The 137,825-nt window shown below is 33.2% G+C and overlaps 22 protein-coding genes, 1 long non-coding RNA gene and 1 other non-coding gene across 35 annotated transcripts in view; 10 read left to right on the top strand and 14 right to left on the bottom strand.

Moving 5' to 3' along the window:
• Positions 1–722, top strand: part of LOC101219704 (UDP-glycosyltransferase 74E2) — a 3,806-nt gene extending 3,084 nt beyond the window's left edge. Inside the window, exon 2 of the mRNA XM_004136988.3 lies at positions 1–722. This exon is cut by the window's left edge and continues 144 nt beyond it. Coding sequence (XP_004137036.1) covers positions 1–615 — 615 coding nt within the window. The 3' untranslated portion in view covers positions 616–722.
• A 1,896-nt stretch (positions 723–2,618) lies between these two features.
• On the top strand, positions 2,619–6,184 carry LOC101213336 (ketol-acid reductoisomerase, chloroplastic). Its single transcript, XM_004136802.3, has 10 exons — positions 2,619–2,953; positions 3,102–3,194; positions 3,690–3,755; positions 3,914–4,054; positions 4,248–4,475; positions 4,551–4,668; positions 4,752–4,891; positions 4,982–5,149; positions 5,261–5,416; positions 5,538–6,184. The coding sequence occupies exons 1-10, from the start codon at positions 2,663–2,665 to the stop codon at positions 5,901–5,903; spliced, it is 1,767 nt and encodes a 588-aa protein (XP_004136850.1). The 5' UTR covers positions 2,619–2,662; the 3' UTR covers positions 5,904–6,184.
• A 4,636-nt stretch (positions 6,185–10,820) lies between these two features.
• Positions 10,821–15,080, top strand: LOC101213091 (inactive TPR repeat-containing thioredoxin TTL3). The gene is made up of 7 exons (XM_004136801.3): positions 10,821–12,457; positions 12,947–13,139; positions 13,218–13,399; positions 13,495–13,828; positions 13,946–14,150; positions 14,305–14,408; positions 14,539–15,080. Exons 1-7 carry the CDS (start codon positions 11,457–11,459, stop codon positions 14,737–14,739), a joined length of 2,220 nt encoding a protein of 739 aa, XP_004136849.1. The 5' UTR covers positions 10,821–11,456; the 3' UTR covers positions 14,740–15,080.
• A 3,337-nt stretch (positions 15,081–18,417) lies between these two features.
• LOC101219464 lies at positions 18,418–20,534 on the bottom strand. The gene is made up of 4 exons (XM_004136987.2): positions 19,936–20,534; positions 19,164–19,508; positions 18,717–18,854; positions 18,418–18,578 (listed from the first exon to the last, which is right to left on the bottom strand). The coding sequence occupies exons 2-4, from the start codon at positions 19,302–19,304 to the stop codon at positions 18,426–18,428; spliced, it is 432 nt and encodes a 143-aa protein (XP_004137035.2). The 5' UTR covers positions 19,305–19,508; positions 19,936–20,534; the 3' UTR covers positions 18,418–18,425.
• Positions 20,535–26,962: 6,428 nt separating this feature from the next.
• Positions 26,963–30,622, top strand: LOC101219228 (O-acyltransferase WSD1). Its single transcript, XM_011661407.2, has 5 exons — positions 26,963–27,206; positions 28,043–28,627; positions 29,431–29,790; positions 29,873–30,010; positions 30,269–30,622. Exons 1-5 carry the CDS (start codon positions 27,021–27,023, stop codon positions 30,419–30,421), a joined length of 1,422 nt encoding a protein of 473 aa, XP_011659709.2. The 5' UTR covers positions 26,963–27,020; the 3' UTR covers positions 30,422–30,622.
• A 2,368-nt stretch (positions 30,623–32,990) lies between these two features.
• On the bottom strand, positions 32,991–36,895 carry LOC101212852. 5 transcript variants are annotated; one of them, XR_970001.2, is made up of 5 exons: positions 36,606–36,895; positions 35,257–35,835; positions 33,987–34,340; positions 33,670–33,807; positions 32,991–33,235 (listed from the first exon to the last, which is right to left on the bottom strand). XR_970001.2 is itself a non-coding variant. In XM_004136800.3 (4 exons), exons 1-4 carry the CDS (start codon positions 35,340–35,342, stop codon positions 33,083–33,085), a joined length of 615 nt encoding a protein of 204 aa, XP_004136848.2. In that variant the 5' UTR covers positions 35,343–35,491; the 3' UTR covers positions 32,991–33,082. The 5 variants fall into 5 exon arrangements, 1 of the variants encoding a protein (XP_004136848.2); XR_004218009.1 differs by having other exon boundaries at positions 33,983–34,224; XR_970000.2 differs by having other exon boundaries at positions 33,987–34,224.
• Positions 36,896–37,991: 1,096 nt separating this feature from the next.
• LOC101212370 (O-acyltransferase WSD1) lies at positions 37,992–41,681 on the bottom strand. Its single transcript, XM_004136798.3, has 5 exons — positions 41,446–41,681; positions 40,125–40,697; positions 39,256–39,609; positions 38,349–38,486; positions 37,992–38,208 (listed from the first exon to the last, which is right to left on the bottom strand). Exons 1-5 carry the CDS (start codon positions 41,623–41,625, stop codon positions 38,059–38,061), a joined length of 1,395 nt encoding a protein of 464 aa, XP_004136846.2. The 5' UTR covers positions 41,626–41,681; the 3' UTR covers positions 37,992–38,058.
• A 3,564-nt stretch (positions 41,682–45,245) lies between these two features.
• LOC101218757 (leucine-rich repeat extensin-like protein 4) lies at positions 45,246–46,716 on the bottom strand. Its single transcript, XM_004136985.3, has one exon. It carries the CDS (start codon positions 46,657–46,659, stop codon positions 45,454–45,456), a length of 1,206 nt encoding a protein of 401 aa, XP_004137033.1. The 5' UTR covers positions 46,660–46,716; the 3' UTR covers positions 45,246–45,453.
• Positions 46,717–47,468: 752 nt separating this feature from the next.
• On the bottom strand, positions 47,469–50,764 carry LOC101212128 (ADP,ATP carrier protein 1, mitochondrial). Its single transcript, XM_004136797.3, has 4 exons — positions 50,604–50,764; positions 48,771–49,256; positions 48,257–48,628; positions 47,469–48,068 (listed from the first exon to the last, which is right to left on the bottom strand). The coding sequence occupies exons 2-4, from the start codon at positions 49,233–49,235 to the stop codon at positions 47,769–47,771; spliced, it is 1,137 nt and encodes a 378-aa protein (XP_004136845.1). The 5' UTR covers positions 49,236–49,256; positions 50,604–50,764; the 3' UTR covers positions 47,469–47,768.
• Positions 50,765–51,872: 1,108 nt separating this feature from the next.
• LOC101211883 (mitotic checkpoint serine/threonine-protein kinase BUB1) lies at positions 51,873–55,945 on the bottom strand. Its single transcript, XM_004136796.3, has 14 exons — positions 55,769–55,945; positions 55,524–55,671; positions 55,047–55,204; positions 54,810–54,900; positions 54,606–54,716; positions 54,412–54,499; positions 54,131–54,234; positions 53,939–54,010; positions 53,748–53,837; positions 53,503–53,660; positions 53,208–53,262; positions 52,886–53,020; positions 52,661–52,782; positions 51,873–52,354 (listed from the first exon to the last, which is right to left on the bottom strand). Exons 1-14 carry the CDS (start codon positions 55,843–55,845, stop codon positions 52,165–52,167), a joined length of 1,599 nt encoding a protein of 532 aa, XP_004136844.1. The 5' UTR covers positions 55,846–55,945; the 3' UTR covers positions 51,873–52,164.
• A 936-nt stretch (positions 55,946–56,881) lies between these two features.
• On the bottom strand, positions 56,882–58,555 carry LOC116404977 (uncharacterized mitochondrial protein AtMg00810-like). The gene is made up of 2 exons (XM_031888453.1): positions 57,910–58,555; positions 56,882–57,805 (listed from the first exon to the last, which is right to left on the bottom strand). Exons 1-2 carry the CDS (start codon positions 58,370–58,372, stop codon positions 57,036–57,038), a joined length of 1,233 nt encoding a protein of 410 aa, XP_031744313.1. The 5' UTR covers positions 58,373–58,555; the 3' UTR covers positions 56,882–57,035.
• A 4,304-nt stretch (positions 58,556–62,859) lies between these two features.
• LOC101211649 (protein TPX2) lies at positions 62,860–67,822 on the bottom strand. Its single transcript, XM_011660453.2, has 19 exons — positions 67,516–67,822; positions 66,938–67,020; positions 66,736–66,855; positions 66,607–66,650; positions 66,262–66,525; positions 66,087–66,183; positions 65,797–65,988; positions 65,543–65,716; positions 65,380–65,442; positions 65,217–65,297; positions 64,974–65,129; positions 64,757–64,891; positions 64,584–64,664; positions 64,377–64,496; positions 64,005–64,171; positions 63,791–63,899; positions 63,614–63,673; positions 63,404–63,498; positions 62,860–63,308 (listed from the first exon to the last, which is right to left on the bottom strand). The coding sequence occupies exons 1-19, from the start codon at positions 67,679–67,681 to the stop codon at positions 63,191–63,193; spliced, it is 2,325 nt and encodes a 774-aa protein (XP_011658755.1). The 5' UTR covers positions 67,682–67,822; the 3' UTR covers positions 62,860–63,190.
• A 7,461-nt stretch (positions 67,823–75,283) lies between these two features.
• Positions 75,284–77,227, top strand: LOC101211399 (probable protein phosphatase 2C 58). The gene is made up of 5 exons (XM_004136794.3): positions 75,284–75,446; positions 75,634–75,903; positions 76,018–76,294; positions 76,389–76,543; positions 76,722–77,227. The coding sequence occupies exons 1-5, from the start codon at positions 75,411–75,413 to the stop codon at positions 76,857–76,859; spliced, it is 876 nt and encodes a 291-aa protein (XP_004136842.1). The 5' UTR covers positions 75,284–75,410; the 3' UTR covers positions 76,860–77,227.
• Positions 77,228–82,121: 4,894 nt separating this feature from the next.
• Positions 82,122–83,798, top strand: LOC101211149 (zinc finger CCCH domain-containing protein 2). The gene has a single exon (XM_004136793.3). The coding sequence runs from the start codon at positions 82,250–82,252 to the stop codon at positions 83,414–83,416; it is 1,167 nt and encodes a 388-aa protein (XP_004136841.1). The 5' UTR covers positions 82,122–82,249; the 3' UTR covers positions 83,417–83,798.
• A 3,650-nt stretch (positions 83,799–87,448) lies between these two features.
• LOC101210900 (phospholipid-transporting ATPase 2) lies at positions 87,449–98,114 on the bottom strand. 4 transcript variants are annotated; one of them, XM_031889016.1, is made up of 26 exons: positions 97,961–98,114; positions 97,794–97,862; positions 96,769–96,993; positions 96,057–96,270; positions 95,577–95,693; positions 95,281–95,373; positions 94,973–95,147; positions 94,377–94,543; positions 94,077–94,181; positions 93,626–93,723; positions 93,379–93,521; positions 92,913–93,009; positions 92,613–92,722; positions 92,367–92,531; positions 91,848–92,002; positions 91,678–91,758; positions 91,411–91,531; positions 91,126–91,232; positions 90,768–90,899; positions 90,526–90,679; positions 89,683–89,800; positions 89,413–89,586; positions 89,226–89,277; positions 88,701–88,828; positions 88,400–88,550; positions 87,449–87,988 (listed from the first exon to the last, which is right to left on the bottom strand). In XM_031889016.1, exons 3-26 carry the CDS (start codon positions 96,891–96,893, stop codon positions 87,659–87,661), a joined length of 3,312 nt encoding a protein of 1,103 aa, XP_031744876.1. In that variant the 5' UTR covers positions 96,894–96,993; positions 97,794–97,862; positions 97,961–98,114; the 3' UTR covers positions 87,449–87,658. The 4 variants fall into 4 exon arrangements, 3 of the variants coding, with proteins under 3 accessions (XP_031744876.1, XP_011658752.1, XP_011658754.1); XM_011660450.2 differs by lacking the exon at positions 97,961–98,114 and having other exon boundaries at positions 97,794–97,941; XM_011660452.2 differs by lacking the exon at positions 97,961–98,114 and having other exon boundaries at positions 96,057–96,227; positions 97,794–97,941.
• A 3,560-nt stretch (positions 98,115–101,674) lies between these two features.
• LOC101210659 (ethylene-responsive transcription factor 4) lies at positions 101,675–102,681 on the bottom strand. The gene has a single exon (XM_004136791.3). The coding sequence runs from the start codon at positions 102,592–102,594 to the stop codon at positions 101,965–101,967; it is 630 nt and encodes a 209-aa protein (XP_004136839.1). The 5' UTR covers positions 102,595–102,681; the 3' UTR covers positions 101,675–101,964.
• Positions 102,682–106,620: 3,939 nt separating this feature from the next.
• On the bottom strand, positions 106,621–108,980 carry LOC105436084. Of its 3 annotated transcripts, none has more exons than XR_004218335.1 (3): positions 108,345–108,980; positions 108,097–108,200; positions 106,621–106,882 (listed from the first exon to the last, which is right to left on the bottom strand). It is a non-coding gene; the product is annotated as an uncharacterized LOC105436084 (long non-coding RNA). The 3 variants fall into 3 exon arrangements; XR_004218334.1 differs by having other exon boundaries at positions 108,305–108,977; XR_969998.2 differs by having other exon boundaries at positions 108,656–108,958.
• A 2,285-nt stretch (positions 108,981–111,265) lies between these two features.
• LOC101210416 (E3 ubiquitin-protein ligase AIRP1) lies at positions 111,266–113,412 on the top strand. The gene is made up of 3 exons (XM_004136790.3): positions 111,266–111,501; positions 111,739–111,818; positions 112,476–113,412. The coding sequence occupies exons 1-3, from the start codon at positions 111,373–111,375 to the stop codon at positions 113,056–113,058; spliced, it is 792 nt and encodes a 263-aa protein (XP_004136838.1). The 5' UTR covers positions 111,266–111,372; the 3' UTR covers positions 113,059–113,412.
• A 775-nt stretch (positions 113,413–114,187) lies between these two features.
• LOC101210163 (ATP-dependent zinc metalloprotease FTSH 2, chloroplastic) lies at positions 114,188–118,417 on the top strand. Its single transcript, XM_004136789.3, has 5 exons — positions 114,188–114,463; positions 114,988–116,183; positions 116,294–116,607; positions 117,203–117,443; positions 117,858–118,417. The coding sequence occupies exons 2-5, from the start codon at positions 114,990–114,992 to the stop codon at positions 118,200–118,202; spliced, it is 2,094 nt and encodes a 697-aa protein (XP_004136837.1). The 5' UTR covers positions 114,188–114,463; positions 114,988–114,989; the 3' UTR covers positions 118,203–118,417.
• An 872-nt stretch (positions 118,418–119,289) lies between these two features.
• On the top strand, positions 119,290–121,640 carry LOC101218522 (pentatricopeptide repeat-containing protein At2g41080). Of its 2 annotated transcripts, XM_031888455.1 has the most exons (2): positions 119,290–119,681; positions 119,853–121,640. In XM_031888455.1, exons 1-2 carry the CDS (start codon positions 119,433–119,435, stop codon positions 121,434–121,436), a joined length of 1,833 nt encoding a protein of 610 aa, XP_031744315.1. In that variant the 5' UTR covers positions 119,290–119,432; the 3' UTR covers positions 121,437–121,640. The 2 variants fall into 2 exon arrangements, with proteins under 2 accessions (XP_031744315.1, XP_004137032.1); XM_004136984.3 differs by having other exon boundaries at positions 119,290–121,640.
• Positions 121,641–121,765: 125 nt separating this feature from the next.
• On the bottom strand, positions 121,766–126,869 carry LOC101209914 (probable alpha,alpha-trehalose-phosphate synthase [UDP-forming] 7). The gene is made up of 4 exons (XM_011660449.2): positions 126,101–126,869; positions 123,584–125,601; positions 122,924–123,197; positions 121,766–122,701 (listed from the first exon to the last, which is right to left on the bottom strand). The coding sequence occupies exons 2-4, from the start codon at positions 125,563–125,565 to the stop codon at positions 122,387–122,389; spliced, it is 2,571 nt and encodes an 856-aa protein (XP_011658751.1). The 5' UTR covers positions 125,566–125,601; positions 126,101–126,869; the 3' UTR covers positions 121,766–122,386.
• A 933-nt stretch (positions 126,870–127,802) lies between these two features.
• On the bottom strand, positions 127,803–127,954 carry LOC116405321. Its single transcript, XR_004218526.1, has one exon. It is a non-coding gene; the product is annotated as a U4 spliceosomal RNA (small nuclear RNA).
• Positions 127,955–129,121: 1,167 nt separating this feature from the next.
• On the top strand, positions 129,122–132,599 carry LOC101209668 (ras-related protein Rab11D). Its single transcript, XM_004136787.3, has 2 exons — positions 129,122–129,537; positions 131,872–132,599. The coding sequence occupies exons 1-2, from the start codon at positions 129,317–129,319 to the stop codon at positions 132,308–132,310; spliced, it is 660 nt and encodes a 219-aa protein (XP_004136835.1). The 5' UTR covers positions 129,122–129,316; the 3' UTR covers positions 132,311–132,599.
• A 988-nt stretch (positions 132,600–133,587) lies between these two features.
• On the bottom strand, positions 133,588–136,243 carry WRKY47 (probable WRKY transcription factor 69-like). 2 transcript variants are annotated; one of them, XM_011660233.2, is made up of 3 exons: positions 135,892–136,243; positions 135,601–135,744; positions 133,588–134,477 (listed from the first exon to the last, which is right to left on the bottom strand). In XM_011660233.2, the coding sequence occupies exons 1-3, from the start codon at positions 136,026–136,028 to the stop codon at positions 133,865–133,867; spliced, it is 894 nt and encodes a 297-aa protein (XP_011658535.1). In that variant the 5' UTR covers positions 136,029–136,243; the 3' UTR covers positions 133,588–133,864. The 2 variants fall into 2 exon arrangements, with proteins under 2 accessions (XP_011658535.1, NP_001267628.1); NM_001280699.1 differs by having other exon boundaries at positions 133,865–134,477; positions 135,601–135,747; positions 135,892–136,028.
• Between the last annotated feature and the right edge of the window lie 1,582 nt (positions 136,244–137,825).

Genomic DNA, 137,825 nt, shown 5'->3' with positions numbered 1-137,825 from the left:
ATCATGGGGTGGTTAAACTCTAAAGCTCGCAATTCAGTCATTTACGTGTCATTAGGAACCAGAATATCAAACCTTGGAGAGGAGCAAATGGAGGAGCTTGCATGGGGGCTCAAAGCAACCAACAAACCATTCCTTTGGGTCATTAAAGAACCTGAATTCCCAAATAGCTTTTTTGAAAAAGAGGTAAAAGAGATGCATGGAATGGTGGTGAAATGGTGCTGTCAAGTCCTAGTCTTGGGTCACGAATCAGTGGGGTGTTTTATGACTCATTGTGGTTGGAACTCAGTTTTAGAGGCTATTACTTGTGGGGTTCCAATGGTAGCGATGCCACAATGGGGAGAGCAAATGACTAATGCTAAGTTTGTGGAAGATGTGTGGAATGTTGGTGTGAGAGTTAGTACTTCAAAGGAAAATGGGATGATTATTGTTAGAAGAGAAGAAATAGAGTTGTGTGTTAGGAAAGTGATGGAGGGAGAGAAGAGTCATAAGTTGAGACAAAATGGAAGAAGGTGGATGAAGTTGGCAAAGGAAGCTGTGATGATCAATGAAAATGGAACATCTGATAAGAACATCCATGATTTTGTGACACAACTCACAAATCCTCAAGTATATTGATGATTTTTCCCATTTTATTTTCCAAACCCCATCGCTATAATTAGTGTCTATCAAATTTGAAACTTCTCTAATTTTGTAATTAATATATTACAACAACGTATTTTGTACTTGTATATAAGTATTAAATTGTAAAACAAAAAAAAAAATCTAACAAATCTCTAACATTTTAATTATTTTGTCTAATAAGTCAAACATGTCTAACAAATATACAAACATTCTATTTTTTTATACTATAGATGAATAATATTAATTTTGCACCGTTGAGTTGAATAAAAAAGCAAGATAAATTTTTTCTTTTTTTCTTTTTTTCTTTTTTTCTTTTTTAAAGTATTAATAAAAAAATATATAGATATTATAATTAGATGAAAATGATTATTTCCAAATTTCGAATACTAAATTTCACAAAATGTCAATTTCTAACTTTCTTTTTCTTTCTTTATGAATTGTGGAATAAGTAACTATTTTTCGTTGAGATTACAACATTTAAAAGTAGTCTATATATATTAATGAAACGTTTGATTAACATAGAATATTTGTGAAATTACTGACATGGAATTTAGGTCATTAACAATGGTCTAAGAAGTGAGGGGGTAAATTAGAGAATTGATCGAAAAAATAATAAAACAAAATAAAGATATCACTTGAAATCAAAAGGAATCCTTTTTTGTCATACGTTACAGGAAAAGACAAAAAACTCCACACATTTAAAACCCTTTTATCAACTCTCAATAAATAATAATTAACAATTAAATAATAGGTTAACACACACTTCCCTAAACCCTAAACTTTCCCAAACTTAAAAACAATTTTATTCCATGCCACAGTTTAGTTCTTATTTTGTAATCAACTCGAAAAAATTGTTGTTTTGTGAAAATTTTGGTGATAAATGTGATTTTGTAAACCTAAATAATATTTCTAAAGTTTTAATGTTGGGTTTAATATTTATTTTAATTTTTTTTATACCACTAGAATTGTATGTTGTGTTAATTATTGTTAAGCCTAACTCATTTTGGTCTTTAAATAACATTTGAATTTATTTGTTAAAAAATTTAATTTGATATGTTCCGACAAGAATGCGGGTTTTAAATTTAAATAATGTAAATTGAGTATACAAACTTGAGTTTGTAGACTAAAAATATTAGACTTAGTGCAAACAATATTTATATTTATTATGTATGTGAATTAGCCCTAAGTGAACACTCTCTCCTTCACATGGGTCGGAGCTTTGAAGAAAACACCCTTCTTTTTTTTATTTATTTGTTATATTAACTAAAAATGAACTAAAAGGCAATTGGAAATAAAAGTAACGATTTAAATATACATAATTTGGTAGATGAACTTTGATGTAAATAAAATTTTAAACCATATAAAATTTAATTCGTAACACTTAATCTACTAATGTTGGAATAGTATTAGGTTTGTGACTTTTTTATTTTTTTCATTAATGACAAATAGACTCAATGAGCTCAATAGATCAACCAACCAAGAATGTGTAGCTTTCAATAGTCAACAACAATACAACATGATCACTATTATTGGAATCACAAACACCAACTCCATTCCCCACACCATCATTCAAAACTAGATAAACAATGGTTGTGAGTTAGTTGTGAATGGGAGAAAAAAGCCTACCACACATTAGTGGAATAATTCATGATACAATAAAATCAATTAAATTTAGCACCATCGATCAAACCCTAAACCCTAAACCAGAAGTCACCAAATACATTTACTACTTCCCTAATAAAAAAAAGCATATTTATTTATTATTAAATTAGCTAAAAGAAGGTATTAATTAATTAATTAATTAATTAAAAAAAAGAAGAATGTAACGTATTATTATTACATTGAGAATTGTATGTATGAATGTATGTATGTATGTATGTATTATAGTTTGAAGACTTTACCATTTACAAACACAAAATATAAAATTACACGTGGTAGGTGGAAATCGAATCCTACTCACGGTTTAGAATGAAGCAACCCTATTAAAACCCTTCATTTCTCACCTTTCTCCTTCATCCCCCACTCCTTTGCTGACTCATCCATGGCCGCCGCCACCACCCATTTCGCTCCCTCTATCTCTGCCTCTTCAGCCAAAACCCTAAAGCATGCTGCTGCTCTGCACCCTCTAGCTCCTTCCTCCTTATCCTTTCTGTCTTCTTCTTCCTCTGGCCTCAACGCTCTCAAAGCTGTTGGTATTTCTGCTGCCAATGGCATCGGCTCTGCTCTTGGTGCTCGCATGGTCTCTGTTCCTGCCATCAAGCCCTTAATCTCCCTCGATTTTGATACGTCTGTTTTCAAGAAGGAGAAAGTTAACCTCGCTGGCCATGATGAGGTTTTTCTTCCCTTTTTCTTATATATATATATTGGGTTTGAGTGATTTGAGTTCAGAGAAATGGATTCTTATGCTTTTATTTACTGAGATCTGCTTGTTTTTTTCTTTACATTTTTTCTTGATTGTTTTCTTTGGTTTCGGATTGAAGTATATTGTCAGAGGAGGCAGAGATCTTTTTCCCTTGCTGCCGGAGGCCTTTAAGGGGATCAAGAAAATCGGTGTCATTGGCTGGGGTTCACAGGTGATGTTATCTTACACTCTGCTACCCCTCTTGTATTTCTTATGTTTTGCTGTCTCCATGATCTGATGGTTACGCATGTACTCAACTGCAGATGTTCACATATAAACTCTTATTTTTACTTTTGAGAATGTTTGTTTCACTTTCCAGTTGATTTTTGTGTTAATACTAATTGAGGAAAAAGATGTGACACTTTACTAAAGCGATGTCAAATTGGAGAATTTACATTTCAACTTTCAACCTACATGCAAAATTTTTGTTCTGTTTTTTCACTTGGGCATATGATTGGTATGAATGCAAGGAGTTGTGGAAACTAGAGCATGTTGGTTTTGAGAAACTGAGTTGATGTGTGCATCTGGATGTAGAATGTATGCATGCGTCTTGTTCACCAGAAGTTTTCATTCTCATTCAGAAAAGCGCTTTCTTAAAGCCCATAGACTCTTCCCTTTTCAGGAAGGATGAACTTTTTCTCTGACCCTTCTACTGGTTCTTTGTCAGGCTCCTGCACAAGCTCAGAATTTGAGGGACTCCCTTGCTGAAGCCAAGTCTGATATTGTGGTTAAGGTGATTTTATTTTATTGTACATTTCAATTTATTTAGTCTTTTGTACAACATTCTCTGGAGTGTTTATTCTCTATAGTATTGTAGGTTTTGATATTGTGTTTGTTGACTAATCATCTATATGAATGCTGATTTTTCCTTGTTGGTTTTTATTGATGCAGATTGGTCTGAGGAAGGGTTCCCGCTCTTTTGCAGAAGCTCGTGCAGTTGGATTTTCTGAAGAGAATGGAACTTTGGGTGATATATATGAAACTATATCCGAAAGTGATCTTGTCATGCTTCTGATTTCTGATTCTGCACAGGTCAGTTGGTGAAGTTATCTTAATTTTGTTGCTTCTAGTACTATTAAGCTAGAGTTAGGTGCTTTTGATGGCAGATATATTTATTTGTTTGATTTCCTGTATTCTTGGTATCCTTTCCTGTATGTTTGCCTACTTCCGTTTTTTACACATTTTTGTACAATTCTGAGTTTCTTAATATCGTCGAACTTTGCAGGCTGATAACTATGAGAAAATATTTTCTCACATGAAACCAAACAGCATTCTTGGTCTTTCCCATGGGTTTCTTCTTGGCCATTTGCAGTCATCGGGGCTTGATTTCCCTAAGAATATCAGCGTGATTGCTGTTTGTCCAAAGGGGATGGGTCCATCTGTGAGGAGACTTTATGTGCAAGGAAAAGAGGTCAATGGTGCGGGAATTAATTCTAGTTTTGCAGTTCACCAGGTAATATCGTTTTCTCCACTTTGAGAGGTGGATATTGATTGATGTACTTGGTTGCTAACTATGTACAGTTTACAGGATGTTGATGGCAGAGCCACAGATGTCGCATTGGGTTGGTCCATTGCACTTGGTTCTCCATTCACATTTGCTACAACACTAGAGCAAGAATACAGAAGTGACATCTTTGGCGAGCGAGGTAGACTTTCCATTCTACTTCTTGTGTAACTTTCAAATACACATGAACTGTGGTTACTAAACTCCTTCTGCTGTGGTTGATAGGTATTCTACTTGGTGCTGTTCATGGAATTGTGGAGTCCTTGTTCAGAAGGTACACTGAAAATGGAATGGCGGAAGAGCTGGCTTACAAGAACACCGTTGAAAGCATAACAGGAATTATATCAAGGACCATTTCCACCAAGGTCGTATCTGCTTACTAGATATAACTTTGTTATTTTCCATTCATTCGCTTGCTTTTGTGTTAATGGTTGTGACTTTTTCTTCCTATATAGGGAATGTTGGCAGTGTACAATTCCTTCTCTCCTGATGAGAAAAAGGAATTCGAGAGAGCATACAGTGCATCATACTACCCATGTATGGATATTCTCTATGAATGTTATGAAGATGTTGCCAGTGGAAGTGAGATCCGCAGTGTTGTGCTTGCTGGTCGACGATTTTATGTATGTTGGTTCCTTCTTTTTGCCTTAACAGCAATAATATTTAGTGAAAACAAATACTTTTACTGAAAATGAAATCTTTCTTTTAATATTGTTGTTACTCTCCTATTACAGGAAAAGGAGGGTCTCCCAGCTTTCCCAATGGGCAACATTGACCAGACCCGGATGTGGAAAGTTGGCGAGCGTGTCCGACAATCACGTCCTGCAGGTGACCTTGGTCCGCTGTATCCTTTCACTGCTGGTGTATATGTGGCATTGATGATGGCACAGGTATGAAATTTCTGTCCTAATAGCAATTTGCCAACTCTTAAACCTTGAATTTTACTGTATTCCGTTGGTTTTCAAACGAAGAGATGTCTGCCTGCTTCATAATAAAATTTTCTACTTTCAGATTGAGATTCTGAGGAAAAAGGGCCACTCTTACTCTGAGATCATCAACGAAAGTGTGATCGAATCAGTCGACTCTTTGAACCCGTTCATGCATGCTCGTGGTGTTTCTTTCATGGTTGACAATTGTTCCACAACTGCAAGATTGGGATCTCGAAAGTGGGCTCCTCGCTTTGACTACATTCTCACCCAACAAGCTCTGGTTGCCATTGACAACGGTTCAGCCGTTAACCAAGACCTTATCAGCAACTTCCTCTCTGACCCAGTTCACGGAGCAATTGAAGTTTGCGCCCAGTTGAGACCTACTGTTGACATTTCTGTTCCAGCTGATGCCGATTTTGTTCGCCCAGAACTACGTCAAAGCAACTAAAATGTGCCAACCGGAACTAACTAGCTTGATCATGCTGGATGGACTCCTGTATGTATCTACACAATATGTACTGTTATCCTGATCTTCTTCAAGATCTAGTTTTTTCAAGTTTATTATAAGAGTTAGTTGAGCGCGTGGTAGTAATAAATATAATGTTCCTGAGTTTTCGTGGTTGTTTTGCCCAAGTTGTTATGTAGACCTGTGAGGATTGTGCTAGAATTATCAACTACTTTCATGGCTTCTAATATTAGTTTCATCCTAAATTCCATTCTACTGTCAAACTCTCATGTCTTACCGATTCGTTTGATTTGGGTTTTGACCGAAGTAGCTGAGATTGATTAGTATTATCGTATGGTTTATTTACTCAATTTGTGATATTTCAATTACTTAAACGATAAGTTAGAAGCCAACCGGCTGGATTCGAGAAGCGCCAGACCTATCTAAGTACACATAGGAACAGGCGTTGCCCTCAAAACAAGATTACATGTCAGACATCAAACCAAACTAACCTCCAACGGCTAAAATGGCCCAAAACAATTCAGCAATTCCCAATAAGAAGGTCCTTTAGTTACTGAGCCCATGAACCCTTTTCTTTCTTCTCACATCGGGGGCCTAACACAATCTCTTAACTTCTTTCTTTGAATACGGTTTGTGTTTCTTCACTAGCTAACTAAAAGCTCAAAGATGAGAGGTGTCAATTTTGTACATCTAATCAGTATTTAAAATTGGTGCAATCCTCGTAATAGTAAACTCCACGGTTCATATGTTACGATTACATGTAGATGTAGTAGCGATAAACCAAAAACAAATGGAGATTCCTTTCTTCTTATGTTTTTGTTGAAATAATAAACAGTGAGCTAGGGTTGTTTCAACTTCTACAGTGAGACTAAAACCCTAGGTCGTGGTCAATTTCAGTTATATCACCATCAACCACAAACCAGCTCTTGTAAGTTTTAAGCTTGGAATGTCCTTTCATGGCTGCCACGTAAATGATGAATTAACATAACTTAATGCGGAACACATGGAAGTGACCCTTTACTTCAACTCCAAGCTCAAAAAAATCAAAATCCTAACAAGTTTCAACTTTTTTAATTAGTCTTCCTCTCTATAAATTTATAATTAACTTCAACAGCCTATTAATCTCTCTGAGTTCATAAATTTTTCTCTTGGATCAATACCCATTAATCCTAATACAAAAGGTAGTTACAAGTCGTACAATTTTCATAGCTAAGAGTTATTTTAAAAGAATCACAAATAAAACAAAATTTATCCACGACAATCCCCCATCTAAATTCGTTATATCAAATTGCCTTGAACTTGATTGCTAGATTTACAACTATCTCTAAAGAAAAATTAGCAATAAGCTAAGTAATTCATGTATTTCATAGAAATTTCATCTTTTCAAGATGAGGTTCTCGACAATTAAATGGAACGAATCGACTCTATCTTTAGGACAAACTACATTAGTTTGTTTGATTTTAAGAGAATAAAGTGGTTAGTCTTAGCGTGACATTGGAGCTCATTGATGGTAGATAAGAAGAAAGTAAGAGATATCGAAGGAGAATAATTCAATCTACGTGATTGGAGAGTATGAAAAAAATAGTAATTCATAGATACAGTTCAATCACACAAAGAAAAATTAGGTATTAAAAAAATATAGTATTTTTTTAAATTTGTCACGTGACAATTTGTGATTGAACACTTGAGTGAGCTGCACAAAGATAAGTGTAATTCATAATAAAATAATGTATGTTTCATCCAGAAATACACATTAAAAACTTGACCATAATTAAACAAAATATAAATGATGTCAATCATATTTTGTATTATTGAGATTAGCATTATTATGAACTATGTTAATTACAATTATTATTGTAGAAAAAAAAAAGAAAAAAAGAAAATCAGAGAGAATCAAATTAGAATCACATTCTGATGGTCTAAAGACAAAACCCATAATGTAATTATCCAAAATTGAAAAGAAAATGGTATCTTTTTGTTTCACTAAAAACATGAAAAGAAAATAATTATAAACTTATGAGACATTGGAAGAGAAATGAATCAATTATATGAAAGGAGTAAGTAAAGAAGAATAATTTAGTGGAATGAATAAAAAAGATGAACATAGAGCATTGGATCCCCTAATAACGTGACTAAACCCAATTATATAAAAACCATATAACAAGGTTAGACATATATAATCACATCATATAATTGTATAGATTAATTAAAAAATTACATTTATTTATATAATTATATGTTGACAAAGGCTCACGTTAGTGCTTAGCATTTAGCATAATGTTTCCATTTTTTGACATTTGAAAAATGTTAGAAAGCGTATTAATTAATTAAGATGTGATGTAGTGGAATGTGCTAGACCATACTACATTATATATACATAAATTTGAATTTTATGAAGGAAGAATGAATGATTTGCATCTATACAATTCTTAAATAAATGAGATAAAAATTTCATTGGCCCACACCTTTATTTATTTATTAAATTAAAAGATTACATAAGAAAGAAATTGAAAAGAAAAGAGAGATTAAATAAAGAGGTTGAGCAAACTGTCGTGATGAAAGAGCACAGCTTTTTGTTTGTTTGTTTTCATTTCTCTCTCTCTCTATTCCAAATTTGCCCTCTCTACCATTTTAGGAATTATTTAAATTTAAATTAAGAGAGTAAATTAATTAATTTGTATTAAGATTGGAATTGAGAGAGATTTAATAAGGAGAATGTTTTTTTTTTTTTTGGGGGGTGTAATTAAGAAGAGAATTGATGGGTTATGGTCTTTGGGAATGAATTAAGTAAATGAGAAGTGACAAAGAGAAAGAAAGGGAATGAGATTCCAAATTCTACCCTTACCTATTTTTGTGTTCCTAAAGAGAAACACATTATCATTATTTCGCAATAGAGAGAGAGAGAGAGAGACATTACACATAACCCATCACTTACCTTTGACCAATGGAATTCCCCTTTGAAATTCCTATCCTTCTCTTCTCTATCGCTAAACTTTTTTTTTATTATTAATAAAAGTTAGAATTATAATTTCCAATTTAGCAAATAATAAAAAGATAAAATTTATAAATTTAAAATTGGATGTAGGTTTCTATATTTTTTAAAGAGGGGTTTTGTTTGTGTTGGAGTGCAGTGGAGGAGTTGGGAAGAAGGAAGAAGGAAGGAGGAAGAAACGAGAATTATTAGGGATAAGAATAAAGTGAATAGGTGTAGCCAAACAGGATCATATCTTCCAAAGACAGAGCCTAACGGCGCAAAAAGGCATAAATGGTTTCGGCGCCTCACCCCTCACTCACTTTGCCTTAGCTGTAACCTCTTATTCACTCTTTTGCCCTTTCCCCCTTCCCTACTTCATAACTTCACATCTCCTTGGTTTAAAGATTTATTAGATACTTTTTAAACATTAAAAAATCTAAACTTTAGAAGCAAAACTTAATTAAACCAGATTCAACTTTATTATAAATGCTAATTACTATCTATTTCATTTAGTTGTATTTTTTTTTTCCTATAAAGAATGAAACCATTTGTTGACCTAATTTAACCCAAATGGCAACCAAAAGTACTTTTCTCTGACACTAACATTAGAATACATTAGAATGCTACTGTCTTAAAGTCTGTCCTCTCCTACCTTTTCTTTTTCCCAATATTTTATATTATAATTACACAAAACTATAACAAAAAAAAAAAAAAAGCTTTTTTTAATTTATAATCTTTACATCTAATTTATATTTGCTTCTTAACATTCATACCATTACATATTTAGTTCTTAACATTTCAATTTTATTTGAATTAGATATAAAAATATGAAGATTTGCATGATTTCTTTTACTAAATACTATTTTTTGAAAATCTCATCACTTGAGGTAAAATGTAATATAACAATTTGAAAGAAAAAAGAAAGATATTTTTCCTATAAATCTTTTTAATAAAAAAAAAAACTTGGAATATGAAAAGATATTGAATTTATATGGACATATTGATATTTGCATGTATATGGAAGGAGAAGGGTATTATGGTAATTGAGAAGGAGAGGAATGTAGGGTTGGAGGGGTTAAAATGAGTTTTGATTTGGGTAAATAGAAATACACGTAAGCATAATTTAAGAGCCTAATTGAGAAGGACAGGGTTGTGACGTCAGCACCTAGGACCATGCCAGCTCAATTCCATCAATCCTATACCTTCCCACTTTTTTCTTTTTTCTTTTAATTCTTTTTTTCAAATATTACATTTTTAATAAATAAAACTTCACAAAAAAAAAAAAAAAAAAGAAAGAAATATATTTATTACATATTCTAACAACTTATTACCAATTCCACCTATGCTAATGAGCTATGTCTTCAACACAAAAATAATATCGAAACTAATTAATTAAACCTCAATTCCAAATTTAGTCTAACTTTTTAGGTTTCATAGACAAAACTTCTAATTCAAAAAATCTATCTTTTTTTGTCCACTAACAACAACCTTAAAAATACATTTATTAATAAAATTCTTTTTTTTTTTTTTTTTTTTTTTTTTTTAAATTTAACTTGATTTTTGAAAAACATTAAAACAGGTTCAAGCATTATAAAATGTAAAGAAGGGTTGAATTTTTTTTATGATTTGAAATAAGATGATAAAAGAGAAGACATGATGAAATAGATTAGTGTGGTCAAATTGGGAAGTTAAGTTGAAGGTTAAAGAATGAAAGAAAAGAAAGAAAGAAAGAAAGAAAGAAGAACAAATAGGGTAACATTTATGAGTTTTTGGCAGTAACATAACGAAATATTAACGATTTCTTTTTTGGATAAGGATCGAAAACGAAGCCATAAACACACATTTTTGTTTTCTTCCCTTCCCTTATGGGCTCAATGTCGTCAATCTTTTTCTTGAAAAAGATTCATTTTTCTTTTTTCCCATTAAATTATTGGAATTTGATACAACCCATTTAACCAAGAATCCAAATTGGGTGAAAGAATGAACAATAATTCAAAATTATTCTCCAATAACAGCCTAAAATAAAAGAAGTAGAGTGAGAAAACAGAATGTAATCATCTGGAGGATAGAGAAAAATGATAAATTAAGAGAATGTAGGCGCATGTATATATATATATATATATAGTGATTGATATATAATGGTTGAAAAATGGTGATTTGTTAAGTAAACGGGTAGCCGTAGAGGCGAGGAGAGAAAGGGAAGAAAGCGGTGGCTCGTGAAGAAGGAAAGAAAAATTCGAAGAAGAAAAAGTATGGAAAATCTGAAAAAGAAATTGAAAAGAAAATTTAACAATATTAGTCCAATTTGTTTCTCTTTGTAGATTCATTCCTTGCTTCCTTCTTTAATTTCACGGGATCCCCATTTTCTTCTTCTTCTTCTTCTTCCATGTCTTTCTCAGACACCTTCTGTTCTTCTATTTCTCTGTTTTCTTTCTCTTTTTGTCCTCCTTTCTCTATACTGTTCTTCTTTCAATAACAACAAGGATAACCGAGAGAAAACAGTTTGTGTTTCTTTTTATGGTAATTGGGTTTTTGTTTTTTTGGAAGTAATTTGTGAAGCAATGTCTCACACTGTGAAATCGATTCAAGAAATGGGTTCTGATTCTTTAACTGGGCGATTTCGTGATGGGTTTAGTTTGGGAGATAATAAGCCCGATGTGAAAGATCACGATCTGAGTTCACCGGTTTCGCCATTGATGATGACTCGGAGCTCGGGTACTGGTGACAATGGCTATGGGATTGGTGGGCCTAACACTTCTAGTAGCAGTTCAAGCTCATCTGGTTCTGTTACGGGAAAAACTAATAATACCCAAATGGGTAAAAGATTTGAGGGCAAACCCAACAATCATTCAGGAGAGCTCTCAGTGTCCTCTGAGACGAGTCCGAGCGGCTCCGATGGTCACCGATCCGCCGCCGCATTGCGAAATTCGAGACCAGGTCACCGACGGTCGTTTTCGACCGGATCGCCACTAATCTATTCAGGTAAAACTCTTACAAGTACGAGCAATGGAGTTAATGGGAATGGAATCAACTCAGTCTCCTCGAACCCTAACAGCAATGTGTTTCCAAGCGGCAACATTTGCCCTTCCGGCAAGGTTTTGAAGGCCAACATTGCGCAAAGAACCTCTAATCGGACTGACACGTTGGGGTCCGGCACAGGGAATTACGGCCACGGCAGCATTATTCGTGGCGGTGGTAGCGGCGGCGGGGGAACCAAATTGGGTAGTCCAGGAAATCTTGCTGAAGGGAATTTTGGGTCTGGGAATTTACAATTTGGTAGTGAAACTTTGGTGGTTAAAAGGGCAATGGCGAGCTCCGATCCAGAGGAGGTCAAAAGGGCTGCGAATGAATTGTATAGAAGAGGGAGTTTTGTAGAAGCTTTGTCGTTGTATGATCGTGCAATTTCATTGTTCCCGGAAAATGCTGCTTATCGGAGCAATAGGGCGGCGGCGTTGACTGCACTTGGTCGGCTGGGCGAGGCAGTGAGAGAGTGTGAGGAAGCTGTGAGGCTCGATCTTGGCTATGGCAGGGCTCACCAGCGGCTTGCTGCTCTTTATCTTCGGTAAGTGTTTGAAATTTTTGTCAAACTGAAGCTGTTTATGATGCTTGGATATAGGGAATTCTAAGGAGATGAGATTTTCTTTTTTCTTGGAAGACGATTTGATGATTTGTCTATGTAGTTAAGATCTGCATGGTTTCTGTTATTGGTATCAGTGCTGATTGCTTCAATTTTTAGGAACATAGGTAGATTCATAGTTAATTTGTACTACTTTTTACATCATTTTTTTTACACTTGTTTTATTAACATCTTTCCTTAGATCAGTAAACGCCACTTGAATTCTAGTTCTAAATGTTGAGGCAGATATCTTTAATGGTGCTCCTCAATAATGTGATAGTTCCCCAGTTTGTCTTTTGTTTCATAAGCTATAGAAATGGTTTAATATTGGGATATTTTCATGCTTGAATTATATCTCCTTCGTTGCCGTGAGTCTTCTGAGATTTTTCAGCTAAATGCAGTTTCTGGTTTCGTTTGTCCAACATTATTTTTCAGCTTTGGGCAGGTAGAGAAAGCCCGGAGCCACCTTCTTTTCTCAGGGCAGCCAGATCAGTTTGAGTTGCAGAAGTTGAAGTTGCTCGAGAAGATATTGAATCAGTGTGCAGATGCTCGGAAAGCCGGTGACTGGAAGAGTGCTTTAAAGGAATCTGAAGCAGCAATGGCAGCTGGCGCAGATTTCTCTCCGCAGGTAGAACTCATAGATATGTTTGCTTATGTTTATTTGTATGTTCAGATTTACTGAAACTTATGTGAATGCAATGTAAAGCTTGTTGCATGTAAAGCCGAAGCCTTTTTGAAACTCCATCAGCTTGAGGATGCTGAATCCTGCCTATCTAACATTCCTAAGTTGGAAACTATGGCTTCATGCTCACAAACCAAGTTCTTTGGTATGCTTGCTGAAGCTTACGTGTTTTATGTTCGTGCCATGGTTGAGATGGCACTGGGAAGGTAATACATTTTTGAAAAATAAGTTTAGTTTATAGTTTAATGTTTAATGCTCACATTCTAGGGTTGAGTATAAGGGTTCGTTGGTCTTCTTGCAGGTTTGATAATGCAGTTCTGGCAGCTGAGAGAGCGGGCAAGATTGACTTTAATAATCTTGAAGTTGCAAACCTGTTGAGCACTGTGAAAATGGTGGCAAGAGCTCGTTCTCGAGGTTTTGATCTTTTTAGCTCTGGAAGATATACAGAAGCCTGCACAGCATATGGAGAGGGTCTCAAGTATGATAGTTCAAACCATGTTCTTTATTGCAATCGAGCGGTGTGTTGGGCGAAGATTGGACTTTGGGAACAATCTGTTCAGGACTGCAATCAAGCCCTCAATATTCAACCAAACTACACGAAGGCCCTTCTTCGCAGAGCCGCTTCAAATGCAAAGGTGAAAACTGCAAAGGATGCTAGGTGTCTATTCTTTCTTCTTTTTTATGGAAAATTATTTTATATGTTTTGACATGTGTTTTTGTATGTTTTCGTGCTCTCTTGTTGAACATTTTAGCTTGAAAGATGGGAAGAAGCTGTGAAAGATCTAGAGTTTTTAAGGAGAGAACTTCCTGGAGACCATGAGGTTGCTGAATCTCTGCATCAAGCACAGGTTGCATTGAAGAGATCTCGTGGAGAGGTAGTTGATCATAGAACCGTAAGTGGTGAAGTAGAGGAAGTTTCTACTCTTGATAAACTGAAGGCTGCAATTGCGTCAACCGGTTAGTTCATTTGGCAATTACTGTCTGAGAATCTTATACATATATCCGTCTTTAAACATCGTTTCTACTCTGTTTTTGCTGCCTTTAAAAGATGCATGTTTGGTCTCTACAATTATTCCCATCCTGTCTCTGAAGGAAAACTTGGATTTTTCAGGTGTTTCCGTGGTTCATTTCAAAGTTGCAAACAATATATGCGATGAAACATCTGCATTCGTGAATATGCTATGCATACGCTACCCTTCTGTTAAGTTTATAAAGGTATCTATTCATGTGATCATCTTGATCACAATGACATACCTCATCATAGTATAATGCATTGTCTTGCACGTACAATTACATTAGACCACTTAAAATCTCCACTAATCTGAATCTGATGTTTCAATGGAAGGTGGATGTGGAGGAGAGCATGACCTTAGCGAAGGCTGAAGGCATAAAAACCGTTCCAGCATTCAAAATTTACAAGAATGGAGAGAAGTTGATCGAAATGATCCGACCAAGCCACCATTTTTTGGAGGACTCCGTGAGAAGTTGTATTCTTCAACAGACACTGCCAGCATTGTCTCATGGTTCAAACCTCTACAACATTTGAATGGTAACTTTTATCATACAGAAAAAGCTAGTAATTTTACCTGTAACATAATCAACTACATAATTGTTTCCTAGAATTCTAGGCAGAGGAACCCTCAGAGACTAAAAGTTTCTTACTTCACATTTGCGGAAATTTATTTCTTTCATTTGTAATATTCAAGCATATTCTTCCTTATTTGAATCCCATTTATTTTTGGCCTGTATGCCTTTCTTTTTCCTTTTTCATGGTCTCATTTGTCAGTCTCAATTCAAAAATTTTGTCCAAATGAGTATTCTGTACAAATGTAATTATTTTGTCTCCCTGGCAGTAAATCATGGGCATGATTCTTTTTCCCTTTTTTATTTATTTTATTTTTAATGTGACTGGCTCAATAGTTTACAGTTTGGCATGTTTGGCATGAAATATTGGCTAAGTTTGAAGTCTGTTGTAGATCACTTCTTCTTGTCTGTTTCTATTTTTTTCATGTAAAACAAACAATGCTATGCTTTTTAGATATATCCGACTCCTAGAAAAGTTCCTGTAATTTCTGTCACTTTATGTTAATGTGACATGTTTTCGAATAATTTTAGCTCCATTGATGATATAATGTGGTGTAAGTAGTTGGATAGAGTATAAGGCTGTTTTTTTTTTTGAGTGATATTAAGGATCAGGACTGTAACCTTTGAAAGTTTTGAGATAGTATTCGAACTTTAGGGACCAGAAGAACCATTGAAAACCTGTGTCCAAACTTGTGAAATGGTCACAAAAACCACATCCAAACTTCAGAAAGGAAGGAAAATGGCAAGAAAAGCCAATATTTTTTCTTTTCTTTTTCTTTTTGTCTATCCTGCTGCGAAGTACTGCAGCTTTCTTTGGATTGGCACTACTGATTTTATTTATTTATTTTTCAACTTTCAAACTAAAACTGATGTTTGTGGTAGATCAGATGAGAACCGACATGGCAGAGAGCTTACACTTGCTTTTCATCTTCTTGGTTAGCCAACCTGTCTTCTGTCCACTAAAATCTCTCTGTACAACCATGCTCTACTGGTATTGTTATGGTACTATTGTGTACTTGTTGACCAATGACTGACCTTTTTCACCACATGCACTATTTTCTTTGAGAGAGATGACTGGAATAACTCGATCAACCTACACTCAACCTTGTATGGTTTGGGTTCGGTTGAGTTCAAAGCTTCCAATAAATAAAATTTTCATGAGTTTGGTTTGAGTTGTTTATCTTTTATTCAATATAAAAAGAATGAAATATTATTGGTTTACTTGTTTTCTTCGTAGAAAAAACAAGACTAGAGTAATCTAATATGTATATGTATATATGTATATATTATTATTTTGCAATTGTAATTGGAGGAATAGTTTGTATGATAGTGTGTGTGTGTGTGTGGGGACATGGAGAAATGGAATCAAGATTATGGGGCCCTAATGGGGTGAGTGATGGGCCTTTGTTTGTGCTTTGCTTTGTGCTTTGATTTGACAAGTAAAATTGAAAGGACTGAGTGAGTATGCCCCATTTGCCATTGCTAAATGTTAGAAAAGATTGGGATGCTATGGCCACTGCTTTTGTCCTCTACTGAATCTAAAAAGAAAAGGGGCAAATAAATATCATTCATTTCCAGAAACGGTGTCGTTTTCAATCTTCTCTGTTGGTGTTGGTTGTCACCTCACCGACTTTCATTAGCTTTACTGTTCATGTCTACCATTGTCTTTTACTACACCTTCCTTCATCAATGCTATAACCATAGCCACCACTGCCACCACTACCACCACCACCATGTTTCCTTAATTCTATTTTTCTTCTTCCCTACATTTTAATCTTTTTTTTCTTTTATTTTTAAATGCCTTTTTGGAGTTTTATCAACAATTTTCTTGTGTAGGTGGACATCCCATATTTTTTTCAATCCTTATGTACAATAAGGATATTGAATTAGGAAGGATTGGTTGACGAAATATGAACAACAGACTCTATTTTGATATACTTGAGAATAATACATTTTTGTTACAACGTGATAATATGTACATCGATATATAGACAACTGCAGATAATAATATGATTGGACTTAAATTTGGAACGAGTACACATGACGATATGAATCATTTGAAAAATAAACAAATTCTTTCTGTCGTGGTTCTCTTATAAGATTAAAATTATTATTATTATTTTCTAACAAACAGATTTGTTACGTCAACCTCATCACTATACCAAATTCGTTACAAGATTATAAATAAATGACTTTGTTCTTACGCGGATCTATTATTATTTTTCATTAATTTTAAAATAAATATAAGAAAAAAGTAGTAGAAGAAGAAAAATATGACCTTTTCTTCATCATAAATTACTTATTTTCCGTTCTCCGTTATTATTTTTCGCTACTTTTAAGATGAAAATTAAAAGTTTAAAGAAGAGATTAACTTAAATTGATTGATTCACTGACCATGGTCGGTTTGTACTTCTTATGGTCGGAGTCTATTTGAACCTTTAGGAATGATTGAAGTTGGATTTCTGGAGGGATTGGTTGAAGTTGCATCGAGATTCATTGAACTTGTCCCGAGATTTGAGTCACTGTTGAGTTTCAAATTGCTTTTAAAGTGTAAAATCTCGGGGGTACATGTGGCATGAGATTGCTCGAGACTTTATACAGATTTAAACTTAAAACCTTTATCTCGTGGCACACCGGGGTAAATGTCCCAAATTCTTCATGAGATCTCTACTGAGTTTTCCCGAGTTTGCCTTGAGATTTCATGCAATTTCCATAGAGATGCTTTCTGTCTTGTTGATATTTTTTATACTTCATTGTCCCATGATTGATTGTCCAACAAACTTGTTTTTTGTGATTTGTTCAGCAGATGACATTGGTAACTGTTTAGCGAAAACTTTCTTGAATATTAAAAAGTTAACACCTAAACAATTGTACATGTTTAGGCAATCCCTTTTTTTTTTAATCATTTTTGGACGTTAAGTTAGTTTTTAACATGCATCTATGCCATTTTATCGTGTAAATTAAAAAGGATACAAAAGATGTTGTTAGCTTTAACATATATTGGGCTGGAAGGTCTCCTTTGACGTGACGAGGTTGAGGTATAGGCTCAGAGGAGTAGTTAAGTTTGAATAAAGTATAGCTCTTAGGATTAGAGAATTATATTTTGGTGTTAGCTAGATAGGTCCAACATGTACGAAATTGAGTTGGACAGATTTTCTAGACCTTGAGTTTCAGAGCGGTGAGAATGGGGTGAAGATAATCACATGTATTCTATTTCATTGAGTTGGAAATGTTGGGAAGGGAAAAGCGAATACAAATGGACTGGACCAGTGTGGCTCATAGATGACTTGGAGGACTTTTGTAGCTACCACTAGAGGAACATGATTTTCAGTAAAACATTGATCGAGCAGCTTGAAGGGTGCACTTAATGGGAAAATGGAGGCATAATGAAGGATAAGTCATCCGAGTCATATAGCTTATATGGATTTTCGTTCGCTTTCCAGGTTCATTATTAATTTTATTTTATCATAATTGTTGTTGGTATTTTTCGACTCTAACCTCCATTGATGGTTGTTTTAGATGAGGCGTACGTAGTAAAAGTATTGGTGTATGAGCCAAGGGATCCATATTTTTCTGTAGTTTATTATTATCATTACATGACATAAAGAAACAGTTAACAAATTAAATTAGCATACACGAATATATAGTTTACGGTGAAGGAATATCATTTGCTGCTTCAAATATCTTCTTAAATGCATCTTCCATACAAGAATTTAACTCGTGGGCATCAATGAAATCCTTTTCTGTTCTGAATGCAACTCTCAGTTTCCCCATATAACTCAACATCGTTACCGTAACACTCTGCAAAAAATTAGAAAAATACACACACACACATATGAACTTTTTTTAATGATTTTTTGTTTCTCTCTCTCTCTCTTTCGTGAAAAAATTATTGAATTTAAAGCTATATTATATATAAATAAATAATGAAATAAAAACCTGAGGTGTGCCCACGATGGTGAAGTATAAGCCGCTGATGGGATGATTATCTAAAGCCATTTGCTGAAGTGGATCAATCACATTTGAGATTACTGTGGTTGTGTTCTTCAATAAATTGTGGAGGAATTTTGCTACTTCCTACCAAATTATATACACAAAGTGTGAAATATAGCAAAATTTGTTACGATTTTTAAAAATGTTATACATGAAGTCTTAATTATTGAAATTTACTTAGTTTCAAACTTGAATCTCTACGTACGTATACATTTTTTTAGCAGTTATATAATAGAACTAGAGGATGCACCCCAGTCTTTTTTTTTTTAAAACAATACTAATGATGAAGATCGAGCTTTTGAACCATAGTAAACCAAAACGTATGGGATTGGTCAAATCGAAAACAATAGTTAAACCTAAAATTTGAGTAATATTATATAGTAATAATTTTACCTGATGACCACGAAGTTTTCTCAAGAGATTCAAAAGATGAGCCACAACATGAATAGTGAAGGAGTTTCGTTTGTTGTTGATGGAGCGATGAGCAGCCACGACAAACTCAAGTGGGTTAGTGTTGGTCATTTTTGGGATCATAGTTTCCAAGTAAGATAATTGGTTTCACCATAGTCCTTTGCTCTCTGGTTTTGCCATCTCTGTCGCCGGCCGGTAGGTTCCAATCACTCTCGTGTTCACTATTGTCAATGCAGTCGCTGCGACTTCACCGGAATTTTTCTCCATTTCTTCCATGTACAACCTTAGTCCCATGAAGGTTATCCCTGTTATCACATCATTTACTGTCTGCATTTTTCAGTGAAAAAAAAAATAACACTCGTTAGTATAAAATAAATAACATATATGCATAGTCATGTACCTAATATGAATATGTATTCAAGCCATTGAGGCAAATTTGACGTGACAAGATCATATGGTAACGACCAAACAATGGTACTTTTTTTTTTCTTAAAAAGCTGAACTAATGGCTAAATTGGGCATTTCGAAAACTGAAAGACTAAAATAAATTGTTATAACTCTAGTGGTTAAAAGGGTTATGCGAGTTTAATACATAATTGAGAAGGATGAATTCAATTAATTCATGATGATATCGTTTTATAAATTTTCTTGACATTCAGTTGAGGTAGGTGTATGCAGGCATGGACACACAGATATGAATATTTTTTTTCGCAGCTTCAATATAGAGTTATGCGTTTTTCATTACAAAACTCACCACGTCGAGCTTCGTCTTGATTTTCTTTATGTAATTGAGCGAAAAGGACACCGTAAAAGTATTCATCGGCATGAATTGTAGCCCTTCACGTCCTGACCTTATAGAAGTTTTCTCATCTATTCCTTTCAAAACACTCTACCTCAAATTCGACGCCGTTCTACAAACAGCGGAAACAATTCCAGTCAAAGACTTCACAACACCGTCCTTGAATCGTCGTTGACGTCGGGAAGGAAAAGTGAGAGGAACGTTAGGTCTGAAGCTGTGTGAAGACAAGAAAGAACGACACCCATGAGAGAATAGCCATCGCCGAGGGAGTGGTGGACCTTTAGAACCATGGTTCCAGCGACGGTCGGGGATGTTGGATACTTGAACAAATGAGCTTCCCATAGCGGTTTGTCGGGTCGAAATTCTTCCATGGATATCTTCGTTAAGTACTCATCACAATAAGCTTTGTATGATTCTATATAGTTAAACCAGGTGGATAGATTGGATCTTTCACATGTTCTTCCACTTCTATGTTTACCTTTTCCACTTCTTCTCTCCTTTCTCATTTGTAACCTGTCATTCGATACAAGTTGAGAAGAGAAGATAAAGTTAAGCCGTCACTAAGATTCAACTTCAACTGAACATATATGTTTTCATCAACATAAGATTCAACAATAATCAGAAAAATATGTCATGAGTTTGAATACATGACATAGTGTTTCGACACAAATAAATTAAACTCACTACTCAACTCATGTCCATAGAGTCAAAACGAAAAATGATGTTCCAATGGTTTTGAATGCAAGTTAGGTCTCTTGACATGATACAATATGATATTAAACTATTGTATATGTAAACAAAACTTAAGAGTTTAAGTTGACAGGTACAATCTTTTCTTCATATTACCAATACGGAGGAAACCGAGGGTTGATGGGGAGGAAGAGGCTGCGGAGATTGAAAGTGAGATCCAAGGTGTGAATTGGGACTTGAAATTCCAAGATGGCTAGAATCGAAAGAGAGAGCATGGGGGAGCTTAAGTATTCAGCAATAGGACTTGGTGGTTGCTGTAAGAGAGAAGAATCCATGAGTTTGGACCAATTTCATTAAATACAAAAACAAGTCATTTGATTTTTCAAATTCATTCGCTCAAAATGCTGATATTCCTTTTAAAAAGTATATTAACCTTTAATTTAGAAACTAAGTTGTTTTTAAAAAAATTAATTTGAAAGCTACACAAAATAAAATTTTAATTGTATTTTACACAAATTTTAGGAAAAAGAATTAGACGAAAATGGATTTCTTCGATAACATTTTTTTTCTTAATTTAATCCAAACGATCCAAATGTAATTTTGATTTATTTACTATTTAGTCAATATATACTCATAATTAAGACAAATTTTATGGAAAAAAACTATTTATAAAATATATTAAAATAAATTTATAAATAGTTTCAATATTTTCCTATTTTTGAAATTGTGTGTCTCATTTTCTTATTTTAATTAGTCTCTATAATTTCAATAAATCTAAATTTTCATACATTTACAATGTATTTTTATACACTTAAATAAGACCCTTTCATTTAACTTAGCGAGGTGATTGAATTGGGGAATTAAAAGAATGAATAAACTGTTCACTAATGAAAGAAAAAGGTAGAAGCAGTAGCATTCTAGAGCAATTAATCCATGATTAATTAAGGACATCCTAACTTGGGAGAGACTATTAATGGTAGGGTTAGTAGATATAATTAGGGTTAGGAAATTAAACACAAAACACCAACTCAAAATCAACCCATTGATCAGAAGCCATATGTGCTGTTGATGAAAAATCTTTTCTTTAGAACTGTGTGCTGAGCCCAAACTTTATTTGAAGCCCAAATCTTTTCCTTCTCCATTGCATGTTTAATTCCAACTCTTCTCTCTCTCATCCACCATCGTCACACGCCACCACTGCCTCGTTCCCTCTCTATGCTTCTCGTCTTTCTTCTTACCCTTGCTTGAACCACTACCAAATCCTACCTCAACCAGATCTTCATTCTCAATTATGTTGCCTAAACGATTTTCATTTTCTAAGGTCACATTTTGAATCTCTTCTTCGTATACTTATCGTACATATTATTTGTTACATTGTGGTTTGACACTTTCTCAGTTAGATTCACTTGTGCCATTTTCCTCAATACTTTATCCCTTCTATAATGTGTTTTTGTTGCTATTTTATCTATCATGTTGATTAATAATTCTTAACTACAACAATGTGAAATGCAGTAGTTATTATATATATTTTCCATTTCATATCAATGAAAGGGAGGCACATGCACATAGTTTTCCCATTTTTCTGCCTTTCTTCTTGATTTTCTTTATTCGTATACACTCTCGTTATGGTTGTTGGTCTTCGTCTAAGAGAAAATACAGAGAAGAGAACATCGTCGTTGTTGAATACGAAATACGTGGAAGGAATCTTGAGGAACAAGAACTCAAAGAAAACAGAAGAGGGAGTTTTAAACAGGAAAAATATAATAGAGATTGAGTTAGAGGGAGAGAATAAAATATTAAAAAGATCTAATCCAATCTAGGCCAATATATCCAAGTACTCTACATATGTAAGTAAACTAAACAAAGTTTAAGTTTGAAACTAGTTTTTTATCATCCACTAGACCGATTGTAGTTTCTATAGTATGAACACACTTGGACTAGTGTTAAACTCATATACTTCCAATGGGTGGTAAAACATTTGTCACCTATCAAAACTTCATTTAATTTTCATACATTTACAATGATTGTATAATTATTTATAAGTATCAGCCCAAACAGAGTAGATCTAGCGTCATCCAAAATTAACGATTTACAAATATAACATGATCTAGAATCTATCGATAATAGACATATCGTTAAAATTAAAAGAGTCTATCAGTGTTAGAGTAGTATGCGTTATTGTTACTAGACTTCGGTATACTTACAACTTCTGACATGACTTCTTAAAATGATGCATCTTTTAGTCGATTCAATCATATCTATTAACTAGCTGAAAGTTAAATCCATTTAATTTATAATATCATTGAATGTGTAAGGGATCTATTGGATGGTATACAATTGATATTTTTAAAGTTTCACAACTATATATAAACACAAATCTAAAGATTAATAGATTAAAAACTTCTAGATATAGATAGATTATTATTGGTATGTGTTAGTAACATATATAAAAGTCTAGTCTGTTAATGTCTATCATTGATAAATTTTAAAATTTTGATACAATTATAAATATTTTGATTCATTCTGCTATATTTAAATTTAGGAACATGATGTTTATATAATTATCGTACACACTATGCAACGGTGTGACCGCCATCACATCATAATGAGTCTTGAGTTCTCCCGACCATGTTCATTTATATTATGAAGGTTACGTAGTTGAAAGTTCAATGGTGGACGAAAGCCACATATAATTTTGATGGTTTGAATACTTCGTTAACGAATTCCAAAGATATTGTTTTCCAATGAGAATCTTTTGAGCACCACACAAAATGAATGGCCACAAATTGGTAAAACCATTGACAATTTAATTCATGAACAATTAAATCAATAGCCATCGACGTGAAAACATTTGGTGATTTTAGTATTTAGTTGAATTTTCTTTTTCATGCTTTGAATAAGAACTATTTTTCAAGTGAGCTAAAATATTTATAAAATATCACAATCTATCAATGATGGATCGCGGTAGACCAATATAGACTACTATTTGTATTTACTATTGTTAAATAATGATTTGTGTTCATACCCAAGAAATGGATCCATCCTTAATTTGTACTTTAAGTAAAAATAGTTTAAGCATCTTGTAAGACAAAAGAAATGGAGCACTAGTGTGGTGTCAAGCCACACAAACTTTGACGCTCAAGTTAGTCTCAGATTTATGAGTAACTTGACAGTATAAAATAGTAGAGGATTTTAGGCATATTGTTGGGCAATGAATTTGACTGTATATATAACTGAGTAATGTGTAACTGATGCACAATCTCATATAACAGATCCTTTTAAATTTTTTGAATCGTTGAGTCATTACTCGTTGGCCAAATACAATACCAAATAATTAATTTGAGATTGTGGTTGATGCTTAAGTGTATCACTCACTCAATTCTTCAGTAATTTCTTAATGGATCTGAGCAGTTTCAAATTAACGATCAATCACTTTGAATCATTCCTTGGGTCTTGTAAAAGTCACACATAGGTCCTCTAAGATTTTCTAAGACCACTAAGTCCTCCATGGGGTTCTACTAGAGGGTCTTTCATGGTCCTCTAAGGTCTATCTCCATCAGACCTTGTAGAAGTCTTTCATGAATTCTCCAAGGTCGTACATGGGATTCCTGGAGAGTTCTTCCAATGACCATTTAAGCTCTTTCATGGGTCATATAGTGGTCTTTCATAAATTCTACAAGGTCCTTGCCATTGGCTTTGTAGAAGTTTTTCATAGATTCTATTAAAGTTTTTCACGCAGAGTCCGGTAGAACTCTTCCATGTAACAACTCCTAAGTCCTTCAATCAAAGTAAAATTGAACTACCTCTACACTGTCTAGTGTATTGCGTCCTATAAATTTGTTTTAAGCCGTCTCATAAGTTCTTTAACCCCAAGGCCCGCTCGTGGGTCTTTTGAGACTAAGCTCTTCTGATCACGCTAGACTCCTTTATTGGTCATCTAAGCTCCTTCTTAGACTTTTTCATGGGTTTTTCTAGGATACTCTAGACTCTTTTCATGAGTTATATGAGTTCTCTTTTGGCCTTTTTTGATCACGAGTTACGTTATTTGAGCTTTTTATGTCCATAAATTTTCTCTCTATAGACTTTTGGGTTTTGTTAATTCATTTTGGTATTTTCTTATTGTTCCTTAATTGTATATATGAGCTAGAGGGAAGACATTACGGACCTTATAGATTATAAGCTCTAATAATGATACAAAATCATGAGTTTGAACTCTTTAATAATCAATTCCTTTTATTCATTAACTATAACAGTCATTCCACTACTGACATAGAGTTGTACTTTTATGCATAGTAGTCTGTAGGGTCACATTCTGCAAATCGATTCTTTATGAGTTATTAATAATTATCATTGCATATATCAAATGTGTTTAATTTGTTTACTACATATTTCATCTTAATTATAAGCCCTAAGCCCTAAACCACTTTCCATCTTTGAATGAATGACTTTATGATCCAAAACAACTAAGGTAAGTAAGAATGTGGCTCCCCATTATTCAAGTCTTCAAACTAACACCCAATTATGTAACTGATTCATCTATTTATATCCTCCAGGAGATTCATGTGAGATTATAAGTTCAGTTCCCTATCTGGTCAAAGTCTTCAAAATCGTAGGGCTCAATGAATCGGCTACAATGACCACTTAGCTTTCATCAATACAAATAGGATGAGATCTTATAGATAGGAGATCAAAAGGCAATCCAGATTAAAATTGAGTCGCATATACATCATCTTGTTTAAATATTAATCTTCTCAATTATCAAATTTACAAAGTGAGAGAGTTGAATTATTTCAAGGTTGTTCAGATTTATACAAGCTATCTCATTATATATGATACTATTGCTCATATGGCCTCCACGTGAATAATGATTTGAATCAAATAATCATTTTTAATTAAACAATTACAAAGTGAGTTGTATATCTATAATATTACTCAGGAAAGTGTCTAGGTACCTTTAACCCTAGCTATTGATTATTATTTTCTAAATAAGTTTATCTTATATGTCTCCTCCTATTGTTAAAGATTACGTATACTAATAACTTTTGAGTTTTGAATAATATAATATAATATTATCTTGCAAACATAATATTAATGAATTGGGAGACTTTAAGGCACAAATCCAATGTATACAAGTTTTTCATACATAAATTTAACGTTGAAAGCCATCTAAAACTACTTTTGAGAAAAAATATCAGAATTTTCAACAGCTAAAATAACACCTTTTCAAAGTTGTAAAGATATATTTGAAATGGAATTTCTATAGCTGAAAAGTCTTATTATTATTAACACAAAACACTCTAAGCAACTCAGCATAGGGCTCGATCACAATATACATGTATTAAATAGTTAGTAAGAGAGACATGTTAAAAAGCAATAACTAAGTGCAATGTAAACTATATTCTATATCTAATCCCATGCTCTCTTTTTCTTTATAAACAAAGAAACAAAATCATTAGAAAAAGTGTTATATGACACATTTCTATATAATATTACCAATAGAGATGTACAAAAGAGATGGGTACAAACCCAACTGTAACCAACACTTGTAGGTATATATATAATTAAATTTGACACCACATAATGTAAAAATACAAATAATAACAAGGAAAGAGTGATAAGGGAAAAAACATATATTTGGAAAAAAGATGATGATTCAAATTGAAGAAAGAATCAAATGAATTTAAAATTAATAGTGTGTACGTCCATCTAATCTCCATGAAAAACATGTTGAACTTTGTCTCGAAGGTGACGACCCACGTACAACTACCAAGCTTAAATTAGATACATACATTTAATTTTTCCATCTACATTTTCAATCAACTTAATGTAGTACTCCTCTATAAATGTTTCAAAATCTTCCCTTTCTTATTCCAAAATCATCCAAGCTTATTGGGATCATATCGGTATATCACCTTCTTTCCTTCTTTAAGCAAAATACATACACATTTTAATTTTCTTTCTAATTTTGGAGTGGAAAACTAGCTTAAGTCGTTTGGTGATTTGATGCTTTAAAGAGTTATTTCATTTTTTTCTTATGTTTGATCTTTGAAATTCATGTTTGTTTATCCTTATAATCATTTAAAGCTTGATCACTATATTTTGGATGTGATTATATAAACGTTAATAATGTACTGAGTTTCTTTAAAATTCAACATTTAAATGGATCTTAGCGAGAATAGTAATAAATTGGATGAGCACTTCAAATTTTTCGTGTTTTATACTTTTAATAAATGGTTTTTTTTTTAAACACTTCTAAAAATAGGTAACTAACATAGCTTTTGAATATTTTTGTAGGCATTATTGAAAGAATATTATCGTACACACATTATTAATTTGTACTCATAATAATAATGGAGATTTATGAAGATTCAACAGCACCCATGAGCCCTTTGAGCCAATACTTCAACACTTGTGAAATGTGTGTTTCTGTTTTGGGTGTGATTGAGCTTGAAACTCCAATCTCTTCATGGGAAGACATATCCTCCATTGTCACTGATGTTCTCGTCCCTGCCAACCCACGTTTCACTTCAATCATGGTTCTCTCTTTCTTCAAATTTCTCTCTTTTGAGATAGAAATATATGTCTAAATCATATGTTACATTTAGTTTAACTCTTAACACATCTACCATATGGTTAAGTTTTTGAGTTGAATGGGAATTAATTATATAGTATATTATTAATGACAATAGATTGGTGATAGTTTGTTGAAACTAATTTAAATTGAAAAAAAAAAACAATAATGAAACCTAAATTTCTTTAAAATAATTTCTTTAAAATAATTTCTTAAAGGTAGGTGTTTGATAACTATGTTTTGTTTTCAATTATAAATCTTTTAAACCTGGGTTCTACTTTTGAATTTTCTAAAATTTTCTAGGTCAATTATTCTTCACTTAAGTGATGGTATGTGTTTTGAAAACTATGATCTTTTATTGCTTTTTGAAATTTGGCTAACTATGAGATTTTAAATATTTCTTTAGAAAAAAATATATAAAACAACAATATATAATATTTATGAGAACTAATACCACTCTAATTATTAAATAAGATTTAAAGGAGTTCTTTATTCGAAGTTCAATAGTTAAAGTAGATGGAGGCTCGGACCAAGATTTGGATGGGGCTCGAACACGTATGCACACCCACATAAACTAAACAGTAGATAGACAAGAGAATAATTATGTTGTGCTATTATATCTCATTTTTTGGGAACCCTTGGATGTTTAAATCCTTGTCTTACACATTATTTTGCACTAAACAGAAGTTTAAGAGGCATAGGGTTTCATAATATGAAAAAAAAAAAAAAGGATTCAATTTACTTATTACTATAACCTATCAACTTAAATTAGATGATGAGATTTTGGGAATTGGCATGCAGGTGAAAGAAAAGACTGAAGAGAGAAAATGGAAGACAACTAAGGTTAACCCAAAAGACCATATTTACATACCAAATTTCCCAATGGAACTCTCATCATATGAATATGATGCTTACTTTGATGAATATGCAACAAAAACAGCCACAAAACCATTTTCACAGGCCATTCCTTTGTGGGAAATTCATGTTTTCAATTACCCTACAACCCATGCAACATGTAGTATAATTTTCAAGGTTCATCACTCTATAGCCGATGGATTTTGTCTCATGAACACTCTTTTAAGTTGCCTTAAGAGGGCCGACGATCCTTCTCTTCCTCTCACTTTTCCGTCTAGACAACGATCAAAACAACCCGGAAACGAACCCAAATTTTTTCGTCTTAGCCATTTCCCAGCTCGCTTTTTCTCTTCCATTTCCAACTTCGTGTTGAACTTTGGATGGAGTATCATGAAGAACACTTTCGTTGAAGATGATCCAACGCCCATCAAACCACAAAAAGATTCCATGCAGCTTGTTAAGCCAATTGCCATATCAACCATGACCTTTTCTCTTGATCAAATCAAACAAATCAAGAATAAGCTTAATGCGGTATACTCCTTTTATCTTTTCTTTGTAAATTAATTCATCATATATATATCTTCTATTCTTTTACCAACCTAGCAAAATTTATAAAATTAAATATCTATCTATATGTCAATTGACACTTGACGATTCGAGGTGATCGATACATCGGGAAATTTAACGACATGTTATCATATAATTAAATATTATCTATACCTATAATATGGACAAAAGTGTGAAAGTTTTTTCTTTTAACGATATTAATTAACTTCATTTTCTTAACACGTAACATATACATAAGCTGCCCTTGATTTTTATTAAAGCATTATGTTAGCATGTATAACAGGTAATGAGTTATAACATATAGAAAAAATGAGTGATAACTCATAATCTTGATAAGATATATAAGTCAGTGTCATCTCACTAACAATTAATTTTAAAGATAAAACCATGTCAATCCAATTATGGACACACGTACAACTCAATTTAATCGGTTATTAAAGATTTGCATTTTTCTTCCCTTTCATCCATCTATTTCTAACTTTGCATCTCTTTTAATTTCCCCATCATATGTCCACACACATCTCTATCTTTCTCTCTCATTCTTCTCATCCATATATCCAAATTTCTCTATCTCATATTGAATTCATTTTCTCACCCCAGTTAAATTTTTCTTGCTTATACTATTGTCATTGAAATTAAAAGTTCCAAATCTTTTATTACATAAAAAGCTTTGTTTATACATTTTAAAATGAATACTATATTTCTGTTGACATTAATATTTTTAATAACTTTCTCTCGATGTGATTTTGAATTTGTTTATTAAACAGAGCGTTAATGATGTACTCACTGGAATCATATTCTTGGGAATTCGATTGTACATGCAAGAACATAACCCCGAATCAAGTGGAGCAAATTCAAGTGCATTGATTCTACTGAATACAAGAAAGGCCAAAGCTTATAAATCAGTTAAAGAAATGGTCAAGAAAGACAGTGATGCACCATGGGGAAATAAAATTGCTTTCTTGCCAATTCCAATACCAAAGCTAATTGATTCTCCTGTTGTTTCATCAACCCCTTTGGAATTTGTGGAGAAAGTCAAAGAAAAAATCATGTTGCAAAGAAGCCCTCTCTCTGTTTTTTTGGCTGCTAAAGTTTTTGAAATTCTGAAGAATGTCACTGGCCCTGAGGTGAGAACTACTTTGGCCCATTAATTATACCTTTTCTTATATCATGATCTCGTGTATGACTATGTATGTGTTTGTGAGTTAGATTGGAGCAAAGTTGTTCAAAAGGAAGCTAAAAAATTCAAGCATTATGATATCAAATATGATTGGACCTGTGGAGAAAATGGCTTTGGTCAATCTTCCAGTTAAAGGCTTATACTTTACGGTTCCTGGCATGCCTCAGGTATATGATCACAACTTAATTTTCTCTGGGGAAAAAAAATCCGTATGAAAAATGTTGAATCTTAAAGGGCACTATCTTGAACGACATCTCGAGGATTCAATATTTCCAAAACTTCACAACTTTACTCTTTATCCTAAACACATCCTAAAAGTTACATAGACAACTCAAATCTCAGACTTAAATTAAAAGACCAAAATATATAATTTATATATATAATTAGTATATATATTTAACATATCTTTTTGTCTTTGATTGTAGAGTCTAATGATAACAATTGTGAGTTACATGGGAGACCTGAGGATTGTATTTGGAGGTGAGAAGTGCTTCATAAATCAACAGAAATTGAAAGTATGCATTGAAGATGCTTTCCAAAGGATACTAGCAAAAGCAGTAATTAAACAAAAGCTTTAATTTCAAAAAGTGAAAAAAATAAAAATAAAAATATTTCATCTATGAAACCTAAAAGCTTCTTATAATGTCTTTTTCAAGACCACAAATAGAAAATTTTAGTTTCAATGCATTAGTAATTAATCCTTGAATGATCGTGCATTAAATCGATGTATAAGCTATCTCCAGGTTGACTATTAATATACTACTATTATTATTGAACAATGAAATAATTTTTTATATTAAAAAATAATCGAACAAAAATGAAGGTAGAGCTAGTTGAATTGTTGAACAAAGCCTTTAGGCTCAAAAGGTCTAATCAAATATACAACGAACTCTTCCTAAATAGACTCAACTAAACCTTACCAAAAGGAAGCTTATGGAAGAAGAGAGGTCTCTTTTTCTTAATAAAAACAAGGCTTTTCTCCTAAATTATTAAAAATGATAAAAGGGAGCAAAATATTTACGGTACCTTCTATATTTTTTATTAGTAAGGTCTTGGTATCATGAGATTTGATGTACACAATAATGTGGTATATTGAATTTGTTTAGTTTTTTTTAACATTTGAAAATTTCAATTAATTTGATTTTAACAAATAGGTAGAACCAACCCAAACTACTATGAAAATTACTTTAAGATCTATTGTTTGAATTCTAATTCTTAATAAATTATTTACCATGAAACCCAATTAAATTTTTTGACAGTCAGTGATTTAACAAAAGAAATATTAATTTCGTCAATATTTTCATCCACGTTGTTAAAGATTAAGATTTTGATATTTTTGTCAACATTGACATTTGGAACTTTGCAAATCGATTTCTAAGACATAACTATCAGGATGAGTTGAGTTTTAAAGTATACCTTTTCCTTTGGAATTGAATAATCAGTAAAACTACATGTCAAACATTTTTCAAATTAACTATGAGACTCAAACATGTCTTAATTCAAGTACATAATTGTTTCAAGAAATCATCCAATCCAAGACCAAAAGTGTATTAACAAGCAGTTACCAATTTAATTCAGTGAGTGACTTGAAGAATCCCAATTCTTCTGCAGTTTGCACAATTACTTAACATAAACTACTAAAATATTGGTGCAATCGAACAAAAGCACCAACCATAGTAAAAAAAACATATATTTACTGCAGTCTGCCACTAACAATTAAACCATCCAAACCTTTAATTAGTTTTCATCAGGTTAACAGCTCATAGAAAGCATTAAAATAATAGCATTGTCTTATTGACAACTAACTTACGAAAGTTTGAACAATGTTGAATTAGATACCATCAATTAACATAGCAATCAATAGGTAATCATATAACTTGGTTAGAAGACAAACTAGAGTAAATATTTGACAGCAAGCTAGATTTTTTGTTTTTGTCCCTCCTTTGGGGGCATCCCATAAAATTAGAACCATATAGAGAAGATTGCATGTTCCAACACACAGATCGATGACTTGCACATTTTCAGGATGTTTAATGCTCTACGAATTGATGTAAAGTTTAAACCAACAAAAGTAATTAGATCATGTTTCACACTACTCCCATCTAGAAAATAGCTCATCATAAGACCCATAAATCATGCTTGCAGTCATAGCTAAAACTAGAAAAGAATAGAACATAGCAAGATAAAAACTCACACGAGTATATTTTTAAATCTCAGTAATCTTAGCTATAGGAGCATATATATGCAAAATAATTATGATGCTAATTAACATCATAGAACAATTAGAACATAGTTAAACCAAATCTTTGTAAATTAATTAACATACTTCATAATATATTAGTAACAATAAACAACTATTATATATTCTTTAGTCTTTATATAGATCGTGTGTACCGAAATCTACTTCTTAAACATAAAATATATCCAACGCATTTTCGATATTGTCTAGATCTAACAGTACGCTGAAGAAAAAAGAACGAAATTTATTCAAAAGCATTTATATCAAGCATGCTTTCATTGGAAATTTGTTCTAAGAAGAGTTTTGAGAAATATTCTTGCTTCTGATCATACATAAAATTTAAGTATTGTAAGTGAATAATATGTACAAACATATTGAAAACTCAATTTGAGGTCAATACAATCCTTAAATAATTAAGGATATATTCTGTAACTTTCAAGTAGATGCTCTTGACATTTTGAAAACTATGATCATATCAAAATCTCCACTTTTCCAAATGCATTAAATAGATGAGGTTCAAGATCAATCAACAATATTCATCCCAAAGAACTAATTGAAACACCACACAAGGGTTCATCGTCCAAGATTATCAAAACAAACCACATATAATTTTTGGATTAAACATGCATGTCCAAGATTGTTGGAGGGATAGCCCCAAATTTTTTAAACCATAATCTCTAATTTTTTATTTTTTATTTTAAATGCTGCTCCTAAAAAGAAACAAAAAAATAGTGCTAATTGGAATGCAACTGATCTTCAAAACCAAAAATATTTTTTTAAAAAAAAGTTATCATTTTTCATTGTTGGTGTGGGGATATATGTTCAAATTTAATGTGGATAAACCCATCTTTTCATTACCAATGCAAATGTATCAATGAAAATGAAAATATTAGTATATTATATTGAAATATCCATCAAACCTTCTCTGATTTATTTAAGTTTATTTTTACTATATTTTGATCCATAACAATTCTCATAACTTTCAATTGATATACAATTTTTAAATGGAAACATCAACGGAAGCTGCCTTATACATATGCTCGAAAGCTGTTTTCATACAAGATGTGAGTTTCTCTTGATCTATAAATTCTTTCTCACTCCCAAAGGCAATCCTCAAATTTTCCATGTAGCTTACCATTGTTATTATCAAACTCTGCAAATATTAACAAACAACTAAATTATTATAATTCTCTCATGAACATGTAAGAATAGCACAATTAGCTAGTGAAGTATTGTATTATGAATTTAGAAGTCAGAAATTCAATTCTTCTCCAGTTTATATATTTGTAAAAAATCATTTAAAGTTCTTTTGCATCAATGTACTTAATTAAGAGTTGGAATGGTACCATATTTCTTCCATTTAAATAATAACAAATAATTAGGACGTGTTTGAATTAACTATTCACGAATTTATAATTTTTTTAAAAAAGTATTTTTGTTTAAATTCTTTTAATAAAACTATTATTTATTAATTATAACCTTAGCACGCGAGAGGATAATTGTTTTAAAATAACAAAACTAGTGAAAAGATTTTTAAATATAGCAAAATATTACCATTCATATCAACCCTGTTCATATCAACCCTACCTGAGGTATACCAAAAAGGATGAAGTAGACTCCTTTTGCCGGGTGGCCAAGCAGAGCCATTTTCTCCTTTGGTCCGATCATATTTGATATGCTTAAGCTTGAATTTCTAACCATCTTGTACATGTATTTGGCTGCTACCTATGTCAAAAAATTTAATACGTACATGCTAAAAGTTTTATAAACTAATTATACTTGACCACACCAAGCTTGAAGGGTTGCAGTACAATATTTAGTTAATATCTTTAGATTTCAAAATGTAACAAATGTGATCAAAAGTAGATATATTATGAGAATAGAAATTAGATTTACGTACATACCTCTGGGCCTTTAAGTTTATGCACCATCTCCATGAGCTTGTCAAGGAGGAAAGTAGCATAAGAATATCTCTTCCTCTTGATCAACTTTTGTGCGGCTTTGATGAATTGGATTGGGTTTGAAAGCTCATAATCAGTGAGTTTTGGAATGTCAATAAGCAGTAGGGCAAGGCGATTCCCCCATGGGGCATTTGAGTTGGGTTTTAGCATATCTTCTACAGACTTGTAATTTCCAAACATCCTTGTGTTGAGTAAAACAATTGTTGTTGAGTTAGATTGGATTGACTCGGGACAAGTCTCATGCATGTATAATCGAATTCCCAAAAATATTATTCATGTGATCACATCGTTGATTGTCTACAAACATGAATTCACATTTATAAGTTGCAGAGTGATTTGATCAATTCTGTATCAGCTATTCAATCCTTGAAGTTTTAAAATCGACATGTCTTTAATCTTGAAAAGTTTTTTTTTTTTGCAATCACTAAAGCCAAACATAGAGAACGCAAGAGCGTCACCATGCACATTGCTTCAGGGCCATGTATAGCAAGCACGGCGTAGTGTCAAACGGCGTTTGATGTTGCATTTAACTCCAAGACATTTCAACTTATTATGCCTTGAAGCAGCTTGGATTGAATTTGAAATTGACCAATTTCAAAACCACTTTTTAATTGGTTTCCATGTTGTGGAAAAGAAAAAAAATTCTAAACTCATCTCGAAAAAAACCAACAAATTAGGGTTTCAAGTTTTATTTAGTAATTGTTTGATTTTCTTATTTTTAACTATTGATAAAAAAATATTTGACATTGATTAGCTCAAGTATAGAGTGAGTAATTTTCCGGTTCAAGTGTTGCGACTCTTCAAATTTATTGAAAAACTTAGCTTGAAAGTTACTCGTTCTAGGTTTTAGCTATTCAATGTCAAATGTTTTTTTATCACAAATTCTCAAAACTAATAAAATCATTTCTCACAACTTAACTTTGTCCTTAGATTTCAACTAAACAATTGGAGTGTGCTCTAAAAATTCAAAAAAAAATAAAAAATTAGAACCCTATTATGCAAGGTAGGAAAATGCAAACATAAATATTTTATTTGCAATATATATATATATAAAAAAAAAACTACTAAAAACTAAATACCAAATGAAATTACCACATCATCATTTCGTTAGCCAAATCTACTCTATTCGAGTGTGTCCTACATTTGCTTAAATAAGTTTTTAAACAATAGTTAATTTTATATCCATAGATAAAAGGGAAAAATTAAATCATACCACTCTAAGTTTGGATTTGATTTGTTTGATTTGATGAAGAGAGAATGAGATTGTACATATTGCAACTGGCCTAAACTCCACACCATCACCACCAGATCTTATAGGTGTCAAATCATCTTCAAGAACACTGCTTTTGATAATGCTCCATCCAAAATCTAAAACACTATTCATAAATGAAGGCACATAATTTAAAACATGCCTTAAATTTTTATTATTGTGATCATCTGAATTAATTTTCCTTGAAGGAAAAGTTAAGGGAAGAGAAGGATTGTCTGCCCTTTTCATGCTTGAAATAAGAAGGCCCATCACAGAATAGCCATCTCCAAGTGAATGGTGAAACTTGAGAATTAAATTAGCAGCTGCGTTACTTGTTGGATACTTTATGATATGAATTTCCCACAAGGGTTTGTTTTTGGCTAACTCTTGGGCACCCAAATTTGTAATATATTTATTGAAATATGCATCATAATTGATGTCATCAACTACTGACAAATTTGAGGGGAATGTTGGCACTAAGATATGTTCTTCAAGATTCACTTCAACTTTCTTCCATTTTCTCTCTCCGTTTATATCATCCACCTGTTGGTAATCATTCTAACTGGATTAATGTTGACAACTGATACACTTGAAATATGCTATAATATATCGAACTATCTTCTTTCGATATAACCAAATATTAAATATATTAGATACTACGTATATTTGATGTTAGGTAATTGTTTCAAACGACAAAGTTGTTAAAAGTATTTATAAATATAACAAATTTTAATTATTGATTAGTGATAGATTACAATGATACGAATTGATAGATGTTTATGACAAATTCTTTTTATTATATTTATAAATAAGTTTTGAAAAGAACCCATCAACTAATACACATATGAAATTTACATCTTAGTTTAGATTTTTTCCGATATCAATTTTAGTTTGCATCACTGATATACCCAAAGAGTAAAATTAGAATACTAAACAAACATAATTATGTTTTAAAAAATATGCTATATTTGCAAATCTAGACAAGTTTTACTCTTATGTATTTTCTCTAATATCCATTTGCCATTTCTGTAAGAAAAAAAAGATTGAACATGAACAAAGTGATCTTTAGCTTTTTGAATATTATATTTCTGTATTTGAACACAACATATAATGAAAAATATGAGAGATTAAACTTATGATCTAATCGAATAATTAGAACTATTTAGTTGAGATAGTGAGAGACAGAGAAAAAACACACGATGAGTATGAAAAAAGAGAGTATAAGCAATTAAAAAGTGAAGTTGGAGAAATTACCATAATAGAAGTAAACAAGATAGAAGTAAGCAATTAAATGGTGAAGTTTGAGAAAGTACCATAATAGAACTAAACAAGGGGTTGAGAGGAATGAGATCCTTAGCATAACACATAATTTGAACTTCATCAATAGGAATTTCAAATTCCAAAACAGCAATAACAGAAATAGACAATGCAGATGAGTTGAAGCATTGAGCAGTAGGGCTCACTGGCTCTAACAACTCTTCTTCTTCTTCTTTCTTAAACTGATCCATATTATGCCAAAAGGACAGAAGAGATCTCTTACAAATTAACTCAAATCCTGATTTGACCTAATTTTGTAACTCCAACACAAATACACCTGTGTCATCTATATTTATAGCACTACAACAATAATTTGACAACATAATTAGGGTTGTTGGGAGATCAAGAGTACGTTCAACCACCACCAATTAACTTCCTTGAACTGTTAGTTTGACTAAATTACGAACCACTCCTATCTCGACATGCGACGCGTTCATCATATTCACCTTAAAGTGCTCAACCTATCGATAATGAGTGTGGGCCGCCTCGAAATTATACATATTTGACAAAAGAATTGTTCGTAAGAGGCATCGAAATATTCTATTACATCTTTTAAGTAATTGAATTCTTAATGGCATGTTTGGTAATACATTTGTTTTACGTATTTTGTTTTTTAAAATTCTTTTAAATAACAAATGAGTTTAGCGAGTAATTTACTTTTTTGTTTTTAAATAAGAAAATTGTTTTTAAAATTATGAAGAAAATTTGAAAATGAAAAAACCAAACTTTCAAATACATACATTTTATCTTTAAAGAACAAAAAAAATTGTTACCAAAACATAGTATTAAATTTCAATCATGTGTCGATATTTCCATCGATAATTCCACTTTTCCATGGATTAGATATCAAAAACGAGGTGAATCAAATCGATATTTTTAGTACATCGTAGAAAAATCCACGAAAAACAAAAAGAATAACTTGTCAATAATATAAATAATAGACATCATGTATTTATTTGAAAATTTTTAAAAATCATGTAATAATTTATATCTAGGGACATTTTTAAAAATAACAAAATAAATTAAAATATTTACAAGCTGTAGCAAAATTTTGGATTCTATCAATAATAGTCATTGATAGACTTCTATCACGGTATATCAATGTATACATCATTGTTATGATATTAGTTTACATCATTCTAGAAATTTAATCTATACATTTAATATTTCAAGAACATTCTAGTCAGTGTATAATAATATTTAATATTCAAGAACATTCTAGTAAGTTAGTGAAAATTGAATTTTTTTTTTCCCCTAAATTTGATCAAAACCTTTTTAATTTAGTATTATTTGAATTATATAACTTTCTATTAACTTATATTATATAATGTATATAATGTGTATGTTAGCTAAACTATATTCACTTAAGTTTTTATAGAAACTTTAGCGATCAATGTAAACAGTAATTGTATTATTTAAAATCATAATCAAAATAAGAAATAATAATGTCTAAATGGAAACATCTATGGAAGCCTTATGTATATGGTCAAAAGCCTTTTTCATACAAGATGTGAGCTTCTCTTGATCTATAAATTCTTTCTCACCACCAAAAGCAATCCTCAAATTTTCCATGTAGCTTATAACCGATATCTTCAAACTCTGCAAATCAAAATATGATTACTTTTACCTCTGGTTTTTTTCTCTAAATTAAACAATTAATAACAATTCTTGTTTCTATATATATAGATATAGATTATTATTAGTAGTAGCAGTACTGTAGTAGTAATGTGCATAGGTACCTGAGGTATACCCACGACGGTAAAGTACATTCCTTTTACCGGGTGACCAGTCAAAGTCATTTTCTCCTTTGGTCCGATCAAATTTGTTATGCTTAAGCTTGAGTTTTTTATCGTCTTGTACACATATTTGGAAGCTACCTATCAAAAAATTTCATACGTGTGCATGGTAAAAAGATTGTAATTAGTTGAAAGGTTATCATAAGTTTAATATTCTGTACGAGCTAATTTATTAGAAATTGGTTCTTGATGTTGATCAAAGAGAAAATAACCTTACAAGAGTTTAAACCTATATATATATATATATATATTACTTTTGATACTGTTTTAAACTACAGTCGAACCTAAAATATCTTAAGCTAGTTAATGATAGTGTATTTCTGGTGGTTTAGATATAAATGTAATAGGTTTCATCATGTCTATTTATTTGTTTTTCTTTCTTTCTGTGATGAGAGTGGAGAAAGCTAGTCAAAATGGTACGAAGGTCTTGTGTTTTTTGCACTAATGGAATTCAATCAATGGTCCCTTCAAATTTGGAGTTTTGTTTCAATTATTTTTGGTATCAGAGACAACGTAAATCTATTTTAAGACCAATAGACAATGAGGGAGTACCCCCACATGTAATTTATAAACATTATGAATTCTCTTGATTTTTTTAACATACTTCCTCAATAGTATCTCTTTTGGTTCATGGTTGTTAGATGTGATTTCTATTTTTATATATATTTAGACCGGTTTCTCTTAAAGCTTGAATATAGAGGTGTCCAATATAGTTGGAATGTCCCAATAGTCCACCTAGTGACCTCAAACACATGTATTCAATTAGATCCATATGTAAAAACAATTATATTTTTTTAAGAAGTTTTAATTTTTAGGACTAAAACTATATGTATATAATGTATGCATATACCTCTGAGCCCCTGAATTTGTGTATAATCTCCATTAGCTTGTCGACGAGGAAAACAGCAGAAGAATCTCTCTTCCTCTTGATCAATTTTTGTGCGGCTTGGACGAATTGGAGTGGATTTGAAAGATTAAAATCAGTGAGTTTGGGAATGTCAATATGCAAGAACCCAAACCGATTCCCCCATGGGGTATTTGAATTGGGATTCAACATATCTTCCATGCACTTGTAAGTTCCAAACATCCTCGTGTTGAGTAAAACCAATGCTGTTGAGTTGGATTTGGTCGAGTCAGGATGAGTCTCTTCCATGTATAATCGAATTCCTAAAAATAACATTCCTGCAACCACATCGTTGACTGTCTGCAAAAACATGAACTAAAACTTATCAGTCGTCATGTATGGGGAAAAGCTTCTCACTTATGCTACTATAATAATAATGATGATGAAAGTAAAGAAAGCGTAGAATATAAAGATCATCACAGAAATTTAGGCGATTCATTAACCGTTGTATTAGCTACATCTATAGCTAGAGAGCGAGAGATTCAATTTATTATATATTATACAGAAATATCATAGAATTGAAGATGCCCCAATAGAGTTAAGGGAGTTTAATATGTAGACTACAAAAGTTATTAGATAACAAATTCAATGTGTTCTAAAAAAAATGATAGAGAACTTAAAAGAAAACAGCAAAATATAAAAGTTAGTTTCTAATTGGTCTAAAAATACACATCAACACATTAAAGTTTCAATCTAGTAAACATAATAAGTCTAACTGTCACATCAGGTCAATTTATATCGAATGAAAAAGAGAATAATGTCATCTGTAAATAATAGTAAAGAAGATGTAAAGAATTAAATGAAAGAAATCATACCACTCTAAGTTTGGACTTGATTTGTTTGATCTGATGAAGAGAGAAAGTGATTGTCCATATTTCAGTTGGCTTAAACTCCACGCCATCACCACCTGATCTTATAGGTGTCAACTCATCTTCAAGAACACTGCTTTTAATTAAGCTCAATCCAAAATCCAACACACTATTTATAGATGACAACAAAAAATGAGAAACGCCACTTGAAATTTGACCTAATTTCTTTGAATTAATCATTTTCCCATTAAAAGGAAAAGTTAAAGGAAGAGAAGGATTATCTGCTCTTTTCATGGTGGAAAGAAGAAGACCCATCACAGAATACCCATCTCCAAGTGAATGATGAAACTTGAGAATTAAATTAGCAGCTGCAGTACTTGTTGGACAATTTAGTATATGAATTTCCCACAATGGTTTGTTTTGGTCCAACTCTTGTACACTCAATTTGGTTATATATTCATTGAAAAATGCATCGTTGAGCTCAATTGACAAATCTGAAGGTGGAGTAGCTACAACAATTTGCTCTTCAACTTTCACTTCAACTTTCTTCCATTTCCTCTCTCCATTTATATCATTTACCTGTGTATCAAAAAAAACTTATAAAAAGACAAAAAAGTTTGAACAGAAACTGACTTTTCTGATCAGGACACATAAGAGCAAATGAACGTATGAGAAGATGTTTTAAATTTGAAACAATCTTTATTTTAATAACAACTATATACCAAGGGTTACTTGAGAAACACCTCTAAGTAATTGGTGAGAAATCTTTTTTATTTTGGATTCTTGTGACACACATATGATTATAAAAAGGTTCAAATTATTATAAAATAAAAGAAATAAATCCCTATGAACATTATGGGTTGGTTTCAATTATTAACTTGAGCTTTAAAAGTTTTACTTTTAGCCCTTACAAAAATGGAGTTGTGTTAAAAAAACAACGTTAAAAGTTAGTAGCTACTTGTGTAAACAAATTATCTAAAGTACTCATAAATTTAAAAGAAGAAAAAGACACAGGGTGTATCTATAAACCATATATTTGTTGTCGATCGTCTTCTTTCTTTCATCTCACTCCATCCAATTTTCTCTCTTGTTTTGCTTATGATTTTTTTCGTTAAGTCTACCTCCTAAATTTACTACATTTATGTGTTTAGATTTTTTCACATAACCAACACATAAGCATATACAAAGTTTGCATAAATTTAACAGCAAAAACGTTCCAGCAACGTTTTGAACGGGAAAAAAGGGTCAATGTAGGAGCGTATAATTGAAACCAAACTTCGTGTATTTACCATAAAAGAAAAGTAAATAGTGGTGTTTGAGAGAGTACCGTAATAGAACTAAACAAGGAGTTAAGAGGAATAAAATCCTTAGCATAACATATAATTTTGGCTTCATCAATGGGAATTTCAAATTCCAAAACAGCAATAACAGAAATAGACAATGAAGATGTATTCAAGCATTGAGCAGTAGGGCTCATCGGCTCTAGAAACTCATCCTCTTCTTCCATTTGCCAAATCCCCCTTCTTCGATTATCAACCCTTAAGCCAACCACATAACTTTCAATAATATAAATAAGGTAATGTATATGTGTGTGTGTGTCAGATCATATATGTTCTAGCGGTACTACCTCTACCTAGCTAGCTCTTATTATTTATGACTACGATAAATTTTAACACAGGGTTAGTTGGCTCAATATTCAATTCTTACCCCTTCTCTTGTTACCACAGTGCAACCATCGCAGTTATTATCAAATGAGTCGATTTTTCTTGGATCTTTTGTTTTCTGTTGAAGAAATTTGACACAAAAGAAAGAGACACTCACTTAGGAATTAGGAGAGAGCACTATCTTTAAAAATTTAGAGACTTCCTAAGTATTTTTAAAGTTGAATAATTATATTAAAGATACAGAACTTTGTAATTATTTCAATTTTTTGAACTCATTTTAAAATTCTTGCGAAGTTTGAAACTATATTCCCAAACAAAAACACCAAATCTGCCGTTACATACACTCTTTTCTCTTCTCTTTTAAGTTTGCAATTCATAGATATATTAATAAATAGTGCACCTAATGTCATGAGCTACCTGTATCAGAAAGAGTGAAATACATTAATTTCCTCCTACCAAAATTTATAGCAAAGAACTCAACCTAAAATCACATGCATCATATTCTAAAGGTTTGTTTATGCATCATATTCTAAAGGTTTGTTTTTAAAAAAGGCATCTTTCAATTATTTTAGATTTGAAAATAGTGCACTTAAAATTAATTAGGGTTGTTTTCAAGTTCAACAAATATAAATATATATATATATATAGCAAACTGCCCTATATAGACATAAAAGTAATAACAATGGTATAATAAAAGAAAAAATATGCTTTTTTAATAAGATACTTTGGATCCGCAGACGCATCCAGACATCTCCATTAGGTGAACATCTTCATTAGGTAGACATCTTCTTAGCACTTTCACCACTTTGGCTTCAATAATAATCAAGAAACAACAAGGAATAAGTAAAACAGGCTAAGAGATAAATCTAAAACGATTCAAGAAATTAAACAAAAGCTCGAATGTTTAAAGCTATATAATTGAAAAAAGATTTAATTTGCTACTCGAACATCAGGTTATTTGGAAGAAAAAAAAAAGTGTTTTCAAAACTATTTAGGTAAAAGAGGTAAATTTTCCGTCATTTTGTGTGGTGGCTCAATTTCTATAAATTATTCATCTTAATTATTATTGTTGCTACTTACTATTACTATTGCTATTACTATTAATGATAATAATAATTATTATTATTATTTTTGAAAACAATAAATTAAATGTGATGGGCCACTCACCATTTCTTTTCCTTCTTTTACAAAAATTAAAAAGAGTAGAAATAATGTAAAATTTGTCGATTGAGAGACCCATTCTTATAAAACAAAAAAATCCACCACTTTCTTGGGGAATTGCCAAAAATTGGGTAGAAAAAGAGTTTTAGGATTGATTGTAAAAAAGTTGAGATTTATGACAAATTTGGGGTGAAATGACAAAAATACTCTTATTTAATTTTACTTCACAGTTTTACTCTGATGTCGTTTATCTCGCAAACATCTTGCAGACATCTCGCAAGTTCTTAAATTCAAATGTTTAAACTGAAATGAAATGAAATCCAAACGTTAAAAGTCACCCTAAATCAATTCATTTCAGATTAAATATTTGAATTTAAGAACATGCGAGATGTCTGCCAGATGTTTGCGATATAAAATAATAATAACAATAACTTGCTAACATCTTTTGAAACATCTCTAAGACAACCCTAAATCAACTTGAAACAATTAAAAATTATATTTGATTTATACATTTAAGATGCAAATATATATACATATAACACGATACGATTCAGATTAAAACAAACCACGGTGCGTGAGATATTCGTCGGAGTAGATGATGAACGACAACGAATTAAAGCGGAAAGTTGACAAACTTTTGAGAGAGGAGAAGAATATTCGTCGGGTTAGCGAACAGATATTTGAGTTCTCCTCTCTCCAAAGTTTGTCAACTTTCCGCTTTACTTCGGTGTCGTTCATCCTCTACTCCGGCGAACATTTCACGCACTGTGGTTTGTTTTATTTTTATTTTTAATCTGAATCGTGTTGTGTTATATGTATATATATTTGCATCTTAAATGTATAAATCAAATATAATTTTTAATTGTTTCAAGTTGATTTAGAGATGTTTCAAAGGATGTTAGCAAGTTATTATTATTATTATTTTATCTCGCACACATCTCGCAAAAATCTCGCATATTCTTAAATTCAAATGTTTAATCTGAAATGAATTGATTTAGGGTGACTTTTAACTATTGTTTTTTGTATATCGCAATATCATAAACATTTTGTAGCTGTCAAACTTTAAATGTCGAAGACTAAATTAGTCATATACTTATTCTTCTATGGGAATAAGTATATGGGCTTTGGAAACAAATACATTTCTAATGCTACCGTTGAATATTCATCCACTCCCTCTTACTCAGTTCAAAAAATAGGAGACTGAATTGGAAACAAGTAAAATTGTAACCATTGTACCGATCATAAAATGATCACAAAATTTCACCTAAGCTAATCCATCCTTACCTAGGTCTCTATTTAAAATTTCGGCAAAATCTTAAACATGTTTTTCTATCATGTACTAATTCACCGTGATCTCTGTGTGCCATCAACAAAGATTCGACTCAGTAAGCGGTCTTTTGATTCAACCCTAATTCACGTATTATAAAGGAAGAAAAACAGAAATAAACAAAGAATAGTTACCCACCAAATTGCTGAATATTTGAGTCGAAAATCAAAGGAAAGTTTGGAGGAAGAAGATTAGGGGGTTTAGTTTTTTCCTTAGAGAAGTAACAAGTGTAGCTTTGGCTCTTTGTTCAGATCTTTTAGTTCACACCGGAGGAGCGACGAACGACATCCGAGAAGCGATGATGTGCACCGAAGTAGAAGGAGAAGAAAGCGAATGTGTGTGTTTTTTTTTTTTTTTTTTTTTTTTTGCGTTTTGTTTCTGCGTTGAGGAGAAGGAATGGAAGGTAAAATGAATTAAGGGTAATTTAGACAATTCATACATAATTTGTCCTAGAAATCAACTTTTTAAAAATCAATCTCATTAATCTTTTATTCCTCCATTTTTGGCTTATTTTTTGTAATTTCCCCACTTTCTTATTCAAATACTTTTGAAAATACTCTTTTTTTATCATTTTTTTTTAAATACTCTTTTTTTAAAATCACCCTCCAAAATCCTACCGCATGTCTTTCCAAGTTTAGTCACTCCAAAATAGCTCTAAACTTTTAAACTCGTAATTTCTAAATAAAAAAATAGTCTTTAAAAAAAATGACTAATCGAAATACATTCAAATTTGATAGGAATGAATCCATGTTTTCTTTAAGAACAAGACTATTATAAATTGTAGCAATTAAAATCAAATTATTAGTATATGTAGCAACATCTTAAAAAATTATAAATATAAAGCCTTTTGGCCGTTATTTGATCGAATCTCCTAATACACATACTCGTATAATCCTAATATAATAATATTGTGACAAAAACAAAAACTTTTAATTATTTTGTAATCCTCCAAAGATTTCACCAAAAGAAATTGTGTGACTTTGAATGAATCTAATAGTTTCATAAATGGCCCAAGTGGATACATTGAAACAAATAAAACAAATGAAAAGATTAACCAATTCAAAAACTCACACAACAATGAACAAACTCTCACACCAAACCACTATTCACAAACCAAATCAAATGGACTTTTTATTACCCCTTTCAACACAAACTTCTCAAACCCATCTCTTACAACACCAAATCACAACTGCGAAGGGGCAACAACGGAATAAGGCGTCGGAGCCGGCCCCGGAACCGCCGCAATACTAGAACCATAACCTCCTCCGCCCCCTCCGCACGGATGCTCAAAACAATCCACAGGATGCTCAACCACCGCACTACATTCCTTTTTACTCCTCTGAAACGCCTTCTCCGGCAAACAATTCCGCCGATCATCAAAAGCAATCCCTTTCGCCGTCAAATTCCGGCAAATCCCTACTTCTTCACAGAAGTAATTGTAAGCAACTGTCACATTCTCCAAACTCGGAAGGCTACAGATCCCTTCGTATAAATTCCCACTAAACATATTATGGGCTAAATTCAATTGCTCTAATTGAGCTAACCCAGTTAAACTGTAGGGTAAAGGACCCATTAGTTTGTTGAAACTCACATCCAATACCTTCAATTTATACAAAAACCCAATTTCTTGTGGCAAACAGCCTGATAAACTAGTGTTGATCAACAAAAGCTCTTCTAAACTGTTTGCAAAACTTGCAATGGTTGGTGGAAGACAACCCTTTAAATTGTTGTTAGCAAAAACAATTACAGAAGCTGATTTTCCACCGATGTTTCGCGGGATAATGTTGGTGAAACGATTGCTGTTTATAAAAATGGCGTCAAGGGTTTTGTTGAAGAGTTCAGAGGGAATTGAACCTTCAAATTCGTTGAATCGAAGATCAAGATATTTTAATTTTGGAAGGTGAAGAACAACAGAAGGAAAAGGGCCAACGAATCTGTTGTTGCTTAAATCCAATTCAAAGAGAAGAGATAAATTGGCTAAAGATTGTGGCAAAATGCCACAGAATCTGTTACTATTGAGATGAAGCAGAGCAAGGTCTGCTAAAAGGCCCAATTCGTAGGGGAGGAATCCGGCGATGTCGCCGTGGTTTAAGTCAATTCCGGCGACGACTTGGATTTTTGGGTCATCAAGTGATGGAGCACAGTACACTCCAAAGTAATTGCAAACTGATGGCCCCACCCAATTGGTGGTGTGGTTTTTTGGGTCTGAGTAAATGACTCTTTTCCATGCTTGCAGAGCAAGGAATGCTTGATGAAGTCTTGGGTTCGAGTTTGGTGACCGGACACGGTGGTGGTGGTGGTCGTCGTGGTGTTTGGCGGTTAGACTTTTGAACAGAAAAGATGACTGAAGGAGTAATAAGAACAAGAATGAGAATGAAAATGGAGCCATTGTGCTTTGAGTGATTAATAGGATTATTGGTTTATATAAGCAACTACATTATGCAGCTAAATGTTCAAGTCTAATGCTTAATTATGGTTTTAAGTACAATAAGAAGCTTAATTTCTTCATGGGATGATAATGGAGGAAGAAAGTTTCTTTCTTTCTTTTTCTTCGCAATGGCATATGTTGTTACAACGATGGTTAACCGTTACGATTTGCTTGTAACTACATATTTTGAACAAGGGTGTTGAAATTTGAAAGCATAGAGGGAAGATTGGGTTTGATGAGGTGAAGTTTTCATTGAAGAGAATTACTTGAGCATGATAAAGACTTTGCTCCTCACAGTTGTTTTCGCAGTTTGTTTGAAGTGGAATTTGAGAGAGATGTCTTTATTCTTTAAATGAGGTTTCTTAAAACTTAAGGGATAATTATGTTCAAGGATTTCACTTGTTTGATCCAAATGAATATTTGGAATGAAATTGTTTGGTATTTACAAGTCTTTGCTATGTGTTAGTGCAAAACCAATTCATATCAGAAAGGAAAATATTAGTGTTTCTTAAGTATCAAGTTAGTTGACTAAATATGGTTTCTTCTAAACCAAATGAATTTAAAAGAAAAAAATTGATGTCCCACCTTGTGTGTCATAGTTGAGAGAATATACATTTTAAAATAAGAAATTCAAAAGGGAATCAGTAACCATAATCCTCATAGAATCATTATTAAAATGCATGAGAGAACCATATTCGTTATTAAGAATGGGGTTAACTGCAAAATGCTTCATTATTAAAAGTGAAGGTCTTCAATGGTTTGGTTTCAGGTTTGGCACCTCATTGAAAGCAAACTTGAATGATATTATAAAAGAAGTTACACAAAAAGCAGTATCCGAGACCTACATTCTGCTAAGAACAGAGTTGCCCGTGTGTCCTTACGATATGTACAGCAAAATACAAACATTTCTTCAAACGGCAGAAGTTAGCAAAAGGCAATCACTATGTTAAGAATTCTCTAATGACCAAGAATTACATCTTAAAGCTCAAGCACAAACAACAAACACTCAGAGATAACTTATGAGAAACTTCGCAATCTTCACTCATCCCTTGCACGTCTTAGAAGCTCTTTTAACCACCACCACCGGAACCATATTTCTTGCCAAGAACGAGGAGCTGAAGTTTGTCATACCCAGCCAACACACCAGCACCGGCAACAGCACGCAGAATGTTTGCCCCAGCACCCTTGAAGAGAGATTTGGTTCCCTCATTCTTAACGATCTGTTTGAATGCATCCAATGAGCTATTATATTTGACTGCTTCGCCTGAGGTCATCATCATTCTTCTGCGGACAGTATCGATTGGGTAAGAAGCCAAACCAGCTCCTATCGTGATACACCAACCAAGCAAGAAACTAGCAAGGAAACTATCCTGCCAATATAGAACAAAAACACTAGTTAATATGACTTCCCATCTTTTTGCCGCTCATCCAACCAGGTCTCTTGAGAATAAAAATTTGATCCATCTTTAAATCAGGCAGTATACAACTGTATTTTAAGTATGATTTATTTATCTAAAGATCGCGAAAGAAATTGTACCAAACAAATAAAACTACTGACCTGCAAATCGCCAACCAAAACCACGGGCTTCATTGAATCATACATTCCAAAGTAAAGACCACGGTACACAATAATTCCAACACAAGAGATGTTAAATCCACGATACAGCCCAGCAATGCCATCAGATTTAAGGGTTTTCTTGTAGACGTCAACAAGACCATTAAACTGCCTCTCACCACCCTTTTTTGCAGCCTTGGCATCATTGGCCAGACGAGTTCTAGCATAATCGAGGGAATAAACAAATAAAAGAGATGAAGCACCAGCAGCACCACCAGAGGCCAAATTCCCAGCAAACCATTTCCAGTAACCATCTCTGTCTTTCTTGAAGTTGAACAGCCTCTTGAAGTAATCCTTGAAGGCAAAATTCAAAGCCTAGTGCACCAGCAATTTTTATATATTTAACATCATTATTGTAATGGTAAATAACGGGAGCCAAAAAACAAGCAGATAACAAAGAATAGTGATAATTAATTATTTAGAAAAATTAAAATTTTCTTATCAAAAGAAAACAGACTTGTGTGGGGAAGTATCTGATAACATTTGCAGTGTTTCCCCTCCATAGAGCTATGACTCCTTCATCTTTAATTGTTCGGGCAAAGCAGTCGGTGATTCCTTTGTATGGCTCAGATAGCCTACCAGTTTTGAGCATCTCGTCCTGATTTTGGATCAGCAATTTGACACGCTCAATTGGAGCAGCAGCTGTTTTAGAAACAGCAGCAGATACTCCTCCCATAAGAAAATCCACAGCAAATCCAGCTGCACCTTTCTCAGAAGGAGCTTGTACAAGAAAAGGAGAAGTGGGTGAAACTCCAGCCAAGCCAGTCCCATGATAAGCTGTCTTCAAGGGATTCTCCAAAACCCCATTAGCAAATACACCGGTCAACCGTGTGGAGTGAAGGTTAGGGGAAAGTCTAGAAGTGAGGTAAGAATGGCCACATATCTTCTGAAACACCGATGATTGGTGTGAGGAATCTTCCATCGTAGAGACTCAGATGGGGACCTATACATAGGTGCAAGATAAACATGGCTAAGTTTTCTTTTTAATAAGAACAATTGCAAGATAAAACCAAGTTTTGAGCATAGAAAGCATAACTAAATAATTTTGCTGAGAATGTGGTATCCAAGTATAACAAGAGCTTGGCAAAAATAGGCATTAATTACATTCTTTATCAATATAGTATAAAGTAGGCTACTCTGGCATGGTCCTTTCAACTGAAATCATTGCTGTATGTGCAACTACCAAGAATTTTTTCCCTCATCTATAAACATCTCTTAAAAACAAGATTAGTTCGTTAAATCCTTAAATTCTACTCATACATCGTGCGCAAGGGACTTGAGTAGAAGCAGCCAAAATTTTATTTATAAATTACGGATTCTAAAGTAATTTGCTCCTTACAGTCAGAAAAAAAAACATAAATATGTACTGATCTCCTAAAGGAAACCAAATCATAGAAATTTTAAAATGTAAGGCTTCTCCAACCCATACCAGCATGTGGTGAGCCAATACCACGTATGATTTAAAATATGTCGAAATCCAAGGATAGAAACAGAACCTAACCATACTTATCACAGTTATAGCTTCCAAATTCTCCACCCTGAGACAAATAGTCTTTCTCCTCTAAAGAAAGAATTTAGTAAACATCCAAATATAACATTTGGCCCACCTACCATAGACAAAACCAAAATAAGAGCTCCGGATACTAGATGAAAAGGCAGCAGTAAATTAAGCGAACACCCAAATGATCACCGTTGTACCAGATAAAAGGAAAAGCCCCACTCTTCAGTATCTGTGGGTTCTTTCAGTATACCATTTTTTGGTACAAACTCGTGTTTGAGAATCTAAAAAAAATTTAGGATATCTTTCCCTTTATATTTAAAATAAGATAACTATAACCACACCATTAAGGTTTCGACCTTGAGATTCCCACTTTGCATTAACCATACCAATAGCACAGAATATTATTACAAGGAATATACAGCATATAATCGGCTGAGTGTAAAAGACACAACCTATTCTCAATCTCTCTACAAGACTAAGAAAATAAAGAAAAAAAGTTGACTTTTCAGAGATCTTCCTGAAGCTAGTAATAACAATGATCTCCAACAACAAACAAAATACCTTATACCTCTAACAAATTCTCCGTAGCTACAGAGCCAGAACATGATGAACACAATCATAATAGTAGAATTACACTATGATTTCCATTAAAAACAACGTAGATCGCCACATAATGAGGTAAGAAGCAAAAACGAACTAAAATTCTTTCCAACAAACTTGAATATTCTCAGTGAGTAGAGAAACAGAGTGGAAAAAATGCATGAAATCAAAGAAGAAAAAAAGTCCGACCTGTAAAGGCCGGTGAGTGTGAAAGAGACAGAAATGGTGAGATCACCAAGTGGGTGCCCCGCGAAATGCAATTTCATGCAGAAATGAAACTTCGGTATATAGTCAGAGTGAAAGAGCTCGCAAAGACTAGGGTTTGAACCACAGATGACAAATTCCCCCTTCCATGTACATATAAATGACAACTATGCCACTCTCTCTTTCAAACGATTAACGACTGTAACTGAATGACGCCGGTGCTGGAAGAGGCCGAGAGGCCACACCGTCGGTCAGATACTGGGCCTAAAGTCAAAGCCCAAATTTAATCCCGATTTTCATTGGGCTTCATTTGGCTAACTGGCCCACAACATGGACGCCCAAAAGCCCAAATTTTATCATGGAAGTATTCCTAAATGGTAATTATAATCTACGCAAATTTTAGAAATAATAACCATGCAAGAACATTTTTTAAAAATTACAAATATAATAAAATTCATCGATAATAGATCTGTATTTAAAACGTGGTCTATCAGTTATAGACTTTTATTATTGATAGATTTAGAATTTTGTTATATTTGTAAATTTTTTAAAATATTGTTATATATTTAATTATTATATTTGTAACTATCTTTAGACTAAAATGAACTAAAATATTTACAAGTGTATAGCAAAGATAGAAGTTTAGATTATAAAATTTTGTATGTTTGTTAATATTTTTAGTAGTTCTGTCATTTCTAACAATTTTCTAATTTATTAGGTAGTTTATTTATTTATGATATTTTCTTCTAGAGTTAATAGTCTATTTTCAATCAATTTTGAAAATTGGATCTAAATTTGTTATATTTGTATATTCTTTTACAATATGCTATATCTGGGGCTTAATTGTCCTATTTGCTATCCATTAATATATTTTTAATTAGTATTTGAAAGAAAATCACATATTTGAAATGATTTCTAAAATGCTTAAAAGTTTAAAATTAAGTAAATGTTTGATTTTATAGTATTAAACAAAATTGATGAAGCATTAAATAATTTTGAAAATGATGAGCAATTTTAATCATTAAAATCACTTCTAAATATCCCTTAAATCGTGCAATTCTTAGGCATTATTTTAAAATATAAGAATATCGTGGGGCTTAAGCAATCACAAAGTTTCACTCAGAAAAAGCAAATTTGAACTGTTAGTGAACAATTTAACCTATGTGAAACGATTCTCTATTTTTATAACTTCCAAGAGAATTCATATCTAAAAAAAAAAATTTAGGGAAAAGAAAGTGAAACAATATATATGTGTATATGTAATCTAAATGAGTATCTGCGACCTACTACATTACAGCTTACCTTAAGGATAAACAATGAACCCCACAAGATACTGTGTTTCAAAGAAACCACTTATATTACAACTATTCAAATTTTTTTGTTTTTAATAATACAGACAAGAAAAATGAATACAAACATTTCATCATCAGAGCAATGAACTGAACTAAGTTTGCTAGAGGCAGACACGAACCATGACGTACAAATGTTGACTTCTACCACCTACATTTTTTTGGGAATTTACATATATTCAAGAGGAGGTTCTAGATTAAGAAGTACACAAGGAAGCTCTTTGTTTTACAAGTAACTCCTTTAACTTCCTTATAAGTTGAGGATTGGAGCACATGTAATCCTGGAAAGATTTCCTTAAACTCTGCAACAACTCTTTGTTGTAATGACCTGGTGTGATATTAAGCAACTTCGTGAACAGATTCTTCCATAATTCAATGTTCCAATACCTATAGAGGAACAGAGAGAACAAGTCAGAGGGAGGAGGTGAAGAGGGCAGTTACCCTCTATAAAACACTTCTTCCATTTGTTTTCTACATTTTTTAGCCAATGTTTTCAAAACCATGACATAATTTGAAAACTAAAAGTAGTTCTTAAAATATTATTTTTATTTTTGGAATTTGACTAAAAATTAAACTCTGGTTTTAAAAAAAAATGTAAAGTATGGCAAGAAATTGTGAGAAAATACGCTTTACATTTTAAAAAACAAATGATTACTTGATGGAAGCTAAAAAGTAAAAAATCGTGACTAATACCGCTTAAAGGATGATTTGGGTAAATAAACAAAGTCACCATCAGATGATGCCTTTTTCTCAACTTCCATGTAAGAACCGTGAAGCATCGTGTGGACGACTACACATAAGCCATAGATGTCTACCTGTACAAACGACAAAATGCAATTGGTAGAGCTTCTGTTTTCTTCTTTATAGTGGGTTTCCTTTAGAGCTGTTATAAACAACCACAATGTAGAAGAAACTGACCTGATATTTCCAAGGTCTATTCTCTAGCATTTCTGGACAACGAAAGCCGGAAGTTCGGCAATCTCCTTTAAATTCTACATTTTCAGGAAAGAGTTGCAAATCTATACCTCTTCCCCAATCAACAAGGCAAAGCCCCTATAATATAAAAACTACAAATAATCTTGTTTGCTAACAGTTAATAGGGTCGGCTTGGAATGCCTTTAAAAGTGCTTAAAACGCAAAAAAAATTCATTCAGAAACACTTTTTTTTCAGCACTTAAAAGGCCATTCCAAGTAGACATGTAATGACTTGGGAACAAAAAAAGGGGATGATACTACATACCTGATCTTGCCAAGGACCATGACGTTCCTGAAAACCATCTTCTGTTACGCTTTCACTGCATAACGGATAAATAAAATAAATTGGTAAAGAACTATTAAATTGGAGTACATTCTCCGGCCGGGTGCTAATCATTGTTGGTAGGCTGAAGTTGTAATAAGAACTAGAGGTTTCATCTTTTCATTTATTACGGTTCTTTTTTTTTTTCACGAGTATTGTAATTGGGAACTATATAATGAAATCAACTTTCAGAAAGATGGATGTCATCAATAAATATCTAGAACCAAAATATATTTACCCCGCATAACGAATAAGCAGATTGTCCGGTTTAAAATCCCCATGGATAATGTCAATGCTGTGTAAAGTTTCTAACATGTAGAGCATCTCTATGGTGTAATAGATGCATAAAACTTCTTCCATTGTCTTTCCAAGGACTACATACGAATTTATGGCATCCTGCACGAGGTTTTAACAAGATAGTTACTTGCAATGAATATTTTAAAAGGCCATAAAGTATAGAAGGTTCAGAATCTGTATACTAACCTGCAATGTTCCATGAGCCAAGTAATCACATATAAGTATGCTGTAGTCAGAATAGAGATACATGGCATGAGCACAACCAAAACTTGACCTCTGACATTATGAGAGAGAGAGTAGGAGTATAAATCGAGTTGCTAACATTTAGAGGTAATAAATGCTTGATGAAAATAAGGGGCTAGTAGCCTAGTACATACTTCCTTAGCAGCGACACGTAGATCGAGTTGACGATACATGTAGAACTCCCAAGGAAAAGGAGGTGTTTGTATCTGGCAAGCATTCGAAGGGAATCATGATATCCAACTAGATCGCATTCAGGTATGACATACAAGGAATGCTAGAAAAAAAGGACATATGCATATTGCATATCAATCAATAGGAAATTTTACCTTCAGTGCTACTACATCATCTGGGTTGCTGTCAAGATATGATTTATATACTTGAGCAAAACCGCCGGTACCGGCACAGCCTTTAATCTCATACTTCTTTCCACCTGTTAATTTTGGTAAGGGTATCATTATAATAAAATATGAATCCATGCCATAAGAGAACTATTTCCTCCATTTCTCATACGATATTTCAAGAAAGCTCGTTCGTTTGAAGGATAAACTGAAGGTAGTTATATCCGTTTAGGTGACAAATCTAAATATAATGTGACATAAAAAATTACCAATCTCAATAGTCTTATTTCTTGATGAATTGCGCAATGACTTTAGATTCATCTTTTTAGAGTAGGCTTTGGTACTTGAATGGTAACCCTGAAACAAACATTAAATTCATATTAAATTTAGTTTGAGAGTAATATTTGAACAATATAACCAGCTTGTTTTCATCATTTGGCAGAAGAAAACTGCAATTTCTTACATCATACTTCATAATCTTTGGACTAATCTTGTTTAATAAATCGCTCATAATGGAGGAAGACCAAGGGTTGATGTAACTTTCTGCAAATTTGGTGGATTCACTGACATCATTCTACAGAAATGCAAACCAACAGTTTCAAATTTCTTAAATTATACAATTGAAGGAATGTGAACTTCAATGGTTTTATGCTTTAAGATCACGTACCACTTGCATTGAATGAGTATTGACCAACTCAGATATCCTATCAATAAACAATCTTTTTGCCTTTTTCAGCCACTCAAGGGGCTCGGCGTTCCTATTATCAGTTTATCACTTAAAAATATAAGGAACTAAACAACACAGAACACAACCAAATAAAAAAAATCCTAATCAACAAAAATTTTCTCAGGCGTAATCTACATGTATTTAACAGCAGTCAAGGAGAGAGAGAGATAGGAATACCTCATCAACCCAAGCTCATAAACTATGTTAGCGTCGTTCAACCTTCCCTTGGATTCGAGAAACGCCGCCAACCAAATATAAAGTAAAGAATTGCTAATGCATATCTCCTGCTCCAACAATTCCTTGAACCCAGTTTCAAAATCCTCCCTCATACCAATCTATTTGCACGAACAACATAATGTTAATTCATTATTCAAAATCAACAACCGGATTAACAATTGTCGGAAATGCCTAACTTTTCAAAGAGATCCAAGCATTTACACATAAAACAAAATTATACAAATCATCTAAAGTGAGCATGATTGGAAAAGGAAAGAGAAGGGTAGGGAAGTAGGTAGCATAAGCAAATTTCAAAAGATACTTCATCAAAAACATAGCACATGCTCACATACAAGTTATCAAATCAACCGCATGTATGAAACAAAGACGATAAGTTAAACCCACAAATATAACAGTTAGAGAAAGATAATTACGCACAGAGAGAAACCAAATCTTGAGAAATCGAACATCGTTTTTGTACTTGACATTGCCGCGGAAATTTCCAATGCAATCGGAAAGAAGCTTGGCGAGTTCTGACCCAGAAACATTGCCTGAAGTTGAATTTTCAAGAGCAGCCTTGATGGACCTACAAATGGAACCAAATAGCACGAACAATTTTCCTGAGACTGAATGTAAGAATGGCTGTAAATAAGCTCTATCACATAACAGAAATCAAGGAATACCAGAGCCAAGGCAACAAAGGGTCTTGAGGGGATGCTGTGGTGGTGGAGATTTGAGAATCGGCAAAGAAAATCGCCATTGGTGGTAGCTTTCTGCTCGTTTAAGGACGAAGAGAAATGGAAGATGTAAACTCACTGTACATTGGCTCCAAGGAGAGCGCCATTTTCCAATTCAAATTTATTACTTATTAATTAGGAATAGAGAAAGGAAAAAGAAAACAAAAGAAAAATTATTATTTAGAAATAGTTTCGAATATAACATATTTGTATTTTTTTTAAATGCACTTAATTATTATTTTTAAAATTCCTAACTATTATAATTATCCTATTATTTATATATTTACTCTTTATTCTATTAATTTAAAAAATATGTCCTTTTAAAATAGATTTGAGTGTTTTGGAAACACCTCACTATTTTAATTATTTTTTAAATTATTATTTAAATAGGTTTTATTGATCGTATTTAAATGGAAAAAAAGAATTCTATCTCATTTAAATTGATTTAAATTTATAAATAATTAACAATATTTTTTAAAAAAAAGTATAAATATAAGTCTATTAGTTAGTGTATAATAACATTCTAAGAAAATTGTTTAAGTTCAATCGATAAGTCCATGAAGTCATATATAAATATGATCTATTAATATACTTTTATCATTTAAGAAATTAATTGATTTTGCTATATTTATAAATATATATATATACATGTTCTTTTTACACTTCCATTTTTTTCTATTTATTAAAATATAAAAAGTTTTATTTTAATGACAAAAGGAAGAAAAGAGAAAACATAATATATATAAAAAGAAATAATCAATCATCCGTATAAGAAATGTCGGATTTTGAAGAGACGACCATTGTTAAATAAAGATACTGATTACACGATCCTGACGAGATATCAAAAATCACCATACCACTGCTTTAATCCTTCTCTCTCTTTTCCCTCTTTAAAACTCCTCCTTCCCCCCTTTTTTTCTTCAATAATTCTTTCACTTTCTCATAGCCCTTTCGGATGTTTTCTTCTCTAGCTCCATGTGGGTTCTTTTATTGATGTTGGTAAGATTGAAACTAACAGAGGAAGCAAGATTTGGGAGAAAACTTACTGACTGCAGTTAATTTCTTTATTTTCTGTATATGAAAAATATTTACATCAACCAAGCTTGGTATTTATAGATGCTTGGCAACAACTAATAACTGTCTAACAGATTAACTAATACAACTAATACAACAGAAAATAACAGTCTAACTACTTTTATTGTTAATACTCCCCTCAAGTTGGACGATGAATGTCTTTCATTCCCAACTTGGATATATATCTGTTTAAGGTAGATGAAGGTAGTGCTTTAGTGAACATATCAGCTAGTTGTAGGCTAGTGTTGATAGGTAAAACCTTTAGAAATCCTTCAACTATTTTGTCTCGAACAAAATGACAATCAATTTCTATGTGTTTTGTCCGTTCATGAAATGTCGGATTCGAATCAATAGCAATGGCTGCTTGATTATCACAGAAAACAGTGGTTGGCATCAAGGTCTTTACTTTAAAATCAGTAAGGAGTTGTGTGATCCATACTAGCTCACTGGTGACTGATGCTAAGGCTCTATATTCAGCTTCTGCAGAGGACCTTGAGACGGTTGGTTGTTTCTTAGATTTCCAGGAGATGATGGAATCCCCTAGGAAGATACAGAACCCTGTGACCGATCTTCTAGTGTCAAGGCACGATCCCCAATCAGCAACAACGAAGGCTTTTAAGTGAAACGAATCAATAGGTTTTATTAAAACACCTTGTCCTGAGGAACCTTTGAGGTACTTCAATAGGTGATGAGCAGCATCTAGGTGATGTTTAGTAGGTTTGTGCAGAAATTGGCTTAAGCGGTGAACAGAGAAGCAAATATCAGGTCTGGATATTTGTAAGTATATCAGTCTGCCAATTAATCTTCTATAGCAAGTGGCGTCTTCCTCAATTAGTTGTTCTCCTTCAGATTTACATAGCTTCAGATTAGGATCCATAGGTGCTACAACTGGTTTAGAATCAAGAAAACCAGTATCTTCTAGGATTTGAAGACAATATTTTCTTTGGGAGAGCATAAGTCCTCGTTCAGATTAGGATCCATAGGTGCTACAACTGGTTTAGAATCAAGAAAACCAGTATCTTCTAGGATTTGAAGACAATATTTTCTTTGGGAGAGCATAAGTCCTCGTTCAGATCTTGATAATTCTAGACCCAAGAAGTATCTTGCTTGTCCTAGGTCCTTTAATTTGAAGTGTGCCTTCAAAGAATCTTTGACTGAGTTGATATTCGAAGGAGATGGTCCTGTTAGTAATATGTCATCAACATATACTAATAATGCTACAAAGGTGCTTCCATTCCCCTTAGTAAATAAGGAGTAATCAGCCTTGGATTGGATGAAACCATGTGAGGATATTGCTGCTGCAAATTTTAGGAACCATTGCCTTGATGCTTGTTTAAGACCGTAAATGGACTTATTTAGTTTACAAGCCAATTTCTCTCCTTTGTCTGGTACTTGAGAGGTTTGATAACCCAATGGTAGGGTCATGTGCACTTCTTCAAATAAGTCTCCATTGAGGAAGGCATTATTTATGTCCATTTGGCTAATGGACCAATTATAGGATGTGGCAAGAGCTAAGAATATCTTCACAGTGCTTATTTTCGCCACTGGTGAAAAGGTATCCAAAAAATCAATTCCCTCTTGTTGGTTATAGCCCTTTGCTACAAGTCTTGCCTTGTATCTATCAATGGTACCATCCGATTTGCACTTTACTTTGTACACTCATTTGCTACCAACGGTGTGATGATCCTTTGGAAGGGATACAATTGTCCATGTATTGGTTCTTTCCATGGCTTCTATTTCCTCAGTCATAGCTTTTCTCCAAGTCTGATGTTTCACGGCTTGGTGATAATATGTGGGTTCATAGATGGAGGTAACATTGAACATATAGTTCTTATGGTGTTGGGAATAGGCATTATAGGAGAGGTATTGGTTAAGGGGAAAGGGAGTTGAATTTTGGGAGGTGAGGTTGCAATGGAAGTCTTTTAGGTAAGATGGTGGGTGGTGTGGTCGGGAGGATTTTCTGGTCATGATGGGAATTGGTTCTTGGTCAGTGTTACTGGTTTCTTCTGAGTTACTGACATGTGGATTTTGATCATCAACACCGTGGCTGTCTTCAGGGGTATCCTCTGTCGTAGGTCTTGCATCAATACTATCTTCCTTTTCTAGGCAATCAAATAGAGGGCATGGTATGACGAATTGCTCAAGGAAGTCATGGGAGATGGGAATGTCCTTTTCTTTGATAGAATGAAAGGGAAATAGTTCTTCAAAGAATAGGACATCCCTAGATATAAAGAACTTTCTCTTGGCTATGTCATATAATCTGTATCCTTTTATGCCTGGTGGGAACCCCATAAAAACACAAGGTTGTGCTTTAGGATCAAACTTAGATCTGTTTACTGAGGGGGTAGAGGCATAGGCAAGACACCTGAAGGTCTTAATGATGTTGTAATCTGCTTTCTTCTTGAATAGAGCAGCAAAGGGAGTGTTATTTGATAGTAATACCATAGGTGTTCTGTTGATCAAGTATGCAGCACTCAGAACACATTCTCCCCAAAAGATAAGAGGAACCTTTGATTGGAACATCAATGCTCTTGCTACGTTAAGAAGGTGTTGGTGTTTTCTTTCCACTACTGAATTTTGTTGAGGAGTGTAAGCACACGAGAATTGATGAGTTGTTCCAGTTTTGGCAAAAAGATCCCTGAAATTCAACTCAGGAGCATTGTCAGATCGAAAGACCTTGATGACTTTTGAAAATTGGGTTTCAATTAACTTGAAAAATCTAGGAATAACTTGTAGGATATCACTCTTATGTTTCAAAAGATATACCCAAGTGTATCTAGATTTATCATCTACAATGGTGGCAAAATATGAATGACCAGCATGTGTTGGGGTTTTGAAAGGACCCCATATGTCACAATGTATAAGATCAAATACATTTTCAGCAATATTATTCAATATAGGAAAAGAGAGACGTCTTTGTTTAGCTAAGGGACAAATATGGCAGACTTCTTTACAATTTGGAAAGTCAGAAATTTCTATCATCTTAGCTAACTCCTTTATTCTGCTGATAGAGGGATGTCCCATCCGTTTATGCCACATAGAGGCCGAGACTTTACACATTAGTGCAGTGTGCTGAATGCAATTAACTCTTTCATTTTTCATTCTGAGTAGGTAGAGCCCATTAGTTAATTCAGCCTTCCCAATCGTTTTCAAAAGCCACTTGTCCTGAATAAGACAATTAGAATCAGCAAATGATATGGCAAATTTGTCATCCTTGAGGAGAGTACTTACTGACAGCAGGTTATACTTGAAGTCAGGAATATAAAGTACATCTTTCAGGACTAGATCATTTGATATGAAAACATCTCCTATATGCTCAACCTTTAGACGAGTCTTAGTGGGCAAAATAACAAACATATTCTGGGCGCTATAGAGATTTGTAAACATAAACTTGTCATGGCAAATATGTGAGGAAGCACCAGAGTCAATGATCCATGTTAAGGGATCATTGAGTGAGTTAGAGAGGCAAGTACCTGCTATGTGTGTAGTCTCATTTTTGAAATTCTCACCATTTTGAGGTGTGTTGAGATGAGTTTGAAGCATGCCCAGAAGCTGTGTATATTGATCACTGTTGAGACTAGCAAAAAAGGCAGATTGATTCCTCTTAGAAACTTCTGTCACTTTGTCATTTCCATCTTGGATTGTGTTGTTCTGTCTTTGATGGACAGAATTATTGCTGTTGGCAAGTCTATGTCCGGGTGGGTAGCCATGTAACTTGTAGCATTTGTCAGCAGTGTGTCCTTTATAGCCACAGTTGGAGCATATAGGTCTTGTATCTTTCTTCTTGGATTTATCAGAAGAAAATCTTCTTTCAGAGTTAGCCATCAATGTGATGCTCTCAATGGAGGGTGAAGATCCAATGGATCTTTGTCTTTCTTCTTGGATGATTAGAGAAAAGACTCTATTTATGGGAGGTAAAGGATCAATCAACAAAATTTGAGCTCTAATTTTCGAATAGGATTCATTTAATCCCATGAGAAAGGTCATTACGAATTCTGCATTCAAGAAATCGATCATTTTCTTTGATCCTTCACAAGTGCATTCATCCATTGGACGATATTCCACAAGTTCCTGCCATATAGTGGTGATTTTTGCATAGTATATTTCAACTGATAAACTTCCTTGTGTAGTGGTTACTAGGTCCTTTCGTAACTGGTATATGTGAGGTCCATTGGACTGTTTATACCTTTCTTTCAATTCATCCCACATCTCCTTTACGTTTCCATTATAAACGAGGCTTGCTGCTATCTCTTTTGAAATAGAGTTGATAATCCAAGAAGCTATCACATCATTGTTGCATTTCCAAGCGGATAATAGATTACCTTCTGAAGGTTTCTTGATCAGGCCGGTGATGAACCCAACTTTGTTCTTTCCAGATAAGGCCAGCATCATTGCTCTACTCCATGATGAGTAGTTGTTCGATCCTGCCAATGGTGTAGAAACAAGGTTGGTGGTTGGAGTGATGGAATGATGAAGCATGAAGGGATTTAGTTGGGCGTCAAGATCAGAAGAGGTAATCGGAACTGAGTGGTTGGAGCTGTCGGACGTCGAACTCTCAGGTGTCGTCATTACTGTAGACTGCACGAGGGTAAAGGACGTTCGGGTTTTATTCTGCAACTCTTCTTTGCAGAAATAGCTCTGATACCATAACAGAGGAAGCAGAATTTGGGAGAAAACTTACTGACTGCAGTAAAATCCTTTATTTCTGTATATGAAAAATATTTACATCAACCAAGCTTGGTATTTATAGATGCTTGGCAGCAACTAATAACTGTCTAACAGATTAACTAATACAACTAATAACTGTCTAACAGATTAACTAATACAACTAATACAACAGAAAATAACAGTCTAACTACTTTTATTGTTAATAGAAACAATTCATCATCATCAAAAGCAGAGGGGGAGAGTGATGGAGAAGGTGAAGAAGGAGGGTGTGGTGGAAGGTGGAAAATATGATGAGTACAAGAAGAGGAAAGGAACAATAATTGGTGGTGGCAGTGGCTCCGGTTACAAAAGGGAGTGGAACACAGATGAAGGACAATGCCTGTACGCAGGTTGATGACAAGGGGAGAAGAATTCAAATGAACATTCAAGAAAATGCATCATGTCAACATTACTTTTTCCAGATCATATAAAGTTATGAACATCATTATCACTATCTGGCTCGTGTGCTCTCTCTCTTTTTTCTGTCAATGTCATAACCTTGACAGAAACTACAAAGTTAGACTGTTATTTTCTGTTGTATTAGTTTTTTCTGTCAAGGTTATGTATGTTGTATTAGTTTTTTCTGTCAAGGTTATGTAATGTGTTATTAATATCCAAATTAGAATCTGTGCAAGCTCAAGAAGAACAAACTACAACCCTGAGGTGTCCACGTAACTTTCTCTTCCGATTTCACACGAGGCTTTGCTATTGCTCGCTCCACTACGGATATTTTTCTCATCAACACAATAATTTTTATAATAAAATGAGAATTTCGAATATATGGGAAATTTTGTTCGGTTGGCAACACGGGGGACCGAGAACAGCCCGATTAAAAATATAATTAATTAATTATATATTTATTTATTATTTAATAATAGGTAACAAGATTATAAAAAACACCTATTTTGGTATTCTTTATTTCCTTCTTTTCTCGGTTCCATTTCTTTATTTTTTTTCCGAGTCCAATTTTTAGGTTGAGTATGTGATTTGTAAACTTTTCTTAAAAAATCATATCTTAAAATGTAATTGAAGCATGGATTGATCTTTCATTTTTTTTTTTTTTGTCTTAATTTTTTAATTCTATGGATGAATTTCTAAATATATATTTTTTAATAATTAAAATTTAATTTTTACCAACTGCTAGAATTAGATATTTTAATGGTTTTAGAGAAGAAAATAGATAATATTCTATAAAAAAAATAAAACAACATTAAAAATGTATATAGATTTATGTAAATGTGGATTGAAAAATGAGATTAAACTTAAAAAAAAAAAGGACAATATTTTTTTCGAAAACCGATCCTTGCATGATGCCTGGGGAACCTCGCCCACGAAAATTGGGGATGGAGACAGGGAGTGGTGGACGGTGGACATCTCTCCCAGTGGTTACTCGTTACAAGTTTTTGTCCAAAAAAAAAGAGGAATTTGAAATTATCTCTACACTCTAATTTCCCAAAGTTAATTATTTACATGCTGATATATTTGAATCGATATAAAACTGGTACACACATATGAGATAAACTGAATAATCTCTCTATCATGGAGGGTTCAAGAGTTCTTGAACAATATAACATACATTGGTCTGTTTCACCTCAACTGAGTTGCAGGGCTGGACATTGCAACTTTAATCAAATTTTCCCTCTCCTTTCTTCTTTGAAGGACACGTAAATTTGGCGACTTTGCCTTTGTAGTTTCCTTCACAGACCTATTTTAAAGGAAGAGATGATGATGAGATAATCAAATCAGTCAAAAGAAGACTTTGGTGCAAAATAATCACAAGATGTTTGAGTTTTAATTGACCTTTGGGGGTGAAATGGATGGTCGAATTTGGGGACCGGTCTAGCATGATGAACCAATGTTCTTCTCAGTTGTTTCAATGCTTTCTCTTCCTCCACCTGAAAATGAAAATATATATGGATACGTGTGTTTTAAGTATTTTTCTTGGGAACAGATTTGGCTTGTTATTGCAAGAAAATGAAATCTAAAAGATCTGAAGAGAATGGAACCAACCATTTTTGCTGCGTCACTCTCTTCTCTGTATCTTTTGTACATCATCTCTTTCTCCTTAATCTGTCAAAGGGTTTTTTCAAAATTAGCAAACAAAAACTCTCTTTGTAATTATTATGAAAGTGTGAGGGGCTTTCTTCAGAGAAATCCAAACACACATAGATATTATATATACAGCACCTTCTGATCGAACTCTGCTCTATCCACAGCGCGATTATCAACATGAAGATTAAACTCCTGAACTTGTGTGAGGGGCTTCCGAGATTTCTCTGGTAGTGGAATTGGGTCCCTGCCAAGTTTACAGAATACACTTAATATCCTTATTCTGGCTTTTAAATTTCCTGCCTTTCTCCGTTTTTATGATATGTGTAAAAGTAAATGAAGTGTTACTTACTCTTTCAGAACCGGCTGAGCCTTGAACATTCTCATTCTGGTCTCTTCTTCCTCTATTCTCCGTCTTTCATCCATTTCTCTTTGCATTTCTTCCTCATGCCTCACCAAGCTTTCCAGTTGGAAAGGTTCAGGTTTTGTGCAGTGCTTGGGCTCTGGTTTTGGTGGAATCTGCTCAAACAACAGTTATTCATTACTTGACAAGTTGACAAGTTGTTGGTTATTCTCAAATAATCAATTGTTACAATTAAAAACAAATTTAATATCATGATGTCTAAGGAGGATCTTTCTAACCACCTACTTTAATACCAATCTTAAAATTATTGATCAACTCACACTCAAAAACTTTTATAGCATATCATTCAAGTGTACTTACCACAGGATAATCGGTGGTATAAGGATATGGGGTCGCCCTCGGAATGGCGGCTCTTTCCTCTTCTATTTGCTTCTGCCAAAGTCCCATGAAGAATTTTCTTTCTTTCTCTGCTCCTCTTTCCTGATGCCAATCACAAGAAGCAAAAGGTGAAAAATTTTGAACTTCAATCATGACCTTGTAGCTTAATAAGATTGGTTGGTAACTTACCTCTGTGTAAAGGTGAAAGGGGTTTGGCCTGGTGTTTCTTGGCAACGGAAGCTCGCTGCGAGTTTCAGAACTTATTGAGAGCTGCAAGACCAAAATTAAAGAAGATGATAACGTATTTGAAATTACAAACAATACTAATCACTTAGAACTTTAAGAAATCGAACAGCTACTACCTTGTCGAACAGATCAGCAACGACAGTAGGTGCTGGAGGAATTCTCTCGTTGGTTGCAAAGTGAAATTCTTGCGGTTTTGTTACATGTTTTTTCATGTTACAGAACACCCCCAACTCCCCCTTACTTTCAAAAATCTGCAGCATATCAGAAATGAAGACAAATCAATCGTATAGAACATAAACAAGTACTGTTGTTTTCATGTAGTCAAGTACACACCTTTTTATCTAATGGCCTTGCTTTAAACTTGGGAATTTTCTCCAGCGCCTCTTGTTCAATTTCAAGGAAACTCTTAGCTCGTGGTGGACGAGCCCTCAGTGATGTGTGCAGAACAGGGGTCTTTGGTTCGGTAAGATGAGGTTTCCATTGATTATTCTGAAGCAAAAATTGAAATAGCCACTAGATTTAGCTGACTGAAAGGATGTTGTAGGTAATATACTACTAAAATGGACTTCTTAAAACCTGACGAGACGATTCTGTAGAGATTACTGAAGCTGAATCTGCATGTTGGTTCGCTCTAGCCATTGTTTCAAGGTGAAATTCCTGCAACAATCATGTAATCGGTAAGTCAATCGAAGTGAGGCTCTAAAATTCTCCATCACTGTTTTATTTTAGGCTCTGTCACCTGAAATTCAGGAGGCTGGGGTGTGCTCCTCGGTACTGCAGGTACTTTGGGAGCTTCCAAAATCTACACAGCATAAAATAACGAGCAGGAAAATTATATTCAGTGTGCCTATTATAACGATGTAAAAAGACAAGAAAAATGGTGTCAAGTTGCCTATATTTACCTTTTTGTTGAGTGGTCTAGCTTTAAACTTGGGCATTTTGGCCATCATCTCCTCCTCTAGCTCAGCTGAACTCTTCACCTTGGTAGAGCGAACTCTTTGAGCTGTTTCAAATTCAGGGACCTTGGGCCTAGTCAAAGTCAATTTGGGCTTCGTCTGTGTAAAACTACCAGCATCCTGTAAAGAGAAGTGATCAGTCACTGTGGAAAAAATGAGACGCGGGAGGAGAGAACATAGGATTGAATTAAGACATTTACATGAGGCAATGATAAATCCCTGGTACTTGACTGAAATTTCCTCATCATTTCAGCCATTGAAACGAATGGTGCTGGTTCCCGAACATACATCTTTCTTTCTTCTTTGTTAGTTTTGACAGCAACTGAAGAACACAAATTAGAGGTGCCAACTTTTGACTTATGGGGCAAAGTATGGGGTTTGACATTAAGAATCTGAAACAAAGAGAGTTCATGGAAATTATATCAGTCACAGCCTAAGGATCATCAACACACAATTTTAAGGATCAAACTATGTAACAACAAACAGTCACCTGTCTAGACAGACCACCATCTAACTTTTGCCGCTTAATTGCCTGATTCTCTTGAGCTAAAGATGAAGTTCCACTTGTGTCTTTCACATTAGTTTCCCTGTAGAAACGTTTGATCAGCACATTCCTTACCATCAAAAGTCTGATATCATACAGAAAATTAACATAAACATCTAACCTCTTCACACTATTTGGTTTAACGTTTTTGGTTTGTGATAACTGCAAATGGCTTCTGGCTTTCAGAGTTGATGGGTTCTTCACCATACTGGCAATCTTTCTTGCTGTCTCGTGCTTCTTAGAAGTGGCACCTTTAGTTCGTTGTTCACCTTTGTAAGTACTCGAAGTTGGAAGTGGAGTACAAGCTTCATTTTGAACTTTAGATAATCCACTCCTCTTCTGTTCATTATCTTTCGAATGGATTCCACCGTTTGAAGAAGTTCCTCTACACGAAAACGGAAAAGTTAGCCAAAGAAGAGAGTGAGAAAGTTTGGCCCCCTTTAACCAATTGAACAAATAAACTAACCTTTCATCTTCACAAGTACGAGTAGTTTCGTTCTGGGTAGATGCCTGAAAAAATATATTACGATCAAGAACCGAAAAAAACAAGTGACAAGTTGGTTAGTGACTCTATATCAATATAATGATAACAAACCTTTTCTTCTCTGGGCTCATTTGGAGTTAGCTCTTTGTTAGTTTCACTTGGCAGAATTACAGTTTGAGATGTGGTTGGATCAACGATATCAACAGAATTTGTACCAGATTGCTCTAAATCCTGTGATATATATGTATCAAAGACCCTTCAAAATAAGTCCATATGCGATATAGATACTATAAACAGTGAAAGAAAGCCCAACCTTCTGCATTTCTTCCGCTTGGTTGAAATCGCACAAGTTCTCGACCTTGACCGATCTAGCAGTCTTGATTTTGGGCATACAAGCTGTAAAAAATGGATTGGAATTCAAGTTATCTTCATTGTTTTAAATCAACCATAAACTAATTGAATATCCATTTCAATTGACAAAATAACAACGATTCATTGATTCGGTGCCCTAAAGAAGTGGCTTGATTTGCTTTAAAGTTTTGTGACCGTTACTCCAAATTTCACTGTTACTTACTTTTACACTAATTCAAACCAAAAGATGCGCAGATTCTATTCTCTTTCAAGGTCAAAAGGAAGCTCTATTGAACTTTCGTAACTGCCTAATTTGGAAAAAAGAAAGGTTCCATTTCCTAAACATCCTCATCGAATCTCATCAAATTATACATTTCCAGACGTACACTCCCTCAGCAACTACCAAAACCCTAGAAAATTTTCCGAAATGAAACTGAAATTCCATAAGATCGACTCAATCGTTATAAATCCACTTCAAGAAACAAAAAAGAACCAATAAGAAAGAAAAAGAAGAATTAGGTTAAAAGTGATGAGACATACGTGAAGGAGCATAGGTGAGAGCGGTGTCGAACCAGAGTTCAGCTTGGCACTTATCCTCCTCAGACTCGCCATTGACGAAATCAAAGAAGCGAGGCGCAGAGAATTCATACGTTTCATCAATCATAATCGACAGATCACTACTAGAAGAATCGTCAAGCGTAGCCATGGATGAAGTTGAATTTCCTTCTCCAGAGCAGAGATAATTTAGAAGAAAACTGAAGAAAGAAGTATTAAATTTCTCGTGTCTGGAGGAGAAAGATGAGGAGGTATTATTGTCGAAGAGAAGCACAAGTGAAAGTGATTAATGAGGAGAAGAGAGAAGTATAAACGTTTATTGGTATCTCTAACGGTTAGAAATTTCAAATTATTGTGCATTGTCCAACGGCCATATTAGGGAGAGCTCTTTGGCAATATATTCTAGTCTCTAACGGCTATATTTCATTCTACGACTATTCGACGTCGTTTCAAAGCAGATAACATCCAACTTCCAAAAGCATCAAAACGACGACGTCGATGTACTTGAAACGAGGCCCAAGCCCAACTACAAGTCTACAATGCATTGCAAGCCCGTACAAGGCATGGCCCAAATTGGTTGATTCATATAAAATTGTCTGTATATTTACATTTATGCCCTTAAGACCATGGTCAAAATGAATTGGTTAAAACCACGGTCATATGATAAATGCTTCCATACTTAAAGATCATCATCACACGATAATTGCTTTCATGGTAGTGGTTCGTCTACAACGTAATTTTTCTTTTCGACATTCATTCTTACATGGTTCATACACAACCTCCAAATTTAGGTGTGTACTTGCATAAATATGGATTATAATCAAGAAAATTGCTTAGAATAATAAGAAGAGTAAAAGCTCAAATCTATACCAAATTTGATGATGGAGATCAAGTTGAGAAGAATAGAAAACCAAAACAGTCACGGTTTTTCAATGGATATAAAACGAAAAAAGTAATTTTAATCACAAATATCAAAACATTTAAATTTAATATCTAAACATGAACCTGTCTACCCAACAAACGAACGACACATGTGGTGATAAGGTTATATTATCACCACCAACACACTTTGGTCTCACAACTAGCATGCCTTGATATTTATAACCTCTAAGCATTGTTAAATTCTCTAATGTGACGCAAAGACTTTTTCGATCTTTTAACCTTTGGCACATGCCTAAGCCCAATAGTCATTTTCAACAATTCATGTCTCGATCTTACACATTATCAGTGTTCATGTAATCCACCACCTACTTGCCAACTTGTTGATAAATATTGGTAATTGGTTGATCTTGAAGGAGGAATACACCTTGGTGAGAAAATCCACCTCACGATTCCCCTTTGAATTTCCATATTTTTCTATTTATTTATTTTATATGTTTAATGTTATATTATATTTCATCATTCTTCGAGTTTTCAAATTGTCTCGTTTTGCTTCTCAAATTTACAATAACTAGAAAATTTTCTAAAATTTCATTTCATAAATAATTATTTCTTAGATAGCTTTTTATTTTGTTTGTAAATATTTATTATTTGTGAGTTTTCTTTTATTCGGTGTAGAATGGGAAGTTTGAACCTCATACCTTAAGGTGGACAAAAAAAAAAAATTATGTTAAGGTTTCGTTTTATTCTTGTTGGTTTTATCATCAATAAATTCAAACAAAAAGAAGACGCATCAACATGAATATAATTCAATACCATAAACACATGGGTTTTTTTTAACGTGTAGTAGAGAATTTTGGACCTCCATATTAATCAATAGTAAATTTTGTTGGATTTGAAAATTACAAAACATGTGAAACACTTTTGACTATTTAGAGTGTTCTTTTCTTTATTTGAATGGTCTAGAAAACTTATAAATTTTAATATTTTTGCGGTTTAATTCATCTCAGAAAAAATGTATATATTATTAAAATTTTCAATCTTAAACTTGAATAAGTCTTGATTTTGAAGGGTCTTCCTTTTAAAGAATTGTTTTAAAAAGTATTTTTAGGATCACTCAATGTATTTACTATTACATATCATATAATAGTCAAACATAGAAAAATCATTAAATGAATGGGCTGTTTGTTGAAATTTATGTTAGTTTTTTTTTTTTTTCAAAGCTATTTAATAGTTGATTTTGGTGTTTGATTGAAGATCAATAATCTTTAATTTTGTTTAAAATAAATGTTTCCCTTGAGAGAAGTTGGGTTTTTTGTGGAAGCATAAATGGATTAAAAGGTGAAATTCTACTGCTTATCTAACGTCCAATTTGGTAGAATATTAATACATTTTGTAGAGAGAAAATCAACTTTTACCTCCAAATTCAACTAGCTTTAATCAAATTAAATCCTAAGCTTATATATATATATAGATAGCAACTTTTAAAAAATACTATTCAATTTTTTGTATTAAAAAACTGTCTTCAAATTTATAATAGATGCAATATATTTATCAAATATGAAAGCTGAACTTAGCTTAATATAGATTGGAAAAAAAAATAAATGAAACAAGCACTCATGAAAAAGAAAAATTAGTTCAAATGCAAAGGATTTGAATTCTAAAGAATAAGTGTAGAGGTAAACGGTTAAATTATATAGCTAGATTTATAAGAATTAGGGTTAGAATAATAGTTTAAAAAAATAGAAGGATTACTAAAGAAATGAGTTCAAAAATATATAGGTCAAACTTGGTCGACCTTGACCTCTATCAAGGTCGAGCCCAAGAGGAGGCCTAAGTGATCGAAAGTCCAATATAGGCTGGGTTAAAAAGGGATTGAACACGACAAACGCACCTAGTAAGGATAGGAATGAGACAAAATCTATCAATTATAAGGTCGAGTGGTGCATGAAAGAGGTAAGTTCTTTCACTCAAAATCAAATAATCTCTTCTCCTTTAACCTTCTAACTTAAGCATAGGAGTGATTATACCTTACATCACATCAGTGTGCATGTTCCTCTTTGCTTGCAGGTGAACTCTCTTCCTCTTAAAAATAAATTTACTATTATCATATACGTCTTGCTTCATCAAAATTTGACGTAAAATAATATGTATATATATTGTTGTTGTTAAATATTTAGAAAAATAAGTTGAAGTTAAGCTCTCTAATTGACTATTAACGATAATAATTGAATTGGTAATTAATGTCTCATACCAAATTAGAATAGTGCTCGTGGGACCAACTTCTAAGAAAAGTTAATCAACATAAAACACATTTTTTCTACGAGGATGGCTAATAATTTATCCACAACCTCTTGACCTCCAAACAAATAATATCCATATTTCACGAAAAAATAATTGATGAAAATGATCATTCACTAATCAAAACATGATCTCACCAAAATTATAAGTATTTATCAATTTTAAGGTTGGAAGTTCGATTTCTTTTTTCTCCACAAATTATTTAAAAAAAAAACAAAATCTGATTTATTCCTTCAAATAGAACGTGGAGATAAACGAAAATTGATAGGGTAGAATGGGGTAGAATAAGGATGTAAATTTTCTAAAGTAAAAAATACAATTGTTAGTTTTATTTTATAAACATCATTTCCATTTCTAAGTTTATTGTTTTGTTAAAAACCAAGTAGTGTATTTTTAAAGGTTTTAAATTTTGTTTTATTTTTTAAAAGAATTGGTTAATGAATTCAGCTGTTTTACTTTTAAAAAAAAAAGATTAGATAAAATTTAAAGATATAACTAAATTTATAATTTAATTATAAATTTTTAATGATAGCTATTTATTAGAATCATATTTCTCTAATTCTTAAGAAATTATATTTATATTTAGAAAATTATGTGCTTTAAATAAAACAAATGTAGCTGATTTCATTTTTTTTTCTTTTTTTGAAAAGAATATAATTTGTTTTTACAAAATTTGGGCGGAGAAAGACTTTTGGGTCCTTTGTGTATTTATGTATATTGGGCAAAGTAAACCAACCACGTGGCACAAAATATCAACAAGGCTAGTAATAATTTCGCAGCTTCGGCTGCTAACTACATTTAAATCTGTCTTTTACCTAATAAATTAAATAAATTTTATATTTAAATATAATATTCGTATCCAAATAAATACATATATCAAATGAAAATAAAAGAAAAATATTTATTATCATTTTTGTTTCTAAATTAGTTTGCTATTAGGATTCCGTTATATAAGGATGATATGAGCTTCTATATTTGGATTATTAAAGTTTAGATTCGTATTATTTGTATATAGAACTTATTGAGCAGCCATTTTATTAATTAAAAAAATAGTTGTGAGCAGCCATGTAACAAATTTGAACCCTGCTATAAATAATAATAAATTAAATCTCCACCTTTGAAAAATAATAATAGTAATAAAAAGAAAAACCCATCCTATGCATGAAGAATAGAACAAGGAAGGATGGGTATCATTATTGTAATAAATATTTGGACATTTCTAGTGTGCAACTTTGACCTAACGTCCACCTAAATTATTGCCTTGAAATGACATTAAATTATAGAGAGAAATTTTAGGGAAAATTCAATTTATTATCATATCCCCATCAATATTATTATTATTATTTTCAAAAAGTATTGAATCAGTAGACTGAGCAAAGAGTCTTATCGTTTCCAAGTCAAGATACAAAAACAACAACTTTAGAGAATTATAAGAAAATGAAAAATTACAATTAAATGCATCTAATTTGACGATTCAAGTAAGACACATAAAGAAACAAATCATTTGAAGCACGAGGTAACATCGTGGGTATGAAAATTCAAATCTCTATATCTTTGAATCGAATGTTTGAGATGTTGAGAATCTGACTCTTATGAAATAGATGAGCCTTATTTTCGTTACTATAAATTTGGTTTTTCTTTACGCACACAAACTATGATTTATTGATGGTCATGACAAAGAACTATCAGAAAAAATATTTTTCTCGATACAATATTTATCTTGACGGTTATGTACATCAAGAAAAGTCTCTTTATTTTGTTGAAGAAGTACGAAAAAACGTAAAAAATGTGAATTTTTTATTTTCTTAATTAGCAAAGCTCCCTTAGTTTTGTTAATAATCCACAAACGTCAAGAAAACTATTTTTTTTATGGATAATAAACATCAAGATAATATATTAGTTGACTGACAATGTCCATCAAGTTAGATAGATTTCTTGATGGACGAGGCTCGTCAAGTTCAATAGGTTTTCTTAATTTGCAATGGCCATCATCGAAAAAAAATTAATATATTTGTTTTGAATTTTTTGATGGGTTTATAATTTTTTCGATAGGTCTAAGGATTCTTAATGGACGAAGAATGATATCTTGATGAGCATTGCCCATGAAGAAAAAAACATTATAATTCTGAGTTTATGATAAGATCATGGGCAAGACCCATAAAAAAATAAAAAATAAAAATTATTTCCTTCGGACCCTCGTTAACGGACTTAAAAAACAGGTACGATATTCATCAATAATATTCTTAAAACTTTACTTTTTTTTCAATTATTATTGTCTATACATCAATAATACACTATTACTTTTTAAAAAGTTAACTGTTGTAATTATAGTTAGATCGAAGTAAGTGACTTTATCAAAATTGTATTAGTTATTATGTTGAACTTTGATGAGTTGAATTGAAAGTTTGTAATTTAAGGTTTTTAAAATTTGTAGAAGTTGAAAAACACGAGCTTAGCTCAACCGGATTCAAATCCTCAGTCCCGCATTAAAAATTTGTAGAAACTATTTATAAATTTTAGCATAAACCTAAGGTGGATTTGAGAAAATAAAAGAAAATTTATCATGGCCAAAGACCATCAAGATAGACATTTTTTGACGTGCTTTGCATATCAAAAAAGGCCAAATTTGTAGCAGTATTCTCTTATTAGAAAAGCTCTTAAAGCCAAAATAGACATTCAATCCAGTAAAATAAAATTGAGATCTGATCAAAATTGGTAAACTCGACATCATTTTAAGGAGATATGTTGAGGTTTTCGCATTAGAAAAACTAAAGAAACTCACACTTATTTTTATGATAAATGAGTTACTTCTCTAATTATCAATTGATTTTGAGATGAAACCTAATATTATCAAACACGAAAAGAGTAGTAGAGAATGACAAAGTTCGTACATATGAATTTAACTTATCCATAAATTATAAAATATATTTTGAACACAACAAAAACAATATTTTTTTTATCTTTTTTCTACCAAATATAATAAAACAATTGTTAAAGAAGTTAAACTAACCACAACTCAACTAATTAACACATTCCATTCATTACAATAATGTTAATAAACATTAAAGATTGCAACAATACCAAGGCTATACTTTTTAAATTGAAAACTACTGCTCAAACTCCACCCAAATCTCTAACACATGCTCGAGCATGTTTAATGTTGTATTATAACCAAAATTTAAAAATAAATGTGGAGAACAAAAATAAAAATAAAAGGCATTTCACTAATTTCTACCTAACATAAGAAAAATAAAAAGTTAAAAATAGTGGATAAATATATATAGTAATGTTAATTAACATATTTGATTTGCATAAAGTTCAAAAGTAGGTTGGAAATTGCCCATCGACATGCAGAAATGTTAAAAGATTTGGTCCATAATGGATGATCCATCAACCTTTAATCTCATGACCATAATATATAATAATAATTTTATGCAATGTCTATGCTTTTATATACACTTAAACCAACCAAGTTTGATTAATTAAACTCGGAATTGACACCTCTAATTTCATATCATCATTGTCTACTCACTTTAATATACATTTCTTCTATTATTTCCAAGAGGCCAAATGGCTCTCCTTAGGTGGACCACGTCAAAGAAAATGTGCCACATGTGTCTAAACAAACTGTGACTTGTATCACCTACCAATTTTGCTTTCCCATCTAATTTTATTTTATCGGTAAAGTACATTCACAATATAATTAATAAATAAAGATGTTTGTTTTGCTTTTCTCAAAATAAATAAATAAACATATTAAAGGTTATTCTGCTTCTTACTTCAAAAAAATTAGGATTACCATTCACTCTTCTTAGTAGTAAAAGTAACATTTTTAATTACTATGAGAAGATCCAAGATTATTATTAATCTATATTCTCATTATATTATCACATGTTGTTAATTAAATATAACGTTAAATTATAAATTTCATGTATCTATAATTTCTTAAAATTTATCCTAGTTATAATTTAGTTCTTAAACTATTTAATCTAATCAACAATTATAAATTATTTGGGTTAAATTATCACTTTCTCCTCATCATAAAAATCAAAAGACGAAGTTCTACCAAATATTTAGTATTTACAAAACATGAACATTGGTGGTAGAAATATATAACTTATTTAAAAGGATGTGAAATGAGAAATGGAATTAATTAATATCACAACTATGTTTATTTTAATCTTACAAGAGAAACTCTGCTATAAAAACAAAAAAGAAAATGTTATAAATTATAGAAAATAGGAAGATCACCTCTAACATAGATATTAAAATAAAACATCGATCGTCTCTGCTCTCATTATTGATGAAGGAAAAACAATGATTATTGTTATTGTGAGGAAAGCATTGCTAAATCAATAAATTATCCAATGATAAGTAGTAGAAAAAACGATGAGAAAGAAATATTATCGTCGGCAAGTACGCGTTTTCTTTTCAAGGAAAAACACGTTCCACATTCCTGAAAGCGGAAATCTTTTTATCTTTTATAAAATGTAAAAAATATATATAATAACAATAATAAATAAATAAAATAAAATAGTTGAATCCACAGCTCATCACAACTCCTAAAGTCAAACCTATCTATTTATATCTCACCTCTCTTTCTCTCTCTCTAAAAGTTAAAACTCTCTCTCTCTCTCTCTCTCTACTACACAACTTCTCCCAATAATTCTGTGTTCAACAAATTAATTTTACAAACCCAAATGACAACCGGAAGAGAAATTCTCCACAAGATGAAGGTTGGTCTGCGAAAATGTTATTATTATTGCTGCTGTTGTTGTTGTTGTTTTTTAATTTCCCCATCTTCTTAAATTAATTTTATAGAGTAATCTTATTTGGGGTTCTGATCGATTAGAAGTTATTTAGAAAATTTTAAGATAAGTATCGAGGAGAGAGATTATAATAATATTTTGTGTGTGTAATCAGGTGAAGGCAGGGTTTTGTAGTTCATCGGCAGCGGATACAGGAGGGAAAGGGAAAGGGAAAGTGACGACGGCAAAGATTAATAATAATGTAAGTTATGGGAGTTATTTGGTGAAGGGAAAAGCCAAACATCCAATGGAAGATTATTTAGTCACCGATTTCAAGAGAGTCAACGAACATGATTTGGGTCTGTTTGCTATTTTTGATGGACATCTGGGACATGATGTTGCTAATTTCTTGCAGAACAATCTCTTTGATAACATCCTTAAACAGGTATATATATATATCTACACACCCACACAAATAACTCTACTGTGAAATTTCTTTTTAATTACTACAAAAATGTTCCAAGTTTTGATAAGTGTGAAACTGTTTTGTTGGAGAAAGGGTGATTTGTGGAGCGAAACAAGAAAGGCAATAAAAAGAGCATACAAGAAAACAGACGAAGAGATATTGGATAAAGTGAAGCAACTTGGAAAAGGAGGATCAACGGCTGTGACTGCCATCTTGATCGACGCTCATAAACTGGTGGTTGCCAACGTCGGAGATTCTAGAGCTGTTTTGTGCAAAAACGGCGTCGCTTACCAACTTTCCGTTGACCATGAACCCAGTAAAGAGAAAAGAGACATCGAAAGCCGTGGTGGTTTTGTATCAAATCTTCCAGGTTTAGTTCAAATCATAATTGAAACTTTCTCAGTTTCTTTTTTTTAAGAAGATTAGATTTAGAGTTGGGTGTAAACGGTTGGAATCTTTTTCAGGCGATGTTCCTCGTGTCGATGGTCAATTGGCAGTTGCCAGAGCATTTGGCGATAAGAGCTTGAAAATCCACCTCAGCTCAGAACCTGACGTGGAAGTCAAAACGGTTGACGAAACTACGGAGTTCATGATTTTGGCCAGCGACGGCATATGGAAGGTCCCTCTCCCACCCTTCAATTAAATATTTACTACACGTACTTACTTTAAAAAATATTGAAGTAAGAATTCTATAGATTTTGTTTTAATATTTTGCAATTTTATATTTTTATTAGTAATACTTTAACAATTTATAATAATAAAATGATTAATTTGAGATTTTATATGAATAATTATAGGTCATCACAAATCAAGAAGCGGTAGAATCAATTAGACATGTAAAGGATGCGACCTTAGCAGCCAAACGACTTATCGACGAAGCAATTTCTAGGAAAAGCACGGATGACATATCGTGCATTGTTGTTAGGTTTCGATGATTTTTTTTTTTTCCTTTTGCAACATTTTAAATAGAATATATATTGTCCATGAAAGTGTCGATAATGTTGGACAGTAAATTTGTTTGCCTATTGGCTACTGTCCGTAAATCACTTATAAATTCAACGTGACTATTCTGTAATAATTGTAGTGTCAATTCAAAATCTTTTTTCTTCTTTGTACTTTTAAATCATTAGTGTAAATTGTAATTATTAGTTATATTGTAACAACCATTCAAATAATTTCTTTTTTTGGTCGTTTGGTTGAAATACCTCTTTGGTTTCGAGTTTGGTGTTTCTTCAACTATAGTCACTGTATTTCTCGATGTTCAATTTTAGTTTGTAATGGATCATAAATTTAGTTCCTATCACTTGTTTATGATTGATTTTTTTCATATTTACTAGTATACAATATTATAAATACATTTTCAATATAAATTTTAAATATATATTCACATGTGTCATATTTCATTGCAAAAAGATTAATGTAATTATTTAGTAAGTTTTGATAAAAATTAGTATTGATGAATTAAATTTAAGACTGGGAATTACATCAAATGACAAAAACATCTAGAAAAAATACAACTCATAATATATTATATATATATATATATATATATATTTATTGCATATTACGAATATGACAAAACTAGTGATATTATATGATAATCATAAGACTATCAAATGACTATGTTGAATTTTATGTCCCAAAACTCGTAGTTTGTAATCATATTCTTTTCAATAAAACCGTTATTAAGAAATTGAATATTATAATCTTAAATCAAATAAACTAAGTACTTTTAAGTAAACTTGAACTAGAGACATAAACATGGATCAAGTACGAGTATATAGCGTAAATAATCTATAATATATGAATAATGGTTAAGTGTCTTATTTAGAGAAACTATGGATGTGACCCGCTTTGTAGTAAATACAAACGAGGTGATCATGAATCGTTAATGTATAGACATGAAAGTGGGGGAATCTTATGTAAAATACTTACGTAAGACTGAACCATGAAATAGTCACTTTTACGTTATAACACAGTTTATTGTTTAAAACTGACTATCTTGATTATTGATAATATAGGTAACTTAATCTTAATCATAAGCTAACTCTAAACTCTTGTTCACACGAGATTATTCTTAGATCTGCATAGGTGAAGGCAACTCATCAGTGTTGACCCAATAAGCCTCCCATTTTAGGGGTAAGATCGGGTGGATAGTTGAGGACATAGGATGCAAGACAAAACTCTGATCCGCTTTAGGATTAGTAGATAGGTTATTCTCTTAAGTACTGAATTCAAGTCTTGAGCAAGGGGCCCCATCTTCTCATTGGTCTGAGAGGGATTAAGTTTATAGGTTGGACCTTAAATCAATTATTCAATAGTGGATTAGTGGAACGTAAGGAGCAAGATGTAGTCTTGAAGGTAAAACAGTATTTTGAACCAGTCGGGGTTATGAACAACCTATGAAAGATTAACTTACTGATAATGGTTTTATCAAATGGACACAAATATATTTATAGTGAGGAGAGTGCAACTACGAGACTTTAGTGGTATGACCCGTTAGTTAACGAATGTTAATTAACTCGGTCTAAAAGAGTTTAGCCCGTTAATCTTAAATCGTTGGAGCCCATGATCTATAGGTCCATTAAGTTCCCCTGCTAGCTCATATGAAATAAACTTAGAACAGTGTGATAGAATTAGTCGAATTTGGAGAAGAGAAAGAAACCGACAAATATATTTGATATAGCTGTTGGATTGCAGATTTGAAATAGAACTTTATGTTTAAATATGATAAATATGAATACAGATTCATACTCGAAAGCTCGAAAATGATGAAAATAGTCAAAGTTGTAAAAAAACCAAAATGCTGACTTTTGACTTTGAAAAGTCAAACTTTGGCCGATAATATATTCAAATATGATTTGAATTTTAAGAAAATTAATGTGGATTCATGATCGGGAGGTCAAAATTAGTCAAAATGTTGACTTTTGACCAAAAGACTATTTTGCCCTTTGACCATAATCTCACCATCTCTAGTGGGATATGTGTTGTCTTTCGATGAAGACAAAAAATCCACTAGAGAAAGTGGACTTTAAGTTATTGGGTTTTAGTATTGCATGCAAAATTCCTATAAATAGGGCCTTTGAACTCATTTGATGGGTTGTCTATTTTTTAATTTGGCTCTCACACCAAATTGTATTTCTTTTCTTATTTACTTAAGAAAAAAAGAAGAAAGAAAATTTACCAAGCCCATTTCTTTTTCCATCTACTTCTCTCTTCTTATTCTTTCATTCAATGGGTCCCACGATTCGATTTTGAGTCCAGAGGATAGTAGGTCAACTTTAGTGGTTGTTCGGAGAAAAAAAAATGGAGCTTCAAATGAAAGTATTCTAAAAACCCTATTTTTCAATTTAGGATTTTTTTTGTTAATTAAGTGCATTTATGGTTGAATTTCGATTCTTTTTTCGTTGTGCATGTCTTAGTTCTATCATATCAGACAATAATCATAGGATTATTGGCTTTTAAATTTGCTACTTTTACAATTTAGAAAATGTAGTGACATGAACTCTATTATCATTATTTTTTTAAAAGAATTGTACAAGAACACCTTTAAGATTTATTAAAAACTTAAAAGATCAATAATAGTCCACAAAATCAAATAAACCTCTCAAATATAAGGATAGATATGATATTTTAAATTTTTTCTTATAGTTGCAAATATAATAATTAGATTCAAAATAATTAAGTGTAAGAGTTTACAAAAATGGCTATATTTGCAATTTCTTAAAATATTGCTATATACTTATTATTAATTATTATTTATTATTTGGTTGGAGTTTTGTACGTTTGGTGTCTTTGGTCCATGGGCTTGAATGTGGGTTAAATTAATGGGCTTTGTGAGTATTAAGTAAGGCTTGATATAATTGTGCCCGAACAGTAGGCCCATTTGGATCGACGTACGGCCCATGGAATGGCTTAACCAAATCTTAGAGAACACAGAGAGAGAATATTATATCCATGAGACTAAATGCATATTGTTTATAAAAGTCATTCTAACGTTACATGTAATATATTATGTGTGAGATAACCCACCAATACAAAATCAAAATGAAATGGGTTTCATAATTTTTTTTTAAAAAAGCAATAAAATAGAAGTCACTTTTACACTTAATAATTGAAATTCAAGAAACTTCAAGCATTTAAATTTTACAATATGTTCAAAATTTCTTCACTTATACAATAAGATTCGGACGCCTTTTCACTTTAAAGTTTCATTTACACAATGTTGAAGGTTTTTGTACAACCATTTCAACTTTTCTTTTTATGTTTATTCTAATTAGGAAATGGAATTTGGGTATTGTTTACCTTTTCTTGCCTAAAGAATTATAAACAAAATTTTGGGAGTAATATTTAAATACTATCTCATTCTCGATATATCAAATCTATCCAATTATGATTGAATAACTTGATTGAATGTACATAATAACTTAGTGTCAATCTCACCATGGATAGATATTGTTTTTCCAAATTTCATACCAAAGTTTGTGTACACTACAAACAAAATTGCTCTAATAGACTTTTTTATAACATTTTCTAAAAGTCCTAAAAAGAAAAGGAGTTATATATATCCTAAAATTACAAGTGAGAAGGAGGGGATAAAGTACAAGGTAGGGAGAGGAAGCATCTAGAGTTTTTATATCTTTTAGGTCAAAATCAACATCTAGAAAGTGAGTTTGAGCCATTGAAATTGGTAGAGAATAATTAATAAAAGAGTATAAGTTTATTTTACAAAGCACATGACATGGGCCATGGGGGTGTAGAAATAGAAATTAAAGAAACTTGATGTAGGCAAGTAATTATTAGAAAAGCATTTTGGTAGATACCACAAGATAGTGGAAAAGGTAAATAAATAACAATAGGTTAACTTTAGATGAAGAAGCTTCATATGGTTGGGCCAACTCAATATTGCTAGAGATCAGAGACAGTATAATTAGAGATTTCCCAAACCTTATAATAATTTTGTAGCATAATCTAATCAATAAAGCCCTATTGCTTGGCTTTTTATTACCAAAATATATTTTGATCATTATGATCATTATCCAAACTTTTCTCATTCAACTAATAAACTCTTTATGTCAATTCATCATATATATTTATCACATACCAAGCAAACATAAACAAATCAAAATTACAAGAATTAATTTTTTTATATCCTTGATTATATTTCATATTCCTTCAACAATAATCTATAATTATATATAACTAATTTTAAGTTAAACTTAATTAGCTTGGTATCATATAATTCTTAACTAGAGGTTATAAATGGTTGATTGTATTATTATTAGTACAACTTAAATATCAAACTATATACTTAGTATAAGATAACTAATAAAAATTAACTATATATAGAAAAATATAACTTTTGTAGCTATTAACCGTTAAAAACACATAAATTAGAAGAAAAAATTGGTTAGATTTGGTTACTTTTTAGGATTCTTTTTATAGTCATTCACAAAATTTCATTAACATGACTCGCATCAAAAGAATCGTTTTATAACTCTTTAAATCTTCAAATAAAAGATTTTCTTTATAACCTTAAAGTCAATGTAAATTTAAATTATGCTTGAAAAAATTTATTATAAAATAGACATACAGAAGATATAAAGTATTATAGTATAAATGAGGAACGTAAAATAAGAAAAAGTGTAGCAAATAGTTTGATGGATGGTAACTAATAGAGGAATATATGGAAATAATAGCATAGTTATCCAAAATATGAAGAAAGGATTAAAAAAAACATATGGAAAATTGTAGAGGAAATCAGGAAGAGAAGGCGACAAAGGTTGCAATTAAGCATATTGTAAAATTATCCTATGGGAGTTTGGAGAAGAAAGTGATGATAAAAAGAGTATATGAGATGTATTAATGTGGTAGATAAGTACGAAAAGAAAAGGCACAATAGAAATAAAGAAAGAAAGATGTTAGAATGGCGGAGTGGTGCCAAAATGGGAGGTCCAAACACAGTAAACAAAATTCCAAAACAACTTTTATGGTGAGATGGGAAACAGTTTTGAATATAATTAATGAAGAAATTAGGGGATAAAATAATTTAGAAAATCGAAAACAAAAACTTTATATAGTTAAATATAATTGGGAATAATAAAGACAAAATAATTGAAAAAGAGAAGCGTATGATATCGCCACATACCCTTTTTTGCATGCTTACCCCAAATGTTATGAAGCCACGCATTTTGTGCCCCATACCCATACCCTCATTTCTCTTTTCTCTCTTTCTTTCATTATATATACTCTTCTTCTCTCTTCTTCTTCCTCTACCCCTTTTGATCTTTCCCATTTCCCCTTTATTCTACCCTTGAGAAACTCAATGAGCAGTAGTGTTTGTGCTGATCACCAACACAACAAATCCCCTTTCTCTTCTTTTCAATCTTCTTCTTCTTCTTCTTCCTGTTCTTCCTCTTTTCTTCACCACATTAACCTTCCCCCTACGAAGAACCACCTTGAAATGTCTTCTGATTCACCCCGCTTTTCCTATGCTGTTGAATCTCTTTTGCAGAAATTTTTGCCTTTTAATGGTGAGGATGAATTAGAGGAAGATGGGGATCCCTATTCTTCAGATCATTTTCGGATGTATGAGTTTAAGGTAAGGCGGTGTACTCGTAGTCGGAGTCATGATTGGACGGATTGTCCCTTTGCTCATCCTGGAGAGAAGGCACGACGTCGTGATCCTCGTCGCTTTCATTACTCTGGTACCATGTGTCCGGAGTTTCGTCGCGGCGGTTGTGGTCGTGGTGATGGATGTGAGTTCGCTCATGGAGTTTTTGAGTGTTGGCTTCATCCGGCCAGGTATCGGACTGAAGCTTGTAAAGATGGAAAGAATTGTAAGAGGAAGGTTTGTTTCTTTGCTCATTCACCTCGTGAGCTTCGTCTTTTGCCTCCTGTCAGCAATTTCCAAACCGGTTCTTGTTCTTCGCCCAATAATAAACGAAGTTCTTCTTCGCTTAGATCTCCCTCTACTGCCTCTGCTTCTAATCACTGCTGTTTGTTTTGTCATTGCGGTGGAGCCGCCGTTACTTCCTCACCGACTTCTACGCTTTTCGGAATGTCTCACCTATCTCCGCCGCACTCTCCCCCGCACTCGCCGGGAAAACCTATAAACGGATTTTCCCCGATTTCCAGGTACAATCCTGATCAGTCTAAGTTAAACGGAGTTTTGAGCTATAAAGATGCACTGACTGAGCTCATGAGCTCAATCGAATCTATGAATATGGATGACGCCAATGCAACTTTAGCCGCCGCCGCCGCCGCGGCTTCCGGTCCAAGACAAACAATCCCTTGGATCGATGTTTCCTCTCTCAACAATGAAGATCAACTGCAGTTCGTTCTCTCACCTTCTACTCCAAATGTCTCCACCGCGTCAGTGAAATTTTCCGTTGAAAACAATAATAATAATGGATGGGCCTCCGCGTACGCCTCGGCCTCCACCTCTGCCTCCGATCCAGATCTGGGATGGGTTAATGATCTGCTGATGTAAAGTGAAGAAGAACGAAGAAAACTAATACTTTTTTTTGGTCGAGGGAAATGTAAATATTACACCATCCGTATATATAGCGCAGTATTATTATATATATGGTGAGAAGGTGTAAAAAAGAAGTGATGAATAATGATTGTGAATTATTGTTTTGCAAATTGTTGAGGGGAGGGGGGAAAAGCAGCTGCCTGCTCATTTTCCACTTAGAGAATTGTTGTGTTTGTTTTGTTTATGTTTGTATTTAGGAACTCAGATGAAGGGATTAGAGGTGAGAAGGTGAGAGATCTAATTTGCAAAAAATTTCCTGTTTTTGTTGTGTATTATTATTCCTAATTTCTCTTAATGTAATTTTAATCCTAAACTTTCTTCACCATTTTTATTATAATTATTATTGTTGTTGTTGTTTATTCTAATCTGATAGTTATATTGTTTAGAGCTTTGCATGTCAAAATAACATAATAACTTACTTTACAAGTCACTCTTTAAAGTTCTTAATTTTGTTTTTAAAAAAAGTTCAATTTAAGCTCTCGTAGTTACCTTAGTTGGCTCATTATATACAGATGCTAATTCTTTTAAAATTTTGTTTTCTATGTCCTTTTTTAACTTGTAATTTTGTTGTTATTTAGATATAGATATGAATGTGAATTTGATTGGATTTTTTTTGGCTTTAATCACTTTTGAGAACTAGAAAGACTTCTTATTTTTTTATTTAAAAAAAGATATGAATTGTGTGGTTATTATTTAGATGTAGATATGAACAGTAAGGTTTTTCAGTGTTTTTCGCAGCTTAAGCTTTCCATTTATGGTTTTATTTGGAGATGAAGCCCTAATTTGATTTCTCACTCTTTCTGTTCTCTCATCTCGCAAATGCAAGGGAGGGTATAAGAAGAAGCCTTTCATCTATTTTCTTTGATTCTGAGTCTTTGTTCATCATTTCTCTTACTATTGACCCTCTGTTATCATAACTATAGATCTCTCCCTCGCCCAAATTTTATTACATCCAATTGTTTTGATTTGTTGAAATCGGTAGCTAAATTCGGTTTCAAACGAGTTCATTTTCATATGGCTAGGCCAACTTTAAGTAAGATTTTTTTGTTCGACGCCTAAAATTTCTTCTTTTTTATCTGATCAGAAAGCAACTATATCTAGCTAATTGTTTATTTTAGTACTCGGTTGATCAACTTTGTTCAACATGAAATCAACATTTGTGGATTGTTGCTGATCTATGCATATCATTTTCATCCATTTTGATTAATAAGGTTAGTTCAATGCATGCAATATTGAACTCTGATTGCAGATTTCTAAACATTTTATCTACTTTTTGTATGTCGTTATAATTTTCTTGAAAATATTTCAAATAATGAGTTTCAATAAAAACTTGAGTGAAGCTATGATGTACCTATCCTCTGTGCATCGAATGAAATATCATAGTTATAATAATATCAATCAAATGTTAGATTAGGAATCAAATGTCAAATTGGGTAAGAAACTCATTTCATATATTTGTATGAGTGACTTCAACTCCTTTGTCATTTTGAATGAATTAAAGCATAAACCTAATAACAACCAATTAATTACTAATTAGTCGTCCTCTTCATGTTTGAAAAAAAGTTGAAGTAACCTTACAAAGGTTACAAATTCATAGATGCAATTTAATGCAAATAAAGAATCTTATTGTTACAAGTCTCCATCTGTTGTTGATTCTGACAAGAATGTAAATGTACTTTATAGTGTTATAGTTATAGTGGATGGATGGATGAATGGATGATGGATGTTCATTTATTGATATATATCTTCAATTAAAATTATACTATTCCCTCTGACATCTCTTCTCTTTCAAGTTTTCATCTTCATTTATACTAAACAAAAACTTAGGTGCTTAGCTTCGATGTACCTCTCTTTTGGTGCACTTCCTTTTTATTCTTTTTAAATTACTTCTTAAAGTTGAAAGCACAAACGTCCAATGCATTTTAGAATGTATCGTATCATTGTTTTATTAGAGTTTGTTTGAATTATGTTATCGGATTTGTAAAAGTTTTATTTTGACTTTGAAACTCAAAGCTTAACTTTATAAGATATCATTGTGGAAGTTTGAAAATTGATGGGAGAGAGTTGGTAGGTGAAAGTTCATAACTTCAATTTTATAAATGCATATTTCATATATTGTCTTGTTTTTGTTATGTTTATTCATATGTTAAACCTCTCAATGTTCGTTATATACAAAATTTGATTGTGTAAAACAATATTTTGAGATGAAGTGAACAATAATAAAACTTATTAATTAATGTTCAATATGGTAACAAATAACACTTTCTTATTTTTGCTCACATTAAACTATCACATCAATTCCATTCTTTACTCTAAAGAAAAGGATACTTATTAAAATCAAAGTTTGAACAAGAAGACAACTAAATTATTTTTCAAACCCAAAAAAAACATAATGGTGCTAAACTTCAAAAGTATATATGTTTTGTAGCGTTGAAACAAAACAAAAAGGGTATAAAAAAAAAAAAAACTAAGAGAAAAAACTAAAATTGTTAAGTTTTTTTTTCATTTATGGATGAACTTCATCTTCTCGTTTTTCTCTATCTTGCATGTTTATCGAAAAGACTCTATTATACAATTACTCCAAACACAAACTTTGTAAGGTGGACGTATTAAGTGTAGACTATGGTGGGAAGATGGGGTGAAATAAAGAAGAGAAAAAGAGAAAGGGGGGAATGATGGGTGGGATGAAAAAGATGAGTACGGGTAGAGGGGATGATGTACCAACTCAATTATGGAATATAATTTGTTTCCTAGGAGGGAAACTTATCTGAAAGACAGCTAGGGTGGTGGGGAAAAGACCCATTAGGCCTTGTTTGGAATTTAAACTAAAATGAAAAAATGATAGGGTTTTTTTGTTTTTGTAGGATAGGTTTTCTTCATTGCAATGTTGGGTTAGGTGGTGGCTTTCACATTTCAAATGCTGTGGGCCTGCAGGGTTGGATGAAACACCCCATGCTCAAATATCACTATTTCATATGCCTTTAGGGTCCCCCTCAACCTCAACCTCAACCTCAACCTCCACCTCCACCTCCTCCCATGATCTTGACTTTTTTGAGGTCCCCTTTCTTTTATCTTGAAAAATTTTCAATTCACACACTTCTCCTGCGTTTCACACGTTCAATTGTATGCAACCTGTTTTAGTTTAGTTTAGGTTATAATTTGCGTTTGGAATACATACTATTTTAGTTTGGTTAATTATCATGGTAGACGTCCAAAGGAAAGTTAGAATCCAAACGTCCCCTCTTAAATCTATAGATAGTGTATGGATTTAAACATTGAATTAAAATTGGGTAAATGTAAAAATTGAGAATCTGTAACTGTCATTTAATATCTTCCTTCAAACTTAGTTTGAAATTATTTATGTGAAATACTTGAATAAACTTGTAATTGTTATAAGCGAGTTAATTTAGAACATTGTTTCTATTATTGTATTTGTGTAGATTTTTTCTAATGTAAACAATAAAATAATATATATATAGATAGATAGTGGTTTTAAAATGTGTGGAGGTTCATGTCATTTATTGGAAGCGTTTTAGTTGTGTACAATTATGGAGCAAGAGCCCCCATACTTGTGTAATGCCTGTGACATACTTCATGTAAGGTATGCCTGACAGCTCAAGAATCTCTACATTTTCTTTCTTTTTTTTTTTTCCTTTAGCCCCACATTTCCTTCAATTTAAATCCAAACATCATATGCTCAATACTTAAAGGCATTAGTAATTTAATGTTTGTGTCACCACGTCTACATTATTGCCAATACAACGGACCACACCTTAACTTCATATCTGACTACCCTAATTTAAAACATCAATGAAAAGTAGGAACAAAATCAACAGTAACCAACCGCTTCTTTTTTTTCTTTTTCCTTTTTTTGTGTAGAGTACAATTTGACGGATTGAGTTATGTTGGTGTTGGTAACCAATAGTTACAAAAGAAAGGGAAATAAAATTGTGGAAATTGGCTTAATTCAAACGTCAAAGTTGTGTGAACATTTGCAAGGTCTGTTGGTTTCACTATAGATTGGAAAATGGGAATAAATTATTTAAGTTCGTGTGTAAAAAGGTAAAAAGTAGATAGACTAGAATTAGAAGAAAAAAATTGTTATAAAGAAGGGAAAAAAAGTCCTCTTTTGAGCTGAGTTCCAACTCTTTTTGTTATAATGTGGTATACAAAGATTAATTATGATTGTGAAGGGGTCTAATTATCCTTATTTCTTGAATAACTACTTGGGGGTGGTGTCTGAAAGAAATCAAAGGAGGAGGAAGAAGATGCAAGAGATCTTCGAGTGGCAGTGGGAGAGTCTGATAATAAAGGTTCGTAAACTGTGTTTCTATTTTTGGGCTGAGTTATTGAGATTGGAGAAACTTCTTTCTCAATGGGCCGAGGCTGATGCTCAATGTTTTTTAGCGACAGAATCGGCCCACCCAAACGTTCAGCTTGTTGAAGTGTGTTGATTTTGCTTGGTCTGTATGTATATCTGAAGTATTTGATTGCTAAAAGTGGCCCCATTCCAACTCCTACTATTAGCTGTCAGAAACAAAAATACATATTGACAAACTTTTTCCAATCAATATCCATAAAACATAACAAAACAAAACAAAAGGTTTCGTTGCGAGTACATAGATATATTAGATATTTTATAATAGTAAATTGCGAATGGGTTCCTGGAGCAAGAAGAATTTAGTTTTGATGGATTTGATAAAAACCTCATAAATAGTCTATATGGTTTAAGAATCTCCTCGAACATCTAAATTATAAATGATGACTTTCTCTAAACCTTGTCAAAGACCAAATTTCTAATTCAACCTTCTAAGATTTATAAACTGAACCTATCAAACAATTTTTGAGTTTAGGGACAAGACAAATTTAAAAGTTAGATGAAAAGGGGAGCAGAATTTGAAATTGCGAAAAAGAAAATAGGGGCCAACGAAAACTTACAAATATGGTTATCCAATAAGAAGGTTGTCCGCATAAGCGAAACATTATTGTATACATCCCCGATGAAGGAATGGCGCTGAAGATCCAATTAATTACGTAAAATGCAGCTAAATTCCCCCATATGGCAAGATGCTGCAATATTGTGAATGAACTGCAAGAAGCGAGAATCAACTGAATCTCATATGGCATAGAAAAAAGGCAAAGTTGAGGAATGAGATCTCAGCTCAATAATGTCGTCAATGAAACTCATAACGACGAGAAGTTGCAACATTTAACCTACAGCAAAAAGATGACAACTTACTTGGTCTCCAAAGTCACTACAAAAGCTTGTAACCAAATGCACCCAGATAGTGCCACCATTGAGACTTCCACCATTTCACTCTTTTCATTAGCGTAGGCATGTATGCTAATTACAAACACGACAACAGCCTGCAAAATGTCAGCCCATATGGGGAGATGAAACCTTTTTTTTTTTCTGATAAACAAACATGCCTTCTTGCTTAAGGAAACATTCTTTCGTTATCCACAACCATTGATATCCGTACCGATTGACATCATAGTTTTCCAAAGTCAGAAACTAATCTAAATGCTAAAAGAGCTTCTCCCAAATAGATGATAACTGCAATTCTATTTCACATTACCACTAGTGTTCGGCTCAACTTATGTGCACCTTAACTAATCTCACGGGACAATATCTTTGACCTTAAGGAAACTTGTAAGATATTAATTACTAGGCAGCCCCATAACCTCCTACTCCTTTCACATTGTTTCCCAAAAACAAAACAGTGTTAAATGAAGCAAGTGATATGTAAATATTATCACTTACATGAAATAGAGATCGACCAAACCATCCAGCAAATGTGCTGGGATTTAAAATCCTGTTTCAAACAACAGATGAATGAATAACCACCATGGGCTGGGAAATTAAGCTTTTTATATGCCAACAAAATTCATAAAAATTTCCAACATAAAATTCCAAAAATAAGAAAAATGAAAGATTTTGAAATTCGAACCTCCCAGCTTGGCAATAAAACAAAATCTGAGGATGTTGCATCACCGTTTCTTCACTGAGATCTTTGTCAAGAACGCTAACTAATACAGGAATACTAGTATAGAAAACATTGTAAGCCATCAGGCTAACAGAATTAAAGAGACTGGTCCCAGAGACACCTGATATGAAAGAGAAACTGAACAAATATGAAAGTCAGTGTTGTTTGTACATGGGTGTTCAAAAATTTAAGAAATCAAGTCCATTTTGTTATATTAAATTTAGAAACACTTACGAGATCTGGATAAAACATATCAATAAGGATTTATAGAATGAATATTGTGACAAGAATGCTGTACGGTTGTATGAGTATCGTCCATGAACTAGAATCAATCTTTTCAGAAACCTGAACTCTGAAAACCAGAAGAAACAAACGTAACTTTTGGCATTAGCCAAAGGAATAAATCATTCCGTTCACCAGAAATGAGGATTAACGAGGAAATTTGGCAACTAATAAGGATAGTGACAAACAAAAATCTTGAAGGTTCTCACTCAGAAGTATACGGAAAATGTTACAAAGCTAGATCATAGACCTCAAAGACTACTAAGCAGTCGTTTTGACAATAAAAAAATATCATACGAAGTACCATTTTCTGACATCAGGGAGTAATTTTGAATATACTGATAAAAGTAACCATCAAAACTTAAGGGATATATATCCATCTTGAAGTGACAGTACTCGATCCCTTACATTGTAAGGCATTTGGAAACAAGAGAGAGATGGTAAGGACAAACTAATTCTAAACACAAATATAAAAAATACACAACCCAAGATGTGACCAAGCTTCTCGAAACAATTGGTCTAAATATGCCATTGTTTACTCCTGTCTTACTAAAAGGTGCACATCAAACTTATTCTATTCTTTCCAATTATCTTAATACAGCATATTAAGGTAGGTCGAGATCATAAAAGATTCCAAAATCTTTTTCATATAAAATAACAACGTTTAACATCATTCAGACAGGAGCACGTGAGAAAATTAAAACTTAGTCAATTGTAATGCAAAACAGGAACTCAACAGAATTTCTCATAGAAAAGAAATCCACTTAAAATATAGAGTTGTATTACATTACTTACTTCCAATACTATAATCAGCTGCCCTGGCTGCCTGCAGTCCTTCTCTTCCACTAATGCCAACTCCAATATCAGCTTGCTGTATCATCCTCACATCATTCCCACCATCTCCAATTGCCAATGTTCTATAATCACACGATTTTAAGAGTTCCACAAGCTGCAAATTATAGGATGTTCAACAACCCTGGAATCAAACCGAACGGGCACCAGCTAATAACTAAAAGAACTAGAAATTAGAAAACCACCTGAGCCTTCTGTGATGGAGTCACACGACAACATATTGCTGTTCTTGATAGTATTGCTAATTCAGTGAAAGCCCTACGATAATTCTTGAGAGCAATTTCAAGAGCCCAGCCATCAACAACGAAAGCAACATCCTGAAAGAGAAGAAGCCCACTATAAGAAATGAAAGGTGTTTTAACTCCATTGTTTTATGCAAAGCAAAAATTTCATTGATACAATAAAATTACAAAAGGAAGACCTATCCAGAGGATTACAAATAAATATTTCTAATGGGCTATAAGATGATTTAAGTCGCAATTAAAAAAGGGTGAAACCAATTTACACCAGGTGAGAGCCGTATGATTGAACAATGTGCCTTACCTTGGGTTCTGAGGTTGTGGTCTTCATAGTTAGAACAACTCTCTCCAAACTTCTGCAAACTTCATCCTCTGTTTTTCCATCTATTAACAATAACTGTCCTTTGGGCTCTACGACATAGTAAACGCAATGGAAAAAGAAGATTAAGAGTAATTGCAAGCAAAATGAAGGAAAGAAAAATAATGATCATAATCCCAAGGGACGAGGCAAAATACTGAAAGATACATCTTGTTTGAAAAACGTCCAAGGCTACAAGCCCACAGTTTAATTTGGCACATCTATGGCTACCTGGTGAAATAAAGTTGCATAAAAGAGCTATCTGAATGGCAGTGTTCTGCTTGTCTCCAGTCAGCATCCAGAAATTTATCCCTGCTCTTCTCAATGTTTCAATTGTTTCGGGGACGCCATCCTGAAATGTAAGATATGATGAAAAAAAAAGAGAGAAAACGTATCGGTATCAGTTCCTGATCTCAACAATGATATTTCGTTGTCATCTTTCAAGACCATTTCTCCTATAACAGGTTGAAATTGGATAATGCAACTACAAACATTTACCTGTAGCCTATCTTCTATAGCAGTAACTCCAAGGACTTCAAAGTTTCGCTCTAATCTTTGACAAACTTCAGCTAACCTCCACTGCAAAAGAGGAAGCAGACATGCCATGTAAAATTACATACAGAAAAGATTGCATTCATAAAAAGCATAAGACAAAGTGTACCAATTACCTCCCTGTCAACCAGTGTGCTATTAGCCTCCTTAAACATAAAAGCCCATTCTCGATACTCATCTTCCTCTAGTTCACGCCAAGCCAAACATAATGTGCGGAGACCAAGTTGTGCATATTGATCCACGGCTTCAATAAATGTTCTTGTTTGCTGGCCTGCAGTAAGATTAAAGTAATAATCACATAAACATAACTTGTAATACAAAGTATAGAATTCTCCAATTTCTAGTCATTAAATATAAAAAGGTACCAATCTTGAAGCAGTGGACAGTTTTTTTTAAACAAAGGGAAATGGTGGAGCAATTTCACGTTTTTTCTGTTTTAAAGGGCAATGGTGCAACAATTTCAGTTAAGTATTCTAGCCAAATACAATCCATCAACATCACTCAGAGTAACTGTAAATTGTTGTGCATACTAAAAATTGATTTACAGCTGCAAACTCATCACCACAATCCTTGCGTTAAAGAAAGTGAAAAGTGACAGTGAGAATCTTCAAAACGCAACTAAATTTTACGGTTACCAGCATAAGCATAAGGAAGTATAGCTTCATCTGCTCCTTTAGACATGAGAACAATCTTCCCATTCTGACAATCTTTAACAACCACAGACATTCTTTTCCGTTCAGATGTGAATTCCAGAGTATCTAGGAGCTCATATCTATTCAGCATTCCATTAAACTGAATTTCTGCAACCACAATTAAACAAGGGCATTATTCTAGCAGTTCATCTAGCTGAACAACTTTGCCTTAAGAAAGACGACCCTCACCAAGAATAGTAGCACTCTTATTGACAAATACCATATGCAAATAAGCAGCAGCATTCACAAGAGCATCCTCATCCTGTGACTGTGCCTTGTACAAGATATTTCCACTTTTGCTGAAAAAAAACAGAAAGATATATGAAAATTATATTTCGAAATGGAAATCCACACATGCAAGAGAATATATTAACTGAATTGGTAAAGAAATTATTGACGAATTTCAAAATCTGTTCAGCCTCCAGTTAAAATAGAAAAACAAAACAAAAGAGCAAAGAAGAAAACAAAACATAAAAAGGATAAAATTACCTTTTTGTAGGCACCACTGTATTACATATTGCCATAATTGTGAGAAATCTTAAAACATCCGGAGAGCTGTTTGCAATGGCATTGACTAGTTTTTTATCTACATGCAACAGAAAGTAGTCGAATATCAACTTCGAAAATAAAATTAATGTACAAACAATATCAAACTCATGATCTTGTGTCAAATGAATAAGGAAAATGCTCCAATCAAGTGAAACCAAAAGAGTTTGTCTGGTGCAATAGCAATTGCCTCTAGAGGGATTGAACCACAGAAAGCAACCAGCAAAATACTTTTCCATGACTAGGTCATGAATTATTTTGTAACTGAGAATTGACAGTGACAATCATAATCTATCTGATCTTTAAAAATCCTTCATCCCTACCGTGAAAAAAACAAACAAATTATATATAGGTGACAGAAAACAATGAAATGAGAACAGTGCTTTTGACGACAATCAGAGAGCCAAACCTTTCAAGGCATCTCCATTTTCATTTCCATAAAAAATGCCATTGATACAACATCTCCTGAAGATCATCTTATTTTCAGTGAGAGTACCGGTTTTATCTGTCAAAATGTACTCAACTTGACCCAGGTCCTCACTTATTGCTGTACTGCCACATGTAAAATATACCTCTAAGAAGTATGCAAGACAGGTGACATATAGATAGAAGCCACAATAATTTTTAGCAGTTTTATCCCAACTTCCTTTACTTACTTCGTAGCATGGGAAGGAATACCACTCTCACAGTCAATCATTTCATAGTCCCAATCGATAAATTTTGCATACAAGCTCTTAACAAGATCCAGAGATACCTGACAAATGCAAATGTTTTAGTCAACAATATTACAGTCAACTTTTCCAACTTCTACCTACCACTTCATGAAGATAAAAATAAAGCAAAAATGCAGTAATTGAACCCATAAGATATCCAATAAATGACAATTGTGAAGTCATCTAAATTGGTCACTTGAATGACCAACTCTTACTTGAATGAACCCTATGAACATCATCCTGAGCAATTAATCAACAGGGAAATTGCAACTACTAAAACATCCAGCATTCGTTCATAATACTTTCAGTTACCTTCATAAATGTAGGCAAGGAAAAATATGATAACAAAAGTGGAGAAAGTTCATGCATAATATGCACCAAACCCTCAACATACCTTAATGGAAATAGGTATCATGATTGAACAAAGAAGCTCAAACCGAAGAGGGATGACCAAAAGCTCATACCATGGGCCTTCCTCTGGATGTTGCACATACCATAGCTACATTTACCAAAGATCAAGTTACAATCCAAAGGAATACAAAAGCATGCATGACTAATAATGAATATCCAATCAGATGGGAGGAGAGAGAGACATTATAAATTGAGTAGAAACAAAAAACAGACAGTTTCATGTTAATTTCATAAATAAAGAATCAAGACAACAAGCTTCGGAAACAAAGAGCTTATATTGAACCTTTCGAGCTTCAGAATCCTTCCAAACATTGCCAGCTATACCCAGAACAACCACCACCACAAGTTGAAAAACAAATATAGCACCAGTTAACTTGTCGATCATTGCATCCATAGCTGTAAGTTTTGGTTCTGGGACACCCCTGCTCATCCCAAGCTTGGTTTCATTGCCTGAAAATGTCAAATATGCACTGTTCTGAAAAAATATCAAACATGCAAAGTAAACTGCAAGAGACTTGAAAAGAGTTATATGTAAAAGAGTTTGGCTCATAAATTTAGGCCACTCACCAAAAAGTCAATTCGTTGCATCTTAAATCCACCAAAAAGGGTAGAAACAGTAGCAAATAATTTTAATTTGACAACAACAATTAATCAACTCCAAAAAAGCTAAACTAGCTTGTAAGTAAGTCTTATCATTGTGTAAATTTCAGATCCTAGTTTTACAAACATGTAGTATCCTCCCAACATATAATACAGAGAAGGCATAAATTGAAAAAGCCGCACCCTGTTATCCTTCTCTACTCTTTCCCAACCATGAAGAAAACAATTTTTTTTAGTGAAGAGTGTATATAAACTTGGAATCTCTGCAAATGAACTTGCCTGTGTAGACAGCCACTCCACAGACCCAATCTGTGTTCCGCAAGTAACATGACTGAAGAATTGTGTTTTTTATTGTTAAAGGACACACATCATTGTCGATAAAAGGAGGAAATAAACGAATGTTTGCATCAAATCTTCTAATATCCTTATCTGGTTTAGGACACTCGATAACTCCCTGCCAAATGAAGATGAATAACAAATATTGTCATTTTCACGCTAAAGATGCCTACTATTTGATATCTGCATCACCCAAATTAAAACCATGTGACAAATCTGGCATGTTAATAATTGGAAATAAAAACCCAAACCTTGATCTTGTTTAACAGATCAAAATCGATTCCCATGCACGCTGAGGGTATGACCCTTGTCTTCAAGTCAGTTTCTCCATCAAGGGCAGATGTCTGCCAAATGTCAAATTATTATCTATTTATTTTAATGTAATTCTGCATCATACAATTGCAAATTCAAAATATGAATACACTGAACACATAAAATTGTTGTTTTTCAAAATTTTCAAGAGAATGACTCAATCCATTTGACTTCATGAATTTGAAAATAATAAAACAAAACCCAATTCACCAGACACGTGAACCTCCATACTAACCTCTATATAGCAAATTCCTTGAGGATCAGATGTACCAATCAAAACAAGATCAGAAGGCACTTCATCATTCTCCCTGAGCCATACCAAATTACCAACATGAATATCTTGTGCTTGAATCTACAAGTAAAAGCCAAGAAGTTAAGAAAATACAACAAAGTTAACCAAATGAACAGAAGTCGGAAGAAACAGATCATAGTTTACTTGACAATAAGGAAATTACATTAATCTCCAAAACTATGGTAGAATCCTAATTTCTAGCTCTGTTATAAAACGGTTTGCTATTCATTCACTCCAATCTCCATAAATGATCCAACTACTAGTGAACATGATGTAAATTATAATTGAAGATCTTCAAAGAAAGTAGCTATCAGGTTAATAAATAAAAAATAAAAAACCTACTAGAAGAAATGCAACAAATTAATAACTTTCAAATATGAAAACGAAGCCATACTAAATCAAAATATTTAGAGAGATTCCTACAATTTTTCTGGTACCCTGCTTCACAACCCAAACTTCTTTCTCATTTGCTTTTTTGTCTGACAAATATCTATTATAATCATCCCATGCCTCTTTTGTTGCGGACACGGCAAAAATGAAGATAAGTGGACCCCATGTACTGGCAGGATTTACTGGAGTTATAAGTGGCCACAACTGTAGGCATGCAATTAACAAAAAATATTGGTTCATGAAGCGGCTGAAAAAACGGAAATAACATATGTTAGGAATAACAAATCCATGCATAACTTGAAAGCATCTATAAGCTAGGTATAGTGACACAAAATTGTAAGAGAGAAAACTAGTAACTTCGTAATGAATCAATAGTGAAATCCTAGAAGAATATGAAAGACTTCAGTAGGTTCAAGCTAAAAAGTCAGGAAAAATATATAGACTGCTAACATATTGCTAGTTTTGACCATGCACCTCAGCAGCATTCAACTAAACATGCAATAACAAAAAAAATAAAATGGACAAAAGCAAATATAAGAGCAACAAATTTAACTCTAAAAATGGTATAAAGAGGAAAGGTAGGGCCAATCAGTTAGGAAATTAAATATTCATGGATTTTCTGAAGCAATTGCATAAGATATTCTTGAGATCATGCAACATATCATATGAAATGTGGTATATCATTCTCCAGGAACTACAGGAATCCTGATAAAATCTAATAAGAACTGCTACAATGAAACATTACCTGAACTGTTCCCATAAATTTTTTGGGAGAAAGTTCAACAATGTGTATTTCCTATTCGAAATGCGGTTATCGCAATAAAGATCATTTGATGGTTCATTGTCGTTGATGTAAACATAACGCTTCATTGTTTATCTTGAAGAACACAATCAAACTCTTGTTTCAAGTCCAATGCTGTCCTTATTTATGTTGAAAAGATCTGCTGCAGTTACTTATGACTTTGACTTCCTGCGAGGGTAAATTTCTAATTTCATATATTGTTGTCATTCCTAAAATGCAGTATAGATAGATTAAACAAAATATGATGGAGAAACGAATCAAAATAACCAAGCATTTCTATTGCACTTCTCTCCGAATAATCATGGCTGTCTGTCTAGTGTCTAGCCTATCAATTAGCATACACACACCAAAAGTACACATATGCAAGAGTTTGAACATGAATTTAAAAAGAAAGGTAAAATGGAAAGAAAGTAAGAAAGAAACTGAGGCAAAGCCAAATCGAAGTTGCATTGGGAAAACAAGTTAATGGATGAGTTTAACTAGTTCACTAATAGAAACAGCGTACCAATCTTTTGAATTGAAATGAAAAAAAAAAAACTCTTAGTTAAGCTTAATAAGCATTGCCTCAATCAAAATGGAAAGCTCAGCTCTCCGAACCATTAAAATTGTTATTTTCCTTCAAGCACCACCGGACACAACTAATGAATGGCATTACAATTTCCTAAACAGAAACTAATCAAGAAAATACTCAATACTCTTTAAAGACCTAACTAATGGGTCGAGCACGAGAACACAAATTGCCACTGCCAATTACATAGCAACAAATCTTTCTGAACATCAAACGATACGAATTCAAGAAAAGAACCCTTGATTAGAAGGTACTAAGCTAAAGCAAATGTCAACAAAGGAATCGAACATGGTAGAAATAAATGAAAAAACAGATCCAAAATTGAGAAAAAAAAGCATAGGAAACAGAAACAAAATCGTCTCGGCTACGGATTCGTAAGAAGAAAGAACATAAATCGTACCTGAATCGCCATGTGTAATCAATCACTTGATTCTTACGCATCCAGTTGTTGTAGTCGGGACGTAGATTTCTGTTTTGTATTAGCAGTGTGATGAGATTGAAGAACGTCCATGGCAGCTCAAAGAAAAAAATGAACATTGAAATGTAAATCAATACTTTGTATCGTACCTGAGGAAACGGTGGGAGGGGATCGCTCACCGTCTGATTTCTTTTTTCTTCCCAGTATGAGAGAAAATCAACGGTGGAGATAAAATGAGAAACTACTAATGGATCTAACAGCGACTCTTCTTTATCCTTTATTTTTCACTTCCAATATTGAATGAGTTTTTCTTTCGACGAATGAAGTTTGCTTCCTGCTTTAATTCTAAAACAGTTTGTATGAATAATAATAATAATAGTCAACGGTAATTGTACAAAATGCCCTTTCGAATATTTAATTTGCAAGTCCTCAACTATCGGTATCAGAATTCGCATTTGGAGGGAGATTAAATCAATTTTAGTAAATAAACATTACATTATTACTTTCGTTTTTTTTAAATTAAAATAATTTATACCTTAAACAAATATTATTATTATCTAAAGTCTAAACTATTATTTTGAAGGGTGAATCTCACACTCACTCTCAAAAATGAAAACGTAACGTAATCTTCTAATCTGGAGGGAAAATTCTGAAAAATCAATATCTGAATCCCACTAGAAGCCGCCTTATTTGGGCTTTCTCCACATAAAGAAAAGTTGGACCATTTTCACTACTTGACATACCACCACACCAATCTGGGCTTTTCTTTTCTTTTAAAACTTTCAAATATAACACTCAACCCTAAGGGTGGGGGGTTGTGGTTTTTCCGATTAGGGTTTACACGCTGGGAGAAAATGAGATCCACAAAGAAAACTGGGAAATGGAGAATCGATAAACAAAAATGGAAAATAAAGATCCCTGCAACAAAATAGATATGAAGGATTATGATTTTATTGGACAAGTAGCTGTAATTATGTTTCAACCGTGTATTTATCTTATTTTAGCTTAACAAAATAGTTTACATTCTATGTGTGTATATAGGAGTACTTTGGAATTTTCCAAATTTTTATTTATTGTATTTTTGTTCATTTTGTCATTTTTTTAAGAAAAAAACGTTTTCGCTATTTTTTCAAAAATCATAACTTTAAAATTGATATTTTTCTACTTGACTCAATTTTTTATTTGTTAGTAAGACATCTATTAGTAATATAATCTATAATTTATAATATTTTTTAAATAGTGGTATTTAATTATCAGTACAATGGACACAAGAGTTTAAAGCTTGAAAATAGTGTTACTATACCAAAAATACAATAAAAAAATACATATATTATTGGATGTATAAAGCAATAAATCAGATCATACAAATCATCTTCATCCTGCACTTATCTAATACTCTTATAAAATGCAAGAACGTCAAGAATGTCTTGAGAAACAAGTCTTCATCACAATAACGATAACCAATCCATGAATGACATTTGATCAGTGGCATAAACAAAACAAAATTCCATGGAGTATGAATTATTATTAAGAAAGTATATGTATATGTATATATATATTATAATTGAAAAAATGGTTTATTTTTAATTGTAATTATTGAATAACATGTCAGCTAAATACATAGATGGGACACGTGTCAGCTATGGAGAAAGATAAAAGAAAAAAGGTGGTGGGTCCAATGTTAAATAATAGTGGAAGGGAATAAATTGATACGCCCAGCTTGGCGGCGGGAGCATTTCGGCTGCCCATTACACAATACAACAAAGATTAAAAATAAAAAAAGGTTAGGAGTAAAAGAGTCTCAAAATATTCGAATACGTTGGTCCTTCTTTTTCCACACGGCTTTCTTTCTCCACGCCCTTCCGTACGCAACGGGGGCTGCCTTACAATTGGAATGGTGTCATGCTTTTTCCCCACTTTTCATTTCTAGCATCTATCTCTACAACTTCCCCCCCACTTGGATCTCTACGCAACTCTCAACCCCCCCATGCTCTTCACCCACTCCCCCAACCCTCTACTCCCTTAACCCAAGTATACTCGAATAAATATAAACTTATTCCTTTATTTTCCTTCTTATCTTTATTTTTTAAAATAACTTTAAATGGTATTATTGAATAATCTATTTATTAAAATATTTATATTCATAACAGCTTTTAATTAACTTTTTTAGTGCTTATATCTTGAAAATTCAGTCCAATCGAACCACCTATCAACTAGTTGACATGAGAAACTCGTATACAAATGTTGAGTACTTCTCAGACTTACTCTACTAGTCGAAACATAACATTGAAACTTGCTTGTACAAGTAGAAGCAAAAGCAAGAAGGTGTTTAAAACTCTAATGTCTCCCACCCATGTTACCTAGAATCTTCTTGAAAGAAAAAGTAAATATCATACCATTTCTCACTCTCGCGTACAAATATATATAGGTATACATGATCAATAACTTTTTGTTACTTTAGTTAAACACTAATTAGATAAAGTGTGAATACAAAATGTTGTACGAATATTTATTCTTATAGCCAAAGGAAATATCAATTGTCATTGTGTTTGATCATTGTATCCACATATTTGTTAGGTGAGAATTTCTAGTCTCATCAAAGTTATTGCCAATGTATCGGGGTCACGTCACTTTTTAGTTAACATCATTCTTTAGTTCTCACAGCTTATTTACAATGTGATGCCACATAAAGTACAAATATGACAACATAAACTTTAAATTTAGATAATAAATAGCATTTAAATCAATTACAGTTTCACTATAATTTCAAGATATCCAACTCTTACAACAAAAATTAAACTATTAGCACTGATATTTTAAATTTTGAGAATTTGAAGACTAGAAGAAGAAAAAAGGTTGGTTTTCACAGTAAAAGTTAAACACAGTGACGTTGAAATTTTAAAATTGAGGGCAAGAGATAATGATTTGATGTGTTTGAAGCGTAAAGTATTTTTAATTTGAAAAGAAAATAATAAATATGTATTGTTATTATAATGTTTGGTAACATTAAGAGTGAAATAAAGCGTTGATGGGGACGAAAAAGCAATGGAATGGCCACAAATTAGGTAAAAGAGGAAGGAGAAAATTGTAATTTGGAAAGGGAAATGAATTTGGGAGAAAAAGAGAAGAAATGTTAGTTTGATATTGATGATGATAATGATGGCCAATAAAGTCCATATTTTAATCATGCATGCATCCCGATCCGTTACGTGTTTCTAAGTAAAGGGAAAAATAATTAAAAATAAAAATAAAGAAGTAGAGAAGAGAAGGAAATGATCTCCACAGATTCCGCCGACGCAGATATTAGAGGTCCCACCACCTGAAACCGCCACCTCACGGCACTGTTCCAAAAAATCAAGAGGCGGTTGCGGTTGCGGTTGCCGTCTCATTCCTCCCATCCGGCCCCACCACATATCTCATCACTTACTTGGAAACCACAACACTTTTCTAAAATTACATTATTAATTTCGGACGGCAGAAACCCAGAATGTACACGTGCCGTCCAACACGATCCTGACATTTAACACCGCCAACACGGAATTCTTTAACCCCACCCCCCCTTTCTTTAACAAAATAATAATAATAATTAATCAATTCATTTTCTCACGTCGGCGTCGCGTCGGGCGGCTCTCATTATGCTCGCTAACCTACACGTGTCGGTCACCGTTTAAATCAAAAATCCAGTACTTTCTTCTCTTTTCTTTTCTTTTCTTTTCTTTACTTTAATTCTCTCCACCGCTAGATTTTACGGAGGAATTTTTTAGAACAATAATAATACTGCCCAATCGGGGAAAATTACTTCCACTTAGATTTAATAATTAAGTAGTGACGATCTAGTAAATGTAGAAATATGAAGGACTAAATTCGGAGTTAATTGGTTGATAAGGAACATTTTTTCTATTAGTTCCAACTTTAAAATTGAAGGTTACACTTCTTTTCTTACAGCATTTTTACAATAGCACTTACGAGATTCAACATTGAATTACAACATCTCTCAAGCTGCCACAAAAAAAGACAAAAAAAAAGAAAAAAGAGAGAGAGAAATAAACAGTACCCTATTTCCAGCATGTTAATTTTTTTTTCCCCTTTCTAAATCTCTAACAAAATTAAATCCCAAAAAAATTAATTGAAAAAGACTAAATTAGCGGAGAAATTAAGCATCAACCGGCGGAGCCAGATTAAGATCGAGATTCAGAATTTCCTTCGCCGGTCGGAAGTCAACCAAGGACGATGAGTTCGTATCGGTCTGGATCCCGCCGGTGAACCTCGACGTCAAATCCACCGTAGCCGGATCGAACCGTATAGGATAACCATGAGCTACGAATTCTGCTCTACCATAAACGTCCGTGAACAAAAGCGGACGAACGGTGCCGCCCCCATGTAAAAACTGAGGTTGAATGAATGGAAAAGTTCTTCCAACGCCGTAGCTTCGGGCGATCTCCGGAGAGGGGGTTTTCTCATGGGTGGAGGAGGAAGAGGAGTCGAGGGTGCTGGTAGGACTAGGACTTTGGTTGGTGTTGTGAGGAGAAACGTCGATGAAGTCGTCAGGAAGGGGAAAGTTGGTTTTAGCCTTGGCGCCACGAAACTGACGGGCGGCAGTGTCGTAAGCACGTGCAGCCTCCTCGGCGGTGTCGAAGGTACCGAGCCAAACGCGGCTTTTCTTGGTGGGATCACGGATCTCGGCAGCGTATCGACCCCAAGGCCTCTTACGAACGCCACGGAAATGGAGATCCTTAGCATTGTTGTTGGAAAGAGAAGGAAGGGATTTTTGGTTGGCAACCATGGCGGTTGTTAAACGAAAAAGGAGTGGTTGAAGGAGATGTGTAGGTTGTTTTGATTACACTGATTTGGGGATAGAATTAGGTGTGCTGGAGTTATGTTTTATAGTAGCGCCATCAGGATGGAGGTGGGCCCTACGGATGGATCATGTTTTTTTCTTCTCTTTTCTTTTTCTTTTTCTTTTTCTTTTTAAACATTAAATATTTATTTATTTATTTATTTATTTGGAAATTTGTAATTTACAAATCGATGGTACAAGAAACAAAGTACATCATAAAATTTGACTAAGAATAGTGAACCAAAGCTTGGGTAATATTCATATAGGGTTCAAATATCAATTTTCTGTCCCTGTACTTCTTGTTTCATTTCATTTTATGTATCATTTATTCCATTTAGTTACCAACAATACAAAATATATATATATGTTCCATCTACCTAAATTAAAAGTTCTCAATAATATTAAAATTACGAGTTTTCAATAATGTTAGAATTATCTCGTAGTGCAACAACAAGGATATTGTCAAGGTTCTTATTTGAAGATTATTTACTTCTTCTATTTAGATTATCGAATGAGATTATACCATTTGTTATGACAATCATCACTAGTGATTACAGGTAACTAATTTGTACATTTAAGATTACAGATTCAATACTTGATAGATATTATATTATATTATATTTGTCTTAATTCACTATCAACTTAAACTTCTGACTCGGTTACACTAATTTAAGATGGTCGAAAGAGGTCCTAAATTCAAATTTTAATAATATTAATTCTACTTTATTTGGTATTAATTTTCACTCGCGAGATCTTCTTCATTATATTTTAAGCAGATTTTTGAATCAATTGAAAGCTCTAGATTTTATCTTTTACTTGCAAGGCACGCGTCTTCCTATATCAACTCCCTTGATCTTATTTTAAACAAAGTCCCACAATGGTAGAATTTCGACATTGCCTATAGGAAGTCTAAGCTAAAAAAAGACAAAGTTGCATCTCAATGAAAAAAAAAAAGGAACAAATTTGAAAATTCAAATAGTTAAAAAAAGAAAAGAAAAGAAAAGAAAAGAAGGGAATAAAAGGGAAAGTAATAAAGTAAAGAGGAAGAGAAGAGGTGGGTCAATGGGAGAATTGACTGGGTGGAGGGGGCGCCGCCCAACCCACGAGAAAAGGACGAGGAAACATAAAAAGTGGAAAAAGAAAATTGTTATAATAATAACAATAATAATATTGTTAATATTAATTTAAAGCGTTATTTAGGAGTAACGTGGCACGCGGAAATTTCAAGACCGGTTGCTTTGCAGCTACACGTTTCTTTCTATCTTTTTCTCTCTTTCTTTCTTCTTCCTCCTCCTGCCGGCTTATCGCCTAACGAGCCGCTATTACGCCCTTTCCTTCCCCCATCCTCTCTTTCACGCTCTTCTTTAAGCGCCTCTACCACACGCATAAATCCCTTCCCTACAACTTCTTTTTCTTCTAATATTTTACCCATTCAATATACAAAACTAAAAACACCAACTCAAACTTTTATCATTTCAAAAATTAACTTCTTAAACAAACTTCTTTTTTCTTTCTTTCCATTGCCAACAACAATTAAGTCAACAATTGACTTTTTAACCTTTTTAAAATTAATAAAATAAATTAAAATATTTATAAGTTACAGCAAAATTTTACATAACATCAATCAATTTCTGTATTCATATAATTTGAAAATTTTGCTATATATAGTAAATATTTTTATCAAATTTACTATTTTTTTATCATTTTTTAAAAAGTATAGTTTAGTAATAATAATGGAACTTGGGAGTTTTAAGTTTGTTTCTTAGCCATCCAATTCTCATCACATACATCAACAAAATGAATTAAGGATACTTAAACAGAAGTAAAATAAATTATTTTAGGTGAAGTGATGTAACGATTTAGTGAAATCCACAAAAATCAAGATGATTGAAAATGAAAGAAAGTACTTTTCCTCGCATCTTCACAAAAATAGACCTAACACAGGATTTTATTTAAATAATTTTGATGAAATTTTAATATTTTCAAAATGTATCATTTCTATAACATATTAAGTTGGGTATTTTTGGCTTTTGCAATTATGCATTATCATTTTTGTTGAAGGACCGTTTAAAGTCTGACTATTAGATTGTATGGAACAATGTTGGACATATTGAATTTGGATCAATGAAATTTTTCTCTATGTTGATGACGAAGATTCATCACTAACTTCATCAATTCTTGATATAGGGTTGTATGGTTGAGCATTTAAGAAAGTTAGTGTATTCAAACCTAGAGTATTCGATCAAAGGATAATCTAAATCTCATCATTCCCTCTAAATTGTTGCAAATTAATTTTTGAGTTTTATAATTGGTTGATAAGGTCTAAATATTTTGGTTTCATAAATGGAGGCTGTAATCATCATACTAAACAAGAAAATAAAATATTGGGTAGGAGATTTTAGGAGCAAAGTGTTGGGGACCATTGTTAGAAATGCAATTAATCCTTCCCCATCAAACTTAAAGAAAAATTGTAACAACCCACTGAGTAAATTAGGAAATTTCCACTTATATCACATAGGAAGAATGTTTCCATGTAAGTGACCAGAAATATTAATGATATTTATTCATGCCCAACTGTAGGTTTCTATTACTACACATTGACAAGTAAAGTAAATTCAATTGACCAAAACATTATTTTAAGACTAAGAATTAAGATTCTGAACCATCACATAAACTCAAGGTTGGAATTTCATAGAACATTTATTATTCAAAAGAGACCATGGATTTTGTAAAATGTTAAATAGTTTTTTACAAATTTCTTAAATTTTGATGTAATTGAAGACACTAGAAAGGATGAGAAGTACAGATATTAAATTTGTAATTGAGTTAATATTAGTTTTGTGAAAGATATAATTGGAATAATAAATTGATCCTCCCTAGTAAATATAAGTTGAAGCTTTCATAAAGTAAGAAAAAAAATATAAAAATAGTTTAGAAATTGATAAATAATTAAAAAAGAATGAAGAAAAGGAGGTGGTCCCACGCGCCAAGGGATGGACTCAGCGCTTTCAAACAAAAAACGAAAGTAATGGTTCGGCTGCCGATTTTACACAAATACATTACAACTGTCACCATTCTATCTCTCTTTATATATATATATAGGAATTAGGAAGGAAATGCTACTTAGACCGACAGTTCGTAAACAGTATCATCACCCACCATTTACACACCGCCACCTGTCTACTTCTCCTCTTTACGCGTCTTTAATGACGAGCCGTGTCGTACGCGTTCTTTTATTTATTTTCTTTCGGTTCAATCACTTAATTACGTCTCTCTTTCCTCTCCTTTCCTTTCTTTTATTTTTAAACCTCTCTGCTTCTTTCTTAATTTAATTCACTTAGTTACGTTACAAATTTTCATTTCCAATTAACCTTTTTTTCTTTTATTTTAGTTTTTAAACTTTTCAATTATAAATTTAATATTTCTACAGCTTTTCAACTGTCCAATTATCAGACCCAACAATTTCAATTTTAATAATCTAAAAATAAGGTAATGTCTTTCTTTAAAAAAATTAATGTTTAGCCTTTTTATGGTATCATAGCCTTAAGATTTTATCATACTGAAATTTCCACCAATGTTGTCCATGTTTAGATATGACACTTTCATTAGTCACTATCAAATACCTGTAACCAACCAAATCTACTTGGGTAAGATTTATAGTTTTACAGATTAATCAGTTTAATGTATATTAGGTTTTGAAATCGATCTATGATAAGTTTATTATCTAATTTATTCAATTAATCTTTCTCAATATAAGTTATAAGGTAATTGTTCATTCATTGATCTCTCGCTCGATTATGCAATTGAGTCTCCACAATATTTATAGCAGAAACAATAGTTGTTGTAACATGTAAAATCAATACCAAGGTGCGTAAAGAGTAAACTAATTAATAGACCTTATCTCTTTTTGTAATGACAATTTCTACTGCAAGATTACCTATGCTTTTTAGTTCAATAAACTATGGAAGCATATAAACAATGTAATTTAAAAAGTTGATCCTCAAGCATATAATTCAATACCTATGCTTTTCGTAATAACACATAGCTTTTGTTTTATACAAAAATCAGTAATATGAAAGATACCTATTTTTACATAGATTCGTACAAGAAGCCAAGGGAAAGGAGGTGGGGCTTAAACCTTAATAATGTAATGTAATGGCCACTTGACACTTGTAGCCGTCTACTACACCTACCTTAGCGCAGCACAATTCTGGAAAACAGCCCCCTCTTCTCCCTATTTAATTCCATCCCATTTAAATTTAATTTATAGAATTTTAATCCAACAAATAAATTTAAAATCGATTGAAAATATATAAATTACTATTAAACTAATCGAAAATGTATGAACTAAAATTGAATAAACTTTAAATATAGAAATTAAAATAGTATTTAATTTATTTTATATTAGATCGATTAAAATTTTAAATTAATTGTTGTTTCAATTTAAATACATTTTAAAGACTCTTATGGCCTTCATTAAATTTTTAGTTTAATAGTTTTTTAAATGAACTTGTTTAATACAAATAATAATAATAATAATAAAAAGAATGAGAAAATGAGATGAATAAAATAGTGATTATTTAAGATGATTAAGGGAAATTTCTATATAGGCATAGCTTTGCTTCTAAAAGTGAAATAAAATAAACCCAACTACATAGCTAAGTGCCTCTTCACAAGAAGTTTATAGGAAATATTTAGGAAAATTTTGCAAAAATCTTCTTTCTCCATAAAAGTTGTATGATAAGGTATTTCTCGAAATTGGTAAAACTAATCCTATATATTCTCAATGGAGAATTGCATAGACTATGACAATTGCCCCAATTAAATTCCTCAACTTCCAAACGATTCTACTTTAACTTTGTTCTAAAATTAAAATCTCCCAAATTTTTAATTTTGTCTGACGTTTTTTTTATTTTTTATTATCAAATTTGAATTCCAGCGTCTAATATGGTATAAATAGTATTCAAAATATATGTTCCATTTTTTAAATTTGGCTATGAATTATCAACGCTTGTATCGAGGAAAGATGTTAGTCTTACAATGAGAAAGAAATATACTTTTCAAACACGAAAGGATTATACTTTACTTTGCAAGTCTTTTAGATTGATAATGAGGTGTTTTCAAAGAAATTACGAATGGGAAAATAAAGGATTAGTATTCGATGAACTCCACCAGCTCAATTTAAGAAGAAAGATAAAAGAAACTATTAAGTTGTTTGTAAGATGGGAGTTGATTGACAGTGAATGAGAAGTAATGGGATGAAACTGAAAGTTTGGGCTTCATTTCAAATTTCATGCTTTAGACACATAATCATTGAGATTGGAAAAAGAAAAAAAAGTGCTATAAATGGAACTTTTTTCTTAAAAAAAGAAACATTGATGTATGAATTTGAGTAGAAAATAATGGAGTGCAGATTATATTTGATAGGCAATTTCTTTCAACACGTACCTTTCAATTAGTTTGGGCATTGTAAGAAGAAAGAAGACGTCACCTTCGCAGAATCACAACCACTACTGCACCAATATGTCTCCCAAGTCACACCCTCCTTCACCCTACGTAACAATAACAAAACCACCAACAACCAAATTATTATTCAAAAAAACAATATCAACATTTCTCAAAGTAAGTATTTAATTTTTACAATAAGTTAGAGTACCTAAATTCTATTTACGTAATTTAAAGCACCTAACGCATACAGGAATAATAAATTAATAATCCTCGAAGAAACTCCTAAATGAAACTACGTAGTTCCCCCATGGCTTGATCCATCTCTCCCGAATAACTCCACTTCTCTAGATTTTCCTCCGCCATGGCTTTACTCTCCAACACAAACTTCACTTTCTCCCATTATAAACCTTCTCTTCTCCCAATTTCCCCATCGACCCACAAACCATGTCTTCTCCCACCGCCCGCATAATCTAAGCAAAAAAACTCTCTAATTTAAGCAAATCACATATATAATCCAAAGTAAAATCACAAAAATCAAGCGAGAAACGAGAGAGACGACCTCATCGCAGAAACCAAACCGCTCAAAACCTCATCGGCTTCCTTCAGGATATGGTTTTCAACGTCTGACTAGTCTCTTCCGGCCTTATCAACCACATCGGCTCGACCTTGCTCGAGAAGGAGAAACAAGAAGAAATTCGGTAAATTCAGATTCAAGGCCATTACTCATCGGAATTTGAAAGCTTTACCAAAATTCTTTTCTTTTGGAGGTTATCCGCATAAATTTTCGTTGTAAGATTTAGCGCTGGTAAATAGATTTTGTTCTGTTTTTATTTATTTAAAAATATCGTTATACAATTAATTATTTTAAAATTAAATTAAAAAAATACTTTTCGAACTTTGTACTTTAGGTCAAAAATATTCTTAAACTATTAAAGTTAAAAATATTGAAGAAAAATCATTAAAGTTTTATTTTAAAAATATGTCCGAACCATTGAAAAACTTTTACGAATATGTTCAAGCTAAAAAAAAAGTTAAAAAATATTCTCTTTTATCCAAATTTTACATTAAAAATTTTTTAAGTTAAAACTAAAAACCTAAATTTAATTGACTATAAATGCACGCGAACATTACGAACACAAATTAAAATATAATTAATAGTTAAATAAAAACGTATTTAATGATAATATGATAAATCTATGTATGTAAGATTTTTTATATTAATTATTGTTTTTGTTACGTTTTAAGGAGAAAATTTTAAAATAACACCTCAGTTCGTTTACTTTTGGCGGATTCAAATTTATTATTTCACATTCAACTTTTTATCAACATTAGTTAAATAACAAAATACTTTCACCTAAGAAAATGCAGGTGTGAATATGCCTTCTTTTCATAACTTAAACAAACAAAGCTATATATGTATATAAGGAGTAAAAAGCAACATTAAACTACTCAGTATTTTTAAAAAGGTCTGTTAAGAATATTGACTAAATTTAGACCTTTAGATGCATATGGACTTGGACTTTAACACAAAAACAAACTCTATGATATTTTAATCTAAAGAAAACAAGGGAAGCTTTGCAAAACGAGGACTCGATGTCTTCACTTTACTCAATTATGATGACAAAACTAACTAGAAGTCCCCCATGGCTTCATTGCTTATATATATGATGGAAGGAACAAATCCTATTGAGGTATGAATTATGTGCAAAACAAATCCAAATCCTCATTAAATTAAAAGGAAAAATCTTTAATCCAAGTTGATAACAAAATTAAAGTAGTTATGTAAAGAGAAATGGATTTTTTAAAATCATTTTTGTGTATTTTTGTTTGCATTTAATGAGTTAATTATTCATGTAAATCATTAATTCTTTGAATTATATATTTTGATTCAAATTTGGTACATGTTAAATTGAAGTTCAGAGAGAGAGACAGAGAATGGATGAAACAGATCAAAGGGTGAGATAAAATGGCAGGGTCTGCTAATTTCTATGACATGCAACTGTTAATCAAATAAAATTTAATCCATGAGTACAATTCTTTAGAATTTCTATATCATAAACTATCTCATATTTGTTTTTCATGCTGCAGACTGCTGTGAAAATGGAAGTAGATTCAAATAACTGAACTGGTAAATTGACAGCATCTAATTCCCACAAATTTGTAAACATATCGATTAGATCGAAATTGAAGTTAGAAATTTCATGTTTCCCAACGTCATCTCCATACAATTTTTTCTACCAAGTCACCAAAACAAGGAAAATGATGTGTAGGTTTTAGTGGATCAACTAAAAGTTCCCTGCCAAGTTAGTTTCCATGCTTATGAACTAAATAAAATGATCCATCAGCAAACATGTTTTCAGTAGGCGTATCTTGATTGATTGATTTCATACGACTAACCTAACCTTGCAACATTTGGATATAAAAAGAACTCATAAGATATTAAATCTATGTTGGGTGGTTAGATTGAACTTATAAACTCTTAATCCTATATCAAAGTCAAGATGTTCAAAGCTATACGAAGAGAATATAGCTGACAAATGTCATGAACGGAGATGGGTGGTTAGATTGAACTTATAAACTCTTAATCCTATATCAAAGTCAAGATGTTCAAAGTTATATGAAGAGAATATAGCTGACAAATGTCATGGACGGAAGATAAGCAACGAAGGCAGAAAATGGAAAGAGATTCGTATTTTGCTTTAAAGGAAATGCACCCAAAAAACTGGACAAATTGGTACATTGAGGTTGTGGAATAAAGGTTATAGAATCACTTCAAGAGAAAATTGCCCCATCCTCAACGTTGCAGAGCCAAAGATAGCGAACTTTTCATTCGAACGTTTCTAGAAAAGATGCCTAATCTCCTAATTGATTACTACTCATCGAAACATACAGGAAGGAGAGGAAAATAGAAAGAGGTTCTGCAACTGAAACAAAGACTTGAATTTCAATTTATCTTGGGGATGCAAATATCCAACAAAGTGTAAAATCAGCAATGAAAATGAAGGTTCCACAGAATAAGATTCCTTTCCTTAATTTCAAAATGAATATTTCCCCCTATGTAAATTTATAATGGAGTGGGAATCTGACTTTAGTCGTTTACGTGAGAATAAGACAACCAGGCAAACAAAGACAGAGAAAGACAATGGCATGGACCGGTATATATTCACTCGGATTATTCATCTTCAGGTAGTGATAAGACTATTATAAAATCCCAAACACTAAAATCCAACAATTTAACATCTAAAAGGTTGAAGAAGAAGAAGAAACTTCTGAAAAATGAGCAGGCGTTCTACTAATTTTCCTCCAGGAATTTGGCAGGCCAGGAGGGAACACGATCGCCAGAGATATAACAGAAATGAATCAAACCGAACGAACTCCACACCTTCACACACTCAATCATTTCAGGTCAGCGGGTTAACGATTCTTTTGTTTTGCAACGAACTGTATTCCAATCCCACCATCAAAGCTTATGCTTTTATCCTACGACATGATTTGCAGGCCATAAAACAGAACTCGTAGATCTAGATCACATTTAAATTCCCTGTTGATAGTTCTCCTAGTTTTCATATATTAGTACTTGAGAGGTTAAAGAGATGATAACAATTGTATAGCTCATGCTCGTTCTCGTTCATGTGTTGTCAGAATTCTTACAGACAGATAGATCCAGTTCCATGGAGACCTGCTGGGGAGACAGTGATAACAAGAATATTGGACATCGGCAGGTAAACAACACAAGAGCTTAATTAGTAGTTATATTGGAACTTTTGGTGTTTTGGATTGAATTATAGGCAAACCAAAGAAGTTGGTATTGCAGATTCACTTCGCAAAATGATTTGAAATTATGAAAACTTAAGAGGCCAGGCAAAGTCTGCTGTATATTGCCTGGAAATAACATGGCCTAACATCTAACTCAGGAAGATAACTTGGCAGAGAAGCAAGAAGTTCATGACTTTCACCAGTGGAAGAATTTGGGGGAAACAAACCACAAAGTGTCAGAACTTGGAGACTGATTTGTTGGAGAATCTCTGACTTAAGGGAGTTCAACAACATTCAACATCACACAATGCATTAAGCACAAATTTGTTCAACAATAATTCATATCACAATTTGCAGGGAAATAGAAATATGGCATTGTGGCATTCTTGATTGAATTGCTTATTATAAATAGCTATAACTTTTGAGAAGAACGGATTGCAATAACTTTCAATTTTTTTCATGAGCAGCATCCAAATTTGCAATAACAAACTAAATCCCCTTTCACAATATCATTTGGTTTCAGTTTCAGAGGGAATCTACTTACATTGCCTTACATCCTGCAAGTAAATTCCATATCCTCCATACTTCGTTGATAATTCATTGACTTTTTGAGAAATTTCCAGCCGTCCAGAAGAACCGCCTGCAATAGTCAGAATCATCACACATTCAAGACCAAGACAGCTTGAGGCCAGTCCAATACCGGCGGAGCTATACTCGCCAACTCCAAGATCCGAAGGGAACTCGACGCTAACATCTGAAGAGCAAAATATGGCACTGAATAAGCTGAAGAAAAAAGTGTATGATCCTCCGAGTAACACAAGTAGGAGAATAAGTTTCTATTACAGAGAGAATAACAGAGTAAACTCCAATGAGAGGCACAACAGCAATGGTGATGAAGAAGGCAAGAGATGCGCCGTTTGCCTTGAAGATTTCCAGCCAAAGGAGGAGGTGATGACGACGCCATGCAACCATATGTTTCACGAACAATGCATAGTTCCGTGGGTGAAGAGCCACGGCCAATGTCCGGTTTGCAGATTTACCTTGTTCGAACGAACAGAGCGAAGAGGATCAGCTTCTTCCAATTTCAACAACAGTGTATCAATTGCGCCGCCTAGTAGCCTAGTGGACGAGGAGCTCGTGTACTTGATACGAGCCATGGAAGAGGCCCTGATGCTACGAAATGTGGCGGAATTTTGGGGAGCATGAAGTGCCATCACGATGCTCCCCAGAAATCAACATGAAGAAAACCGTAAATTTGAAGGAATGATGAAATCTGATCACTAAAAAATTAATGTTGTGCTTTGAACATGAAATAATTCGAGGAGAGAGCTCGTTGTAACCATAAAAGCATCCTCTTGGCAATGACATTTTGGATCGATAGAGTTTCTTCTCGATCTCGCGATGATCATGAAATTCTTGGCGCCAAAACTCATATATTTCATCATGCAATTTAATCGTACTAATTTTCAAATAGTTTACAGCCAATAATTGCTTTGATTATTGATGTTTGATGCATTCATCATGTAAAGTGAATAGAAATCAAAATAGAATTTAACCTAACAAAAAATATGTAGCTTACAAGTTACAACTACTTAGTTCACAATCACATGTGTTTGGACTTGTTTCATATTGACGTGGTTAGCTTTGGATCATCCAAGGCATGCACGTCTCTTTTCAACTCTTCTTCGGTTCTCCACCAATCAATTCATAACTACGCAATCCATACACAATTACTATATTTTATTTGCATCTATTAATTTATGTTAATTAGTATTTAATCAATATTTTATAATTAATTTGCCTAATACATTCTCTTTTCGTATCAATGATTGTCTCTTGGCAATAACCAAATTTAGTGTTTTGGAAAATTAGTACACTTATATAGTTATTATCATTTCTCGAATCATCACACTTACAATATACATATTCTTCTAAAAAATAAAAGCTTTTTCTAATCAACAATCGCGGAAAGAGAGATTGGTAGTTCGATTTCTAGAAATAGATGTCAGATTAGTACTTATTTTGACTTGAAGAATGAAAATGTTCTCCCATTAACTTAAACATTCGATTAGAGATAATTCTCTATTTTTAATACAACACTTGAGCTAGCATCGGTTGGTGAAGATCGATTTTTCGATCAAATCGTCACCAAACATACTATGTTGGTTCAAACCAATCCAATCATAAAGGAGTATAAATTGAGCATCGTTAATTAGTTGACTTAGACGTTTGAATTATTTTAAAAGTACGGTGGATTATTATCTAAACCACATCAACTGAACCCTATTAATCTTCATCGACCCCTTTTGATTTTATGGATTTTGGGTTGGCTCGTTTGTGAGTCCAAATTATGCTCTTCAATTTCAAAATTAATAAAAAAAACGAAGAAATATCAGTGAGTGAACGGCGACAAAGGAACCACAAAGAGAAGGGCACGTATTCATTTCTCAAACCACATCCGTTCTCTTTAAGAACTCCGGCGTCATCTTCCGTCGTTGAATCCTCTCTCGTCTGCGCCATTCAGTCTCAGAGGCTACCATTTCTTTTAATCACTCCTACTGCTTCCCTCCTATCCGTTTCCCCACAATCCTCTTCTGTGAAGGATAGTAAAGTACGCTACTCTTCTTCAATTTCGTCCTTCACTTGTATTTCCATGTTCTCTCTTGAGCTGTTTTTTTTTTTTTTTTTTTTTTTTTGTGTGATTAATAGTTGCTGAAGTAAAATTCCGAACTCAATTTTCTAGCATTCATATTGAAATTCTTGTATTGATCGAAATACTAATTACTAGGAGCGTTTGAGATTCAAACTGGAAGTTATTGCCATGTATCAGTACCGTGGTTTAAGCGTTGAGTTCTATGATAGTCTTTTGATTTTACAGCTAATGAGCTTTACTAGCATGTAGATTTAGTTGCTTGAAGATGCAGTTGCTATTCTAGCTGCTTGTAGTTTTATCATATTTGCACCCTCATCTTTTATTGGCTTCGATAATTAGCTCTGGAGATGCGATTTTATTGATTAATTCATTTATTGTTTGAGATGTGAATGACTCAGTTTGGGGAAATACCCATGAGATAAGAGTTGAAATTTTAACCTAACATCTTTATTTTGGTTTCATAATATGATAACTGTCTCCAGATATGGCTGCCTCTTCTGCATCTGCATGTCTTGTGGGAAACGGTATGTCCACCCACTGTGCCAAATTAAATGTACGCAAGTTTTTGTATAACAGGCGATTCGCCCCTTCTACAAGCCTCCAATCATTGGATAAAAGGGCTAAAGCCGGTGTGGTAAAGGCATCTATGGAACCAAGGGAGAACGAAGGAAGAAGAGACTTCCTAAAGTTATTGCTTGGTAATGTTGGAGTCGGTATGTCCACTTTGTTGGGAAATGGCAGGGCTAATGCTGATGACCAAGGGGTATCTTCATCTAGGATGTCTTATTCTAGGTTTTTGGAGTATCTCGATAAGGATAGAGTGAAGAAAGTAGATCTATTTGAAAATGGAACTATAGCAATTGTCGAGGCTGTTTCCCCTGAATTGGGCAACCGGGTGCAGCGTGTTCGTGTACAGCTTCCAGGACTTAGCCAGGAGCTTCTTCAGAAGTTTAGGGAGAAAAACATTGACTTTGCTGCACATAATGCTCAAGAGGATTCTGGCTCTTTGTTATTCAACTTAATTGGGAATCTAGCCTTCCCGTTAATTTTGATTGGAGGGCTGTTTCTACTATCAAGGCGTTCATCTGGAGGGATGGGTGGTCCTGGAGGGCCTGGGTTTCCTCTTGCATTTGGTCAATCTAAAGCAAAGTTCCAAATGGAACCGAACACTGGTGTGACTTTTGATGATGTTGCTGGAGTAGATGAAGCCAAACAGGATTTCATGGAGGTGGTGGAGTTTCTTAAGAAGCCCGAGAGGTTCACTGCTGTTGGAGCTCGCATTCCTAAAGGTGTTCTCCTTGTTGGTCCTCCTGGAACCGGGAAGACTTTGCTAGCCAAGGCCATTGCTGGTGAAGCAGGTGTCCCATTTTTCTCTATATCAGGTTCTGAGTTTGTTGAGATGTTTGTTGGTATTGGTGCTTCTAGAGTTCGTGATCTCTTCAAGAAGGCCAAGGAAAATGCACCTTGCATTGTGTTTGTTGATGAAATTGATGCTGTTGGACGACAAAGAGGCACTGGAATTGGTGGTGGGAATGACGAACGAGAACAAACACTTAACCAGCTTCTGACTGAAATGGATGGGTTCGAGGGAAACACTGGGATTATTGTAATTGCTGCAACAAACAGGGCAGACATTCTTGACTCTGCTTTATTGAGGCCTGGACGTTTTGATAGACAGGTGAGAATCATTCCATTAGTTACAGGAAAATGTCTATAATTAAATATTGTGTTTGAGATGGTGTCAATTAGAAGAAAAAACTTCTCAGTGTGGTACTCTATTGAATGCAGGTCACTGTTGATGTCCCTGACGTGAAGGGGAGAACAGAAATTTTAAAGGTTCATGCTAATAACAAGAAGTTTGATAATGATGTTTCTCTCGATGTTATAGCCATGAGAACACCTGGTTTTAGTGGGGCTGATCTTGCAAACCTGTTGAATGAGGCTGCCATATTGGCTGGACGGCGTGGTAAGACTGCTATTTCATCTAAAGAGATTGATGATTCAATTGATCGAATTGTAGCTGGCATGGAAGGAACAGTAATGACTGATGGGAAGAGCAAAAGCCTTGTGGCATATCATGAAGTTGGGCACGCCATTTGCGGGTAGGTTATCTTTTGCATCGCTTTGATAATGAAATCAACTTTTATATAGCTTCTTTAATTCCACAATCCTTAATTTTTAGATATCTCATTGAGTATGCTCTTTCGTTTAATTTTATCTACTCAACTCCAAGTTGTTACACACTATTTTGATCAAAAGCTCTCAAACCGTGTGACTCAATACTGTCCATATTTTGATTTGAGCCTCAGTAATACGTTTAACTGCCAAATGCTTTATTTACCAGATATTCTAAAAAGCGGTTTGCAGTGTACGTCCAACTATAGGGCTTACCTTCTACAAGTTTCGAATATATATTCTTACTGCATAACCTTATTATATCTAAGTATCCTCTCCATTTGATGGCTCTTAATTTACATTCTTTTTTTTAATACAAGACTATGACTCATATATTCTGTTCTATTTTCCAACCAGTTGATGGCTTCATTTCATGCAAAATTATGCCCTCCGCCCCATTTGTCTTACCTTCCCTTGCTCAATTTCTTTTCCTATCACCTATTTCACGTTCTTCAGTGAAAGGTGGTTTGTTACTCTAAAAGGATAAAAGTTACCAAATTTTTTCTTACCTTTTCCATGCAGTACTTTAACTCCTGGACATGACCCTGTTCAAAAGGTGACCTTAGTTCCACGTGGTCAAGCTCGTGGTCTTACTTGGTTCATTCCTTCCGATGATCCAACCTTGATCTCTAAGCAGCAACTCTTTGCTAGAATCGTCGGTGGACTAGGGGGCAGGGCAGCCGAGGAAGTGATCTTTGGTGAACCTGAGGTGACAACAGGTGCAGCAGGTGACCTTCAACAGATCACTGGGTTAGCCAAGCAGGCAAGTTTAAACTCATTCACCATGTTAACAACGCATGATTTTTTATTATTATTTTTTTAAGGAAACAAAACTTTTCATTGATAACAAGAAGAGACTAATATTCAAAATACATGAAAATCGAATATTTGAGAATAGATGTAATACAACAACAGTGTGAGCAACACATTGTAATGACAAAGATTGAGATTAAGCATAAGAGATAAACGCCCCTTGGAAAAATACTAAAATCTTAGAGAGAGATCATCGAGAAGAGGTAGTGGTCCTTGCAACTTTATCGATCAGTTCAATGAAGAGATTTATCATGGAAAACCCGATAACTATTTTCTTCAAACCATTTCTGAATACCGCCCGCTCCAATGAAAAAAATTGTAATGAGTACAATGGCTTTATTTGATTTGTTTGGTTTGCTTGCAGATGGTTGTAACATTTGGGATGTCAGAAATAGGTCCATGGTCTCTCATGGACTCTGCAGCTCAGAGTGCTGATGTTATCATGAGAATGATGGCCAGGAACTCCATGTCCGAAAAACTTGCTGAGGACATCGACGCAGCGATCAAGAGAATATCGGACGAAGCCTATGAAATTGCATTGGCTCACATTAGGAACAACCGTGAGGCCATGGATAAGATTGTTGAGGTTCTACTAGAGAAGGAGACAGTAACAGGTGATGAATTCCGGGCTATTCTTTCCGAATTTGTTGAAATCCCAGTTGAAAACAGGGTTGCTCCAGCAACAGCTGCTACACCAGTTACTGTTTAAACAGCTTTAGAACATACTGTAATTACAATTGACAAGTATTTGTACGTATTGAAGTGTACTATAGTCTTCGGTCACATGTAATTAAGAGAGTTTAAATAGTCATTTGATCACTTGGAAACAATCAGCGAATTTGTAATTTTTCGCCTTGGTGTTTTCCCACTTACTGAACTCGTTATAGTAAATGGATAGCTAAGTTGGATGTTATGACCAGAAAATTTAGATTGTGATAAAGTCAAGTGAATCGGATCAAACCAAACTCAAATAGTCAGTTTGGTCTTAATTTTTGTGATAATAATTTAGTTGGAAAATTGTTCGAAATAACGTAATCATCTAAACATCTCTTTTCAAGTGAGATTGACCACTGAAATTTCACTAAAATATTAAAATGTTGGTGGTCAATCTTGCGTTAGATATATCGAGAACAACCATATTATTTCTTATGGTTTTCTAAATAATTTGGTATGGATTGTAAACCAAGTTTACAATTTCGACTCAATCCAAAGAATTGCATACCAAGACGGTCGAACCCATGATGACAAAATGAGTGCTCACAATCATGTAATGTCGAAAGAAGCAGAGGACTAGCAAATCAAATTGCTTACCTCAAAACCTTGGCTTCACCATTTCCATCAAACTTATGAAATGAGGCTTAAGAGAACAAAAAAAAAAAATACTTGTTTGATAATGATTTATTGTTCCTGGTTTTGTGATATTTTTCTAAACATTTTCGCTTAATTTTTTTCAACTTAAGTAATGTAGAAAATAAAAAGTATATAGAATTCATTAAAATATAGAGAAAATTTCAAAATATATTAAAAAGAAACAAAAAAATCAGTATAACTAAATATAAAAGAAAATTTAAAATTAAATATGAAATATGAAATTTAAAAAATACGTAAATCTAAATTGAAAAACATTAAAATTAAATTAAACATATAAATATGAAAAAAAATAAAGAAAGAAAAAAACCAAAGAAATTAAGAACTACTAAACAAATATACGAAAAAAGTAAATTAAGAAATATTAAACATATAAATGAAAAAAATAAAAAAAAAAAGAAGAAAAAATAAAAAAAAAGCATTCCTTTCCAAAAGCTAAATCTATAAGAAAATTTACGAATCAATCTTACACACTATCTCTTAAGAAATGAAAATCAGTAAAGAGTTATGACTTCGTTTTCCGTTTTTAGCATTACCATTACCACAAGCGAGCATAGACAAAAGGCGAAGCATGGGCAACCGCAAGCCCAGTCGCAGTTTCAATGCCTTCTTGAACCCCCTTTATTCATTTACTGTGCGATCGCTTTCCATGAAGATTTCTTCTTCTGCTTCTTTACAAGAATTTACCAGCCTCTGCAATGACGGACGCATAAAACAAGCCTATGACACCTTCACATCCGAGATATGGTCAGACCCATCTCTGTTTTCTCATCTTCTTCAATCATGCATAAAACTAGGCTCGCTTTTTGGAGGAAAACAGGTCCATTCTTTGATAATTACATCTGGGGGTTCCAAAGACAAGTTCATTTCCAATCATCTTTTAAACTTTTACTCCAAATTAGGACAGTTTAAGTCTTCTTTGGTGCTGTTTAGTAACATGCCACGAAGAAATGTAATGTCGTTTAACATTTTGATCAATGGGTACTTGCAGCTTGGGGATTTGGAAAGCGCCCAAAAGTTGTTTGATGAAATGTCTGAAAGAAACATTGCCACGTGGAATGCGATGATAGCAGGTCTGACCCAGTTTGAATTTAACAAACAAGCTTTAAGTTTGTTTAAAGAAATGTATGGATTGGGTTTTTTGCCTGATGAGTTTACACTAGGCAGTGTACTTAGAGGTTGTGCTGGTTTAAGATCTTTACTTGCAGGTCAAGAGGTTCATGCTTGTCTCTTGAAATGTGGATTTGAACTGAGTTCGGTAGTGGGCAGCTCTCTAGCTCATATGTATATAAAGTCCGGTAGTTTATCTGATGGAGAGAAGTTAATTAAATCAATGCCAATTCGTACTGTAGTTGCTTGGAATACTCTTATTGCTGGAAAAGCTCAAAATGGGTGTCCAGAAGAAGTTTTGAACCAGTATAATATGATGAAAATGGCAGGCTTTCGACCGGATAAAATAACATTTGTGAGTGTATTAAGTGCATGTTCGGAGCTGGCGACTTTAGGACAAGGCCAGCAAATCCATGCTGAAGTGATCAAAGCCGGAGCTAGTTCAGTTTTAGCCGTTGTCAGTTCATTGATTAGCATGTATTCACGATCTGGGTGTCTCGAGGACTCTATAAAAGCCTTTGTGGATCGTGAAAATTTTGATGTCGTGTTATGGAGTTCTATGATTGCCGCTTATGGATTCCATGGGAGAGGAGAGGAAGCTCTGGAGCTGTTTCACCAAATGGAAGATTTGAAAATGGAGGCAAATGAAGTGACCTTCTTGAGTCTGCTTTATGCTTGTAGTCACTCTGGATTGAAGGAGAAAGGAACTGAGTATTTTGATTTGATGGTGAAGAAATATAAACTCAAGCCTAGAATTGAACACTACACATGTGTGGTTGATCTGCTTGGTCGGGCTGGCCGGTTGGAGGAAGCAGAGGGTATGATAAGATCAATGCCTGTACAACCAGATGGCATTATTTGGAAAACTTTATTAGCAGCCTGCAAACTCCACAAGGAAGCAGAAATGGCCGAACGAATTTCTGAAGAAATTATAAAGCTTGATCCTCTAGATGCTGCTTCCTATGTGCTGCTTTCAAACATCCATGCTTCTGCTAGAAATTGGCTCAACGTTTCCCAGATTAGGAAAGCAATGAGAGACAGGAGCGTCAGGAAGGAACCAGGCATTAGTTGGTTAGAACTCAAAAATTTGGTTCACCAATTTAGCATGGGGGACAAATCTCACCCACAATACTTTGAGATCGATTTGTATTTGAAAGAACTAATGTCCGAACTGAAACAACATGGTTACGTGCCGGAATTAGGCTCGGTTTTGCACGACATGGACAATGAAGAAAAAGAATACAATTTGGCACATCACAGTGAGAAGTTCGCAATTGCTTTTGCACTGATGAATACTTCAGAGAATGTCCCAATAAGAGTGATGAAGAACTTGCGAGTCTGCGATGACTGTCATAATGCCATTAAGTGCATATCAAGGATTAGAAATAGAGAGATTATTGTAAGAGATGCAAGTAGATTTCACCATTTCAAGGACGGTGAATGTTCTTGTGGTAATTATTGGTAGGAATTTTTTTTCTTCTTTGAAACGAATAGGAATATATGAGAATTTGAATCTCTAACATTATAGGAGACGCTGCATGTCGAATACCCGAAGCTATGTTCATTTATGGTCTCCTTTCCATATGTAAGCCTAAGGTTTGATTTAATTAATAACATTCATTTATACAGTGTTTCAAAAGGATTCGAAACAATACAATTCTTTTTACCATTCAGCTTACAATATAATAATAGTAAGAAGAACCTGAGACTTTTTTTTTTTAATTCCATATAAAGAAAAGAGAGACATTTTCTTTTTTCTTTTCTGTGACTATCATCAGTTATAGTATCTAGTAATGAACAAAGCAAATTGGAGTGTTATTTTTGTAGCAGAAGAAAAGGTTTTACATTAGAAAATGAACGTAAGAATAAGTGTAAACAGCAAATAAAAGGAAGAAGCAAATACATGTACAAAATGAAATTATATGGATTCATATTAGAAAACCTCTCAAATAAGCGGAGCATTGAGCGAGCTCAGCCTCTTCATATTAATCTCTATCCTACCATAACATCGCAGCTAAATTAGCTACTTATTCTCTCATTTAACTATCCACATTATATTTTTCCAATGTCAGTACAGTCAACAGAGCCATTCCAATCCAACGAGTTTCTTCCCTTCCAGCAGTTCAAGTTCAAAACCTGAGGCTGATATTCATTCATTCAGTTTTGCTTCTTTCAATAGTTGAACTCGTGCACCGTCTTCAAAAAGCTTGTCGATTTGAAACCCAGGGTCAATGATTTTCTTTCTTTTTCTAGTTAAAAACTAGCATGAAAAGCTGAAAGGAAAATGAAACTATAGAAAGTAAAGAGATATGTATTCAAATTCATCACCCAGCTAGCTTCTCGTACAAAATTTCCCACTTGATCTTTGATCTTCATGTCCCGAAAAGCAGTGACATGGGGATTTTGTTTCAACTTTCAAGAAGCATTTTCACCTTCTTCATCATCAGAGGATGGTAATGGACTAGAAGCTTCAGCCAGGTACTCAAGCATGCTTATTACTTCGGCTGTGTCATCTAAATAATATTTGGCTTTGCTTGGTTTTTGTCCAACAGTGCAGGCAAAAACCGACGTTGTTGGAGAAAGAATGTTACTGGACAATGCATTACCAATTATTTCAAACATGTCCTCATCAGATCTGTCGTCACCGATACACAACACAAAGTCAGCAAGCTTTCCATCCTCTGCCATTGATGAAAAGATCTTTTCAGCCACAAGGCCTTTGGTAACCCCCTGGAGCAATTACAGAGATCAGAGCATCTAAAATCAGTTCGACTATAACATATTCGAAGAAAGTATGTCTAAGGGCACAGAAAATGTTGCACAGCATGACAAATAATGAAATATTAAGTGAATTTCCATCATAGAAAAGCTTAAGGTTTTGTACATGCTTTATCAAGATTATCATTCATATATCTTCTTCTGCAGGAGGTGGATAAATGAATAACAACACACCTGTGGTTTCACTTCTACGATAAATTGGCCGCTTTTGACTGCAACAGGTTCGTTTGCCAAAACACTTTCTAAATGATCCAACATCTCCTTTGCCTGGGATGATCCGAAACCAGGATCCGCATCTCTATACTGCCAAACCAAAGCACTTTCCTTTCTTTCAATAGAAGAACCATCTGTAGCCTCGGTATATAATTTCATAACAGGCTCGGCAATGTGCATCCATCCAAAATCAGAACTTTGGCCGCAGATCTTCCACTCTTCGTTTTGTGACTGCCTGGCCATTTTGAACAGAGATGACGAAAGAATTAGAATAGAAGAAAAGAATTTAGGAATATGACCAAAAATGAAAAACTTTGCAGCAAGTAACTAGGGCTTTAAAAATGGTTCAGAATCTCCAACAATCTAGGCTAGATCAATAGCAGTGTGGTATCCAGGGGTTAAAAATTATTAATCATTGTTTCCTTTGGTAGAAATCCAAACAATCGCTATTAGAAAGAATATATGCTCCAACTGAGATGATGTAAAACAAGTATTTATGCTTTAGATAATTTTCACAAAATGGATACAACTAGCTATAGTTACTGTGCAATTCTCAATGAAAACACCTATATCCCACCACTAACGTCAAGGAGAGGATTGAGAGAGATCGTAGAAGCAAACCTCAAAAAATATCCATGTTCTGCTGCAATTCCAAGCTTCTTGCATGGACGAAACCACTTGCTTAAGCTGTCCCTCCCTCGTCCACTCACAATGAAGACCACGTTTTTTGCATCTGCACAAAGCGTATTAAGGATAGAGATAACCTGCGCACTAGGTGACTTATTTATGGAGTTTTGGGGCATCACAGTGCCATCATAGTCCAAGAGAATGGCCCGACTTTCGGCCCTACTGTAAGATGATACAATGGCATCTACTGACAGTTTTCTGAAATTGGGATCAAGAGCTACAACCCTGAATCCAAAACTAAAACCTATTCCCCAACATCTTCTCCTGAAATGATCTGAGCAAGTTCTCTCCATATCTTGCAAGAAACTACGAGACCAATAAGCGACATCGTGTGTGGCAACGTAACGATAATGCTTCTCATGTCGCAGCTGCTTCTCTGAATCAGCCATTGAGATTGCTTCATTCAGAGCCTCTGCTGTCTTTTCCACATTCCATGGATTAACACGAAATGCTCCACTTAGTGATGGAGAGCACCCAATAAATTCAGATATGACGAGCATGCTCTTTTTTGGTCCACTGAAGTTCAAACATTTTTGGGAGGTGGATATTCCCTGTCTACATACAACGTACTCATAAGGAGTTAGGTTCATACCATCTCTAACAGCAGTTACAGCTACACACTCAGCAATGCTATAATAAGCAACCCTTTCAGTGATCGGCACATGCCTGTCGAGAAGTACTATTGGCTCATAACCAGGATGCCCATACTCCTTGTTGATCCTTCTACAGCTTTCTTTTATTTCATCTTCTATTTCTTGTAAATCTCTTCCCTTACCTCTGGCAGGATTTACAATTTGGATCAGTACAGCCTTCCCTTGCCACTTTGGATGTTGCTTTAGTACCTGTTCCATAGCTAACAATTTCAAGTTGATACCTTTGAAAATGTCCAAATCATCAACACCAAGCAACACCGTCTTCCCTGCAAATTGCTGCGTGAGTTCCCTAGTCTTGGCATCCTCATCTGCCAGTTTCATCACCGATTCAATCCGACTCATATGAATACCAACAGGCATTATTTTTATCCCAATCGTTCTGCCATAGTATTCCAATCCAAGATATCCCCTTTTTGACTGGTATTCCAAACCCAACATTCGGCTGCAACAAGAAAGGAAATGACGAGCATAATCGAAAGTGTGGAATCCAATGATATCAGAGTTAAGTAATGCCTTGAGAATCTCTTCTCTGACAGGAAGGGTACGGTAGATCTCAGATGAAGGAAATGGACTATGAAGGAAAAATCCCATTTTAACTCTGTTAAAACGCCTCCTCAAGAAAGTGGGTAATACCATCAAATGGTAATCATGGATCCAGATATAGTCATCATCTGGGTTGATGACCTCGACTACTTTCTGGAAAAATAACTTATTTGCTGATACATAAGCTTCCCACATGGAGCGATCGAATCGACCCTTCTGATCAGCAGAGTATGGCAACATATAATGAAAAAGAGGCCACAAATGCCTCTTGCAGAAGCCATCATAAAAATTTTCCAATATATGAGGAGGCAAAAATGCAGGAATACACCTAAATTTCTCCAACAAAATCTGGGAGACCTCATCTTGTTCTTCTGGTTGGATATCGACTTTCAACGAACCAACGTAGAGAATCTCCATATCTTCTGGTAAGCCATCTTTAAGCTGCAAAAGCAACGAATCTTCATTCCAACTGAAACTCCATGAATTATCATCCTCCCTTCGTTTTGCTCTTAAAGGAAGCTGGTTTGCTACAATTATCATCCGATCTGACGAAATTGAGGACGGGTTTTCAGACGTGACACTGTAGGCTTGATCATCATCAAGCTCAGCTACATTACCCGGAACAGTCATGACCCGCGGAAATCGCTTCTTTTTCACTTCCATTGCTGGAAAATTTCCAGAAGCCAAATCTAAAAGATTTGTGTAAGATCTAGAAATCATGTTTCTCTTCTTTGTTCGCCAGATGAACACCCTAATCTACAATCACAGAAGCAAATTGGAACAACTCAACAAGCGCAGCGCCTAACAAGAACAATCAAAACCCTAAACGTTCGGAAACGCAATAAAGTTACAAAATACAGCATAACGAATATGCGAAGGGTTAATAAAATAGCAATTTATCCCCCAAACAAGTAATTAAGCCAGTTTTTTAAAACAGAAAAGGACCTTGTTTAAGAGAAACACGAAGAGAAACCGATTCCTATCCAATGTACATATAATCTTTCCTATTATTCTAATCCTATCTATCCTAAAACCTCAAAGATTCTCTTTAATCCATAGCAGAATCCAACCTTCTCAACAAAAAAGAAAGCAACAGCAACCAATGCCCTCATTCCCAAAATTACGGAATTAGATCCATTCTTTAATCGAAACCGACATGTGAACAAGAACATTGAAAGAAAGAAAGAAAGAAGGATCAAAATGGCAATCGAGAAGACAAAGAAACAAATCTAAACCAATGAAATTAGACGCGTACCCGATAAGTCTGAAGAACGACCAGATCCCGAACGGTAACAACAAGAAGAATGAACCCAAAATCCTTAACGAAAAAATAAAAAAAATAAAAAATGCTGCAAAATTCGTATTTCTTCAGAGCGCAAGAAGAATTTGTTCCAATTCAAAGATTCGAAGCTGACCCTTCCTCCTTCCTCCTTCGTCCTTCCTCCTTCCCTCTAAGCTAATCGATAATTTGGATCCCTTTTTTCCTTCTTCTTCTTCTTCTTCTTCTTTTTTTTTTTCTTTCTTTTTCTGAAAATGGATTGTGAAAAGGGGTTAAATATTAGAAGCAATGACCCTCTCAAACTTCTTGAATGTATGATCCAGGAGCAAAATGTGGCGTTGGTTGGACTCACGATACATATAATCAATCTTTTTCTACGGAACGTTAAATCAAACAACAACAACAACAAAAAAAAATGTAAATAATAATAATAATAATAACAACAACAACAATAATAATAATAATAATCTTCAAAGTTCAAATATAGCGTGAAATTAACGAGGAGGTTTGATAAGTTAACCAGTGGGTGATAAAGTGTGGGTAATAAGGCCAATGAGAAGAAGGGATTGGCACGTGGGAAGGAGAAAGGAGGAAAGGTTTGGGTAAAACTTAAAAAAAGAAAAGAGGAGAGTGTGTGTATGTGTGTGTGTGTTTAAAATTGACAGCCAATAATGAAAAAATGGATAAGATTCAGCCAGCCGGAGTCTGAATCAGCAGAAGCTGGCAACGTTTCCCACAAGGACACGCGCCTTCCACGCCCTTATTATCTTTTGTACCATCAAACCCCAAACCCCAAACCCCAAACCCTCCCTTTTCCATTCACGCTCACCATTATTTACCTTTACCTCCACCTGTACGCCTACACATCCCCACTCTCCCCCAGACGTGCTTAGAACTTAACGATAACAATCTTATTATGTCTTACTTTCATTTCTTTCCTTCAATTAATTATATAATTCTATATTATCGTCATCTCCTATTCCTATTGTTCATAAGGAAAAATATATATATTAACGAATATGTTCTTAAATTAATTAGTATCGATTTTTTTTTATTATTATTGTTGAAATAGTGGTTTGATAGCGACTTTCCACATGTTATTGATGCTAAAAGAATAAATAATAAAAAATTATTCTTTTTAAGTACAAATGTTATTATCCAAATTAAAATCGATTAAATATATACTAACGCAATTGATGGTTAGATCAAAAAGGGTGAAATATCATAAATAAGATATTTTTATTTTTATTAATAACGATCTCTAGTAAATTGAACAAAGTAGAATTATAATATTGAGTTTAATATATTTATTTAGTTGTTAACATTTATTTAATGTTTTAAATTGGTATTTTAGAAGTACCTATAAGATAAACGATAAAAAAAAAAAAAAAAAAAAAAAAAAAAAAAACAGCCCAAAAGACTCAACAACCATCTTAATCATACATAACTAACAATGTTAATTGGCATTAGTAATCAGCTAATTAGTGTAAAAGAAACAAAGTTGTCTCCAAGAAATAAACAAGAAAATTGCAATATACGAAACAAACTTAAAATTAACGAAGTACGCAACACAAGGTTACATACACCGATTGGCCATAATTGAGCGTTCGATACATTAGCCGGCCCAATGGGCCAGCCGAACTTAGAAACACAAGACATTTTGCATTTTGAATTGTAGGGCTTTACCCCAAAGGGAGCCCTTCCAGAAATTCTCGAAGGCCTGGGCTTGAACCCAGGCCTAAGAGGGGGTTTGGAAATAGTTTTCAACCAGCAATAGACGCGCCTCGGTTAGTACCTCACAAGCTGCGTCATTGCCCCAAGCGCAAAGATGGATTCAAATATAGGATATCCTTCGTTTCTTATAATAACCCGCTACCACTTAACTCTACACTTTTTCCGATGTGGGACTCAATTTCTTCACTTGGAAGCTAATCATAATTAGTGCACCATAAACCTTCAAGTTCAACCAATTTTCAAAATATTGACATCCATTCTCATTTCAGAATTTTAATACTGTTTGTGTGCTATTCTTTTCTACTATTCCAATTCAAAAAAATATTAAAAATTTATCGAAATTTATCAATACATGAATGATAGATACGGTTAAAAGGGATACAGTTAAAAAGCTCGTTAGTGTCTATCATTTGTAAAAAATAAATATAAAATTTTAAATAAGTATTGTGATTTACTGTGTAATATTTGAAAATTTTTATAAATATTTACCCATTTTATCAAGGAAACTATTGTTTTTTAAATTACTACGTAATTTTGGAAACTCTATTCGAAATTTGTGCAAACTTTATTTGCAAGTTATTTGAATTAATCTTTTTCTTTAACCAATGTCAGTTACTTCAATTTAGAGCAATGCCTCCCATTCAGATGGGTGATGGCCTAATAGTTTAGTTTAGAGAAATGCCTCACTTTTAGATGCATTTAACACGTTAAAGTTGATTATTCTAGTTTATGAGTCACAACACTTTCTATTTAAAGTATAATTATTTTAATGTTGATTATCAATAATAATAATTAGTACTTTTAATGTATTCTATTTAAATCAATCTTAGTAAATAGAGTAACAAATAATAAACAACAATTTAAAAGTATATATAACATAACCCTCCATTATAATTGAAACTTAAATCATGTTGGATTAGCCAACCTATAATCATCTAAAATTTAGAGTTTAGGGTACTTAACTTATCGTGTTAAGTCGGTGTTAAATAACTAAATTATAATATTATTGACTAATAAATTCTGCACATTCATCAAATAACTTGATTTTATGACTAAACTTCGATTACAAATTTTATAACTAACATATTTTGGTTGGTTGCATAAGATAATGGCAAGGGTTTCATTTTAATCTTCCCATTTTGTTTTGTGATCAATTTTAGTCAAATTAAAAATGTAGAGTGGAATATGATATAGGATAAGATTTGATTTGTAATTTTGAAGGTTTTTTTTGTTAGGCACATTTTCTCGTTTGTTCTTGAAGCACAGTACAAAATTCAAATTCACTGTCTTTCCCTTTGCTTTTTCCATAGCTCCCGAACAAAGACCTCCACTAAAACGAAGACAAAAGTTTTCTTTTTTATATACGTACACAATTACTTTTCGTTTCCTTTTGTTGTGGGTATTCCCAATTTTCTTCGGTTTCGAAGAACGAAGTGAGAAATCTAGAGGAAGAGTCTTATGGCTGGTTATAAAGGTCATGATGAGTATGATTATCTGTTTAAGCTTGTTTTGATCGGTGATTCTGGTGTGGGCAAATCAAACTTGCTCTCCAGATTTACAAGGAATCAATTTAATTTAGAATCAAAGTCTACGATTGGGGTTGAGTTTGCTACCAAGAGTTTGGAAATTGATGGGAAGGTAATCAAGGCTCAGATTTGGGATACTGCTGGACAAGAAAGGTTTGCTTATTCCTTCTTCTTTTTTCAAGTTCCAATCCATTTTAGTCAACTAAATTGACGGTATCTCTCAAAATTCCTATTACCCTTCCATGATTTCTTTGCCTTCGTATCAATTGAATGAGAATCACGTCGATATATTCTACAGTTATTTGAAATTTGGTGGGATGATTCTTTTTGGACTGCCTTTACCTTTATTTTGTGATTAAAGGAAGAGGGAGGGTTATTTGTGGACTAAATCGTAAGGTATGAGGCAAAGGAAGAACTCCCTTGATTTTACTGCTGTCATTTATTATCTGATGGTCATGTGATGTAGAAGCTGGTTCTGTTCAAGTTTCATGCGTTGAGGAAGTACTCTGTTTTCCCCTCCACTACTTGTATGTACCCAACATGTTTGTATGCTTGCAGTTTGATTGTGATTGGCAGAATGCTTTCTAATCGTAGCAATAGTTGCAAATTAGTCTTATCATGAAGGTGGTTTATCCTTGAAAATCTGGTGGCCTTCAAGAGTTTAGTTTATCTTACATACTTTGAAATTAGTATTGAACAGTGAATAATGAAATTTTTATTGAAGTATTGATACACTTAAACTTATCATAATCCATCAGTTTAAGCTTTAAGTTCATCTGTGATTTAACATGATATTAGGGTAGGAGGTGTTGCGTTGGAACTCATGTAATGTTATTTCTTCCTCCAAATTAATATTGATTTCCATTTGTTGAGTTCTACAAATTTCTAAGCCTACAAGTGAGGTAGAGGGTTGATATGTTTAAACCTACAGTAAATGTTAGCTTAAGTTATTGGGTTTGTCAACAATTTCCATGGGGAGTGAGTGCATAATTGGTATCATTTGCAATTGGAATGGTGTTGTTTTCGGTTTTGTTAGTACTTGTTCGGTTGTTCTAGTTTTTATTTGCTTGTCCATTGGAGGAACTTGTGGCATCATTGCATAGAAATGGAGCCTCTCAGATATTTTTTTCTTCTAGAGATAAGGAATTGTTCCATTTCCTCCTAGGTTGGTGTTCAAAGTGTCCTGATCAAATGAAGCCGATGTAGACTACTTCTCTTGTCTCCCTGAAACAAAATTCTCATCTGTTCAATATCCATACTACCTTCTTAATAGTTATGGGTCAAAATAAATACAATGGTCTAGTGTGATCTTAGAATTGTAGCCTAGTTCAAACTTCAAGGCTTTTCTTTACTGAACTTTAAACAGCCACTAGAATCTGAGACCATTTATCGAAATGTGCAGAAGCTGGCAACTAATAGTTTCTATATTGCCAAAGTGAATTCTGCTCAATGGTATTAGCATATGACCTCCATACCAAGAGGTCAGAGGGTTCAATGGCTCCCTTCGTAATTGTTGTCTCTAAAAAGTATAGTTTCTATATTTGTGCAAGGGTTCTGTAGGTCCATAACAATAACGAGCACAAGTAATTGTGTGACGTTTTGTGATATATACTCATATCAAATAAAGCAGGGAAGTTTATTGGTAGTATGGACATGCTGAAGCTGGCATCTAAGGATTATTTATCACATTAGTATAAGGGCTAGGTGTATTGACACAAGTAGTTGTTTGAACTCTGAGTAATTTTTTACTTGACATATATATCATATAAATCATATGAGATGTGTTATACTGTGCTCAACTTAATCTGGTTAGTCATTTGAGGTTTTCTTTTCTACCTCAATTGAGGGTTGAAGTTCTTTTGTTCATTATGATTTTCATTTTTGATAAGATTGTTTTTTCGTTAACTAACTATTCCTGAGATTATTAACTGTTGAAAAACATCAATCCAAATCCATTGGATTGGTAGGTGGTGTGGGGGGTGAGGTGGATTAGAAAATTCTATGCTTCTGGATGTTCTAGTCCATTTTGTAATATTCATGTGAATAGAAATATAAAGTTTTTCTTAATTTGCTTGCCACCGCAGAAGGGTTAAACAACTTCCAACTTGTAGTTTCCAATATAATTTTAGTTGCTCAACTAGCTAACCTTGGGTCCACTTGACTGAGCCTTCGCTTTGTACTTTTTCCCCTCCTATTTAACTCAATAATTGACTGGAAGTTTTATGGGACTTCTTCTTTGTTGGTTTTATTTTATTTTTTGTACGAGAATAAGGGCCTCTTTGGAATGACTCTTCAAGTGCTTTGAAAAGTCATTCCAAACTTGCCCAAGCTCTAAATCATCTGGCTGCGTTCATAATTGAGGTTTATATGATTTTCATTCAAATAAAAGTTGTTGAGGACAGTATGTATGGGCATACTCTCATAGCTATATGGATTTGTAGTTATAACTTCAAAGATCATTAATTCAGATTGATTCTTTCTTTGTAGGTACCGAGCGATAACCAGTGCTTACTACCGTGGGGCAGTAGGTGCTTTGCTCGTGTACGATGTCACTCGACGTCCAACATTTGAAAATGCTGCAAGATGGTTAAAGGAATTAAGGGATCACACAGACCCAAACATGGTAGTGATGCTAATTGGCAACAAATGTGATTTACGACACCTTATTCTTGTTCCAACAGAAGATGGAAAATCATTTGCTGAGAGGGAGTCTTTGTACTTCATGGAGACCTCTGCATTGGATGCAACAAACGTTGAAAGCGCTTTCACAGAGGTACTCTCTCAAATATATCGAATCGTGAGCAAGAGATCAGTTGAGGCAGGCGATATTGGAAGTGCTTCAACGACACTCCCGTCTAAAGGTCAGACAATAGATGTCAAGGATGACTCGTCAGTGCTGAAGAGAATTGGATGCTGCTCCAGCTGAGATGAAATAAGCTTCAAAACCTCAACTTGGAAATACAGCAAGAGATATTTCTTTTGTATATTTGTATTGTATCAGTTTGTGTAGAATAAAGAGCTTGGTTGTGGGTGGTGGTTGTGTGAAAGGCGCTTTTCTTGATGTGTTATAGTCCCTCCACATAAGTGTTGGAGTTTGCTCTTCTTTACATTCCAAAGAACATTTGAAACTTGAAATTTACCGTTGTAATGCTGAACTTTGTACATATTTTCTTGTTTCAAATGCACCCAAAATAATTTCAATTATCCCCTTAAAATTGATGTTTTAATTTTCAAAAGCTTCCTTTTCTACTTTTAATTACGTTAATTTATTCCAAAATAATCGTTTCCATCCGTTTCTTAGAATATATTTATTTGCCTACCTACATGACACTTGATGGATGGTAGAAAGATGGAAGATAGCACTGTTTGTAATTCATTTTTGAGTGTTGATCTTTACAGTATATTTTGATAACGCACAAATCTGTATTCATTTTTTAATAGGACATTCAAAACTCTTCAGATGTCTTCCTTCCAAGCATTTTAGAATGTTAGAGAATCTTTAGATGTCAAAATATCTTATAATACTACCAAACAAACTTAATGGTTTGGAGGTTCAATTCATGAGAATTTAGGATGTTATATAAAAGTTGGGTTAGTTTAAGCTCATTACATGGTTGTTTGAATTTTTAAATCTCAATTCTATATTTCTTATTTCTTTTGAAACGTTAATATAGTGACTACTAAATAGTGGTACACGGCGACAGACTACAAAGAGGTGGCAAGTTCTAATTATGTGCATAAATTTTATGATAAGTTCTAACATTAGTATTCCTATACATTATTTTTAAAATGAGACTTGATTTTAAAATATCACAATAACAAACTTATATTGAAATTTAAATTTTGGCTCATGTGGCTAAGTTTTGAGGAACTATTTTACAAAGTACATGATATCACATTTTTGTCTTGTTGTTTTAATAAAAAGTTTAGAAAATTAGAAATATAAATGCATGATTGAGACATAGGAAAGTGTTCGGAACAAAAAGTTGGTTATTATACTCTTAGGTCATTGGATTATAGTATGTATTTAGTGTGTAAATATTTTAGTTCGAAAAAAATGTAAACACTCTTACAGATAATTTAAAAAAATGATAAAATTAACGTAATAAAAATGGCAACAAATAGTAAATATTTTTTAAGGTGGGAGTGGTTTTGGGTCATGTCCACCCCACCATAGTTGAAGGGCAGTTTATAAGACATAAGAAAGGGAACCAACATCATCAATTCATTATTTCTCAATATTCTTCACTACCTTTCACTGTACAACAGAAACCCATTTTTAAACTAAATTTAAAAGTAATTATAAAGAAAAATCCTCTCTCTCTCTCTCTCTCTCTCTCTCTCTCTCTCTCTCTCTCTCTCTCTCTCTCTCTCTTCTCTGTTTGTAAAGTTTTCCACAACAATCACCAATTGGCAATTGCAAACGAACGAACCAAATCCTAAAAGAAAAGAAAAGAAAAGAAAAGAAAAAAAAAGTACCCTAGCAGTTTAAAACTGTGCCACATGTCCGGTTCGGTCCGTTCGGTTGGACCGTTCGCCGTCGGCCGAACACCACCGATCCTTCGGGTAATTCCCCAAGATCCGCAAATAACGACTCCTCCTCGTCATCTCCTCTAGTGGACAAAACCATTACATCGGCGTCGTCGAATATGTCGCCACCTCCGCAAATCGGGCCCTCAAGGATTCTGTCATACGCCACCTCACCCAACCACCCGAAATCTCCGATGCATGGTTTTATCATCAGCGAGTCGCCTCCGAGTTCCAGTTCCGGCTGACTCGCGAAAACCGCAGCCGCCTCCTCAAACTTCGCCGCCGGAGACGACGGGGCGGCGTTGGTGTTGTCGCCGGATGAAGTGGAGGACGACGTCGTAGTGCTCCCTGGAGAAGGAAAGTCGGTTGCGGCAGATACGGCGGCGATCACGGCAGAGGACGGGGAGGAATTATGATGGTGGTGGTGGTGAGATTTGGTGACCGGGAGTTGGTGGTTGTGGTCGAAGGCGTAGGTAATAACGAGCTTGGTGGGATCCACACGGCTTCTCTCTACTTGCTTTCTTGCTGGGCATCCCTTGGAACTACTACATCGATAATATCCCCTATAAAAATATTTACATAAATTAAAAAAAAAAAAACGTGAGATTATAATCAATCAAATGTTAAAACTTTTTTCCATCATCATTAAAATAAATACTGCATAAGTAAAAAACGAAGTTCGTTTTAAGAAAAACAAAGATAAAGACAAAGGTGATAGAATCGATAGCCAATTATCCAAATAACATGAACGATTATATTTTTACTCTATAACAATTGATATGTCCAAAGTTTTAATATTACGTATAAATTAGGATATAATATTTGTTTTGGAGTATAAATTTTATATAATTTCATGCCTAAGTTCAAAGTTGAAATGATGTAGGGTACAATATGGATAATTTATTTGTATTATTAAAAACGTAGGAAATATAACTATTTGACTATGACTATTTCTTTCTCCTTTATCTTTTTCCTTGTTGTTTTTTGAAAAATCAATTTGACTATTTGATTTATCAATGCCGACCAAAAACAATAATAATTCAAAGACCTTTCCTTTGGCCGCCAATCACCGTTACGCCCTGGATGTGAATAATATTGTAATTTTGTTTTATTCAAAATTAATTAAAATGACAAAATTCAATTATCATTTTAATTATAAAATTTATGTAATAATTAGGTAAGAAAAACAAATTTATAATACAGGCATCGAGAATTGAATTGGGGAGTAAATAGAGCAATAATTAGGTAAAAGAAAAAAGGGGGAGGGGGAAAACAAAAGGTGAAAAAGATTGAGCGTGTTGTGCACGGTTTTAAAGAGCGGTTGGATAATGAGTATGATCCCAATTCCCAACTACGACAAATAAAAGGTAATAAAAATAAAATCCAGTGCTTAATAGCAAAAGCCGCCTTTGTGCTAAAATGCGCCAATTCCAATCCAGATCCTACAGTAGCCGGCCGGCGGCCAACAAAGACTAAAATTGAAATCTCAACTATTTCTTCAACTACTCCATTAATTAAATTAGCTCAAATTAATATCTTAATGCATTAAAATAAATGCAATTTCCCCTTTAATTAAAAGCTCAATTAATGAAATTAATACAGATTAATCAATAATCATCTTTTTCTATATAAGAAAAAAAAAAAAGGACCCAAAATTGCCGAAAATGTCCTTGAGTATCGTTGTACCTGGGATAAGGAGAACCTTTGATTGGCTTTTGGCCGTATTTCCTCCATGCCCATGAATCGGACGGTGGATATGCCTCCCCTTTGCTTTTAGATCCTTCCACGTCAGTGATCGGTACGGACACCACTCTCTTCTGCACTCCCCTTCTACTGTAAGTATCCAAGAAAAATCCCCAAACAAAAACAAAAACAGTTAAATTAAAATTAAAATTAAAATATGTGTGTGTGTGTGTGTATTTCTTATAAAAAGAAAAAAAGAAAGGGAAATGAAATTGAATTGAATTTGAAAGAGACCTCTTCTTAGGAGGTGGAGCAGCGGTGGGTTTTGAGTCATTGCAGTCGGAGGGTGATTCGGGTAAGCCGTCGTCGGAGGTGGCTTCGGGATCTTCCTGTTCGGAGAGGAATGGGTTTGTACGAACACGGCGGTCCATGGGAGGAAGAGAGAGAGAATTGAGGAGATTAATAAGTAAATCGGAGGGCTGGGAAATTGTTGGATGAATCGAAGGGCTGAGATTAGAGAGAAGGAGAAAAGGAATAGAGATATTGGTGGGGGAGAGATTGTGAAGAAGGGAATTAGGAGTGAGAGAATTAGATGAGGTTTAATACAAAGAGTAGTCATGGTGACAGATTGGCAGACTATGTTTGTTTATTAAGGACGTGCAAGCAAATACCCACTAAATTATAATGTTTTAGTTGAGGATTAAGAGTGACGGGTTTTCTTTCTCTATGCTCGCCTCCACTTTAAGGTTTTCTCAGTTTCTTACAATTATTTTCTTTATTACATCCATTCATGATTCATTTACAAACTTTACTCCAACTTTTTCAACTTTCTATCCATTTCTAAACTAAAACTAAATCAATTGAAATTTTTTGTCTTAAAGTTATATTATATATATATATATATAAAATAATTGTAATAATAGTTTTTATACATGTACACATGTTATAGATAATATTCCTTACAAAATTACAAATTAATATTAGAGGCCAAATTTAAGATTTATTTTAAATATGGTACAAATTAAAATTAATTAAAGTCTATACCAAAATTATATTTTAACCTCAAACGTATTTTATTGGATTTTTAATTTTTTATCAATGAATTCATGAAATAAAAAATTGGATTTATATATATATATATATATATATATGTATGTATATGTATATATATATATGTATGTATATGTATATATATATATGTATGTATATGTATATATATATATGTATGTATATGTATATGTATATGTGATATATAAGTATTCACCATTCATGTCATACATAAGTATTCACTGTTGTTTTGAACCAATATCATTTAAATATTGGTACATGATTGCGTACCAAAAGCTAAACAATCGTATACCAAAATCTAAACGATTTTTGTTTAAGAACATGTATCAAAATATTTTGCATTTGGTATATGATTTTGAATCAATATTGTTTTTGTCTAAAATAATAAATATACGAGAGATGACGAAAATTGTTTACCAAATGAAAATTTGAAGAAGTGAAAAATTGAAGAAAAAAATTATAAAAGAAGAAACGAAGAAATCACGCACAATAACAAATGAAAAAGAAAAAGAAAAAGTAACAATATGAAAATGAGATGAATAAATTGCAAAAAAGAAAGAGAAAAATAATTGAAAAATTATCTACCATATATATTCAACGACAAACCTAAAATTTATGAAAATATTATAAGTTTTTTTTTTATTACACCAGCGGTAAATGTTTTGATGCTTACATTATATTTGTTAATAAATTTTAAGATTTGGTTGAACGAGTATTTGTTTTTAATTATATTAATTTAAATTATAGACCTTTATAAGTAGATCAACTCACCTCAGATTTTATGTTTATAACAATTTAAACACTCGTTAACGTATTTTATTTGAATATATACAAAAAAAAAAGTACTCAAAAGTTTAGGTTATATTTATCAATTTAAATTTTAGATTGATATAACTGTTATAGTTTAGGATTTAAATGGATAGTTGATATTAATAATAAATGAACAAGGATCATAAACAAAGCAAAGGGGTTTTGTATTATTGTATTAGTCTACTTAACTTGGTTGTCGTATAGTGTTAAATACCTAATCGGAATCCGCACTACGTTGCACACTCTCTCGCAGTTCACACTGTGATGGAGAAGGTTTTAGATAATATTGATTTTTAGGATAATAAGTACACAAATAAATAATTACTTTTTTATTTTGTATTGTTATTAAT

This window comes from Cucumis sativus, chromosome 7 (genome assembly GCF_000004075.3).
Source record: "Cucumis sativus cultivar 9930 chromosome 7, Cucumber_9930_V3, whole genome shotgun sequence".
In the NCBI taxonomy this organism is placed as follows: Eukaryota; Viridiplantae; Streptophyta; class Magnoliopsida; order Cucurbitales; family Cucurbitaceae; genus Cucumis; species Cucumis sativus.
Note: the sequence above shows the minus strand (reverse complement) of the source record. Positions and strands in the feature narration are given on the sequence as shown.

Excerpts from the sequence above, each read along its gene's own strand:
- LOC101213336 (XM_004136802.3), top strand. The coding sequence starts at position 2,663 with ATGGCCGCCGCCACCACCCATTTCGCTCCCTCTATCTCTGCCTCTTCA. Across the intron at positions 3,195-3,689 it reads TCATTGGCTGGGGTTCACAG|GCTCCTGCACAAGCTCAGAA; the intron begins GTGATGTTATCT and ends GTTCTTTGTCAG. Across the intron at positions 5,150-5,260 it reads TTGCTGGTCGACGATTTTAT|GAAAAGGAGGGTCTCCCAGC; the intron begins GTATGTTGGTTC and ends CTCCTATTACAG.
- LOC101213091 (XM_004136801.3), top strand. The coding sequence starts at position 11,457 with ATGTCTCACACTGTGAAATCGATTCAAGAAATGGGTTCTGATTCTTTA. Across the intron at positions 12,458-12,946 it reads CTTGCTGCTCTTTATCTTCG|CTTTGGGCAGGTAGAGAAAG; the intron begins GTAAGTGTTTGA and ends ATTATTTTTCAG. Across the intron at positions 13,140-13,217 it reads GCGCAGATTTCTCTCCGCAG|CTTGTTGCATGTAAAGCCGA; the intron begins GTAGAACTCATA and ends TGCAATGTAAAG.
- LOC101219464 (XM_004136987.2), bottom strand. The coding sequence starts at position 19,304 with ATGATCCCAAAAATGACCAACACTAACCCACTTGAGTTTGTCGTGGCT. Across the intron at positions 18,855-19,163 it reads GAAAACTTCGTGGTCATCAG|GAAGTAGCAAAATTCCTCCA; the intron begins GTAAAATTATTA and ends ATAATTTGGTAG. Across the intron at positions 18,579-18,716 it reads CCATCGTGGGCACACCTCAG|AGTGTTACGGTAACGATGTT; the intron begins GTTTTTATTTCA and ends AATTTTTTGCAG.
- LOC101219228 (XM_011661407.2), top strand. The coding sequence starts at position 27,021 with ATGGAGATTTATGAAGATTCAACAGCACCCATGAGCCCTTTGAGCCAA. Across the intron at positions 28,628-29,430 it reads TCAAGAATAAGCTTAATGCG|AGCGTTAATGATGTACTCAC; the intron begins GTATACTCCTTT and ends TTTATTAAACAG. Across the intron at positions 29,791-29,872 it reads AGAATGTCACTGGCCCTGAG|ATTGGAGCAAAGTTGTTCAA; the intron begins GTGAGAACTACT and ends TTTGTGAGTTAG.
- LOC101212852 (XM_004136800.3), bottom strand. The coding sequence starts at position 35,342 with ATGGTGTGGAGTTTAGGCCAGTTGCAATATGTACAATCTCATTCTCTC. Across the intron at positions 33,808-33,986 it reads ATAAACTTAAAGGCCCAGAG|GTAGCAGCCAAATACATGTA; the intron begins GTATGTACGTAA and ends TTTTTGACATAG. Across the intron at positions 33,236-33,669 it reads TCCTTTTTGGTATACCTCAG|AGTTTGATAATAACAATGGT; the intron begins GTAGGGTTGATA and ends TAATATTTGCAG.
- LOC101212370 (XM_004136798.3), bottom strand. The coding sequence starts at position 41,625 with ATGGAAGAAGAGGATGAGTTTCTAGAGCCGATGAGCCCTACTGCTCAA. Across the intron at positions 40,698-41,445 it reads CCTTGTTTAGTTCTATTACG|GTAAATGATATAAATGGAGA; the intron begins GTACTCTCTCAA and ends TTTGATACACAG. Across the intron at positions 38,487-39,255 it reads ACAAATTCAGGGGCTCAGAG|GTAGCTTCCAAATATGTGTA; the intron begins GTATATGCATAC and ends ATTTTTTGATAG.
- LOC101218757 (XM_004136985.3), bottom strand. The coding sequence starts at position 46,659 with ATGGCTCCATTTTCATTCTCATTCTTGTTCTTATTACTCCTTCAGTCA.
- LOC101212128 (XM_004136797.3), bottom strand. The coding sequence starts at position 49,235 with ATGGAAGATTCCTCACACCAATCATCGGTGTTTCAGAAGATATGTGGC. Across the intron at positions 48,629-48,770 it reads TCAGATACTTCCCCACACAA|GCTTTGAATTTTGCCTTCAA; the intron begins GTCTGTTTTCTT and ends CTGGTGCACTAG. Across the intron at positions 48,069-48,256 it reads TTTTGGTTGGCGATTTGCAG|GATAGTTTCCTTGCTAGTTT; the intron begins GTCAGTAGTTTT and ends CTATATTGGCAG.
- LOC101211883 (XM_004136796.3), bottom strand. The coding sequence starts at position 55,845 with ATGGCGATTTTCTTTGCCGATTCTCAAATCTCCACCACCACAGCATCC. Across the intron at positions 55,205-55,523 it reads TCAAGATTTGGTTTCTCTCT|ATTGGTATGAGGGAGGATTT; the intron begins GTGCGTAATTAT and ends TCGTGCAAATAG. Across the intron at positions 54,500-54,605 it reads CAAAGATTATGAAGTATGAT|GGTTACCATTCAAGTACCAA; the intron begins GTAAGAAATTGC and ends TGTTTGTTTCAG.
- LOC116404977 (XM_031888453.1), bottom strand. The coding sequence starts at position 58,372 with ATGGACATAAATAATGCCTTCCTCAATGGAGACTTATTTGAAGAAGTG. Across the intron at positions 57,806-57,909 it reads TCAAATCCTAGAAGATACTG|GTTTTCTTGATTCTAAACCA; the intron begins GTTTTCTTGATT and ends TAGAAGATACTG.
- LOC101211649 (XM_011660453.2), bottom strand. The coding sequence starts at position 67,681 with ATGGCTACGCTTGACGATTCTTCTAGTAGTGATCTGTCGATTATGATT. Across the intron at positions 65,989-66,086 it reads ATGGTGGTCTGTCTAGACAG|ATTCTTAATGTCAAACCCCA; the intron begins GTGACTGTTTGT and ends TCTTTGTTTCAG. Across the intron at positions 63,674-63,790 it reads GAGCAGAGTTCGATCAGAAG|ATTAAGGAGAAAGAGATGAT; the intron begins GTGCTGTATATA and ends ACCCTTTGACAG.
- LOC101211399 (XM_004136794.3), top strand. The coding sequence starts at position 75,411 with ATGACAACCGGAAGAGAAATTCTCCACAAGATGAAG. Across the intron at positions 76,295-76,388 it reads TTTTGTATCAAATCTTCCAG|GCGATGTTCCTCGTGTCGAT; the intron begins GTTTAGTTCAAA and ends AATCTTTTTCAG. Across the intron at positions 76,544-76,721 it reads CCAGCGACGGCATATGGAAG|GTCATCACAAATCAAGAAGC; the intron begins GTCCCTCTCCCA and ends GAATAATTATAG.
- LOC101211149 (XM_004136793.3), top strand. The coding sequence starts at position 82,250 with ATGAGCAGTAGTGTTTGTGCTGATCACCAACACAACAAATCCCCTTTC.
- LOC101210900 (XM_031889016.1), bottom strand. The coding sequence starts at position 96,893 with ATGAAGCGTTATGTTTACATCAACGACAATGAACCATCAAATGATCTT. Across the intron at positions 92,003-92,366 it reads ACTTCCTTATGCTTATGCTG|GCCAGCAAACAAGAACATTT; the intron begins GTAACCGTAAAA and ends ATCTTACTGCAG. Across the intron at positions 89,801-90,525 it reads AGCTGATTATAGTATTGGAA|AGTTCAGGTTTCTGAAAAGA; the intron begins GTAAGTAATGTA and ends TCTGGTTTTCAG.
- LOC101210659 (XM_004136791.3), bottom strand. The coding sequence starts at position 102,594 with ATGGTTGCCAACCAAAAATCCCTTCCTTCTCTTTCCAACAACAATGCT.
- LOC101210416 (XM_004136790.3), top strand. The coding sequence starts at position 111,373 with ATGAGCAGGCGTTCTACTAATTTTCCTCCAGGAATTTGGCAGGCCAGG. Across the intron at positions 111,502-111,738 it reads CACACACTCAATCATTTCAG|AATTCTTACAGACAGATAGA; the intron begins GTCAGCGGGTTA and ends ATGTGTTGTCAG. Across the intron at positions 111,819-112,475 it reads AGAATATTGGACATCGGCAG|CCGTCCAGAAGAACCGCCTG; the intron begins GTAAACAACACA and ends AGAAATTTCCAG.
- LOC101210163 (XM_004136789.3), top strand. The coding sequence starts at position 114,990 with ATGGCTGCCTCTTCTGCATCTGCATGTCTTGTGGGAAACGGTATGTCC. Across the intron at positions 116,184-116,293 it reads CTGGACGTTTTGATAGACAG|GTCACTGTTGATGTCCCTGA; the intron begins GTGAGAATCATT and ends TATTGAATGCAG. Across the intron at positions 116,608-117,202 it reads GTTGGGCACGCCATTTGCGG|TACTTTAACTCCTGGACATG; the intron begins GTAGGTTATCTT and ends TTTTCCATGCAG.
- LOC101218522 (XM_004136984.3), top strand. The coding sequence starts at position 119,433 with ATGGGCAACCGCAAGCCCAGTCGCAGTTTCAATGCCTTCTTGAACCCC.
- LOC101209914 (XM_011660449.2), bottom strand. The coding sequence starts at position 125,565 with ATGATTTCTAGATCTTACACAAATCTTTTAGATTTGGCTTCTGGAAAT. Across the intron at positions 123,198-123,583 it reads GAACATGGATATTTTTTGAG|GCAGTCACAAAACGAAGAGT; the intron begins GTTTGCTTCTAC and ends CAAAATGGCCAG. Across the intron at positions 122,702-122,923 it reads TCGTAGAAGTGAAACCACAG|GGGGTTACCAAAGGCCTTGT; the intron begins GTGTGTTGTTAT and ends TAATTGCTCCAG.
- LOC101209668 (XM_004136787.3), top strand. The coding sequence starts at position 129,317 with ATGGCTGGTTATAAAGGTCATGATGAGTATGATTATCTGTTTAAGCTT. Across the intron at positions 129,538-131,871 it reads GATACTGCTGGACAAGAAAG|GTACCGAGCGATAACCAGTG; the intron begins GTTTGCTTATTC and ends CTTTCTTTGTAG.
- WRKY47 (NM_001280699.1), bottom strand. The coding sequence starts at position 136,028 with ATGGACCGCCGTGTTCGTACAAACCCATTCCTCTCCGAACAGGAAGAT. Across the intron at positions 135,748-135,891 it reads GCTCCACCTCCTAAGAAGAG|TAGAAGGGGAGTGCAGAAGA; the intron begins GTCTCTTTCAAA and ends GGATACTTACAG. Across the intron at positions 134,478-135,600 it reads AAAGGTTCTCCTTATCCCAG|GGGATATTATCGATGTAGTA; the intron begins GTACAACGATAC and ends ATATTTTTATAG.